Raw genomic sequence first — 127,925 nt, 5'->3', positions numbered from 1 at the left:
CACCCTTTATTAATCAGTTACTAACATTTATAACTGGCAAAACGGAGCCTTATTGTAAAGTGTGAAACACATCATCATCTAGTTATCAGTTTTAGCCCCCCTCCTGGGGTTTAATCTCTAGTAACAGATACAAGAATGGAAGGGACAGTGCAATTAGGCTAGAAGAGCAAGTTAAGGGATAGACAGTGGGTTGCCAAGATGGGGATCTTCCCAAGTAGTGAGCCCGCATCGACGTATAAAAACTGTGTTTATAACTAATTTATAAGGGCTTATTTTTAACTTATTTTTTACAGAGGGTTTACAACCTAATGAATAACCTATTTATAAACCATTTATAATGGAGTCTTATTGTAAAGTGGTACCCATTTTTCTTTTCTTTGACAAACCTTAAAACTTTCTTGGCTTTGTTTTGTAAACAAAACATAAATATAAGGCCTATTTTCTTATTATCAAACTTTATGATTCTATATTTTATCTTATTTAATTAATTATATTTTTAGCTGTGTATTCGTATCTATTTAATGACATTTTATATTTTCCCATAAACTAATACAATGTTTTTTTTTTTATCATATCATATTATTTTATTGTGTGTGATATTTTGAATATACTAATTCACGCCTTCAATAAAGATAAAAAAAAGTGTTTGCTCCAGTGCAGTAGCATAAAAAAGCTTTACTAAAATGGTCTAAATGTTTTCTTTCAATTAAGTGATTATTGTTCATTTGACTGGAGAAATTATTTAAAAATTTGGCAACAGCACATAAGGGCTGACAATCTTGGGGTTGACATATTTGATTGTTGTACTTTTTTATTGTAGTCAAGACCAAAAGCGTAATGTCCAATATAAGAAGTATACATCTTCACTTTGTTTTCAATTCCAAGAGGTAAAAGCTACATAAATGTACTGCCATTACTTGACCCAATAGTGATCCCAATATTCCATAAAAAGCCACAGGGTAAATCCTCTAACCAGTCTATCCTCTTCCTCTTCTATGCACTGACCAGTCTATACTCTTCCTCTTCTACGCACTGGTGTCTCTGTCATCCTCTGCTGGTTCTGTAGGGGAAGTGTACATGCTTTTAGTTTAAACATAACATTACATTAATAAAACAAGTCAAATACCTATAACTAATGTGTCAAATATTGGTCAGCATTTATTAAAAAAAATGAACTAAAGGGGAGTGTATGTTTGTGTGTGTGAGTGTGAGAGAGTGTGTGTGAGTGTTTCCAAGCGTCTTCTCCATGTGTGTGGATCGGTTAAGGCCATTTCAAAGTATATACATGTGATCCAAGTAGGATGATCATGGATGGATGATGAAACCATGGGCCCCTGGGCCTGGACATGTCAAACCCCCCCACCCCCTTTGCGAAAAATAATTGTGCGCTCGCAAAACACGCACGCACATGCACACAAACACCATTAGGCGTACATATATATATGTTTACCAACAATGTGTTGAATTTTACAATCAAATTAGAAACTTCGGGCTATTGTATTTGGAAAGTAGACATGTCAAAGTATACTCCATAACATTCACCTTCATTGAGGTGTGCACTGCCCTGCTATTGCTTCTGACATTACACTTAACAGGGCAACAGCCGTGTAATCCTTTTCTAAATTGAAACTTACACACCGTTCACACGTACGCGTTAGAATATGTTGAGCCGTTAAGGGCGACGGATCCCCATTCACTTTGAATGGGGTGTCGTCATTCTTTGCCTAACTGAATTGTGGCTCCGTTCAGTTCGGCAAAGGATGACGTCACCCCATTCAAAGTGAATGGGGATCCGTTAACCCTGACGCACAGTGGCGGTTTTAGGCACGGGCCACCCGGGCGGTGGCCCGGGGCGGCACTTTTTCAAGTCACGTGGAGGGCGGCACGACCAAGTAAATAAATAAATAATAATCTGGGCCGCGAAGTGGTTTTCTACTATCTATCTTATCACTGTGTGGGGAATTGGCGAATTGGCGCCCCCTGCGGCTGCAGGCGCTCCTGATAACAGATATTTAGCATGTAGGCAGTAAGGGCATGTTTATTCCCATTGATTATTTAAACTTCTCTGTAAAGGATTTGTGCAATTGTGCAAATTTTATCTTTCATTTATTTAGTTATAAATATAGCCTATATATATATAAAATAAAAATCTACATATAAAATCTATATATAAAAAAAAGACCTACCTAAGGGGCAGCTTGGGGCAGGAGAGGCTGAATGGGCTGGCTACCCTGTCCATTGAAAAGCAAATCATGCATCACCACTTAGTGTTTGAAAGGCGTAGTTCGCTTGCAGGTGTGCTGTGCCTCTGGCTATGCTTGGTCAGCTTGTCGGTCTTGACATTCAGATTTTGCGCCTCAACTATATTTATATCGTATCGTCACATAGTCAAATGGAGACTTGACAATGGACAACAAGATACATTTTACCCAGCAATCATCATCGCATACCTGTATATGACAAAATTAACAAAGAAAATATTGATAAATAAAGAAATGTTTTTTTATAGTTTCTATAGTTTATGTAGGATACGCATATAATTGTGTAGTTGTATAGATTGCTACTGAAGATTTACCCCCCAAATTGATGAAAACCATGACAGAGACAGGTATACCATTTCGAGGGCATATAAAGCATAAAGTGTCATGAAGAATTCAAAACAAATTCATTGCTGATCCCAGTCGCTTTATACTAGCATCATTCTAACACCCTGACAGTCATATGTCTGAGAAAAGTAATAGGTCAGGGCCTCCTTAACCTACAAGCCCTACGCGCTGGCTGCATTGTCTATGGTTATGCCCCTGGCACACATGCACAATTTCTAACACAGCTAAAAAAAATACCCCCCTTTAACATGAAATAAGAGATACATAACAGCAACTTCACGCATAGGCTCTGGGTAAGGGGCCCCCTGAGCTCATGGGCCCTTGAGCCTGGGCCCGGTTGGCCCATTTGGTAATCCATCCCTAAGGATGATTAGTTTGCATCTGAGTGAAGCATGCCTAACATCAACTCATGCGTGGTGTGGCGAAGCCAACTAATAACATAATTATGAAAAGAGATCACAACCACAAATCTCAGAGAATAACCAAATGAATACATGTACAGTGACAAAAGGTAAGAACACAGTTATGCTATACTAGCTAGTACGCCCAGTAACCAGTTCATGCGGGAAAGGTGTACGCTGGTGTGCTGCTTTGTTTGCTGGCGATACCATTGGCTGTTGATGAGCCAGGCTCAGAAGAATTGTGGTTCTGGTGTCGAAGAAGGCCTTTGCTGTGCAGTGTTCCAATGGTGCAGGATGGAGGAAACCAATCGTTCCTTTACCGTGTTAGCAACTCGGCACTGACTTGCTTCATTGCTGTCGTTGCGTGTGAGCTAGCAGGGTTTCGTTTCTTGTGCTTAGCTTGTAAACTGATTTACTCTGTTAGCTGTGCTCTGTTTTTAGTTAACGAAAAATCACATTACCGCTATAAGAAAAGAGTTTGGTACAGAAGTAAGGACTCCGCACATGGAGAGAGCTAGCATGTAGAGTGGTAAGGACAATAGAGGAGTAAGAGTGGTAGACGAATACGAAGAAAAGAGACTTGGGGTTTTTCTTTGGGGCGTAGTCCAGGTGATATCAGGGTACAGGTAATAATATTAATAATAATAATAATAATAATAATAATTAATTTTATTTGTTGAGCACTCTTCATTCAAGCAGAATCTCAGAGTGCTATAGGACAAAAGGACAGTTTAGGAAAATGTATACATTTTTAAAAAAGTAGGAAATGCCTTTATGAACAAAAAGGTCTTTAGGCCAGTCTTAAAACAGTCTAGTGTCTGTGTTGCCCTTAAGTGGTCCGGGAGGCTGTTCCACAGTCGCGGGGCTGCAGCGGAGAAGGCCCGGTCGCCCATGGTGCGTAGCCTGGTGTTTGGGATCTGCAGGGACAAACTGTTATTGGATCTGAGGGGGCTGTTTGATATTTGGAGAGTGATGAGTTCTTGCAGGTAAAGGGGGGGCATGACCGTTTATGCATTGGTGGGTGAGTAGGAGGACTTTGTAGTCAATGCGGGATGAGACAGGGAGCCAGTCCAGTGAGTGTAAAATGGGGGTTATGTGGTTGTATTTCCTGGCAGCGCTGTTCTGGATGTACTGCAGCTTTTGGATGTTTCTGCCAGTGATCCCAGTGAACAGTGAATTGCAGTAGTCCAGTCTTGAGGAGATGAAGGCGTGGACGAGCTTCTCAGCATCTGGCAGGGTTAAAGTGGGGCGGAGCTTGGCGATGTTTTTGAGATGGTAGAAGGAGATTTTGCACAGATGCTTTATATGATCGTTGAAGGTGAGGTGAGGGTCAAACCTAACTCCTAGATTTGTGACTGTGGTGGAGAGGGGTATGACCTGACTGTCGAAGGTGAGATGAGTTATGGAGGATGACTGAACCTGGTGTGGAGTGCCAAGGGCCTCGTTTTTGCTGCTGTTTAGCTGGAGAAAGTTGTTTCTCATCCATGCCTTTATCTCCCCAAGACAGGCAGTGAGACATGACATTGCAGCAGAGGCTTGGGGCAGTTTTGATGTACAGCTGTGTGTCATCGGCATAGCAGTGGAAGGACATCCCATGTCTGCTGACAACACAGCCGAGGGGGAGCATGTAGATAATAAAGAGGATGGGGCCGAGGACAGACCCTTGTGGAACACCACAGGAGACAGGGAGCTGTCTGGAATTGCATCTTCCCAGTGAGACATACTCAGTTCTGCCAGAACGGAATCCTGACTGGAATTTTTCAAACAGGTTGTTGTGTTTGAGGTGGTCCTGAAGTTGAGAAGCAACTACCTTCTCTAGCACTTTGGACAGGAAGGCAAGGTTGGAGATAGGCCGGTAGTTGGCTAGGACCTCCGGGTCCAGGGTGGGCTTCTTGAGAAGGGGACGGATGACAGCGACCTTGAGAGCTGGTGAGACACAGCCTGACTGAAGGGAAAGGTTGATAATTTTGGTGATGAGAGGACTGAGAGTGGGGATGTGTGACTTGAGCAGAGCAGTGGGAATGGGGTCCAGGGTACAGGTACAGGGTTTCATTTTTCTGATGATTTCCTCAACATGGCTCTCCTGAACCTCAGCAAGATGCAGGGGAGACAGCACACTTGTAGATAGGGTGTTGGCGTCAGAGGGAAGCAGAGATGGAGAGCTGGACATCTCAGAGCAAATGCTGTCGACCTTTGATCTGAAAAAGTCGATGAAGCTGTTACATTGCTCTTCTGTAGCCTCAGTTGAGGAGGGTGGTTGTGGTTTCAGGAGATGCTTTATGGTGGAAAAGAGCTGTTTAGAGTTTCCAGGGTTTTCATTTATTAGGCTGGATTAGAACTGTGAGTGAGCATCTTTAAGGGAATTTGAGTAGGCCTTTTGATGCTCACGGAAGGCCAGCTTATGGACTGTGAGCCCAGAGTGCCTGCATCGCCGTTCCAAGACACGCCCAGCTGTTTTCATTTTCCTCAGTTCATGAGTGAACCATGGAGCAGACCGTGAGAAATTAACAATACGTAATTTGACCGGGGCATGGAGATCAAAAACACTGCTCAGTGAGGTATTATAGATCTCCACTAATTCATCCGCTGATGCAGATGCTGGGCAGGTGATGAGCTGGAGATCCATGCTCATAGTGGCTGCGTCAATTCTTTTCAAGTTGCGAAAAGACATTTGACGCCTAAGTGTAGTGGTAGGCAGCATAAAAGTGAAGGCCATTGAGACCACCTTGTGGTCAGATACACCAAGATCGTAGACCTGTATGTTATCGATTAGGGCAGTGTCAGTGATACAGGAAGTGATTGGAGGAGAGGTATGACTGTGAAATGTAAAGGTAAGCCATGATGTAAACAAAGAGAAATTAATGAATTGCACCTACAGATCTTCACCTTTAAGGAAGTCATTGTGCTGTGTACATTCTATGATACCAGTAAGCTGATAGATGATAGATGGATACTTTATTGATCCCAAGGGAAATTAAGGAAAGGACCAGTAGTAGAGTTAGTTCTTAGAACGTAAGTTCTTTTTGTCATTATCTCCAATCACTATCTAGGTAAATTGCTTAGGCGTATTTGGAACTATACAATTATTTTGGCTAAAGGTTGTGCCATTTTCAACTAGCCTTTTGTCAGCTCCTTGGAAAGAGGATTTTTAAATACATTTTTTAATTTCGATTTACTTTTTTGTAGAGCTGTGAAAAATAACGCGTTATGATTAATTTACAGGATTAATGCGTTACTTTTTTTTAACTCATTAAACGCATGTGCCGAATGAGTTTCCAATAAACCCACAATTGACCGCTTGCGTAACTCCTCCCTAAAACGGCCCTTGTGCAATCCTACCTGAGCAACCTCTACTAAGAGAAGAGGGTCAGACAACCTTGAGGTCTGATGAGCATGGTGAAACGGTGTTCATAAGGGACTTGTAGATCTGACACAAGGTTCTCTGAGATTTTAGAGCAACACGTCGTTTTTTCCCGCTTTTCTAAAGCCCAAAACAAAGGAGGAAAGGAGCCGGCTGTGGATTTAACAGTGTGGGAGACCCCGCTCCCAACTCAATGTATCAAAGATCAACAAACACACATGTCTGCTCCAAAGTAAATTAAGCTTCTTGAGTTTGCCAGCTAGCGAAGTATGCTATCTAGCTAACTATCTAGTTGAGAGAACGACCCCAAACAGTTATGGTTCATGTCAACTAGTGTTATAACGACTACAAGTACATAACTAGTCTCTCCAACAAATGTGTTAATGTTAAAATAAAATGTCAAAATGTTAATGTTACCATCTGTAAGGTTGCACACTTAGCTAGCGATAGCAAACGCCATCAAGTTACAAGGAGCTTAATATACTGTATCAATCTTGAACAAAACGTCCCAAAAGGCCATTATGAACTTTTAAAAATGTTAATCTTTGTAGCATTTTGTAAACGGGCAACCTGCTCCTGGGTATCCCAAGGTATGTGTGGTGTAGGGAAGCTTCAGAATAACGACAAGCAGGATGATATTAACACTCTTTACTGAGAACTGTCAGCAGCATGAAAGTGCATGACTAGTAGCATTGAGGTTCACTCTTCTTCTGCTCTATGTACGTAAATTAGCTAGGAACAGTGCCTCCTAGTGGTAGCACAATATAGAACAGTATTACAGAACACAGAAACAGTATGCATAAGGCACAACCTGAGAGCAATAACCGGTGATTTGATGCAAAGCCATACCATTACATAAAGATCATCATTTTAGATGTATTAATGTCCAATATGGAATAGCAAAGATTATTGCTTTTCAGCATTTGCAGCACCATTATTTTAGTTTTTTTATGAATAAAAAAAGAAAACATTTTAAATGTATATATCCGTCTTTTTCTCACAAAAACAACCGAGAAAAATATGTGATTAATCATGATTAATCCACAGAAACCTGTGATTAATTTGATTACAAAATTGTAATCGTTTCACAGCCCTACTTTTTTGATCATCCTGTAGTAAGACTCAGGCCGGGTAATGTTTTCTTTCAATAATACTGGACATACTTCATAAATAATAAACATATAATATAACCGATAAACATAAAGGGCCCTATCTTGCACCCAGCGCAATTGACATTGTCACCGACGCATGTATCATTCCTATTTTGCACCCGGCGCACAGCGGGATTTTCCCTCCAGAGGCGCGCGTCGAAATGAACTTGCGCCGAAATGGGCGGGGCGGAACAGAGAAGGCGTTTTTCAGGTGCAAGTCTTCCCTGGTGGTATCTTGCAGTTTCAAAACAACAGTGCGCCGTAGACCAGAAAAAACCTAGTCTAATGTCAGAGGCGCATTGTGTAGAGTCTGTGGCGCGTATTCAGACGCTATTTTAAGGGCGCGTGCTTGGACCTATAGGCTACACTTTACTTCTCTTGTCTCCACAAGATTTACACCAATTTTTTGGCAAGTCATATATAATTACAAGGAAAATAAAGTATCTACCACATGAGGAAATCATTGTGATATCCATATCCAAGATATTTTAAAAATAGGCATACATCTAGCGTACACATTGACCCAAATGATTCAGGTTAATTGTAATGGCGGTTCAAACCAGACTGGTTGGCCAATAGCGGCATGCAGGAGGAATGCAGACGAAAGCTACGCCTGACCCGTCAGGCTGTGACTGATGGCTGCCATCTCCTGGCAGATGAGCTGGGGACAGACGCACACTGTCCCTATGCCCTCCCCGTTGCGGTCAAAGTAACAGCGGCACTGCATTTTTATGTGTCTGGGTCGTTACAGCACCCCCTCAGCTCTATTGGAGGCATAGCACAGTCTGCAATAAGTTCGGCTATACATGCAGTTACGTCAGGTCTAGTCCGACATGCTGGGGAATTCATAAAATTTCCCGTAACACCCGACAGCCAGGAGAGGGCTAAGCAGGCGTTCTGGGAGAAGTATGGGTTCCCTGGCGTCCTTGGCGCCATAGACTGCACCCATATTCACATACGTGCCCCCCCAGTAAACGCACTGATTTATGTTAACCGCAAGGGAACACATTCGATAAACATCCAGGCCATTCAAGCGATGCCACTTCACATGTCTGTCACGTTTTTGCCAACTATCCTGGCTCAAGCCACGACTCATTTATTTGAGCAAACTCGTCAATTCCTGCTCTTATCGAGGGGAATCCTCCATTGGATGGGTGGCTGTTGGGGGACAACAGCTATCTATTAAAAACCTGGCTAATGATGCCTTTTATCAACCCTGCAACAGTGTGCGAAACTCATTTTAACAGAAAACACACACACACACGCAGTATAATAGTATGGAGGACCGAAAGTGCCACAATTCAATAAATAAATACATCATCAATAATTATTTAAATGTATCATTAATTAATTTAAATTGGAATTAAATACATAAATGTTGTATTAAATGTGTCATTAATTTATTTAATACAATTCATTTTATGTATTTAATTATTTCACTATTTAATTAATTATGTCATGGTCCTGTGTTGCAGCGCATCAATCATTTATTTTATCTGTCAAACTCACCCATCAAAGTCAGTGGGCGGATTCCTAATACCTGATTGGTTACCCTGCACATCAAGTCAAGGCTTATCGATTCCAGAAATGTGGATTGACGCAGGCCTCATTCCTAAACACTGGGTGTCAAACTAAACTTTTTCTTAGACGCTAAAAATCCAGAGCGTGCAAGGTTCGATTTCTACTGCAAGTTCAACCTCAACTTAACACGTACGACCTCCTGTAAAGGTAAGTGCTATCTTCTGCTATTTTATGTTTTGCAGTTAACTTAGAACTGTTGTTACATAGGCAAAGTGTAGGGGCCATCCTACTGTTATTAGCGACGGTTGCGCCTAAAACGTAATGCCATTTGCTACGGTTGATTGACGGGGACGGGAATGTATTTGTTTTCTCCTCTTTTACCCGGACGCATTTAGGGCTCGAAAAGAGGAAATATCCGTGTAAAAGAGGACGCCTGCCTTAGTGCCTTGTCTTGTGTTTCAGTTTCTTGATGTTTGTCTGTGTTAGGAATGTTGTTGACTTGCTAGTTTGTCATAAACAGCTGCTAGCAAGTAGCAGCTAGCAAAACATCCATGTTATTGTGATGGCCATGTTGGCTAGGTTGCAAACAACTTCCCTAACACAATCAAACATCACCAAGTTCATTGTCAACATTAAAATCGCTATACATGCTAAATAATCTACAATTTCACTTATGTGGGCCTATATGATCATGAGGTCAGAATGCACACAAAAGTGTACCAAATAATACACACTTGATGCAATAGGCTACATGCTGTTGGAGCCTGAGTGTGGATCTTGAGCTAATTATTTTACTTTTAGTGAAGGAAAAATTATTATTCCATGAATTAAGACAAAACATGAATGTGAATGAATTTTACATCTGTCAAATTATGTAATTCGTTCTTATGGAAATAGCTATGTAGTCATATAGTCAGATACGGACAATAGGTCTACATAGCCCTGTATAATCAATGCAATGATGTCACCATGTAGTTTTCAATAATATCTTGATGTAGGCTAATACTGATTCGAATGCCATTTGTTAAGTGTTCAAAAAGCTGGAACAAGCTGGTAAAAAAAGGGAACCTTACAGATGTTTTTTAAATTACTATCATAGATAAATATACCAGTAGCCTATCGCATCGTATTTGTGGTATTGTATTGTGATATCGTATTGTAAGTATAGGGTTTGGTGATATTTTGGCAGGTATAGTATCAAAGTCATAATTTTGGTATCGTGACAACCCTAGTGTCAACCATATACTTAATCAGTTTCAGTGACATTGCGTTTTTGGTATGGTGCAGATTGGCATTTTGTAAATGTCTGCTAAATTAATTAATGTATGTGTGCTTCTTTTTTCCTTCAGGTTTACCTACAGAGAGGCAAAACTGGGAACCATAGCAACATCCATCATCCGACGTGCATTTGTAGTTCCACGTTGGTGGGATGAACTGCCTAGCACTACCAGAGCAGGGGTTCAGATGTCATGCCTTTATTTGAAAAAAAGGATGTTCTGTAAGGCACTGCCGTTGTAACACAGCTCTGCACCATGAACTTCATGGCATCTCTTACTTAAATACATTTTACATAAGGAATAGAAAAAAAGTGCAGAAATGTAACTACTGTAAGTGCAAGTTAAAGGCACCGTATGCAACAATTATGCTTCAGGATTAGGGTTAGGATAAGCAGTTTAACCTTAAAATAACAGCTTAAAAAAAATTGGGGCGCTACAATGACATTTAATATGGAGAATCGCGTCGTTGCCATTGGCATAGCAGGGTCGATAGGCATATAACTGCGTTATGTAGTTTTACCTGCCGATGCCCGCCGACCTGACTTGTTTACCTTCTGCCGATCTAGTAAGTAGCTTATTTGCCGTCTTGCTTAGTCTTGTGTTGCACTTGCTTGATGTTGTTGACTGTGTAAGGACAGTCGTTGAGTAACTAGTTTGTCATAATGACAAAGTCAGCACATTTCAAGAGATTTCGTTAGTTTTAGCTGCTAGCATACCTTTAGCGAATAGCTATTGTTGCATACGGTACCTTTAAGTAGTACACTATTAAATGTGATCCATGGACCCACACCTGGCAAACTAAGCACCGGAGCAGCCAACACAAAGCAGATCAGGACATGCCATGCCCCCCACTTTACGCCGCTCTTCCCCCTCACTATGGCTCCCTTGAAGTATCCCTTAGAACAGGCATGCAATTGTTAACATATTTACTACACATTTGTTTACATATCCACTACAAACATGTTCCTACCTAAACTGACATGTTAAAGAAGGGATCCTTGGAACTGGGGTACTCTTTTTCATTAATTTTTTTGAGCTGGACAACTGGTCAGGAACTACCATGCTTAATGTTTCAGCCATAGTGACGTTACGGCTGCGATATAAATGGTACACTGCTTTACGGTGTCCTCGACATCGCCCACACTGAGGAGTGTGAGTGGCAGAGACTAGGCTGCTGAGGTAAATGTCCCTGTGATCCTGATTTTCATTAGAATATTATGTTTGGTCCACTGTTTTAATATTGTTGTCTCCCAAAACTGTGACACACCATGCATGCTCTACCTCCAAATGATGATACTGATCTCACCTCTATTGAATACTAAGATATTAATTTATATTCATTGATGTTTGCATGCTCATTCATGAAGAATAACCTGTTGTATTTCATTTGATAGCTATATGAATGTTCAGAAAGGGTATGGGGTGGTAGTAGAGTAGTTCAGTAAGAGGATGACGGTAGTGCCAAGGATTATTGTTGTTTCATATTGACTGACCTCAGCATACAGAGACCCTCCACCTGAAGACTGGCACCTATCTTCCTGCAATCACCCCAATGTCTTACATTGAAATAAAAGATAAAACAACCCTGTACACTGTCATTGTTCTGCAATGTTTCTATGTGTATTTGGTAATTTCAGCCAAGTTGCATTGAAACCGAGGTGGTGACATACAGTAGGCAAAAGTTTTAGGCAGGTGTGAAAAAATGCGGTAAATCATAGACTGCCTGGAATTACATGATGAAACAAAGATTTGAGGAAGCCTGCATCGACAGAACATCTGTGGTTAGTTCTCCAAGATGCTTGGGACAACCTGCCAGCGGAGTTCCTTTTAAAAACTGCAAGTGTACCTAGAATAATTTATGCTGTTTTGAAGGCAAAGGGTGGTCACTCCAAATATTGATTTGATTTAGATTTATCTTCTGTCCATTCACTGTATGCTAATTGATGGAAATGAACTGTTAACACCTCCATTTTAAAAGTATTCTTAGGTTACAGCATTTTTTTCCCACCTGCCTACAACTTTTGCACAGTAGCTTACTGTATAACAGAGACAGTTTAATTATCAAAAATGTATTTGAATAAAATGATATTGGAAAAAGTATTGAAAGCAAACGTGCTGTTCACTCACGTAAAAACACGTTAGTAACATTTTCTTAATCTACCTGTAGGGCTCTCTAGAAATGTGCTTATTGCAACACTCCTACTGTTTTTCATTATTAAGCTATAACCAGTTGCCAGGACTCCGTTTCCCAGAGTCCTTTAGTTTAGCTTCTAGTTATGATGCATAACTTTAACCTTCTATGTTAAAACCAATTAGTATTCCTTTTTATTCATAGTGGTTGGTTATAAGCCAATCAGAACTTAGAATATACTTTTCTTGCAAAATAATAGTTTCTTACTTCCGAGTTAAGTTCCCAGAATTCCTGAAGACAAGGAGACTATGCAGCTACATCCCTGCTCAGTTTAAAAAGTGTTTGGAGACTTAAACTTTTAGTTGGCCCAAATATTATAAAGTATTTAGGAATTGTATGTGCAGTATTTTAGTTTTTTTCTATATTAGTCTAGGTAATAATTGTTTTCATCCACGGTGAAACTGTAATCTCCGACCGACGACAACAGCGTGGTTTTTCGCCATAGTTAAGATTAGCTCAAAGTCATTGCTAGTTGTGTGAGTCTGGATGTGACGTTTAAAGAAGACCTTGCAGCTCGTGAGTGTGCCTTGACTGGACGTCCTTCTACTGCCTGGCTTGCGTTGGCGAGAGTTTCGCCATATTCAGTGCAAGGTTGCGTGAGTACTGAAAAGGATAGCGACACGGGACTGTGTAACAGCAGCCTGCGCAAACCATTTGGATAACCTACTGACACAGTTCACTGTTTTCTTTGGGATGTTTCAATGTGCACCAACGTGACAACTGGGCCCCAACGTAGTTAGTTTTCCAAGCGCTTGGTTAGGATAAAAAGGTGTCTGATTTTCATTTGAACTGTTTATATGGGTTACTGATATATATATATATATATATTTGCATACTGTTTTCATGTAAGAGTTTCACATATTCCAATTCTGATTTGATATGTGCATTTTATTTTAATGAGCTGGACTATATATATATATACATATTTAGTTTATGTGTTACTGAATTCATATTCAACCAGAACCTTTTCCTACAAGTCAACAATCAAGGGAAACAATAAATGTTGTTATGTTCAAAGTCCCTTACATGGTGGTAAAGTACTTTAGTTAGTATAATCTACATCTGTCACTAATTTAGGAACATAAAAAGTAACTAGAAAATGCATTTCCTGAAGGAAATACCAGTGCATGAAATGCAAAGGTTAAGAAAGGAAGAAGAAAAGAAAGAAGAGTGAAAGAAGGAAAGAAGAAAGGAAAGAAGAGTGTAAGAAGGAAAGAAGAGTGAAGAAAGGAAAGAAAAGTGGAAGAAGGAAAGAAGAGTGGATGAAGGAAAAAAGAAAGGCAAGAAGAGTGGAAGAAGGAAAGACAAAAGGAAAGAAGAGTGAAGAAAGGAGAGAAGAGTGGAAGAGGGAAAGAAGAAAGGAAAGAAGAGTGAAAGAAGGAAAGAAGAAAAGAAAGAAGAGTGAAGAAAGGAAAGAAGAGTGGAAGAAGGAAAGAAGAGTGAAATAATGAAAGAAGAAAGGAAAGAAGAGTGAAGGAAGGAAAGAAGAGTGGAAGAAGGAAATAAGGAAAGAAAGAAGAGTGAAAGAAGGAAAGAAGAAAGGAAAGAAGAGTGTAAGAAGGAAAGAAGAGTGAAGAAAGGAAAGAAAAGTGGAAGAAGGAAAGAAGAGTGGATGAAGGAAAAAAGAAAGGCAAGAAGAGTGGAAGAAGGAAAGAAAAATGGAAGAAGAAAATAAGAAAGGAAAGAAGAGTGGAAGAAGGAAAGAAGAGTGAACAAGAGTGGCTCTGGATGAAGAGATAAAGAGAGAGTGAAAATATTGAAAAAAGGAGATAAAAATGGAGTAAAGAAGAGAGATTGAGTGTGAGAGAAAGTTGACAGAGAGAAAGATGGAGAGATGGAGAGAAAAAAAAATAGAGAATGGATGGTGTCTTAATGTTCCTAGTTACAGTTAAATTGAGAGGGACAGAGAGAGAAGAGGTTCTTTGGATTTGGCACAGGTGTCAGTGAAGCATACTAAGGCAGAAGGCAGTAACTTCTATGTTAAAGCTCAGTGGTATGATAACAATGGAATAATGACCCTATTAATTAATCAGTAGTAATACTATTTCATTTATCACAATTACCAATACAATGATTATCACACACACACACACACACACACCATTGAATTATCACATTAAGCACATAAAACAATGAACTTGAATTGTCACATGAAACACATAAAACATCTATGTCAGTCCATTGGGTGTGTGTGTGTGTGTGTGTGTGTGTGTGTGTGTGTGTGTGTGTGTGTGTGTGTGTGTGTGTGTGTGTGTGTGAGAGAGAGAGAGAGAGAGAGAGAGAGAACGATAGAGAATGAGGCCCATTTTCCCCCTCCACATGCCCCCGCTCGCCAAGCGAAGTTACCCGATTTAGATGCACCTTTTTCGGACTAGCCACAGGCACTGGGTGGGGGAATAGCCCGATAGCTTAGCATATCTGCCATGCAATTCTAATGGTAATGCTACCTAGCTTGGTATGCTAACTGTCGGTAGCCTATACATCGTGAAATCAACCAAAATACTGATGTCACTGGCTTTAATTTGATAATGGCATGTTAGTAGTACATTTAATATCAGTACATTTGTTTAATTACTGCTGATATTTTACAAATACGTCAAAAACTCATTTTTGACCAAACTTGAAGTTATGGTCTTTTGCCTTAGCACGGCAGAGTAAAGCACAGGTGCAAGCCAGTTTAAAGACCCTATTATGATGTCATAATGGCCCAATGTAAGTCAATGGGAGAAATTTATATTCGTTTTTCTTTAATATCTTAAAAAGTATAAAGTTTAGAAAAGTGAAAAATACATAGCATAAGTGTCGTTTACAAGACCTACGCGACAAAGTTTGAATGAAGTTTCTACATTAAGCGGTTCGGGCTGAATTAATCGCAGAAAAAGGTAACAAGAATAAGAAGAAGAAGAAGCCTAGGAATAACAATACAGGGCATTTCATGCACTGTAATAATAGTTCTGGGGAGTTACATATTTTCTACCAGGAACACTGGTTAAGTAATTCTTCAGTGGAGGCACCGCGCTAGTTAACAACAATTACATTTATCAAACTCTGAGCTTTCTAGCTCTAACTGGTAGACAGGAAGTTCAATCACATCATCATTCAGCTAGAAACCCAGGATCCTGTTTATGCTATACGAGTGTGGCCTCAGTGTGTTAGAACACCGGGAAAAAAGGGTTACATACCAACCGATGTATTTATCAAGCGAGTTATTAGCTACAGCTTTATTCAAAATCAGGCTTGGTTAAAGGTATAAGTCTTGTAGCTACAAACTTCAGTCGCTAAGTATCAGGGGCCGGTATATCAAAACGTGTAATCCAGATCAGAATGATCCGGATAACCAAATCCCCCTGTTCTCATCCACGGATCAACCTGATCTATCCCGGTATTTCAAAACTTTGCCAGATTGGATCAGAGTGATCCTAATACCAGGGGCCGGTATTTCAAAATGATCCAACAGGATTAATCCTCCTGGATTGGATTAAATCCTGATCAGATCCTAAAAACGGGTATTTCAAAGCAAATCTGATCCTGAAGATTCAGATTCAGATTTGGCAATCCAATCCTGCCTTTGATCCGGATTAAAAGCTGCTGTTGAGTATTTCAAAACTTAAGTGGGAAATCTGGATCAGTTTGATCCTAAAAATCAGGATCACCCTGATCCCACCTCAGAGGTGGATTTGAGGGAGATTACATGTTAAGATTTGAACAGTTGAAGTGTAACTGCTCCCAAAGTTCTTTGTTTAATACAACTAAGCTTCACTGCTGTTTGATCAATGTTTATTTCCTTTTCACGTTCCTTTTTTTTTCTGCAAACATGCACGCTGTTCACTGCAATGCTTTAACAAATCGGCGTCAGAAGTGCAACACAGAATAAACATTACACTACTGCATGTAAGTGACATTACAAACTCCAATTAACAAGGAATTATGAAGGAAAAACAATGTGATTTATTAAACAAACAGTGTTAAACTATGCTGTATACATTTCATTCTTTTAACTGCTTTTCCAGCAACTGAATTCTTAATTTCACTTCTTCTTGTTTTAGAAGTGTTAGTTTGATTTGTTCATTTGTTAAAATAATTTGTTGCTGAGCCCGTTCCGTTTCCACCTTCAGTAGTTCGTTGTAGCCATCCCCCTTCTCAGCTTGCCTTTTTCGCTTACATGGTGGTGGTGGTGGTGCCGGTGGATTCCACATCTCCTCCAGGACAGGGCTCTGGCTTGTGCTGGGCTCTTCAAAATCAAATGCCAGCTCCACAGGGGTGAGGGTGACCAATTCAGCAGACAGGTCCAGAGGCTCCGTGGGGTCGATTGACTCCCCTGTACCAGCTGGCAGTATTCCAAACAAGGCTTGGGAGCTCTCACCTCCTAAGATGTCCAAAACCGTATCAGTGAACTCCCCACGCTTGATGGATTTGTTCCCTGTTTGGGGGTTTTTCGCCTCAGAATGGTCCTTCGTAGCCTTTTGCTTTAAGTTTTTCCATCGTAGCCGAACCTGCTCAATACTCCGCCGTTGGCCACTACCAGTGGCATTAATTAGCCTTGTTATGTCGGCCCATATTTTATTTTTTACTTTTGAGGACAGAGAACTTTGTCCAGGACCACTAAACCCTCCAAAAAGGGCCTGGTAATTGTCGCGAACACCCTCCAAAAGGGCCGTTGTTTCTGCTGTTGTGAAATTGCTTCCTTTCTTCTCCATGTTGTCTGAGAAAGCCCTATCATTAAGGAAGGCCTTAAATACCATAAAGCTAAATTGAAAGCAGGTGAGAAAGAACAGGTCACAGACTTTAAAACTGGGCTCGTTAGGTCAATGACCTTTGCTTCTGCAACATGACATCCATAGTACATGTCCTGCGGCACCGTCAGAGACGATACAAGCCTCGTCAGTATGTCCAACGAGGTAATTTCATTGAGCAGTACTCAAATGATGAGCTTTATGCACGATTTAGATTTCGAAGAGAAGATATTTTGTATATATGTGAAATTCTTCGCCCACATCTTCAACGTCCTACAAGAAGGAGTCATGCCTTAAGTGTGGAGGAGCAGGTGCTTATTGCCCTACGTTTCTTTGCCTGTGGATCCTTCTATGAAGTCATTGCAGATGGCCTGGCTGTGACAAAGTCTACAGTGGGACACGTCATGCATTCAGTGGCAGCAGCCCTGGCTGGTCTAATTCACCAGTATGTGAAATTTCCAGATACCGAGGAAGAAATCACTCAAACCAAGAGAAAATTCTTCTCAATTGCCAGGATGCCTAACACTATTGGTGCCATTGACTGCACCCACATACACATTCAGGCACCCCATGAAAGAGAATGGGAATTTGTCAACAGGAAGGGACGGCATAGTATCAACGTGCAGCTCATAGGGAATGCTGACCTTAAAATAACCAACTGTGTTGTGAGATGGCCTGGTTCTGTACATGATGCACGGATTCTAAGAGAAAGTCATCTCTACAGAAGACTGCAACAAACTGCGCCGGATGGTATCCTCCTGGGTGACAGTGGCTACCCACTTCTACGGTGGCTTATGACCCCCTTTGCTACTGTCACATGTGACCCACAGCAGAGGTATAACAATGCACACAGCGCAACAAGGGGAACAATTGAGCGGATCAATGGTGTTTTAAAACGCAGATTTGCCTGCCTGAACTATCTTCGTGTGGAGCCGAAGCAGGCCTGCAATATAATATCTGCCTGCATTGTTCTCCATAACATTGCCCAAATGAGAAGAGTTCCTCTGAATGAAGACATCCTGGACAGACCACCACTTGAGGCAGAAGTACCACAGCTGCAGCCACGACCACCACCACCACCACCACATCAAGCAGATGAACCAGCAGGAAGAGCAGTTCGAAATGCCATGGTTAATTTGTATTTCTCTTAATCCTCATTGATAAGGTCTGGTGCTTTTGTTTAACAAAACTTCGATTTGTATGTTAAAGTTTGAATATGAATGCCTTATTTAAGTAACAGTTTTTTTTTGTTAAGTTACCCACTGATAAAGGCCTCCACTGAAACTCTGTCAAATGTTTTTATTCACATGCATTCAGCACACACACTTAATTTTCATAGCCAAAGCTCAAAAAGTAATGCCATTTGGAGCAAGTCTGTGCAAGTCTCTTCCCACAGTCATCTGTAAAGAAAATCTAATATTAAGGTTTTAGGGCTGTCCCCTTTGTTAACAACTGTTTCCTAAAAAGATTCGTACAACACATTTTTGAAATCTACACACAATGCCTTGCGAGTGAATGCATTCAAATGGACTGTGGACCGCGACATACAGACGCTAGCCTATTTACCAACTGTTTAGCTCCTTAACACAGAAGTCAATGGAGCAGCGTTAGCTCGCATTAGCGCGCACTCTGCTTAATTAGAGATCGCCGAGCTCTTCTCTCAACTTTGTGCTGATTTACATAATCGGTTCACTCAATATAATGATCGCCTTTCATCTAGTCTAAGGACGCATCAACACTGACCAAGATTATACTTTAATTGAGTGGCAAAAGTTGTGTTAGCTTCTCCTTTTTCTAGTAAAAACTTCACTCCATTTCCTGTTTCCTGTCTGTGATCCAGGGGGCGGGACGGATTTGGACATCCAAATCTGCCGGTATCAGGATCACGCTGATCCAATCCAGCAAAGTTTTGAAATACCGGGATAGATCAGGTTGATCCGTGGCTGAGGAGAGGGGGATTTGGTTATCCGGATCATTCTGATCTGAATTACAAGTTTTGAAATACCGGCCCCAGCAGATTGGGATGTCCAAATCCGTCCCGCCCCCTGGATCACAGACAGGAAACAGGAAATGGAGCGAAGATTTGAGCAGAAACAGGAGAAACTAACACAACTATTGTCTCTAAATTAAAGTATAATCTGGTCAGTATTGATGCGTCCTTAGACTAGATGAAGGGCAATCATTATATTGAGTTAACCAATTACGTAAATCATCACAAAGTTGAAAGAAGAGCTCGGCGATCTCTAATTAAGCTAACGCTGCTCCATTGACTCCTGTGTTAAGGAGCTAACAAGTAGTAAATAGGCTAGCGTCTGTATGTCGCGGTCCACAGACCAGATTTTATTTGATTTTAAATGTGTTGTACATATCTTTTTATGAAACAGTTGTCAACAAAAGGGACATCCCTAAAACCTTAATATTAGTTGTTCTTTTAAGATGTCTGTGGGAAGAGAAGACATTAACACAGACCTGCTCCAATTGGCATTTAACCTTTTGAGTTTTGGCTATGAAAATTAAGTGTGTGTGCTGAATGCATGTTAATAAATAAATTTGACTGATTTTCAGTGGATTCTTTTATCAGTAGGTATAACTTAACAAAAAACTGTTACTTAAATAAGGCATTCATATTCAAACTTTCGCTGTGTTTTCTGAAAAAGAAAGGAAAGTGCAACGAAAATAAACATTGATCAAACATCAGTGAATTACTGTATCAAACAAATAACTTTTGGAGCAGTTACACCTAAACTGTTCAAACCTTTACATGTAATCTCCCTCAAATCCACCTCTGAGGTGGGATCAGGGTGATCCTGATTTTAAGGATCAAACTGATCCAGATTTCCCACTTAAATTTTGAAATACTCAACAGCAGTGTTTAATCCAGATCAAAGGCAGGATTGGATTCCCAAATCTGAATCTGAATCTTCAGGATCAGATTTGCTTTGAAATCATACCTGCAAACTCAGGAGGGTTGAAAAAGGTGACAAACTAATCGCGAGTTGCGACGACCCCCCCGACGCCCCCCTCGCCAAAAAAGGGAAAAAAAACACTATTCTCTTTACTAAATTATTCAAATGTATTTATTTTTTTGCAATTTTGAACTTGCATCACACCAGGTTGTTCAAACTATTTACATAAAACATAAACAAGAGATTCATTTCTTAGATTTTTTGGCCTTAACAAGCCGTTCCAGGGCACATTTTCGCTGTGCTGCCATATGCCTCTTTCTCGCCATCCTCTCCTTCTCCACCACCTCTGCCCTTTTAGCAGCAGCACTAGTAGAGGGCTGGCACTCAAATTCAGCCCTCTTTTCCCTCAGTGCTGCCAAATTTGCCCGTCGCTGTGCCTTATCCCTGGTTCCAGCTCCACTGATATTGGCGCACAATCTCCTGTCTATCTCTCCAAATTTAAGGTCATCCCTCTTGAACATTTCCACCCCAGTCTGTTTCCTGTTCTGCAGCGTGTACTTCACAGTTTGGACAGCACTGAAGGTGGAGATCTTCATGGAGGTGGCCTTAGGGTCATTTCTGCCCTACTTCAAGCTGCTGCACATACAGCGCATCATCCTCACAAAGCTCTCTCATCTAGGGAAAATTATCCAGCATAAATTATTGGCTGATCGGGGTGCATGACATTACACATTACCTGCATTACATAAGGGAGACACCTTTTTAGAAACCTATGACAAGCTTTTTAAACTTCGGAAAGTAAAGGTGAAGGTAGAGCTGAGATTTGTTTTTATTTTTTTCATTTGGTGTGACAGAGAGCAAATATTAACTACATTTAGTAATCTTATCTTTAGAGAGGCTATCGTGAGTAGGAATCCAAAATAAGCGACAGTACGCCTACGGTAATCTAATGCTACAAGCGACTTATGTCTGTAACCCAAACAAATGCCACGATCACCTAGCAACAGCCGGAACTTTAACTTAATCATCTCACGCCGTGCGCGACACACCAGAGAGAATTAACTTCTAACACGAACGAAGTTACAATGGACAATAAATAAACATTGCTGTCTGAAGGACGGCATTTAAAAATGTTTGTAATAGTGATGGTGTTTCGCCGGTCGTACTTCTAGTTTGCTTGTCAAAGGGTGATGTTTGCTCACGTTTGCACACACAGCGGAGGAGGGCTTCGAGGCTTCATTTACTCATCACTTCACACACCATATGGGTCAGTTTGAGTCCGTTTCACATCTATTTTCAATTTGTTGTCAGGACGCCACATATTCACTTGGCTGCAACAGCTAGCCTAAGCAAAAAGGCGGTGGGTACATGCAAAATCTGCTACCCACCTAAAATAACTGACTGGTGAACATCAAAGCACGTTATGAACTTATGATACTTACCTCAGCTATAGTTAACTTACGAACCTCTGCAGGGCAACATTACATAAGCAGCATCCCGTAGCAGTGAATCGGAGACCGTAAACGTTACCCAGTGTGGTTTATTTCATTTTATTCACTGATAATAATACCAACCTCAATTAAACCGCTTAGTCAGTGGTTATTCTGTTTCCCGTCCTGCCGCGCGACCAGAGAACTTTAGAGCGTTGCTAGGTAATAGTAATCATTTTTACCGGCAGTCATGGTGACAGCCTATCAAACAAAGAAGGTGGAGCTAGATCAATGAGAGTAAATAGAAGAGCTAGTACTAGATCCACCTTCTTTGATAGAACCGAAGATTCTTTAAGTCTACTCGGCAGAGCGACAAAAGATCAATAGAATGTCTCAACATGTCAGTCTGTCTCTGCTTGCCTACCCCCCCCCCCCTAAAAAAAAAAATCCTCGGATCTACACGATTCACGTAAGTGACCTATTTTGGGATCAAAACGGCGAATTTCGCCGAAAGGTGACAAGTTTGCAGGTATGGAAATACCCGTTTTTAGGATCTGATCAGGATTTAATCCAAATTCAGGAGGATTAATCCTGTTGGATCATTTTGAAATACCGGCCCCAGGTGAATATGTCTCTCCAGGCACTAAGACTAAAACAATGGATCAGACTAGATCAGCGTTAGCCCCGCCCACTGACTTTGATGGGTGAGTTTGACAGATAAAATAAATTATTGATGAGCTGCAACACAGGACCATGACATAATTAATTAAATAGTGAAATAATGAAATGTGTTTTTTTACACAAAATGAATTGCTATTTAATTAATTAATGACACATTTAATAAAACATTTATGTATTTAATTCCCATTTTAATGAATTAATGATACATTTAAATAATTATTGATGGTGTATTTATTTATTGAATTGTGGCACTTTCAGTCCTCCATATAATAGAGCGAACATTTGGGATTTTAAAAATGCGCTTCAGGTGTTTGGACAGGTCAGGTGGTACTTTACAGTACAGTCCTCAAAAAGTCGCAGCATTCTTTGTGGCATGTTGTGTTTTACACAACATTGCCATGAATCATGAATGTGTCAATGACATAAATGAGGATAGATTAGAGGACTTTAGAAGACGTGAGGTTGAACTGCATGTGCCGATGCCATTAAACCCAAATGCCCCAGCAGCAGCACGAGAGAGGAGAGCTCACCTTACAGAAAAGCTACTTCCTCTATAATGAGGTAAGCAAACCATTGCCATCCTTAATAATATTGCTTGAGCAAATTGCAATATTATTACCATGCATACATAACCTAGTGATTCAGTGAGGGTGTTTTTGTGACTTTTCAAATATGTTGGCACCAAAAAACGAATGCTAGTAACTGAAAAAATACAATCGAGAAATGAAAAGTAGAAACATTTCTCCAAACAAGCATGGGAACATATTGCCATGATATATTGCTCACGGGAGATGGATCTGCCTCGACCCAGGACCTGACGGCTAGTGATGGGAAGTTCGGATCATTTTACCGACTCGAATCTTTGAATCTCGTTCAAAGTAAAAAAAAAATTCGAGTCATTCGTTCATTTCAACGGGGGGGTGGGGGGGGGGGGGGGGGGGGGGGTGGGGGGTGGGATGCTACTCAACATTTTTAAATTTTATAGCCAATTCACGGGCGTAAATACGTCCACTACAAACACGTATCATATTTTCATGGAGGTTACTACATGTAAACCAGCAGATACTAATTCCTGCATTCAAATAATATATTATGAAAGTTTGGATGAAATAGTCATTTATTATCACATAAGCATTTAATTATCACGGCAAACAATTACCCTGCACTGAACTGTAAGTAAAGTTTTAAAAAGTTAAAATAGAGATAATTTTTCACGTGACCTGCATTCAACAAATCATTTCGGTTTCCTTGGCTTAGCCAATGCAACAGTCCCAGTTGTCCCGATGCGCGGTCATGAACGAGAAAAAGAACAAATCTTTTTTAGAGAGGACTCGTTACTCTCGAGTCGTTGTAAGGATTCGTTCAAAATGAACGAATCGTTCACGAACGACACATCACTACTGACGGCAGCAGAGGACATCGCCACGGAAATAATTTTTACTCCTGGTGGAGTAGGTGGACGGAGATGGAGGGGGGGGGGGGGGGGGGGCATGGGCACAACAGGAGGGGGTGGTGGTGGTGGTGGATGTGGTGGTGGTGTATATAGAGGCCCATGCTCCATCACTGCAGCTATTCTCTCCAAGCTGGAGGCGGGGCACCAGTGCTCCGCCTCATCCCGGACAGCTCCCGCTCCAGCATGTTGAAGCCAGCTTGCTGGAGCTGCAGGAACGGGTGGTCATCCGGGCTGGCGATGCTGCCACGGCGTGTAGTGCGCCTGGCTCCTCTGCCCCTTGGAGGGGGCGCGGCTCCCTCCCCAGCTGGCCCATGCGCACTGAGCAGCTCTTGCGCACTGGAACCGAGGCCAGGGTCTTCTTCCTGTGAAGCTCTATTGGTGGCCTCTCTTACTAGTCTCCTTCTTGCACGGTCACTCAGTTTGTGAGGACCGCCTGATCTAGGCAGATTTACACATGTGTCACAATCCATCCATTTTTTGATGATGGATTTAACAGAATTCCAGGGGATGTTTAGTGCCTTGGACATTTTTTTGTATCCTTCCACTGACTTATACTTTTCAGCAACCTTTTCTCTGAGTTGCTTAGAGTGATCTTTGGTCTTAATGGTTTAACAATAGCCAGGAATACTGATAACTGAATACTGACCAGTGAATGGACCTTCCAGACACAGGTGTCGTTATACTACAATCACTTGAGACACATTCACTGCACACTGATCCCCATTTCACTAATTGTGAGATTTCTAGCACCAATTGGCTGGACCTCTGTTGAATTTGAAAGCCAACTTATATTGACCATGACTGATTTATAAAAGCCATTAAAGGGTAAAACATCCAAGGGGGTGAATACTTATGCAAGGTACTGTACCTTACTTGTGACAACACACTTATGGCTTTAACAGTTCTATGAACACTTTTAAAATCCTTATATGTCAAACTCTAACAAATTCACATAGTTTAATGTTCCACCATTTTCTTTGTCCCTTGAAATTTGAGTTAAGAAGTGGAAGTAAAAATTTGAACAGGATGAAACCTAAGATTTTCAATTCATGATCAGTCATAACATAAAGCTGGTGGTTTGAACATAAATACCTCGCCATCAGATCTCATTGTTTGAGAGAAGCAAATTCAAAGTAGCTCTGTAAAAGAAAAGCACTATTGCATACCAAGTGTCAGGTGAGCCTAAAACGTAGGCATTTTGTCACATGGAAACGGAATGAAAGCACGTTGACACACTAAAGGACCTCAATGGTGTGTGCTGGGTCAGGCTTTTACACACAAAAGGGGGCACACAGTCTTTAGGATTTGGCCAGGCATAAATGTAAGGGTTAACCATTGCCAGTCAGTGCAGAACTCACCAAACCATCACCATGGGTAAAGTAAGTGACCTAAACGTCATCATGCAACTTAATTGATTCACTACATTGGGAAGCTTACTTGTGAGCAGTGTTGTGCACGTTCACACCTCACATGAACTAGTTCAAAGTTCAGTTCATACAAGTAAATATGAATCGTTCACGTTCATAGTTCACCATTTCAATTCTGAACTTGTTCATAGTTCAGTTCAGTTCAGTTCATTTTCATTTTTTTAAATAATTGCTCATTTTCAGGGAGGACATAGTTTGCACAGAAAGGTGCGATTTTTACTGTCGGAAACTTTATCAGATACACAGCCCTGTTGTAGGCTACCATTTTAATAATGAAATGTACAGGGAACTAACGGTAAGAATGCAAACCTCTTCAGCAATGATATGCGACTGGCTTAATCTAAGATATACAAGAGCATGTACACTTAATGACTGACTGATCAAAAGTTAACAAAGGTAAACCCTGTAACATTCGTGTTTGTACATTAGCAGTTTATGCTAAGCGAGTTCATGACCAACGCAATTACCAAATATGGTCATTTACCTAAACATGCTCTGTCTTGGCAACTTAAAAAATAATTACTATGGCCTTTTTAACAGGTAGTGAGCAATGACAGGTTAAGCATTCGATTTTAACATCGTCTTTCCTCAGTAGAAGGAAAACATTCCGTAACGTTTTAGCTAGACCTCAGTTGCACCGGACCCAGATAATATGAACGTGTTCACCGTTCAAATTCATTATTTCTAATTAGGTTGCGTTCAGTTAATCGTTCACGTAAAAATGAACGGGTTCTTTTGAACGCGTTCATGCACAACACTGACTTTGACATCCTACATATGAACTGACATGGACAACTTTCTCTTACAGATCATCTTCTACGAGGACAAGAACTTCCAGGGTCGCTCTTATGAGTGCATGAGCGACTGTTCCGACATGTCCTCCCACTTCAACCGCTGCCAGTCCTGCAGGGTGGAGAGCGGCTGCTTCATGGTGTACGAGCGTCCCAACTTTATGGGTAACCAGTACTTCATGAGGAGGGGCGAGTATTCCGACTACATGCGCATGATGAACATGAACGACTCCATCAGATCCTGCCGCAACATCCCCATGGTGAGTTAATTTTCACAATTTGCTATAAATGACAACTGTCCTGCTTTTTTGGGGGGGAATAAAAGTTAGCATAAATGTTTCATGGACATTCATGTCCAACCCCTACAGCACAGAGGATCTTACAGAATGAAGATTTACGAGAGGGAGAGCTTCGGTGGTCAGAGTATGGAGATGAGTGATGACTGTGAGTCCATCATGGATCGTTACCGCATGTCTGACTGCCAGTCCTGCAACGTTATGGATGGCCACTGGCTCATGTATGAGCAGCCCCACTTCAGAGGCAGAATGATGTACATGAGGCCTGGAGAGCACAGAACCTTCAGAGACATGGGACACAGCAACACCAGATTCATGAGCGTGAGGCGCATCATGGATTCTTGGTATTAGAACAGGCAACTAACTGTCTGATATATTTGAGAATGGCTCAATTCATTAAAACTATTTGAAGACAAATTGCTTATTTTAAGTTCTGTTCTTTGGTGTAAATTAACTATTAAAAGAAAACCGGTTTGTTTAATTAAAGGGAGGAGCAGTCTATTGAACTGCCAAGCGCCCAGCCAGGCCAAGCTAAGCACCACCAATACACCTTCTCATCTTTGATCGCTATTCTTAACAAGTGAAATAATATTTTAATTATCATTTTCCTATTTTCCCCTTTCAATTATGCCTGAAAACAATCAAATCAAAATGTAAAGGCATGTGGTAATAAACAACAGTTAGGGGATTACTATTACCATTACTAAGATCAGTTATGCGGAAATACAATATTAACGTGCAGCTATATCCAGCATATACCCCATTCTGACAGGATCCCCCCTAGAGGATCAGTTCATCACAAAGATCAGAATATGCAGCTCATAATATATAATAATTCCTAATTGTTAGGATTCTAAATGGACCGACCCATATCAATGGCCACAACTCTGACGCCTGCCTGACAGCCAGGTAGGAGTGTCTACCAAGCTTAGAGTGTCATCATTGTAGTCTGGAAACTCAGTTGCAATGCATTTGGGCAATTAGGTACAGCATCCATCCAAAATTACACTTGCAAGTGTAGCAGGACAGGTTAAATCTGTCTGTTTACTTCTCCCCGTCCATCTTAATTCACCCGTAATTAAGTGACACTTTCCGAGTCTGCCCAGCCCCTATAAATTAACAACAAGGTGCAATCTGGGGATGCGTCGTATTTCATGGTACCTGTTGCATTAAGCTCAAGTCCACCAGCTGTCAGCGTATCTAAGCTTTGTTTGGTTGGGTCCTCATTCCTAGATATTTGCACTGTCTCCTGTTTCACTCCCGGAGTTGGATTGTGCGTTATTTGTGTACTACGTACAGGTATGTTTGTGTCCTTGCTCTGAAGGAAAGGCTGCTTTATTAGGCTAGCTACTCACCCACACTGTATCCTTTTGAATTTAGCTAGCGGACACATAGTAGCCGCTGCCTGTGTCGTCCTGTGTTCTGTGCTCTGATGCTTGGTAGGCTGCCTTGCTTCTTTTTATATTTATTACTAACGTTTGTATGGCGGTAACGGTCTAACCTCTCTCCCATAGGAATTGGCCTGGGCAGGGTGACAACGCTGCTGTTTTGCTTATTGTTGTGTTACTGTTTGCTGTTTGGCTTCACGTCTCGTCCTCCTTCCAAGCACTGCAGCTGCGTATGTGTGTGTGTGTGTGTGTTATTATTGCTGTTGGTTGTTTCGTATTTCTTTTTTGTTTATTTGTTAGATAAACTGTTGTAATACAATAAAACATATTTATTATTTATTGAAACACGTTTCCAGCTTCCTCAGTAGATGAACCAGTGTGCCCCTAGTGGGCTAGTTTAATTCCACCTAGACCTTAACTATTTCCCTGGGCGAAACTCCCAGGGTGGCGTAGTCGTGCATGTGCTCTGTTTAGTCTTAGCTCCACTCCCCATATTGTCATGCCACAATTTGGCGTAGTTGGCAGGATTCACTAACTACAAGCTGAGACCTGTTATCCATTTATTCTTTTCTGATCATTATTGGTTTGTGTATTGAGCATACTGGTTTATTTTGGTGCTTGTTTCTCCTTGTTTTTGTCTTGTGCTCTGTCTTTTTATCTAGAAGAAAAACAGCAGTGGATGTCTACTGGCCATCCTAACCTACCTGTCGTAAGTCCTAATTTATCTGATCTTTGCTAGCATGGAGGATGAGATGCAACAGCTCAGGGACTTGGTTGCACAATTAATGGCAGATAACGAGCGCTTAACGCAAGAACAAGCATCTGTTATTCTGCCTGCGGGAGGGTATGCCAGGGTGTGCTAGGGAGCATAGCCATTCTCTCCCGTCTTCATATGGCATTTCGTATGGTGTTCAGGGAAGTTCATGCCCTTCAGCTAGTAACCTGGCCCTGGGCTCAGAGCTTGGAGAGTTAAAGACGATCTTGAAAACACAACAAGCTCAGTTAAACCATTTTAAACAGAGCATTGCTTCAGTGCAAAGTGCATCCTAGTTTCGTTGGCCCCCTCAGAATCCTACTCTTATTTGCCGGAGATGTCAGCAGCCTGGGCATTATGCCAGGGTGTGCAACGGAAAACGGGTCCCCCCCGGTGTACCACCTTCTTCCCTTACCGCTTCAGTGCTTACAGTCGCAGAGAGCATCACTCCTTGCTCCAGATGGAAAACTAATGCCCACCGGACTGCGTCCCCGGAACGTGACGGTGTGCTTTACCGTCGGATCCTCCATCCTGATGGGGCAGAGGAGGTCCTCCAATAGGTTCTACCATCTACCTTGAGGCCGGAGGTATTGACACTGCTACATCAGGAGCATGCCCCGCAAACAGGGAACGTCCCCAGGACGTTAACAGGACATTCGCAAGGTCCCCAATCGTCCCCAATTGGTCCCCGGCACAACGTTCGCTAGAGGACGTTACCAGAACGTTTTTGACGTTCGTAGCAAGTCTACGTTTGGTCCTTCTGTGACGTTCGCATGAGTCTTAAATCGGACTTTTAGGGAACATTATAATTTGGTCTCTCAGCACACGTCCCCAGGACGTCCTTCAAAAACGTCCCTGTTACCTTATCCTGCAGGTCCTCTGCGTGACGTTCGCATGAGCCTTAAAACGGACTATTAGGGAACGTTCTTATTTGGTCTCTCAGCATACGTCCCCAGGACATCCTTTAAAAACGTCCCCGTTACCTTTACCTGCAGGTCCTCTGCGTGACGTTCGCATGAGCCTTAAAACTGACTATTAGGGAACCTTATAATTTGGTCAACACACGTCCCCAGGACGTCCTTTAAAAACGTCCCCGTTACCTTTACCTGCAGGTCCTCTGCGTGACGTTCGCATGAGCCTTAAAACGGACTATTAGGGAACGTTCTAATTTGGTCTCTCAGCATACGTCCCCAGGACATCCTTTAAAAATGTCCCCGTAACCTTTACCTGTGGTCCTCTGCGGGGCGTTCGCATTCGGTCCTTCCAAAACGTCCCCTTGACGTCCTCTGATGGTCCTCTCTGAACCAGAGGTTCCGCTAGAGAAAAATGTTTTTCATTTGCGAGACATTTTAATGATAAGCCGGCCAAATATCTATTTCTGCTTCTAAATTAGCCTATTGAAGAAAACTGACGGCCTGCATAGCTTAAATAATAACATAATCAGGTAGTTTAGAATGCAACATGTTTATTTTCCTAAGTTTACAATTGGAAACAAAAACATTAATGTCTGATGCGCGTCAATAAGTGGCCTTTAATCGCAACTTGCTGTGGCGTTAAAATGAGCGCCGCAACATGGTCATTGCTCTGTTTAATGAGAGCAGAGATTCTTAAATTATTCGACCCTCTTGTGAATCCTTTGCGTCGCCTTTTCGCATTGCTAACAGAACATTTTACTGTGACTATCAATTACCTCGCACCTGAGCCAAGAGAACTTAACGACATAAACGCCCGACATTTCAGCTTTTTCTCTGGTGATGCTGTTCGAACATCTAGGGCTTCAGGTATTCAGTGTTTGGAAGGTTCGCTTTCTACATGAAGTAGCTCAGTTCATTGTTCATCATTCAAAATTTTGAACTAAGTTCACAGCTCCAATTTTCAATATGCTGCGAGTGCGAGCTATGGCCTCTGAAAAAAAGCTTTTAAGGCTAGTCTGCTTGGCCATGTTGGACCTTCTCACTCAGTTCGCTCCTCGTTTGAAACCGAGGGTTTGCGCTTTATTTAAAATGCAGCATATGCATGTTGTTAAATAACTTTTTAACGGCAGATTAGCCTGTTCCTTTAAAACACAATAAGGGCAGTGCACGTTTGCTTTATAGGCCTAAATATTAGGATTGTTGTCAAATCCAGTTTGTGTTTGCGAGACGGGATTTTTAAAGAAATTCCAATCAGACAATTTGACCGGTGAGCTCTATACGTTCTGTTGCAGCATCTTTGAAGGCCTGTGGAAAGCTCAATGTTAAAGCTATAGACACTTGATAGACCTTCCTATGTATGCATTGTATTGGAATCATGCAGACATTACATTTATAGCACAGATCAGTAGAGAAGCATTCATATTTATTTTATTTCATCATTCTTAGTTTGGCTAGTTATTCTGCCTCCCTGCCCGCACGTCCGTGATGTGCCATGGATGTTAATTAAAAAAGGAATCATTAAGGAAAACCCTCAATGCGTAGTGACTGAGATCGCTACAATATGCTTTTCCTCAAACCCTCGGAAAAAAAGACTAAGTTTGTTGGCTGTCTCCCACTGTGATAAACGTGTTAAAGTGACACAATAGTAATCAGACAGTGTTAGTGCAGTAGGTAGCGATCTGGTTTAGTAATAGGAAGGTTTACGGTTCAATTCCCATGCCCGCAATCAAGTTTGTAATCGTGGGTGTCTGTGTGTGTGTCTATGCATATCATATGAAATGTGTAATATAAATGAACTTGAACTTGTGTGTGTGCGCGCCCTGTAAGCAAAATGACGGCTCTGCGATCTATTATTATTTTATTTTATTCGTTTAGCTCAGCAAAAACGGTCGTGCCTGCTACGTCCGCGGTGCATCCTTGAAAAAACGTACCCAGGACGTCTAAAACACGTTTCCCAGATGTCACCACAATGCCCTCAGGACGTTCTTGCAACTTCCTGCAGAACGTCCCCAGGACCTATAGAAACACGGTCCCCAGACGTAACCACAATGCCCTCGGGAGGTGCTTGCAACGTCCTGCATAACGTCCCCAGGACCTATAGAAAACGTTTCCCAGTTGTCACCGCAACGTCGTCGGTACGGTCTTGGAACGTCGTGCAAAACGTCCTAAAGTTGTCACGGGAACCATACACATTTACGTTTTTAGAACGTTCAGAGAGACCATTACAGGACGTCTAGGGGACGTCATTTTGCTTACAGGGTGGACATCATGGCATTGAGCATACTACCGAGTTGGTATGGATTAGAGATGCGCGGTTGGCGGTTGCACCCGCGGGCGGATCGGGCGGGTGACGTGACAAAAAATAATATTTTAATTAAATTCGGGCGGGTGGCGGTTTACCCAACGAAATTCTAAATATCTACACGTTGTTAAATGTCGTTACCTACATCCAAGCACATTTTTAAATAATCAAATTTTCATCAGGCAGTAAATTGGCCTAGTTCCGTGTATGCATACAAAGCAAACAAAGGAAGCAAAAAAGTTCAAATTAGACGACCCCTATCATGTCGCGTCTCTTTGCAACGCCGCAAACCTGCAAGCTATGAGTCAGCTGTCAGTATTGGAAGAAGCCTTAACGTGTCGTAGATGAAACTGCCTGGGTTATTTTGTTTCGTTAGGCTTTTAGTTATATTTTAAAAAACAGCAAGTCATTGTAGCCTATACCACTCGTGGAATAAGGAATTTCAAAGAGCTGATGGAGTGATTTGACTCAGAAGTGACATTGGGCATTGGCAGCGCGAGATGTTCAGAACAACTTCTAGCTCAGTAACTTCTAGCTCAGAACATCACCAGCTAAGAAAGAAGGTAAGAAAAATTGTCGGAAAACTTTGATTTGCAAGGCAAGCAGGCAAGTGTTGGGGTTGTTACAGTATAAAGCCTACAATGCGGTGAAATTTCGGAATTAGGCTAACAGACTCTGCGTTTCCTTCTAAACTAAAAACAAGGCTATATTAGCATATTAAAATGGTGTACCAAATTGCGTTTTATTACAATGATAAAAAAAAGTGTAGGCCTACTAGCCTATGGTAAGGTCAGGTTTGCCGATGTGCTTGGCTATTTTAAAGTTTCTCCCTGTGCATCGATCGGAGACAGACGTCACTTCACTGATAATATTCTGGGGATAGGCTACAACATAGCCAAAAGGCTTTCATACTAGGGGCTTTATCCTTTAAATATCTTTGAGGCATTGGATCAGTCTCATTTCAAGAACTTTCTAGCCTCGCGTCAGCAGCGGCCTATACCTAAAAACAACAGGCGGATGGCGGGCGGGTGCGGTTTTGAAAATTGGTCAAAAAAATTGGTGCGGATGGATAGCGGACGGATCATGCGTTTTGTGATGCGGTTGCGGATGAAATAATAGCCCATCCGCGCATCTCTAGTATGGATACGCTGCTATTGGCCATGCATGTCCTCCGATGTGGCATGTTGGAGTGTGAGCGGTGCCAGTTGGCTAAGGACACCCAGCTGCTCAGAGCTTCATGGGCCATCTCTTGGCTGCTCGTCCAAACGAGATCTTGGCCATTGATTTTACTGTGTTTGAAGCCTCCGCTTCCGGACATGAGAACGTCTTAGTAAAGACAGACATTTTTAGCAAATATACATTAGCTGTGCCGACTAGGGACCAACGTGCTGGGACAGTGGCCCAAGTCCTAGTGGCAGAGTGGTTTTACAAGCATCCACCCTGATCAGGGTCAGAGCTTTAAGTCCGGGCTCTTTCAGGAGCTCTGTAAACTTTATGGGGTCCAGAAATCCTGCACTACCCCGTATCATCAAGCTGGAAATGGCCTGTGTGAGAGTTTCAATCGCACTCTGCACAACCTCCAGCGCACTCTACCGGTGTCTAGGAAGAGGGATTGCTGGCGTGTCTCCCACAGCTACTCACCCCCCATCAGGTAACTGGTGAGTCAACAAAATTCCTGATGTTAGGCCAAAAGCCACGACTTCCAGTAGATGTTCTGCTTCGTAGGGAGCCAAAGCCAGCTGGAGGGAGTGTACATGATTTTTGATTTGTTCTGGTTTGGTTTGTTTTATGTTCAATGTTCTGTTGGCTGTGCTGGGTGCTAGGTAGGTAGTCCATCCTTCCCCACCCTAGTGAGAGTAGTATCTCCCGTGTGTGTAATTTTGAGATAATTTGATGTGTGTGGATTCAACTTTCACTAGGTATTTGTGCATTTGGTGTGAGCAGTGCATGTTTGCTGTGCCCTTCTGGAGGTAATACCCCACTTCCGAATACCCTTGCCTGACTGGTAAGCCTCAGTCCAGCTTCTGTGTTGTGTTTATTTACCTGTTGAGTATGTGTTGTTCCTTGTCTGTCCCCTACTGCTAACAATATGTGTGTTTTATACTTTATACTGTAATAAAATAAAACATATTTATTATTTATTGAAACACGTCTCCAGCCTCCTCAGTAGACTTACCTGTGTGCCCCTAGTGGACTAGTTTAATTCCACCTAGACCATAACTATTTCCCTGGGCGAAACTCCCAGAGTGGCGTGGTCGTGCATGTGCTCTGTTTAGTCCTTGCTCCACTCCTCATATTGTCATGCCACACAAGCAAACAGACACTAAGAGGAGTTTTATGTAAGCTGTAGATGATGCAAAACTTACCAAACATAGTTACCAAAAAAAAAAAAAAAAAAAAACATTGTTTTGTAAAGACACTAAACTTCTTTGACATGGTTCTCTGCTGCTTCACAACATCTAATCCGATCCATTTCACCAACTTGCAAGATGACTCTGGCAGATGATTGGAAGTTTATAAAAACCCCACCACATTCTGCACCTTACCATCCTGTAATAGATATGCATGCTATCAACATGAATATCATTGGCAAATGTCCAGCCAATCATTGCTTGAGCTCATCAGCTATTCTATCAAATTGATCCATTACATTTACGTAAATAATTGCAAATATAGCTAGAGAGCAGTGGTTAAATTAGATGTTATGTCCAGTCCTGCTTACTAGCTAAGTTGTCCTTAATTTATCGTTTATTCTTCTGTTCGGTATTGTGTTTTGTTTACTCATCTCTCCTCTCTTTTCAGACTCTGCACGTCCTGCCTTGTGTGTGCTCCGCCTTGTTGATTGTCTGCCCCTTTTTGATTGTTTGCACCTGTCCCTTATCACCTAGTGTATTAAGTCTGTATGTGTTCCTGTGTCTCGTTTGCCAGTTCCTCTTTGTGTCTCCGTTGTTCAAGCATCCAAGCAACTTCCATGTCTAGTGATCTCCTAGTGAGTGGGCGACTGCTGAGTGGGCAAGAAACTCGCTGTCTGCTCTACAGTTCAGCTGTTTACAGACACATTATGCAAGATATTCAACCACACTGCCCCAAGTCGAGAAGCAGCTAGAGCACTGATGGGTTTACGCCAGGGCAACCTGCTGTGTCAGTAATTATGCCAATGGATTTTGCACGCTGGCATCTGATGGTGGTTGGAATGCGTAAGCCTCGATTGACGCTTTTCTGTATGGGTTAGTGGAGCCCATAAAGGAACCTTTAACTCCCAAACTGCCATAAGATATTGACTCTCTTCTCTCTGGCCAAAAGAATTGATAATCGTCTCCAGGAACGAGAGAGAGAGAGAGAGAGACCCAGGCCTGTCTTTACAGCTCCTTTCCAGAGGGGACGGTCAACTACCACTCAACATCCCTGGCGATCTTCAGCTCAGTTCATTCCTGCGGCCGTCTCACCAGCGCCCCCTGTGGTCTCGGAGAAGCCAATGCAGTTGGGTCAAACCAGGCTCCCTTCAGAGGACCGACATCATCGAAGGCGTGAGGGAAGATGCATTAATTCTGTTCAGCTGGGCCACTATGTTTCAGGATGTCACAGGGGAAGTTACAGGTTGTGACAGAAACTGTCACCTGCATCCCGCTGTTTCTACCTCAGAGTTTTCACTCCCACTCCCCTGACAGTTCATCTCCCGGTGGTCTTGAACTCCCTGTTCCTCGTTTTTCTGTCACCTCTCCTCGCCAAGCTCCTTTGTCCTCCTCCCTTGCCGTTTTTTATTTTTTGTTGCTAAGCCTCTGCATTGATTATCGAGGATTGAATGATATAACCATCAATAATCGGTTCCCTCTACCTCTCATCTCCTCTGCGTTTGAGCTGCTTAAAAAATGCTACGGTCTTCACCAAGCTTGACCTGAGGAAGCTTATCACTTGGTGAGGATAAGAGAAGGTGATGAGTGGACTGCCTTTTACCACCAGTGGTCACTACGAGTACATTGTGATGCCTTTTGGATTATCCAATGTGCCAGCAGTATTTGAGGCGTTGGTTAATTACCTACTCCACGACATGCAAAAACCAATTTGTCTCTTGTTTATTTGTACGATAGCCTCATCTTATCCCCAGCATCTCCTCACCCACCAGCTCTTCATGATGGCATAGAAGTGTGAATTTCATGTTTTCTTGATCACTTTCCTGGGGTTCACCATTTCTAATGACAACATCCAGATGGACCCGGAAAAGGTAAGCGCTGTGACTGAATTGTCCACTCCCACTTCCCGCAAACATATTCAACGCTTCCTGGGTTTGGCCAATTTTGTCAGACGTTTCATTAGAAACTTTAGCACTATTGCCTCCCGGTTGCATAACCTGACCTCCTCCAACATAGTGTTCCAGTGGTCCCTACCGGCAGAGCGAGCCTTCCAAAGGTTCCGAGACCTTTACTACTGCCCTTGACATATCTCTGGACTTTGTTAGTGGATTGCCTCCCTCTAAATGTAACACCACTATTTTAAAGTAACAGTATGCAACAATTATACTTCAGGATTAGGGTTAGGATAAGCAGTTTTACCTTAAATAACAGCTTAAAAAAATGTGGGCGCTACAATGACTTTGAATATGGAGAATCGCCTCCGTGCCATTGCCATACCAGGGTCCATAGCATTATAACTGCTAAATGTAGGATTGCCTGCCGCCCGGCTTTCTACTGTCTGCCGAACTAGTAAGGCCCAATCTCAATTCTTCCCCTTGCCCCTTATCTTCCCCCTTACCCTTGAAGTTGCGCGTTCATGTGAGAGCTAGTGGTGTCTCAATACCCAATTTGATCAAGATTAAGGGATAAGATTGAGGGCTATATGGCCCTAGGAGTTAAGATAATCCGAGACCTTACTTGCTCCTCCAAGGGCTATCCCAGAGCACACAGTGAAACCAGCTCGGGAATTTTCAAAAAAACATGGCTGCTTGAAGTGAGGAATATTTTACATGAATAAAGCTATCTACTAGTGCTGTCAAACGATTAAAATATTTAATCGCGATTAATCGCATTTTTTTCATAGTTTTTATTTTATTTTAATGCTGTTATCAACATGGAAAAGTGGATTGGCTTGCTTTAAGCAATGTTTTATTTTATTGAAAAACAACATTGCCAAACAGGGCGTTACAAAATAAAATTATAAAGTGCACATTTAAGATAAACATGGACTCAGCCTATAGTGCAGTTAAACCATGGCTTAATATTTTTTGCTTCCAGCTGCCTGTTGACATTTTCAGACAACAGTGAAGCTCGGTTCTTTTGCACAACACAACTTTTAAAGGCAAAATAACGTTCATCTAATTGAGTATTGTAGGTCTTAACTGAAGCTTTCAAACAGTAGTTTTAGGTTACAGCTAGCGCGTATGCCACCACTTCATTGGATTATATGGTAGCTTGCTAGCTAGATGCTACATCTTCAAGGATGGCGGCAGCAGCTCAGAGGGAGTCCCACAAATGTCTTTTCTTATAATTAATTTAAAAATGACCACAGTCTTGTTTCGTGCTCTATACAGTCGTATACATATATATTTGCAACCATGAGTGTTTCGGCGCTCTGGTGACGTAGCAGCCAGCTGGCGACGATGTATGATGATGTACCCGAAACCAAGTGACATACCCGAAACCGAGTGGCGTCTCATTTCATAGGGGAAAGTTTTCAGCCCTTGGCCCTTACACTTGCAAGTGCTAGGGTTAAGACAAAGACAAAGACAAAGAAAAAGGGGCAAGGGGAAGAATCGAGATTGGGCCTAAGTAGCTTATTTGCCGTCTTGCTTTGTCTTGTGCTGCTCTTGCTTGATGTTTGACTGTGTTAACAGTTGTTGATAGGTTCAAAGGCTGCAACTATCGAATATTTCTAGAATCGCGTCTTCTATCGATTATTTCCTCGATTAATCGAGTAATGCGCAGTTGGAGCTATGGTATTCAGTTATCAAAACATTCAAAACTAAGTCAAAGTTACCTAAACCCATTGCATTGAAGTTATTCACGTCTTATGATCATGTAACAGTTAGTCATTGCTTTCTGAAGGATAAACACAACAGATTGAGATAGATAGAAGTAACGTGAATTTGCGTGAAAACGGCGACTATGCTTGGTTTGTTTACATTCTAAACTAGGATTAACACGACAGATTGAGATAGATAGAACACTGCATGAAATGTGGGATTTACGACATTGGTGTGAAAACCGCCCCCCTTCCCCTTGGCCAGGCCTAGCTTTTGTTATGTTAATTGAATTGACCTGGATTGAAAACAACTCCCCATTTTGATTTAAAAAACCTGAAAGTCACAGGTTCGATCCCCACTAGTGGCAACCATGGCCCAAGTTGCTTAACGACTGTTAACGACTCTTAATGACTTATCAGAGTAAGCCTGACTCTGTATAATTACATGCCAGAAACGAATCTCAAGAACATTAAGGTGAAATAATAATATATAAGTTAGGAACATTACACATAGCCTAAGTTAAAACGTTTAAACACATACCACCATAAACATATGAGAATTCGACAAGAGATATTGAAAGACAGCTAACTCACTGCTTCGTCAAATAAGACAGATCAACTATATATATATATCTGGAAACCACTTCCAGATTCCGATTAGCTAAATTTGCGTCTGGATGGAAAGGTGTTATCTTTCCCCATCCCACCCATGCTAAGCCATTTCTAGCAAAACCTGCAATCTACCGTGGAAAACAGAAGGCAGTCGATTTCGACGTCTCATCTTTGCTCCTTGAATGTCGATATGTAATAGTATGGTGTTATTGAAACTTACTACGTGTAAAAAAGACTAGAAATTTAACGTTAATTATTCGAGTCTAAAGTTTCTAATGTTGCCTCGGGCGCCTTTAAGTGAACATAGGCTAATTAAAACTTCACATAAGTCCACTAAACCATTCCGAATTCCCACGCTCCAGTAACAGAAGAGAACCAGAGGAGGGAGAAATGATAAACCAGTTACTTGGTCGCACCGACGAGCTAAATCCACACCAGCAACGTGGCTAAGCGGTTAGACACAGGTACACAGTACCATTAACCTGAAGAGCGCAGGATCGAAGCTCGCGTAAGATTTCAAAATCTACCTGAAAAGACACAGGTTAGATATTCACGAGTGGCAAACATGTCCCAAGTTGCGAAATGACTATCTCAATATCAGAGTAAGCCCGACTCTGTATAATTACATGCCAAAAGTGAATATCAAGAACATTACAGAGAGGAAGCTCCGGAATATGAGTGGAACAGCCTCGAATAAGACAGATCAACCCTCGAACTCTGAAAATGAAAGGCAAAGCAAAAATTGTGATAACCCCGAAATCAAAACCCTAAAGACAGAACTCTGAAATCGGAAGGCAAATCATGAAATGTCATAACCCCGGAGCAAAACCCTAAAGACAGAATATTAATTAAATTATTACCTTAGTACATTTTAATTTCGTTTTTATGGGGCAATAGCTGTAAATGGGAGGGGATAAGTTTTGTCAGTTGAAAGCTGACCAATAGACAGAATCTCATTCCGTTTCATTACAAGACGTTTTAATTCAATTCCTTGTTGTTTTCAAACCATGGCTGCAGCAGGGTGTGTGTGGCTAGACTGCTGCCGTTGCGGTCACCAATGCTTGGTGGACTGGGAGGGTTATGGTCCTGAGGAGAGGTCATGGGTGTCAACAAAGAACATGCCTGACCAACCTGGGATGTCCGGTGCCGTCCCAAGAGGGGAAGGGGGAGGGGTACTATGTCCAGTCCTGCATACTAGCTAAGTGCAAGAGATTACTTGGGCCACCACCAACCAGTGGTGCGTCAGCTAACCAGATAGCTACCAATACATCTTCCTTTTATGCTAGATTGCTGGCTCTTTATGTTGACCAGGTTTGGCACAATTCACCAACATTAACTATTTAGAGAAATTAATGGGAGGTGATATTATAGGTCATCATGCAAAGTGTCATTTCCTGTAAATATTAACATCTAAGAAATTGAATTATTTGATGCCTCAGGAGGCAAGATTGCAGGCTCCAGGTTAATTTAATTTGTGTTAATTTTGTGTCACCATCACTGAATGGCTTGAAGGTCTAAGCATTTGCACCACAAGTGTATGTAGCAGCATTACAACCTAAGGTAACTAGGTTTGCCCACATTAATGGTTTTGGTGTAAAGCACACTTTTGAGACCCATCTCATGCTAGCATACACACAAAAAAAAAATCAACTTACTCCAATGCACCTCATGTCTCAAGTGCTATGGTTTTGGTCAATCTTTGTAAATTGAACCCCTACCTTGGGAGACTGACAAATATTAACACTTGGAATGTGGTGATTTGGGTTAGTTTACTACAGCTAGCTAGCCCTGTAAGACCCAAGCATACAAATAATATCTAAAAAAAAAAAAAATTCAGTCAGATGATGATGTAAGAGTCTTCTGATGCAGATGCAGATAATGAAGGAAAAATGTGAAAAAAATGTTTTTGTACGTTTTTAGGGAAACGTTGTAATATTGTAACGTTGGGCCTAGTTGGTAGCAGAATTTCAGAACAAATACAATAACAATACCCATAATAATGGTTAATTTGGAGTGTGTATTGCTTACATAGCACTATAACAGTACATTTCATTAATAATAATCACCCAAGTCATATTTTTATGAATCAATTTATTTTAAAAATATGAAAACTTTATAAAATGTTATACAAAACAGATTGGAAACTTCAAAGAATCAGTGTCCGTTGTTTACTTGCACTGGTAGTCCCAAAAGCAGTTCCTTCACTTTCTGCAGAGCGTATTGGAAGATTCTAGTGTCTGCAGCGTCCTCTCGTTGTCTTCACCGGGAAATGTGCAACCATGTCCCTCGCATTGGTTGTGAGTAGGGATGCACCGAATCCAGTATTCGGATTCGGCCGAATATTGGTCTTTTTTGAGGGGTTCGGGTTCTGCCGAACCTTGGCATTTCTTTTCCACTGAACCCGAATCTATTAGAGGCTGGCGCTTGGTTTACTCATAGCAATTTATGCTCCCTGAAGGTTGCGTGTGTTGCCAAGCAATTCACCGCCAGAATAATAGGTGGAGCAAAGTTTAATTCACGTATATGAGCCTGTCATTTGCTCGGCAGATAGAAAACTGTTTCCCTAACAGAAAGTTTGAAACTTGAAGATCTTTTCAAACCTTTGCTTGGGGTAGCACTGTTAAACTGAGCAGACATATAGAATACATTTTAGTAATCTCATCACCTAACATTCGTTTCTAAAAACAATCACATAGTATTGCATGTTTTACTGTGATAGAAAATACGTTAGCTTAATGCTAACGTATATGGGAAATCCCATAGACACCGCTCTAGGTATTAGCATCAATTAATTCACGTTAACGTTTTTGTATGAGCCTGACATTTGCTCGGCAGATAGATAACAGGTTCCTTAACAGAAAGTCTGAAGCTTGAAGAGGATCCTCTTCAGTGGTGGAAGACAAACCAGCAGCGATTTCCATTACTGGCGAAAACGGCTAAAGCCACCAACCTCTGTGCCCAGTGAAAGACTTTTCAGTAGCATTCGTTCCCACACTCGCAACCGGCTGTCACCTCTTAATTCCGAGCGTCTTGTTTTCCTCAAAGGAAACGCTCATTTAATTTGAAAGGTTGGATGTAATATGCAGGAAATGTGTGCAGTTAGGCCTAAAATTGTTAAAAAAAATAAAAAAAAAGTTATATGGCTACATGTTCCCATGTTCTAAACGAGCCTATTATCCATGAAGCCTATACTGTGTAAATGTTCAATAACATTAATAATTTCAGTTAGCCTAAGTCACCAAACATACAGCCGCGGAAAAAATTAAGAGACCACTTCAAAATTATCAGTTTCTCTGGTTTTACTATTTATTGGTATGTGTTAAAGTAAAATGTACATTTTAGTTTTATTCTATAACCTACTGGCAACATTCCTACCAAATTTCAAATAAAAATATTGTCATTTAGATCATTTATTTGCAGAAAAATGACAATTGGTCAAAATAGCAAAAATGATGCAGTGTCTTCAGATCTCGAATAATGCAAAGAAAACAAGCTCATATTCATTTTTAAACTACCCAATACTAATGCTTACACTTAGGAAGAGTTCAGAAATCAATATTTGGTGGAATAACCTTGATTTAAAATCACAACTTTCATGTGTCTTGGCATGCTCTCCACCAGTCTTTCACATTGCCGTTGGGTGACTTTATGCTACTCCTGGCGCAAGAATTCAAGCAGCTCGGCTTCTTTTCATGGCTTGTGACCATCCATCTTCCTCTTGATCACATTTCAGAGGTTTTTTATGGGATTCAGGTCTCGAAATTGGGCTGGCCATGACAGGGTCCTGATCTGGTGGTACTCCATCCACACCTTTACTGGCCTGGCTGTGTGGCATGGAGCATTGCCCTGCTGGAAAAAACACTTCTCAGAGTTGGGGAACATTGTCAGAGCAAAAGGAAGCAAGTTTTTCTTCCGGGACAACGTTGTACTTTGCCTGGCTGAGGTTTGTAAAAGACCATAAGGATTGAAAAAAGCGGACTGGAGGGTCTTCTAGTTCGTCTTCTCTGATGAGTCCAATTTTCAGCTTTGCCCAACACATGGTCGTCTGATGGTTAGACGGAGACCTGGAGAGGCCTACAAGCCAGAGAGTCTTGCACCTACTGTGAAATCGGACTCGTCAGAGAAGACGAACTTAGAAGAACCTCCAGTCCGCTTTTTCAATCCTTATGGTCTTTTACAAACCTCAGCCAGGCAAAGTACAACGTTGTCCCGGAAGAAAAACTTGCTTCCTTTTGCTCTGACAATGTTCCCCAACTCTGAGAAGTGTTTTTTCCAGCAGGGCAATGCTCCATGCCACACAGCCAGGCCAGTAAAGGTGTGGATGGAGTACCACCAGATCAGGACCCTGTCATGGCCAGCCCAATTTCGAGACCTGAATCCCATAAAAAACCTCTGAAATGTGATCAAGAGGAAGATGGATGGTCACAAGCCATGAAAAGAAGCCGAGCTGCTTGAATTCTTGCGCCAGGAGTAGCATAAAGTCACCCAACGGCAATGTGAAAGACTGGTGGAGAGCATGCCAAGACACATGAAAGTTGTGATTTTAAATCAAGGTTATTCCACCAAATATTGATTTCTGAACTCTTCCTAAGTTAAAGCATTAATATTGTGTAGTTTTAAAATGAATATGAGCTTGTTTTCTTTGCATTATTCGAGATCTGAAGACACTGCATCTTTTTTGCTATTTTGACCAATTGTCATTTTTCTGCAAATAAATGATCTAAATGACAATATTTTTATTTGAAATTTGGTAGGAATGTTGCCAGTAGGTTATAGAATAAAACTAAAATGTACATTTTACTTTAACACATACCAATAAATAGTAAAACCAGAGAAACTGATAATTTTTAAGTGGTCTCTTAATTTTTTCCGCGGCTGTATATATATATATATATATATATATTTAAGGAAAACACTTTCCTTTGAATAATGTTGCCTATTGTTTGGCTATAATTTACATTTGGCTACTGTTCTCGTCATAGTTATCCCAGCCTATTATACAAGTTTATTGATTAATGTTCAATAACATTCATTTCAGTTAAGTTTACAAACATATTTATTTATTTTTATTTTTTTAAAGAAAAAACACTTTACTTTGCAGAAAGTTGCCTATTTTTTCCCAGTGAAAATTAAATAAAACGAAAAATACACTGATGTTGACGTTGTTTACTTCATTAATGTAGGATTCGGTATTCGGATTCGGATTCGGCAGAATCTTAACCATTGGATTCGGTATTCGGCAGAACCCTAAAAATCTGGATTCGGTGCATCCCTAGTTGTGAGTGTGTGTGTGTATAGATGAGACCTACATCTGCAGAACAGGTGTGTGTGTATAGATGAGACCTACGTCTGCAGAGCAGGCGTGTGTGTGTGTGTGTGTGTGTGTGTGTGTGTGTGTGTGTGTGTGTGTGTGTGGATGGGACCTACGTCTGCCGAACAGGTGTGTGTGTGTGTGTGTGTGTGTAGATGAGACCTACATCTGCAGAACATGTGTTTGTGTGTGTTTAGATGAGACTTACGTCTGCACAACAGGTGTGTGTGGGTACATATGAGACTTACTTCTGCAGAACAGGTGTGTGTGAGTTGGTATAGACCTAAGTATAGATGAGTGTATAGATGCAACCATGTCCCTGCTCTCTCCATTTTCGACAGCATCAATGACATCGTGGACACTGAAGAAAGCTCTCCTTGCTGGTGTCATTTTGAAATGGATATAATAGTTAGAGAATGTTCAAGTATAACTAATTCCAATGCAAATTAATCATATTCAGGCAATACATTCCACTGAAGGCACACAATACTGTCTGGCTAGCCTAATGTGCTCTCTACTTACATTAACAAAAGGTGAATACAACCCCCCCCCCCAGAACTCTTACATCCCCCCATTCCAAAACATTCACACCTGTCCCTTGTGTAACAAGGAGATATTTAAATGCTCTCTACTTACATTTACAAAAGGAGAGTACACCCATCCACCCCCCCAACCCCAGAACTCTTACATCCCCACATTCCAAAACATTCACAACTGTCTGTAGCGAAGGGAGAACGTGGTCACCCCACCCGGACTTGAACCCGGGTCAACGGGGTGCCAAACATGCGCTCTGACCGCCACACCAAAGAGCCCAGCTCAATCAATGGCAATCAATGGCGTGGCAGCCAGAGAGCATATTCACCTGTAGGGACGATCACATCGTCACACTACCCTCACCTTCGGGAAGCGCAACCGCACTTCACACACACAGACATTCATCATGCATACACCAATCAGGCTTCTCCTATCCAGAGCACCCCACACACAAGTGCTTCACCCAACCATGGGGTCCTTCACACGGGGTCAACATTCCTGGGGGTTCCTCACACAATGGTCCTGCGCTTGCGCGGTTGCGCTTCCGATGACCTCACAGCAGGGCATCCCACTTCTGACACCATTTGTAGCGAAGGGAGAATGTGGACTCGAACCCGGGTCAACGGGGTGCCAAACATGCGCTCTGACCGCCACACCAAAGAGCCCGGCTCAATGGCGTGGCAGCCAGAGAGCATATTCACCTGTAGGGACGATCACATCATCACACTGTCCCTTGTGTGTAACAAGGAGATATTTGGGTAAACAAACAAAGTCCAGATAAAAAAAATATATAAACTCACTGCTAACATAGAAATAACAATGGGTTAGGGTAAGCTAGCTAACCCTAACCCATTTAGAATTATTCAAATCTGGTCTAAGCTTAAAATGATATCAAATAACCCATTTGTAAAGTGTGAATCATCAAATACATTATATTTCTGTAAGTATTTATCCTGTATCTGAACATTCGAGAAGTGGAATGTCTCCATGTAGTGTACAAGGTGCACATGCTATTTTAGCTACCATTTTTAAAATTACAACAATGACATAACAAGCTGAAAATCTAATGTAATGCATTAATTCCACAATTACTTAGTATTTACAGGAACTACATATTCTAACAATCACCCCAAAAAATATTTCATGGAATTTACTTACTTCAATGTTGATATATTCAGTTGAATGAAACAAGGAGATTTGCTTCCAGGAAAGTTCGAAGGCAGAGTGTGTTCATGGCCTTATGGCCACACCTATATATATATTTACAATCCAATGGCATTGCAAGGCAAGGCAATAGGACCCATTGAATATGTAAATGTGGTCTTTCCCCAAAAAACGTTTTTGCAAGTGTGTTTTTTTGAGAGATAAAAGTAATATTACAACCAGGGGTCTTAAGCCCAATTTATACTTCGGTAGAAGACACTTTTGAAAAGGTCACCGACACAAATGACGTCATGTCAGACACTTTAAACCGTCGTTTTGAAGTGTCTGCTACATGGAGAAATTTCTACTGGCTCTCAAGTCGTCACAAAGTGTCGAGCAGGTGTGATTGGCTAGATACAACTGGCCCCGGTGCCTGCTATTATGACGAGCCCCTGTCAGTGGCATAAGGTAGATGGGCTCTATTCGCCTTATTCACCTCGAAGCTAGTTTACAAGTCAGGCATGTGGCGCGAACACACAATATATATCAACAATATTTTGGATTTCACAAGCTAGTTACTTCGGTTATTGTATTGGGAAAGTAGACAGGTCAACGAGAAAGCGATCAGAAACATGGATAGTGCTTTGACTCGCGGTAACGTAGCCTAAACAGACGGTCAAAGTGCTGAAACATTTTTTAAAACACTGATTAAAGGAATTATTTGGTGCAGCAGCACACACAGCAACACACACAGCAGCTTTACCCACATCTGAAAAACACATACACAATTAAACAGGTGCTCTGCGGCGACCTGCCTCAGAAAGTATAACAACCTGTTCAGTTAGAAGGATAGGAGTTGTGCATACAACGTTATTGCTACGTCCCTGTAGTTGTAAAAAGCTCGCAGGCAATGATGAGATATGACCAGGCAAAACTTCTGTCTGGCTCGGGGACTACCCAGTGTTCCGAAAGCTCAATATTTCGAACAAACTTCCGAAATATCTTAACCAAATTAAACCCTCTGTTCCGAAATGCCTTTGTTCCAACCAGTGTTGCCGGATTAATGTTTGTGGTGGGGTGGCAGAAGGTGCGTGTGCAAGGTGAAGAATGCAAGAGGTCAGTTCACTGGAGGAATTTTCATGTTTTAGCCTACACATAGGCCTAAACAAGGAAGCTGGAAGTGCAGGCTCTGGCTTCATTTAGAAATATTTTAAGTGGCACAAAACACACGCAGCATTTCATTTGCGCAGCGGAGACGCTTACTGGGACTTTACGCATATAACTTCAGGCAATATTTGTTAACTTAGCCTACTCTGGTTTTCAATATAGGGTAGGCTTCCCCTCGTGAGAAGGAATCACTGGCAGATTGTCGCAGGACATTACGCAGATCTTGTTGAGCACTGACAAAGCATGCATGTCCAATGCACATTGTAGGCTTGATTTATTAGCATATACGTTTATTATAGCTTGCTTCCTCCACAAATAATACCTTGCTGTTAAAACGGATATATATATATCATTAAACACTCTTCATAATTATGTCAGTGTGATTAGCTATATAGACGGCACGCGCCGTTGATTTTCAAAAAGTAGAATGTATTGGCAGAAAAACGTCGTTAGCGCCTCTTCCATTATGACGAACTCGGCGACTGTTCGTCTGAAGTATAAACACACCTGGCCTGGAAGACACTTTTTTTGTGTGTCGGCGACCTTTTCAAAAGTGTCGTCTACCGAAGTATAAATTGGGCTTTACAGGGCTAGACAAGGAGCATAACTTCTCTTTTCATTTGCCAGCCACCGCTACATTGCAGAAATTATACAGGTTCTGAGCAACGAAACGGTGCAGGCATTCGATTTAAACAGTGTCTCTCCTCAGGAGAAGGAAATCATTCCGTTACGTTTTAGCTACACCTCAGTGGCGCCAGACCTCAGATAATATGAACGGGTTCACGTTTTAAATTTAAATTTGTCATTATGCTGCGTTCAGTTCATCGTTCACATAAAAATGAACGTGTTCACTGAACGCGTTCTTTTGAATTTGTTCATGCACAACTCTGCTGAAAAGGATAAAGCTCATCATGCCCATGCAGCAATTCCTCCCGTGCCTTCTCAAAGAACTAGTAGGTAACCACGGTTCTATGAGTTTCGGATGACCGCCAGAGGCGGTGTTTTCAGCACTGAATTATCCATTGCATGTACGTGCAGGTCGAGTGTTAATATCAACAAAGTCACATGTGACCTGGGTGACGTCGTCAATGTGCGCCAGCATAAAAGGCCGTTCCACCCAGATAGCTTCCTCTTGGCAATCTTCTTGTGCAAACTCCGAGTGACTGCCAAGGTCTGGCGGTCATCCTAAACTCATAGAACCATGGTTACTTACGTAACCTTCGTTCTATTTCGTTTCTCCTGATGCCAGAGGCGGTGCTTTCAGCACTGGATGACTAATACCAACAAAGTCATGAGGAGTGCCTACCCGCTTCTAGAGATGCCGTGACTGAGTAGGGAGTATTGCTGTGGCGACCGGGTTATTGGACACCATGTTCAGCCTATAAAACCTAGTAAAGGTCCACCTCTGCCCTGCCGTATCGATCCCATACAGCCTGTACTACCGCTGGATGGAGTCTCCATTTCCCTGGGTCAGGGTTCCGCCGGGACAGGAGATCAGCGGCTCTGTTGGAAGTGCCGGGCAAATACACAGCCCTCAGGCTCAATAGGTGCTGATGGGCCCCTTGCAAGAGCTGCTGGGCAATCCCCAAGCACTGCAGAGATCTGGTGCCCCCCTGGTGGTTGATGTAGTACACCGCCAACATATTGTCCGACCTTACCAGTACATGCCTCCCTGCTAGCACCGGGAGGAAGTGTCTTAGAGCAAACAGCACTGTCGAGGCTCTAGCACATTTATGTGCTACCGCCTCTGCTGAGGGCTCCACCGACCTCTGACCGCCCGACACTGCCACACGGCACCCCACCCCACCTGAGAAGCGTCCGTGGCCACTACCTCCCTCCGGGAAGGAATAGTGCCCAATGGAACTCCCTGGGTCATGTACCTCCTCCAAGGACGCAGGAACCTCATGCAGTCTGTGTCTGTGCCGTACGGGATGGAGGCCCAGGCTGTTTAGCCAGATTTGAAAAGGGTGCAGCGCCAGGAGGCCTAGTGGGATCAGGGTTGCGGCTGCTGTAAGCATACCAAGTAGGCATTGGAAAGACCTCAGGGTAAGTGCCATGTGTCCTCTGAAGCGCGCCAAGAGCTGCTGGATTCTCTCGACCCGCTGTTGAGAGGGGACAGCCCTCATCCTCTGTGAATCGAGGGTCATGCCCAAGAACCCAGTTTGCTGACGGGGAACTAGGGAACTCTTCTTGAGGTTCAGTCTGAGCCCTAGATCCGTGACATGCGCCATCAACGCGACAACATCGTTGCGGGCCTGTACCTCTGACTGGGAGCAGATAAGCCAATTGTCCAGGTAGGGGTAAAATGCGCATTCCCCTGGCCTGCAGTGGAGCCAGCGAGCTATACCAAATGGTAGGACCCGAAATTGGTACGCCCGACCCTTGAAGAAAACCTGAGGAATTGCCTGTGTTGTGGAGCGATTGGGACGTGGAAGTAAGCATCCTTCAAGTCCATGGTCATGAATCAATTGCCCTCCTGGATGCTGTGCAGGACCTCCCTGGTGCGCAGCATAAGCGTCTTGAGGTGAGTATTCAAGTGCCTGAGATCTAGGATGGGCCGGAACCAGCCATCCTTCTTTGGAATTATGAAGTATGTTGAGTAGAACCCACCTTCGTGTTGATGGAACTGGAATTATTGTTATTATTATAGGTAAACATGTACTGCTCTGTATCTACAACTCACTCTAAATGTGTACTACGTCTGTCTCTCACTGAGATCCAATGCAAATGACATGTGACCCTCCCCCCTCTCTTCCTGCTAAAGGCCTTGTGTCCTGGCATCCCCATCCCCCCATAGGTGACCCTCTCACTGTACCCCCCCCCCCCCCCTTCTCTCACCTAAAAGGGTGTGGCCCTTCCCCTCTCCCTTTGTACTGTAACCTGAATTGTATAAAATGCGATAGCATACTGCTATCAGGTTAGACTTTCCTTGAACCAACAACCAAGAGGGGTCTCCATGCTGAAATACAACCTCCAGAAACTGACTCTGCCTCCGGTCCATTCTTCAACTTTAGCGTGCTTATTAATATTCCATTAGTGTGTTCTCTCGTCGAGCTGTTCGATGGCCCCTTTTTGTAGGAGAGCGCCGATCTCCTGACGCAGGGCTAGAGCCTTCCCTGGGTTGGTGACGATGGGGGTCTTGACCCCACGGAATCTTGGCGGTCGGCTCTGAAACTGGATCCTGTAACCCTGAGACAGGGTTGACAGCACCCAGGGGTCCGATGTCACCGCTTCCCAGCGCCTAAGCTGTTGGCCCACGTCTAGTCTGGCGCTCCCAACGAAGGCTCGCAAATTGCTGTCTGGCCTGTATGGCCTGCACGCTGCGCTCCAGGGCCTGCTGTGCAGCCTGACCAAACAACTCACCGGGGACGACAGGGAGAGAACGTAGTGCCCTCCTGCCTGGCTCGGCTAGCGGGGACTGGGCCACCCATATCTGGCGACATGCTAGGGTCAGGAAAGACATAAGCCTACCGAGCTCTCTCAACATAAAGGCAGAGGCCTGTAGCGAGGAGACACACAGACCCTGGGATGCAGATGCGTCCTCTGTCACCTGTTATGTCTGGGTGAGAGCCAATTCCCGATGCGGGCCATACACCTTACAATGAGGTCGTCCTTCATCCGACATTGCGGGCAGGGGCAACAAGCATGGGGTCTAAGCGCCTCATCGGGGGACAGAATTAAGGCTGCCACCAACGGCTCTATATTAGGCATACTTTCTAGCCCATAGGTGGACGCGCCCTGCATTGCCGACAGGAGCCTGCAGTCGAGGGTATGGTGAGAATACTGTTTGGGGTCTGCTCAGCACCTCTGCAGCTCCTCGATTTACAGAGCTGAGGGTGGCACAGCAAAGGGTGTCTGCTGCACCGCCGTCCTAAAAAACGCATTCTATGGGGGCACTGCCACTCGGGCAGGGTCCAGCCCTAAACGCACTAATGCTGCCTTCAGGGTGGACCTGATGGAAGGCTTGCCAGTCTCTGAATCCACCACGTACCCCGGGCTGTACCCTGGGAGTTAGCCTGAGAGTCATGGGGGGGCTCGTATGACGCGTCCTCGTCCCCTTGCCCCATATCCCAACTCTCTGATGCCCTTTTGGAGAGTGTATCCTGCTCCTGGGCTCTTTCTACAGATAGCGCCGGTGGTGACCGTTCCGCCTGCCTGGCTGGTGGGGTTCGAGCGTGAGCACTACTACCCTGCACTGCCTGTGTTGGAGGCTGCAAATTAGCCAACAGCGCCTTAATACTCTCCAACTCAGTGGTCACCGAGAGAACTTTCTGAACCAGTCTACCCCTCTTCCTCTTTGCTTTAGAGGCGGTATGTGTAGTAGACTAGTATAAGACTAGTATAAGCCCCATGGCTAGTGGGCTAGCAGGCTTGTGAGGGCATGTACACCCGGCTCTGCTCGAGCAATGACACCGAAGCAAATGCACTCCGGTTCTGTGTGAACAGACGGTGGGTCTCAACCGCCGCTGACTTAAGCCAAAATACCCGTATAAGAGTCTTGTTTTATTCCCAGAGCGAGACACACTCCGAAATGATCAAGCCGTCTTAAATCACGCAACCAGAGCGAGTACACTCAGGCTACGTGTGATCCGATGGTGGTTTCCAACCAGATAACTTAAACCAAAATATCTGTAACAGAGTCTTAACTTAATCACAGAGCGAGACCCACACAGAAATGAAAACTGTGTTACACCAAACAGCAGTGGAGCGAGCACACTCCACAGCGGCTGTCATAAACAAATGCAATAACAGTTTACTTACCTTACGAATTCCAGTGCCTTACTAACCTAGCTGTCAAGCTCAGTTTAGCTCTGTTTAACAACATTCGTTTAATTTGGCCGTAGCCTGTCGGGTAGCTTTTTTAAACTAAAAAGACTAGGGACACTACATCCAGAGAAAACCAGCGAAAACGCTGTTCAGTTGGTCAGTTCAACTTCCACCTGTGCCGAGTGACCAAGGCCGCTCCGGCCAAGGCTACACTTCAAGTAAGATAAGAAACCAGTTAGCTTACCCACTTTGATGTAAACAAAAAACAACTTTGAATAACGCAACTTTGAAATAGCCACTTTGAAATAGCCACTGCTCCGACCACAATGAGTCACGAAAGTACTCGCGTCTGCCTCGATTCACAAATGTCGACCTGTTTCCTCGAGAAGATGCAAGAGGTAGCTTCCTGGGTGGAACGGCATTTTGTGCTGGCGCACATTGACGACGTCACCCAGGTCACATGTGACTTTGTTGGTATTAACACTCGACCTGCACGTACGTGCAATGGATAATTCATTGCTGAAAGCACCGCCTCTGGCGGTCAGGAGAAACAAAATGGAACTGCATCAGGCACAAGGTAAGGGCTCAGTCCTGTTTGAACCCAGAAAACTTCTCCTAAGCAATAACTGCGGTAACTCATAATTCAGTCTCAGTTTAATTTCATAGTAGCAATTTGAGACACTTTCATTTGTGTCTGGAGCCTAAATCAGTAATGTTCTAAGGGAAACACAAATACCTAAATGCAAGATGTTTTGTGTTAGCTCTTTCTTAGGCTAAGTATTGCATCTAGATTGCAATATGGGCTGAGGTATCTCAGTGTTCGGGTGAAAAGCAGTTTTCCGGTTGCCTATGTGTATGAGTCCTTTCTTCTGTTCAATCCACATTTTACCTTTGAATCTCTCTTCTTCTGCACCCCATACACCAATATGTGGGTCTAAAGTTTCAAAACGGATACTTAACACAAACGAGGGTAATGGTGAAGTCCGAAAATCTAACAACATGTTTGAGTGTAGTTGTAACAGTGATTTGAGGTGGTAGAGAAGTCGTTCAGCAATCGGAAGATTGCTAGTTGGATCTCGACTTCTGTCTTCTGTCACTTTTGCACATGCTCCATGAGGTCTTTGCAGCTTTTCAACCATAGACATAAATAGTTTGCCAGTGTCTCACTATTTGATTTGTAGGCTATTTGCAGATTTTGCTCCATTTTTCTCAATGATGGTCAGTTATTAGTAGTTAAAGAAGCACTATTTCGATAGTTTAGATTTCGTTTCACTATTTCAAAGTAAATGAGCTGTCGGAGCACAAGAAAAGGGAGCTGTCGAGAGACAATTTAGGCCGTCAGCAGAGGGCACCACTGTATTGGGAACCCCCCAGCAGAACACAATATCAACTTCACCTGCTTTAAATGTCTATTAAGTATCCCTCGGCCATCTACTCAGTGTTTCAGCGGAACAACTCCAGTTTCGGTGTTGCGTGCCTGTAGTTGTGTATCAGTAAAGAGTCATTCGGTCAATAAATAAGACAGAAGAATCATTTGTTCAATCTTTATGTGGTCTCTCCATCTATCGTTCAGTCATTACACACCATTCTACCTAATGACATGCAGTGACCTCCCTGAGAGATGCAGTGGGGGTGCCAGACATTTTTTTCTGCAAGTGCTACAGGGGAGCTCTGCGTTTACGCGAGGGTGCTATAAAATGAGGATGATAGCCTTTGTGTCACATGTTTCTCTACTACAGGGGTTTTCAACTGGTTTTGTCCCAGGGACCACCATTCTGACTTGAAAGTAATCCGCGGCCGACTGATGTGCCAGTGATTTCCAAAACATTTTACAGTCCCCTACCCTTCTTTTTCATGTTTGTAGCCGCCGCCACGCCCCTCCCCCGCACACATATTCTGCCTATAACACTTGAATATGTGACATTATCAGGGTAGATCACTAGCCGCCACCCCCCCTCCCCCTGCGCACGTATTCTGCCTATAATATAACACTTACATATATGAAATTATCACAATAGATCACTAATTGCCGCCTTTTAAACAAATAATGCTATGGCTAATCAAGGGGAATTAGAGCACCCCCTGGCGCCGCCCCTGGAGAGATGTTTTTGTTGTTATCTGGACCATCGAAGTCCATCAGTCCAACAGGGGCGTTCTTATCAAATACAACGACAAATAAACCTGGTCATTATCCCTTATTATATAATACTATACAATTTATATGATCATATAGGCCTAATAATATAATGTCCTGGGACGTTTTATGCAAAGCCTGCTATTGTATATGTTTCACTAAATTCAGCATCAAGTCTGAAAGTAAGGAAAAACCAAATTTTGCATATTTTGCTATATTGCATGTATTTGTATTACAGGCAAAGTACATTGACCTGGGCAAAAAAAAAAAAAAAAAAAATCCCCATCCCACATGCTTTTTGAATTGTGCCATTTTTCTCCATTTGGTCGATGACAGTGCCACTGCTAGCTTCTCGTCTTATTCATGGCCACACTGATGTAGCGCTTAAATGTCCCTGTAACCCACAAATCTCACAATCCAGCTGTGATAAAACAGTTTCATGCAAGTTGGTTTGGCCCGGCAAAGACGTTCAATGATCCCTGATGTTTGAGCTAATAAGGGTCAGCTGCAATATTAGCGACCATTTTTTGACAAATGCCCAGATAATAAAATTACCAAATTTAATTTGCACAATAGGCAAGTCTGAATTCCATACTGCCTTTCTGTCCTGCTGACAGACATTCTGTGAAGATGGATTATTGAACAGGTTTGAAAATAAACCTTTTTTGATCAGTTGTGGAGATGGCTTCTCATACCACTTCCTCTCTCTAAGTTTTATTACAGAGTTAGCAGAGGTGGACAACCCTGAAACATAGGCCAATGTATTTATAATGCCTTCAAGGACATTACTATGTAAGTCGATTTTAGATATTTTAGATAGTCCTTTAACTCATATGTTGGCTCTACAAGGGGGATCCTTGAAGGCAAATCCCACTTCAAAAGGCAATATAAGAAATGTTACAGTAGGCCACAGTTTGTCCATTGTCCAGAAGAATAATGCTCAGTTTATTGCTCTCAACATCTATCTATAAATCCAGGAATCTCTGTGTGTCAGGGTGTCAGTCTGTCTAGGGCGTATCTCCCTGACGGTAGTTACATTAGTTATGAGATTTTGCATGTAGCTTACGCATGTCATGAACCTGTGCATCCTTGATTTTGAAGATTTTCGAATTTATAGTTCGCGAGATATTTGTATTTTACCGTTTCCCGTAGGAAACAATGGGTTATCGTTTCCCGTCCCGTCGGCACTATGGGTAGTGACGTCACAATCAAACAATACACGCGTAGTAACTATCCTGCCTTCTCTCAAAGTTCAGAATAGCTTTGGATACGTTAAGGAGGTCCACATTCAAATTCTTCTTGGTGAACAGATACAGACTTTTGCTCAGGTAATCTTAAAACAGTGATTGATTTGATCTATTAGTTTATTTTTAAGCTTCTATATATTAAGTTTCAAAGTAATGTAGCTTACGCATGTCATGAACCTGTGCATCCTTGATTTTGAAGATTTTTGAATTCATAGTTCGCGAGATATTTGTATTTTACCGTTTGCCGTACGGTGAAAACCCATGTCACCGTTGTAGCGGTGTAGTAGCCTACTCCACTCTTGCGTTGTGATTTTGATTGGCACCCAGCCTTTTATTCATACACTCTGACAGGTTTAATGAACACAGAGCAAAGGCGATCACACACAGTAGCCTATCTTCCGAATGACAGCCTCTCCCAGCCAGGGTAATTTTAGACTGAGGTTTATAATATTGCAATAATGAGAAAACAAAGTACAAACGAATTACAACAGATACATCCGGACACTTTTTTGTGAATGATGTCATAGTCATAGAACAGTCGTCGTCATAGATGTTACCCCCTACGGGCACTGCACTAGTCTATCTATAAATCCAGGAATCTCTGTGTGTCAGTCTGTCTAGGGTGTATCTCCCTGACGGTAGTTACATTAGTTATGAGATTTCGCATGTAGCTTACGCATGTCATGAAACTGTGCATCCTTGATTTTGAAAATTTTTGAATTTATAGTTTGCGAGATATTTGTATTTTACCGTTCCCCATAGGAAACAATGGGTTATCGTTTCCCGTCCCGTCGGCACTATGGGTAGTGACGTCACAATCAAACGCGTAGCGTTATTAAACTATCCTGCCTTCACTCAAAGTTCAGAATAGCGTTGGATATGATAAGGAGGTTCGCATTCAAATTCTTCTTGGTGAACAGATACAGACTTTTGCTCAGGTAATCTTAAGACAGTGATTGATTGTATCTATTCGTTTATTTTTAAGCTTCTTTATATTAAGTTTCAAAGTAATGTCTGTTGTACAGTCATCTAACAGACAGGGAATAGTAATCCATCAAAAATATTCATATTGTTTATTAGTATACCGTTAGCCGTGCATTGAAATGCATTGGGTTTAGCGACGCGATTTCTAAACCCAATGCATTTCAACGGGAGCCAATACATTGTGACATAGACCAGCGATTTTGGCGTAAAATGTCCTATAGTGTGTAGGCTATTCATGAGGAACACACACTTCGATGAACACACACTTTGACGTCTGGAGTAGGCCTGCTCATCTGTAAGTAAATTTAACCTGTTCACGTTAATTGCTGTGAAATTAGCTAGCCTATTGACGTGCATCGAACGTGCACTGTGCACTGAATTCGGGTGGGGGATAGTAACGCCATCTCCAGTCAGCGCAAATCTCGCTGTAAATTATGTTGGCCCACGTTGTCATGTTATCCTCCCAGTCCTGCACTGAATTCGGGTGGGGGATAGTAACGCCATCTCCAGTCAGAGTATTTAAACTGTGTTCCCATTGTAAGGACATTTATTAGCTTACGATCAGTCTGAGAGTGGGCTGTCAAAGCTAGCATCATCGAAGTCATACAGTACAGTAGGCTACATACATTCAATAAAATTAACCTACATTTGAGTCCAACTGCATGACCATTCTTACCCTACACTTACCCTTACAATAAAGAAGTGATCCTATTTCATGACACTTTATGACATTCAGTTTATAGTTTAGACAGCAACGTTGACATCTATATTCAACTGCATCCACTACATAATCTCAAACTTTATTTGTTGGTATATCTCCAAAAAGGCTAACATTAAAACATTTCTTAATGAAAAGGAAACATGCATCACAATAACACTTCAGTGTAACCTGTAGCCTACCTATGTGGAGTGCAAATATGTCTTGCTATTACACTACCCAACAGCTACACCTACGTCTGCTAACACTACAAAATGCATAATTCCTACGGGCACTGCACTAGTGTTTGTTAATTTCTCAATTTCTCAATGAGTAGACTTAAGTAAGCTCATGTCCCATTCAAGCTATGTGTGTTTCAGACAATGACGCCAAATGTTCCCTTTAAAAAATGTAAGTTCTGGCAATTTCCCATCATTGTCTGCTAAGAGGAGTTGTCAGTCCACATTTTTTTAAATAAAATAATAATACAAATCAATTCAAAGAAAATTATATTTGTCTCAGGTAAAATATCTATTAGTTTTTATTGAAGAAAAAATAATGGTTTTCAGTGCTCTCCATAACAAGTTATTGGAACCAGAATTGACAAGTACTGTTACTATACAGTACTGGTAAAACAAATAACTCATTCCTGAATCTCTTGGTTGAAGATGAACATTACAATGGTTTCATCTTCATAGGTCACTGTACGTATGTCCAAACAGATACAGTAGAGTAAAACACATACAGTATGTCTGAAAATGTTCCAGTAACAGACCATGTGTTGAGACAGAACTTGTATTTAACTTCTGATTAACCAGGCGACCCAGGTGAGTTATGAAACAGGTGAACCAGGTGTGCGATGCCTGCTTCCGACAATTATGAAGTTACACATAAAAGCCCTAAAATGAAGGCTTGTAGTAACGTGGAAACGTAGAACAAAAGCACTTTGACACCTCAATGGTGTGTTGCTGGGTCAGGCTTTTACAAACAATGGGAGGGTGGCAGACCACAGGTTGTGGGCATGTATAAAAGTCGGGGTGAATGCAGGCAGTTGGTGCAGGAATCGCTTGCAGGTCCATCAACATGGGGAAAGTGAGTGATTTTAAAAGATATAACCCAACTTAATATGACTTCATGCTTGTGCAATTCAGTGTATTCATCCCCGTATTGACCAAAATGATCTTTTTCAGATTGTCTTTTACGAGGACAAAAACTTCCAGGGGCGCTCCTATGAGTGCATGGGAGACTGTTCTGACATGTCCTCCCACCTCAGCCGCTGCCACTCCTGCAAGGTGGAGAGCGGCTGCTTCATGGTCTACGACCGTCCCAACTACATGGGCAACCAGTTCTTCATGAGGAGGGGCGAGTATTCCGACCAGATGCGTATGATGGGCATGGGCGATTCCATCAGATCCTGCCGCAACATCCCCATGGTAAATAATTTTGAAGTCAGATGCTACTGATGATTGAGGCTTTTGTGGTGCGGAGTGATATACTTCATGAACTTTCATATCTCTACAGCACAAAGGAAATTTCAAAATGAGGATCTACGAGAAGGAGAACTTTGGTGGTCAGATGAACGAGGTGACTGATGACTGTGACTCCATCATGGATCGCTACCGTATGTCTGACTGCATGTCCTGCAATGTCATGGATGGCCACTGGCTCATGTATGAGCAGCCCCACTACAGAGGCAAAATGATGTACATGAAGCCTGGAGAGTACAAAAGCTTCAGGGACCAGGGAATGAAATGCATGAGCATGAGGCGCATCATGAATTCTCTCTATAATTAAATGGATACTTTAGATGTTAGAAAGCACTCATTAAAAATATTATTCAAAGACTGAAAATATTTGTTCTCAAGTCTTTCATTTCCTTCTTTGAACTATTGAAGAGGTGAAAAAAAAGTGAAATAAGCTTAGTTGTCCATAATAGTTTTGACCTGTGACCACTTGTCTCACTATAGGAATGCATGGAATAGTTATGCTTTTTAGGTAACTTTTGCACAAGCACAAAAGCACAAAATTAAAAAGAGGTTGCTTTTTTGAAGGAAGACATACTGGGTGACACTGATTCTAGGATTAATTCATTCACAATGACTAAATATTGAGGTTCTGGGGGCGTGACTGAGTGTTTGATAACAACTACAATCCATATCCTGGTGGTTGAGGCCGAGGCACAATCACTACTAACAATTAAACCAAAAGCCCAAATTTTGTTCACATTTTTATGCTCTGTAAGATCTTTTAACTGGCTTAAAAAAAAACTGATATTACCCATTGGTCACATCAAGCCACAAGCACTCATCTCTCCTACTTATATTATTTAAAAGCTGGATCAGACAACCACTGTAGACATCTCACAGTAGACAGACACCATATCTTACCAGACTGAAGAGACACGTAGATGGTATACAATCCCTGACCAGTCTTCTACCCCATCAGTCTGATACGGTCATCTAATAACCTTGAGACAGAGAAATTATATTTGTATTAACTTCCGATTTATCTGCCGAAAAAACGGATCATGTTGAGCCCACACCATGTAGGAGGTAAATACACGTTTATGTGAATAAACTTTTGTGTAATCAAAAAACAAAGTACAGGCAGTAAAAACAAACACGTTCTGACACGAGTATTAAATAATTTCTGTGTTTTATGTATTCCTACCCCTTTCATTATGAGTTGACACTAGATGAGATTCAGTTCCATGTTTAGCAATTTCATTGACCAACCACGTTATGCCGCTGAGCTGACGTACTTCCGCATAAAATCTCAGCCACCACGATCACTTCCGCTGCTATAGCATCCATCGTCCATATTGATTGTCCAAAGCTAATCAAGAGAAGAGAATCGATGAAAAAGTTCAAATATCAGAGAACATCTTTACAACTGCAGAAGACTGTTGTGTGCCTGCCTTTATGACAGAATTCAAGTAAGTGCAACGGTGTTCTTAGTTTTTTTACCTTTTCTGTGGATGAGGAGCTCATTCGCAAATGGGTAGTCACCATCCCAACCTTGAAGGTTGTGCAGGTTGTGCTGAATTTCCGCTTTTTGGGTGTTAACAACTGTGAAAAACTGTAATAAATAACATTGACATCAATATCACAACGCTTAAATCATGCACATATAATTCATATGAACAAGCATCATACCTTGCTGCCCTCTCCAAGGAATGCAAGACAAAAAATACGTTAGTCATTCCCAGCTGTACAAATGTGCGATCTCATACAAGGAAGCTTGAGAATAGTGCAATTTGAAGCAAACTGTGACAATAGCCAGGCCCAAAAGCAAAGTCACGTTCTCCCGCCAGGAGCCTTGAAGGCTGTGCAAGGCAGTGCAAGCTTTAACAAAAGGTAATACACACAGGTTTAAATTAGCGACATACCAAACAAAAAAGTTACAATGACAACAAACAAATTACTGACATTTACACATCGAAATGGATCACACCATAATGAATGGCAATGACTCTGGAATTTCTCCTTTTGTAAAATGTCTCAGTGTAGGCCTACTTTTTCAATATTCAAACATAAAACAGCACACAAATATGCAGCAAAAAAAGTTTTATTTTGGTACACACAGAGAACAGTACAGTACTGTAAACCGTGTGAAAGCGTTGTTCTCATGAACCATATTTACAATTTCAGTCTCCTGTTCGGCAGTGAAAGTGTGTGTTCTTCCTCCACAGTGTGGTTCTCTTTTCATTCCTGCAAAATACAAATACTGTGAGCACACTGTATTCTATTGATATGCAGTATTACAGTACACAAGGCAAATAGATTTCGTGCCTGTTCTCCATCCTTGAAAGTTCTAATGATTGCAGCAACTGTGAAGCGGCTGAGATTTGGTTGGACCCTCTGGCCAGCTTCCCTCATGCTCAAACCATGGTTGAGCACATGGTCTACCACAGCGGCCCAAATCTCATTAGAGATGACCATTCTCCTTCTTCTATCTCCTCCTCCTTGTCCTCCTCCTTGTCCTCCTCCTCCCGCTACTTCTCCTCTTCCTTCTCTCTGTCCTCCTACTCCTCAACCTCCTCCTTCTTGTCCTTTACCTCCTCCTCTAACTCTTACCCCTGTCCTTCTGTGGTTGTCGATCTCTTCAAAGTTCTCCATAGTTTACAGTTTTTTACGATCGGAAACACACAATTTTGACTGCTTTGTTTTGCTTTTCAATCGCCTCACACAATAAGCACAACCACACACCCAACGAGCAAAAACATCAGATCCATTGCAAAATGAAACACTCTTGTAAAATCTATACACTCATTTAACAAAACCATATTTTGTTACCATATGAAACACACACATTGCATATACTGAATTATGTTTGTACCACTTACACACTTCTGTTATAAACCTAAAACACTTTTAGCAATACTACTTCTCAGTGATTACAGTAGTGTAAGTGAAGTACACAGAGAAAGTGAAAATACACAATACAGTGTGGCGGGGTGCTGAGAGTTCCGACTACGCCACTCTCACAGATGGGGTGAGAGACCCTCAGTTAAGCACACTTTAATTAGGTCTAGGTTCCTACACAAGTCCTGTCCAATTAAATGAACTTAGGCAGAGGCAGTGGTATCAAAAATATAAATACAAAGTTTATTGAATACACAGTATGCACATCCTATTAAAATAACACACTAAAACAAGGGCGTGATTGTGAGCCTAATACACTTGGGCCTATGGCCTAAATTGAGTATGGTTGGGTGAACTCCCCACCTGAAGAACGTTACCACTCGTGAATGAAGACTGCAAGGATATAGCCACACAAATTATTATCTTAGAAGCACAGCAACCATAAGGCAATGTATAACGCACACTCACTGCAAAATATATAACACGTGTTACCAGGTGAGCAAGCCCAGCACGACCAAGACTCCAAAATAGACGTCTAACGCCAAAGTAATAAACAGACAAAACAGGCCCTTTATCAAAACAAAACTGAGGACAGAAATAAACAAAACTATAGAAACACTAACATGGGAAAAACAGTGGCAGTCGCTGGACTCTACCTGTTGTGGAAATACCAAAATGAGTAACACAAAGCAATAGCATCATTATATAAATGTTCTCAATAACTCATTTAACAAACATACCGATTGCTGTTGAATGGTGACCTCGCTGCTTAACGCTTTTCCACCGTCACGCCAGAAGCTGAGGAGGCTGTTGCTATGTAGTAAAAACAATAGGCTACATCACACCAGGTTGAACACCATGCAAACGTGCTAGCTACTGTGGATGTAATGAGAGAATTGCCAGCCTACCTGAGTTACATGCATCCAATGCCTAAAGCATTAGGTGAACGCAGCAAACAATTGCCTCCAATACAAAACACCAACTTGAACTAACGCGGGCCTCATATAGGAAATAGCTCGTCAGCCAAGGGCTGCCTAAAACTCCTGGGTCCTAACGCTAAAGGGAATCACGTCAGCCATGGGCTACGTAAAAAGGTCCTGGGTCCTAAAGCTACCTGGTTACAACAGTAAAAACACTACCCAAGACCAATGCTGATGAAAATATTATTTACGTAATTCTCTCCATATACCCAAATCAGTCAACATGACAACATGGAGAATCACAACAAAACATGTCCTAGTTTTCATGCTACTTCAGTAGTGTGCATAACACTGTAAGCTCAGCAAATATCAGACAAAGGTGAAAAGATGTTTCCAATGCAGGTTACAATTCCATTTACAGTAAAATGAACAGATTTGTCAGTGTCGCCAGTGTTGACTGAGAGACCTGATGGATATTACTGTATTGAAAATGGCATGGTCACCGTTAATGTTTGCTTGAATTTCTCTGAGCCTGATAGCATTACGTATTTGCCAAAAGCATGTTTATGATCTCTATATCTTGTTCTTGCGTGAATATGGGCCTGTCCTCCTTTCAAGTTTACTGTATTTGATACATTTGGTCTTCTTCTTCTTTGAGCACATTTTCCTCCTGCTACAGGTCTTCCTCTTCCTCTACTTCCACCTTGACCTCAGCCTCATGGCATGGCCTCGGCCTCTTCCTCCTTCTCCTCCTCTGTGGATTCCCCCTCTCACCCTCACTCTTCTTCTTTTGACTCCTTCCATTTTGGTTGAAGACAGATTACAGTTACTCATCTGCTGCATTTCTACAGTATAGTGCTTAAACCTGTTTGTTGTGTCTGCAATAACAGTTTTTCTCAATCGCTTTGGCGAATTTTTCCATTCACTGTTTACTTTTTCAAAACAGCTCACACACAGCCCTTAACAGAAGCTGAAATGACCAAAACACTATATAATGTTTGCAGAATGACACTACCTTCTCAAAAATGTATCACACACCCATCAAAACCAAAAATTTCCTTCAAAACCTACAATTTGTGCTCAATTGAAAATGTATGTTTTCTCATTTATTTAACAATGGATAGCAAAACTCAAAATACAGCTTTCAATATCAACCTATGAAAACATCACTTCAACTTTTGTGCAACACCCTCACAGTATTGACTATTTTACCACTGACAACGTACTACAATTTGGGTTTTGTACTGAGCACTCTTACTTAGGGAATATACTGTCAGAAAGTATTCAAAATCTGAAAATTTGTATACAGTAAAATATTGTTGTTCTGTTTTTGTATTGCTAAACACTATATCATATATTCTAAACAAGGACCTGTCAACACCATTGATTACGTTACATTTGTTCTATGTGCACAAAATGGCAAAGATTCTGACACAAAAATATTTACAGTATTGCAGTACTTTTTCCACATTACATGTATATTCTGTACGTCAAAATGATAGGTTTCAATATACAGTGAAAAGGTCAACTCTATTCTGCAGTGAACAATCTCCCCCTGCCACCAGTGTGGGCCAGTGTGTTGATTCTGTAAAAATAGTACAATAGGCTGTAAATACTGTTACAATACACGTAATCAGAATTTGACTGTATATGTTGTAAATACTGTAACTTTACATGTAGTGAAACTACAGTATACATTGTATTGTGACAACATCCTTTACAAAAGTATAGAAATTGTTGCTGCCAAGAGTGCAAATACAGTGAAACACACTACATTATATTGACTGTGAAGGCCAGCAAAGTGTCATTGTCATGCTGAACGTACAAACAATTGATGCCACAGTATGACAGCTCAGGTTTGAAAGAACCTTTTGGCCAGCTTCTCTCATGGAGAGGTCATGATTCTTTATGGATCAATGACTCTTGCCCTAATTTCATTTGAGCATCTTACACGAATGCCACGTCCCCTGACAGGGGCCCCTCTACCTCTACCACAACCTTTTCCTTGTCCTCATCCTGAGTTTGTTGGTGGTGGCCTCCTCGATACATGCTTGGTATCAACTTCAATCTATTGACCCTTTTTTAGAGGTTGAGAACTGCTTGATTAGTTTTGCACAGAGAGTTCACACAGGTGCTGACGATATTTAGAATATAGAGAGCAGTGCCAGTAGGCTGCTACTAAGTGTCTGCAATGTGTTGACAAGGTTATTCAATTAGGTTTTGTGTCTTTCTCTGAGAAGTGTGTAAACTGTTTTGAAAAGTGTGTTAAAACTCAAAGAAATTTGTGTGAAAGCAATGAGAAATGGTTAACCCATTCGCCAGAGAAGACTCTTGCTGTGCAAAGATGTTGTGAGCATTAGATGAAGTTGACCCATGATTCGCTAAATGCCTGAAAACGATTGGGAAAAACTGTAAGCAATCATGTGTTTGGGCACTTGATGGCTGTGTTTATTTGACCGGCTCATAGGTGTGGTAACTTGACAGAGTGTTTTAGAATGGCAAGGAAGTGACCTCTTGATATACGTCTGTGTCTAAAGCATAAAAGTGTGTTTAGTGCTTTGCAAATCACTTGTGTGTATGGTTTCGCAAAAAGTGTGATGTTTAAATGTGCTTATAGTTGTGCAGATCTGAGCCGTTGTTTTGCTCCTTGAGTGAAGGTTTTGATAAATGTGTTACACTTTTGATTTGAGTGTGTATCCGATTGTAAAAAACTGTAACAAACAAAACAGAGGCTCAAGGCTCTTTTATGCTGCAGTCATTGCAAATTGCTCAAAAGACCTGGATGTTTAGAGAGTTGACTATTTGTGTGTTGTTGATTGATGATTTGAGATTTTACTTGAGAAGTGTGTGCAACAACTGAACATTGTGTGTAGTGTTTTGACAACAAGGTGATGTGTAATTGACATCAGAGTGTAAACAAGGAAAATCAGAGTCTAATGCAGATAAGGTAGTGGGAAGTAGTGCCAAATAGGGTCGAGCAATTGATACAGGAAGTGAAGGTTGTGCAAATTGTGCTGAATTTTTGCTTTTAGTGTGTGAAAAACTGTAAAAGCATGTGTCTCACTGACTAACGTCCCTTTTGTTGAAATGTACATGCACGAGTTACATGCATACATATGTTGCTCCAATGCAGATAGAGTTAGTTTCAGCCTTATAGGTAGTCAACAATTGTCATCATTGTCACCCCCCCCCCCCCCCCCATTCCAAAGCCTGTACATTTTTGTGAATGTGCCTGCAGTTAATTTCAATATTTAGGTTAAGAATCTGAAATGTTAAGAATGTTGTATTTGTGGTTGTAATCTGACAAGTAAAAAAAATACAGCTAATGAAAACAGATTAACAATGTATTTCCTTTTTTGTGGATGTAGTATTGTGATGTTTTTATAAGTAGACAGAGCGAAGAGCGAAGAGCGAAGAGGTGGATCCAGCAGAGAAACAGGCGCTTAGAAAAGGGATGCCCCAAACATGTCTGTCAAAACAATTTTAAATCGTAAAGGGTTTTGACAGTCTTGGCAACATGCCCTACTATGACCTCTGCTGGACAACAAAAAAACCTACATCAACAGCTGCCATCCTTACTTCGTCTGTGACAACCGCAGTGATTATTCACGAGTTCCCACAGGGTCTTTGATTGTTAAATTACTCTGGTCTGGGATACTGGTGATTACAGATGCCTATAGAGGCTTACTTGGTGGACCACAAAATGATTCTGGGATGTTTGATTGCTCATGTGATCCAAACACAGGTTCATCTAGAAGACACATTCCATCTGTTTTATTGAACTTTTCCTTATACACAGTTGTACAGCCATCCCTTTAGCTTCAGCATCTCAACGTGTTGTCTGAGATTCCCTTCTTTGTTAATTTCCAAGCTGATTCCCATCATCCGAGTCATACCAGTCAGAGTGTTTTCATTTAATAGCTGAGTGGTAGAGTAATTTAAACATGCTGGCATGCCATTATGACCTTATTTTAGCCAAATGTTGTAATAAAGTTTGATGTATTTCAGGCTCACAAAGATCATTGAATATTTAGTATTATAAAACAATTGGGTGGTATCGCGTAATTTAGCTGTTTCTGATTGGACGAGAGACGTTCCTTGCTATAGGTTATTCGTCAACATACCAACAGTTACGAGACTTTTCACAGCTAATAATAAATCACTCCACAATGAAAAATTTGCGTTGATGATAACCGTTAATTCAAAATTCTTAAAATTCCAAACCAAGACGTTGACAATGGAACTATTTTTTGTTGGCAGTGGGGTAGGTAAGGGATAATCCCACGGGTGTTGTTGCCTACGCCACTCGGCCTGCAGCCTCAGTGGCTACGGCCGAACACCACCCGTGGGATTATCCCTTACCTACCCCACTCCTACTCGTGCTATATTGCTTAAGTATTATTTTTTCTCAGTTGCTTTGGTACATTTTCCATTAATTGCTCTCAATGATCAACCAGTTCTCTAAAATAGCTCAGGGTTGCATCTAATGAACCTTCAATTGGCAAGTATACATATGCAGCGCATAAGACGGTGTTCCCGTTTCTGACAGTGTAAGTACAACAGGGAAATGAACAGGGTCAACTGCCAGGCAAAAGAATGAGAAGAGTAAGGGTGTGTGGTGGAAGGGAAAGGAGGCAAAACAGAGGAAGAGGTAGAAGAGGCTAGGTAAGGCCATGCAGCACTGTGTTTAAAGTTCTGCCTAAGGAGTGTTTCCTATGTTTGTGGTCATAGAACAGTCTGTTCTGTTTCTCTTCTGTTTCTTTTCTATATCGCAATGACCTGATCTGCCAACAACTTACAGTACAAACATTAAACGCATAAATGGGAATCCTGTCAAATCACTTGCAGTCAATCTCACACAGAGCAATGTGTAACTTTGTACTGTTGAAATTGATAAATGCCACAAAGAGCAGTCTTGTGTGTTTTTAATCACCGTCTTCATAACCTTTGTTTACCTTAGCTATAGTTTACATTAGAAAATACTTACAGTAGTTGAGTAGTTATATTGACTACATAACCAAGCTTTTAACTATCTTGTTAGTAAACAATGACAAAAGGACTTGTCATTCTGATGCAACTGATATGTTAATTCAAATAAATATTAACCTTTGAGACGTAAACAAAGGATTTTGAGCAAGCTACAGGTTCTTGCAGGTTATCCATTGTGTGGTGCTGTTTGTACAAATTGTTTCGAGAAATGCACTTACTCTTTTGCAAATGTTAATGATTCAAGAAATGTACCAAAGTGACTGAGAAAACTGTAGTTCCGTGGGTTGGATAGCTTCAGCCAGCAGTCCTTGTCTGGCCATGCACCAGAATCGGATTATGTTGACGAAAAGGACTTCTTTCAGTTACCAGTGATCATTTGGCCAACAAGCAGGGTGAAGGAACTGTTCCTCTTACTGTTTTTTCATACAGACAGAATCAGTGATGTGTGTTTGTAAATTGTATAGCTCTTTACACTTTGAAAAACCCAGCCTACTCAGGATTATATTTTTCTATTTGTTAGTCTACTTGTGTAATCTTTCCACTAAAGGCCCAGAAAAAAAAATGACAGCTTCACATCTGTTTTATTGAACGTAAGAAACTTGGTCACCTCAAGTAAAGAAGCCACTACATTGGCATAATTGCAGGTTTCTACCAGGTATAATTACATATTTAAAGATACCCATATATCTGCTGAAAGACACAAAATTAGACTGTATGGATTGGCAGATAGTAGGTTCAGAAGCAACAAAAGCCAACATCAAATTATTTCTGCTCGTACAGCATAGCGGTTATTAAAGTATTACCTTGCTGACTGGCTATGTGCAGTTAATACTTTAGTGTGTAAACCCAGTAATCAAACAAAAGAGTAGCTGAACAATTTCATAACGATTTAATTTATTTCCCCAGACTGCAAAGTCTTTCACTCACACAGCCTACAAAGTGACCAGATATTAAAGTTGACTAATAGGGCCACAGCATTTTGGACAATTATAACAGTGGAAAATTCTTTCATTACCTGGGGTAGACATACATTTCAATGTAATTACATTGTCGACATACATTACCAGACCCACTGAAAACCGAGGTGTCAGTATGGATGATACACTTATATTTACATATCAATGGCCAATTACACCAAGTGACCTTTGCAACAGCAATTAATAGTATTATTCATTCATTAATATAAATTATACAATCCTAAAATTCCATCTGGAGCATAAAAATACAGCTGATAGCAACGTTTACAAAACACTTTGAAAACCAAAGGCCTAGCTCTGCGGCAAGAAGAAAGAAATATCTTTAACAACAGTTAAACAACATGATAAAAAAAAAATGAAGTATAGATGTTCAGCATATTCCAATCTCAGATATCCTCCACATTGATATCTATCAAACATGTCTATTTTACACATACGCCAAACAAAATATTGTGTTTTACGTGGATGTCAAATAGTACATATTTTATATATATGTCAATAAACTTCTCTTTTACTTTTCAATGGCCTGCCTTAAAACCTTGCTGGTCATATTAAAGACAAAAGCTTTCTAACATCATCAAGAAATCCGGCTCCTTCCTGTTGACCAAGGGAAAGACCTATTTGCGCGGCCTCTTATCACGTGTCCCAGAATATGCTAGCAAGTAGGCTTCTAATAATTAATTTATAATTGTCTTGCAGTCATTGGACACTAATGTAAGGTCCCTGATGGTTCAGTTATACTTTTTGCTCATGTAAATAACAAGTCCTCAGAAAAGTCCTGCAAAAAATAAATGGACTGTTGGTGCCCATCACAGGTGTCAGAGTGCTCAGACTGTTCTTATGTGTTTCTGAAGTATTATTGATATTTAAGTGCTGTTAATTACTTACATTTAGGATGGCGTGTCCTGCACTAGGAACATCCCTAAATGGAAATACTCTGACAGGTCTACAAATTCATAATTATTCTATTACTAATAAGAGCCTACTTGAAAGGCCACACTATTTGTCATTTCCAGACCAAATGGCACCATACAAAGAATGTATATGACGTATTGTTTAGATTTCATTATTTATTGTCATCTTGCCTATTATATAATTCATTCTACTGAAACTGGCAAATAAAAAATAAGGCAACCGACGGCCATACTTTATGAATTCCCACATTATTGTCTTGCCTATTAAATAATCTAAAGTGTTCTGAAGATCAGTTCACATGGAAATGTGGTGAAAGCCTTTCACCTTTCTGTGGGCCTCTATGACATTTCGCTAGGTCAGGGCTTTACACAATAGGGGGCACATTTTCTTTGAGTTTGGTCAGGTATAAAAGTAAGGGTCAAACCAGGCAGGACATCAGTTTCAACTGTTCTCGGAGGAACTACAACCGCAACCATGATGGGCAAGGTAGGTTAAGTGGCAGAGAGCATTATGTATGTATTATATCTAACAAATAAGCATTAACAGATAATTAAGGTCTCTAATTTCCTAATTTCCTCTTTTTTCCCTCTAGATTATTTTCTACGAGGACAAGAACTTCCAGGGTCGCTCTTATGAGTGCATGAGCGACTGTTCTGACATGCAATCCTACATCAGCCGCTGCCACTCCTGCAGGGTGGAGAGCGGCTGCTTCATGGTCTACGACCGTTCCAACTTCATGGGTAACCAGTTCTTCATGAGGAGGGGCGAGTATGCCGACAATATGCGCATGATGAACATGACCGACTGCATCAAATCCTGCCGCATGATCCCAATGGTAATTATTTTAATTAATATTAATCTGTTCTGTCCACATGATATAAAGCTGATTGTAGAAAGTACTACAACTACTAAATTTGATCTATTTCCAATACAGCACAGAGGACAGTACAGAATGAAGATCTACGAGAAGGAGAACTTCAGTGGTCAGAGTATGGAGCTGATGGATGACTGTGACTCCATCATGGATCGCCATCGTATGTCTGACTGCCAGTCCTGCAATGTCATGGATGGCCACTGGCTCATGTATGAGCAGCCCAACTACAGAGGCAGAATGATGTACATGAGGCCTGGCGAGTACAGAAACTTCAGGGACATGGGATCCAGCAACAACAGATTCATGAGCATGAAGCGCATCACCGATTCCTGTTTCTAACCTGTTACATCTGTAGAAATGTTTTGAAGACTATGGATTTGAAATCATTGCTTCCGCTTGATTTAAACTTTTTAATATTGTTTCTCAAAAACTATTTACAAACTGCTACACCAATGGAAATATTTCATTTTTATCGGATGTTTCAAATATAAACAAGTGGAAGCCTACACTTCTGACTGCTTATTCACATTTCTGGGTTTCAGGGTTTCAAAGTTTAGGCAAATTTTAAAAGAATGACTAAAAAAAAAACCTCAAAACACTGACTACAGCACTAAGTATCCTGAGTGTTCTTCTAACAGAGACTCATCTATTAAATGTCTAATCCCACATTTAAACGTGGTGTGTATAGTTAGGTTGAGAGCAAATACATATAGCAGTGCACCTGACACAATAACAGTGTATTGGAGAGATAGTATACACACAGAAATTGTGTATTATTTTAAGGCATAAGGACAATATCTGACATGTGTGCACACTTTCTGCTAAAAGTTCATCTTAACTGTTCATTTCACGCCTGTCATACTGAAATGTATAACCAATTATGTCTCTAAAGGTGGATGTCTTAAGACAGCTCCGTTAACTGCACATGTATAATAATATTAGAACTACAAATGACTTCTAACGCAATATGATGTGTCCCCTTGTATTGGCGCTTGATCAGAAACACGTAGCTGAAAAGCGTGCTAGTCAAAGGCAGAATACGCGTAAATGATGTTTACATACATACATTTTGGAGTTGCTCCACCTGAAGCACTTAACTGCCTTCAAGGCGCACGAATCACAGACTTAAAAGGTGAACTTTCGTTTTTTTAATTACTGTAAAGTAACAGAAAATGTCTGTTTCTACAGTCAGCCGTTTGCCTTTCTCAGAAACTACAGGCACTGATGTCGCACCCCATTTAGTGCCAGCAGTCGATTATCATGGGGCTGTTTTATAATGTTCATCAAAAGGAGAACGATTTTGATCACAAAGTGTCCTTAGTAAGACCGAAAAAGGTCTAAAAATAGGGGCAAGATTACAAAATCCCGACGTTTTCCTTTAAGTCAAAGGGAGAAAAAGCATAAACTGAAAAGTGCAAAGCAGTGTGGTTTTGTTAAATTCATGGGAGAATATGAAAGACTTAATGTATGGTAGACAAATTGACTCGGTATGTCTGACAGACCACATGGATACCCACTTATTTTTCAGTCAGCATAGCGTATACCCACTTCTCAAAACAGAACGTTTAATCCTGTGCTGTATGGGCTGCTTAAAAAAAATGAAGAGTAGCCTATACCCACTTCTCTAGGGACCACTAGGCCTACACCACTGGAACTAATATGACATGTAAAAATCATCACATGAAAGGATTTGGCCTTTAACAGGTTGCAAAGCATTTATTTGCAAGGCAATTTAACAAATTGCACGAACATGAACAATACAAAAACATGTCATAACGTGACTGATCAAACATCATTAACATCTGAGGCCTGCGCCCAAACCAATTACCTCACTTGAACTTCTTTATTATTTACATTAACAGGTTAGAGCAGCCACGCAGGCTCTGTGCGGCATAGAGCTGCAACGATAAGTCAACAAAATCGCCGACTGTGAAAAATGGTCGACACGTCATTTAATTTAAAAAATTATATATATTTCGGCCATTTGCTAGCGGAGCTACCGATAATTTCCATACGGCGTTGCAATTAGGGCTGCAACTAACGATTATTTTGGTAATCGATTTTTTTTCGATTAATCGACTAATCTAACGATTATTTCCATAAATTTAAAAAATGATTCAAAATGTTGGAATTTGAATTTCAAATGTATTTCAGTAACATGTTGATTACATTTGTATTATCATAATAAATGAATTAAATAGTAATACAAACTAGAATGCGTTTCGTGAACGAACTGCAAGAGTGTACTTGCTCTGTTGCGGCCATGACCGAGAAAACAAGTTCCTTGGAATTGGGGCAGGTGTCAGCTCTCCAGCTCTCCCTGCTGGATGAGCATGCACAAATGAGTATGCATGAGTGAGTATGCATGAGTGAATATGCATGAGTGAGTAAACATGAGTGAGTATGCATGAGTGAGTAAACATGAGTGAGTATGCATGAGTGAGTATGCATGAGTGAGTAAACATGAGTGAGTATGCATGAGTGAGTAAACATGAGTGAGTATGCACGAGTGAGTATGCATGAGTGAGTATGCAGGAGTGAGTAAACATGAGTGAGTATGCATGAGTGAGTAAACATGAGTGAGTATGCATGAGTGAGTAAACATGAGTGAGTAAACATGAGTGAGTATGCATGAGTGAGTACGCATGAGTGAGTAAACATGAGTTAGTAAACATGAGTGAGTATGCATGAGTAAGTATGCATGAGTGAGTATGCACGAGTGAGTAAACAGGAGTGAGTATGCATGAGTGAGTATGCATGAGTGAGTAGAGCCCTGGTATGGAAGGTGTCTCTTAATATTCCTAGTTATACAGTTGAATGGAGAGGGACAGAGAGAGAAGAGGAGCCGTGCACAGGTGTCAGTGAGAGTTGTCAGTGAAGCACAGGTGCAAGCCAGTTTAATGACCATATTATGATGTCATAATGGCACAGAGTTCTGCCATGCAAGTCTATGGAGAAAAAAGGTGATGGAAAAAGAGGAATAAAAAAGGAGTGGCAAGGAGTACCACCACGAAAAGATATAGCCGGTTGCACCGGATCGGGCCGGACGTTTCGGTGTTTGAACGGTGTCTGTACCTCGAACGGGCGAGGCGTAGTTAGCTGCAAGAAAAACGGGGAGAATAAATAAAGAAAGAAAACTTGACAACAACAATACTGTCGGGCAAGCACACTAATTAAGAGTGCAAATATGCTTTTAAAAGTAAAGATATAGTGTAAATAAAGTTTTAAAAGGAACTCAAAATAGCAATCAAGTCTCTGCAAGTGCAAAATAACTGAGCTGCAGGTGACATTCAAATTCAACATATGAAAAAAAAAATCCACAATCTTTTGTTTATGATTGCTAAATGGAGGAGGTTAACTATTCAGAACAAACGAAAATACAGGCTAATCTGATAATTCACTGATTTACCACATCGCACTTAACATAACTGAAATAGCGTTAGCAAGCATCCTCCATGAGACGTTCTGTTTTCAAACATGTAAGAGGAAAACCTTACAATAAGTTATAGATATACAGTACTGTGCAAAAGTTTAAGGCAGGTGTGAAAAAATGCTATGAACTAAGAATGCTTTGAAAAATGTAAACAATAAATGTTTATTTTTTATCCATTTACATGGTAAGACTGAGCACAGCAACAAAACACAACGTAGTTATACTGCATCAGCAGGGTCTCTCCCAGACAAAGATTTCAAAGCAGACAGGGGTTTCAAAATGTGCAGTTCCAGCTCTTTTGAAGAAGACGTTGAGGATTGTAGACGCAGTGGTCAGCCAAGGAAACTTAATGCAGCTGATGAAAAACACATCAAGCTTATTTACCTTCGAAATCGGAAGATTTCAAGCAGTGGCATCAGCTCAGAACTGGCAGAAACCAGTGGTACCCAGGTACAGACATTTACTGTCTGGGGAAGTCTGGCCAGAAGTGGTCTTCATGGAAGAGTTGCAGCCAAAAAGCTCTACCCCGACAAGGAAACAAGGCCAAGTGACTGAACTAAGCACGTAAACATAGAAACTAGGGTGCAGAAACATGGCAGAAGGTGCTCTGGACTGATGAGTCAAAATTAGAAATATTTGGCTGTAGAAGAAGGCAGTTTGTTCGCTGGAGGCTGGAGAGAGGTACAATAATGAGAGTCTGCAGGCAACAGTGAAGCATGGTAGAGGTTTCTTTCCAGTTTGGGGCTGCATTTCTGCAAGTGGAGTTGGAGATTTGGTCAGGATGAATGGTGTCCTCAATGCTGAGAAATACAGGCAGATACTAATCCATCATGCAATACCATCAGGGAGGCGTATGATTGGCACCAAATGTATTCTGCAGCAGGAACATAACCCCAAACATACAGCCAATGTCATTAACAACTATCTTCAGCTTAAAGAAGAACAGAAAGTCCTGCAAGTGATGGTATGACCCCCACAGAGCCCTAATCTCTACATCATCGAGTCTGTCTGGGTTTACATGAAGAAACAGAAGAATTTTAGGAAGCCTACATCCACAGAAGATCTGTGGTTAGTTCTCTAAGATGTTTGGAACAATTTACCAGCCGTGTTCCTTCAAAAACTGCGCAAGTGTATCTGGAAGAATTGATGCTATTTTGAAGGCAAAGGGTGGTCACACCAAATATTGATTTAATTTAGAATTTTCTTCTGTTCCTTCACTGCATTTTGTTAATTTATGAAGAATTGATGAAAATAAACTGTTAACACTTCCATTTTTGAAAGCATTCTTAGTTTACAGCATTTTTTCACACCTGCCTAAAACTTTTGCACAGTACTGTATGTCTATGATAATTGCCGCTAGACGCTTACTGTTCTTATGCTCCCACAGCCCATTCTCTTTGAAATACTGAAGTAGTACTTCTTACACTACTAATAATTGACCATTATTGAGAAAAATGACAACTTTTCTGTTAGCCGTATCTGATATGCAGCAGCTGCAAAACCAAGCTTTGTTTATTGTTTCCATGGTAACATGAGCCATCTCAGAATAATCAGCTATTTCGCACATCCTATATGCAATTCCGAATGAAAAGTAGGCTACCGGCAGCTCTGTTAGCGTCTGCAAAAATAAAAAAAATAAAACGTTTTTTTTTTTTTTTTTTAAATATTATATGACTCGTCGACAATACAAATCCGCGTCGACCATTTTTCACAATCGAAGTCGTCGACTTCGTCGCCTAATCGTTGCAGCTCTAGTTGCAATGCACTATAGGAATTGCAAAATATTGCTTCTTTACCTAATAATAATTGACCATCATTGAGGCAAATGAAACAGAATCTGCAATTAGCCTAGCATACGAATCAAACTACTGACAGAGAAGACAAATATAACACCTGCTTTCAATATTTTTATAGCAGTGAAAAATAAACATTCAAAAATATATATATTGTTTCACATGTGCACAATTTGAAAATACGCATGACAAAGATCATTCTTTACCCTCCGTTCTTCTACCTTCATGTGCTGCATATCAGAAATTGCCGACAGAACAGCGAATTATTCTGAGATGGCTCATGTTACAATGTAAACAATAAGTAAGGGATAACGTATTTTCCGGAGGTCATTCTCCAAAAATAATTCCCGACGGGGCGAACAACACCCCGACGCGCAGCGGAGGGTGTTGTTTCGTCTTGAAGGGAATTATTTTTGGAGAATGACCGACGGACAATACATTATCCCGCTTATTATACGGTTACTTGCCAAAAACGATAGAAGACATTCCTCCAACATACGTCTTTTTAATGATTTAGTTGCCGTTTCATGAGTCCTTATGAGAAATAGTTCTTCAAGCAAATAGAACTTTGAAGTTTCAGGTGTTGCATAGCAACCCATTACTTGCTGACTTCAAATTACTGTCTACTGTTGCGTTAAAATGACTGGACCTCTGGCGGAATGATATGAAAGATGTGAATTAGAAGTACAAAACCCGTTGCCAATGACAGCGGTGATTATCTTTCGCAGCAGTCTGTTAGCAGGAATTAATGTGACCTATGACGTAGGGATGGCCCATTCAAATCAACGGTACTTTTTGGAACATTCTGAAGAGCCGTATAATAAACAAAGCTAGCTTTGGCCCACACCTGCATTGCGAGATCATGCGCCATCTAGAGGGGAAATGGGGGCATTACAGGAGAAAGGAACAATTGAATTTAATAATAATAATATTTGGACAAATTCGGTGGGCCAGATTAAAAAGCCTGCGGGCCGTACTTTGCCCATGTCTGGTTTAACCCATGCGGAGGACCGGATTCATCAGGTTTAATAAGGATATGCTAAGCAAGCCTGCTAGGCTTCTTGCTGCGACGAGAGAGTCAACTCGAGGAAAGATGTGAAGAGTTGGAAAATTTCACAAGGACGAACAATTTGCAAATTATTTGGTCTTAGAAGATTCGGAAATGGGAGACATGGTTATATGGAATGAGTCTTTCTTGAGGGAGCTACTGGATTTACCCTCAGACTTCACCCTCCAGACAGAAAGAGCTCATAGGTCTCTCCAACAGAAACCTACGGAGGAGGAAGTCCCTCAGTGATCGCTAATAATGAGATTCGTCAACCAACTAACACAAGCAACAGGTACTAAGGCACGGAACACAAAAAATCTGCGGTATACCAGAAAAAGATGTACATGTGTAACAGTGAAGATTTGGTTTCTTCCACTTGCATCCATTTTGTGCTTTTCTTATTATACTGAGCATGTGCATATGTCATGCTGTTGGGGAAATAGTGACCACTAGGGGATATGCATGTTGTACCGAGTGGCTCTCCTCAGATTTCTGAGGATTAGAGTCACGGTGAGTTGTGCATTACAGTTTTTTACAATCGGATACACACTAAAATCAAAAGTGTAGCACAATTATCAAAACCTTCACTCAAGGAGCAAAACAGCGGCTCAGATCTGCACAACTATAAGCTCATTTAAACATCACACTTTTTGCGAAACCATACACACAAGTGGTTTGCAAAGCACTAAACACACTTTTATGCTTTAGACACAGACGTATAACAAGATGAGACTTCCTTGCAATTCCAAAACAATGACAGTCAAAATACTACACCATGTGGCAATCGGTTGAACACAGCCATCAGGTGCGCAAACACATGATTGCTTAATTGTAGACACAACAATCAGGTTTAAGCACAATAAAAATGCAGCAGATGAGTTCACCTATCTTGAATCAAAATGGAAGGAATCAGAGCGAGAAGAGTGAGGGTGAGAACCACGGAGGAGGAGGAGGAGGAGGAGGAGGAGAAGGAGAAGCAGAAGGAGGAAGAGGCAGAGGCGGTGCCAGAGGTAGAGGTAGAGGCCGAGGTGGAGGGAGAGATAGAGGAAAAGGAAGACCTGAAACAGGAGAGGCTCAAAGAAGAGGACGAAATTTGACAGATGACATGCGCGCCACACTTGTTGACCATGATATTGCCTGTGATGTGGACGAAACTCTCTGGCCTGATCCAGCTAGGAGGAGGGCTAATGTTTCAAATTTTCTGTAAAGTATTTTCTTTTCTTTTTTTTTTGGTAATGGATAGAAAGAAATGTTATGTCTTTCCAAAAGCTTGTGTTTTGCAGTTATAGTATGAAAACTGAGACTTGTTTAGTCGTTTTGTTATTGTTCACCATGTTGACCGATTTGGGTGTATGGAGAGAATACAGTTTTTTACAATTGCTAAAACACTAAAACCCACTGGCTAAACAAAGTTCTCAGTTGCCTGAATTCATGAAGCTAATTGGGCAGTCTGTTGTCAATACCTTAAACTATTTCTCATGGTAAAACACAATTTGCAGGTCTCACTTAGACTTTTCAGCAAAACTCTAAACACATTCTCAGTCTTAAAACACATTCTGCACTCTAATTCACATGTCATCCATACTGGTAAACACAAGTGGCAACAATCAAATACAAATAGAGAACAAATGTCATTGATTGAACACAACCACTCAAAATTGATTTAACTTGTATCAAATGATGTGACACAACCAATATGAGCCAGTTTAGGGAGCAAACAGGTTGTTGAAGGTGGGAAGGAGAAAGTCTGAGAATGAATAGAAGAAACAATGTGAGGGGAGGAGGACAAGTAAACACCACGTTGACTCCTTTGATTTGTGTCCCTTTTACTGTGGTAGTGTATATTGTAGTAGGCCTACAGTGCATTGTAGGCTGTATAAGGACAAAACGTAAACAAGTTGTATGGCCCTGAACATTGTGCTTTCTATTTGGTACAGTAACAGTACTGATTTCTCAATAGATTTTGACTGGTTGCAGGTTCATTTCAACGAAGAACAAGAGTGAGTTGTGAGAAGTGAGATGCAGGGTACAGTACTATAGGGGTACAAGACAACACAAATTAGAGCAAAGCAAAGGAGTAATTTCTGATACATTTGTATAGCTACTATGAGAGAACATGTTTTCATTCATCAAAAGTCAATGATAGATAAATATGAAATTTGTTTTGAGGTAAAAATAAAAATGTACTTCTCCCTGAGAACTATATGTTTTGAACAGTGTGTTTTCTATTTGTTGGTGTATTGTTTACTGACTGCTTGAAAGTGTATATCATTTTGAACACTTTGTTTATGATTTGACAGCAGTGTTTGATTTTGAGCACAGGTAAAACTGTTTTGAGGCGAAAGTTTCATTTTGCAAGAGGATTCAGAGGTTTTGTAAATAGTGCTTGAAGATGAGGTTTTGTGTTTAGAGTTTAGAGAAAATGAGTGACTGTTTCAAGAATGTGTTTTAGCAATTGTAAAAAACTGTAAAATACTATTTTCATCAGCATTGGTCTTGTGTACTTCACTTACACTACTCTAATCACTGAGAAGCAGTATTGCTAAAAGTGTTTTAGGTTTATAACAGAAGTGTGTAAGTGGTACAAACATAATTCAGTATATGCAATGTGTGTGTTTCATATGGTAACAAAATATGGTTTTGTTAAATGAGTGTATAGATTTTACAAGAGTGTTTCATTTTGCAATGGATCTGATGTTTTTGCTCATTGGGTGTGTGGTTGTGCTTATTGTGTGAGGCGATTGAAAAGCAAAACAAAGCAGTCAAAATTGTGTGTATCCGATCGTAAAAAACTGTAAGAGAGCTCCTACACTATTAACTAGGAATGCAATGACTAAAACCATACTGATCATGGATTTGTGTTCCACATTCTGTCCATATGTAAAAAGTGTTTTAGTAATTATGCACATCTGAATGTATATATTAACAAGTGTGCATTTCATCTCCCTCTTATATTAGCATTGAATGTTGTGATCCACACTGCTACACTTAGGAGTCTCAACTCATTGTCATTTGCCCAGGTACATGTTTTGTATTGAATATGAATATTTCTATTGTATTTTGTTATTCCAATTGGATATTGTACTCTATGATTTAACTTGAATTGATAGTATGAGAGTTCGGAGGATTAGAGTCACGCATTGAATGTTGTGATCCACGCTGCTACGCTTAGGAGTCCCAACTCATTGTCATTTGCCCAGGTGAATAAATTGAAGAACTGGACCCACGTCTCCTGGCTTCTTAAGTAAACGACACAACGCAGACAAAATCATAGGGGTTACACATGGACCATCATTACTCGCCGACTTTACAAAAGAGAAGACGCAAATATGCTGAGATCAAAAAGACCCCATACACAGCGAAGCTAAAGGTCCATTTAAAGGAGGGTGTCAAAGCGTACAACTCCGCTTGGCAGGCAGCAGAGGATTTGGTGTTGCTGGGAATTCTGTGGGATTTTGAACATTAAACCGGATTTTGAACATTAAACAGCAGTTCTTAAATGTGATAAGGTTGTCCAAACTTAAAAGTCTGTACTTATGGAGGACTGAACAGAGATGTTGTGATTAAGGGTTTTTGTAAGGTATTTTGAGAGACATGACTGGTTTAAGGGTAGTGGAGTTGGCAGTAGACCAAGTGGGTAAGCAGTAGTTAATGTGAGATCAAATCAGCGAGAACATGTACATTTTATCAGCCTCGGTGGACATGGTTAACATTGGCTCCCGGTATCCTGTAAATAGGCCTTAGTACATTTCAACAGGTTTCGCTAGGTTTAGCCCTAGCATCTCCTTAGCGGTTAGCAATTCCTCCATTGTGAGACAATATTTAGCAAATAAATAGTAGCTGATGGCTTTCGAATGACTCTTGAGACTCTCTGACTGATAGCCAAAAAGTGTCTGGGTTACGTAGTGTCCGTTTAGGCACAATATTATTCGACAATAAAGTAGCTGATGGATTTCGAACGACTCTAGAGACTCTCTGACTGATAGCCAAAAAGTGTTCGGGTTACGTAGTGTTCGGGTTACGCAGTGTCCGGGTTACGTAATGCTAGCATTGGTATATCAACTGTCACTCAAGAGTCATTCGAAAGCCATTATGACGTTTCCCAGACCCCTTTTGGCGCCCAAACTCCTTTTGCCATGACAGCACCATCATGCTGTGGGGACATTTCTTATCTGTAGGAATAAGGGAATCATTTTGTAATTGTATGGAGAATAAATGGAAATAAATTCTACACAATATCACAAGAAAACCTGTTGCACAAGTAAAGTTTGGGAGAGGAATTACCGACTTAAAGCTACCCAAGACACAAGGCTAAGAAATGCCCCAGTGAAGGACCCAGTCAAAGCCTTGATTTGAATCCTTATGATACTGTATAACCAGTGGAAGTATCGCCATATCACAAACCTATATGTTCTATATAAATTCAACAAAGAAGAATGGGGGGAAAGCAGCAAAATTCTTAACAAAAGTATTGATGTTTAGGGGTTGAGTAGTAATGCAAGCAGAATATTTTCTTTTTCTAATATATTTATTTTTGTATTTGGCTAGACAAGTGATTAACATAGCTATTAGAAACATATTATTATTATTATATTATAGCATAAGTTTTGCAATGAAAGAAAAATGATTGGTACAAAACCATAAGCTTAAGACCAGTAAGAGTAAAAAATATGGCTCTTCTGTAGAGAGCCATAAAGAGTCAATGCTGAAGCAGGGACATTGGTTTTCAAGACTTAGTAAGTAAACTTGAGAAAGGTCTGGAGAACCTGTTAAAACGGAAAAGTAGAGAATGCACTCAGGCTCTCTATAGGCCCTCACCTTTCCATGGGCCTCTGTGTACTGTTGCTGAGTTAGAGCTTTACAAACAATGCCGGGCACATATTGGTATAGTTTAGATGAGTATAAAAGTAAGGGTTAACACTGGCAGTGAATCAGCACAGCTACTGCAGCTTCGGTTCAAGTGGTTTGAAAAATGACTACCTCCGGGATGAACATGATGGGCAAGGTAAGCCAGTGATCATATTCATTAATTATCCATTCCTAGTCAGTAAAAGCCCCTTACAATAAGCACAAAAGAGGCACTGTACTTTTGTTTAATTAATGATTGTTATGTTTCAGGTGATCTTCTTCGAGGAAAGGAACTTCCAGGGTCGCTCCTATGAGTGCATGAGCGACTGTTCTGATTTCTCCTCCCACCTCAACCGCTGCCACTCCCTCAGGGTGGAGAGGGGCTGCTTCATGGTCTACGACCGTCCCAACTACATGGGTAACCAGTTCTTCATGAGGAGGGGCGAGTACTCTGACTACATGCGCATGATGGGCATGAGTGACTGCATCAGATCCTGCCGCATGATCCCCATGGTAAATGTATTTTAGATGTTGATTAAGCTGGGCTTTTGTCTCATGAAAAGAGTAATAGCACTTCCTGAACATTTCTGTTTATCCCATACAGCACAGAGGATCTTATAGAATGAAGTTCTACGAGAGGGAGAACTTCGGAGGCATGAATCACGAGCTGATGGAGGACTGTGAATCTATCCAGGAGCGTTTCCGCATGTCTGACTGCCAGTCCTGCAATGTCATGGATGGCCACTGGCTGGTGTATGACCAGGCCCACTTCAGGGGCAAGATGATGTACATGTCTCCCGGAGAGTACAAAAGCTTCAGGAACATGGGAGTCAGATGTATGAGCATGAGGCGTATCATGCACTCCTGGTTTTAATAAATTAAACCCCTTGACACAACCGATCATTAAAAGGATACATTAACTAAAACTCTCTGTTTCTAATTGCTTCCTCCAACAGACTTTGGTAGAACCCTTAATGAGTAATTCTTCAGAATCTTTATTGGAATCATCAATGTTATTACCATAGTTACCATAACCAGGTAAGTGGATTTCAAAAAGCTAGTTATGAGAATACTACTTATTGTAAACGTATGGCCATACACATCTGTTTGATAGCCCTTACATTGCCAGCAATTAGAGATTGTGGGATTACTCTCTGTAAAATCCTGAAATCTGTCCTTCACGCTGTGCCTACTGCAAATTGTGTCGGTGGTTAGATAAAAAAGGTATACATGTTTGATGGCTTGCTCCTGACACTTCAGCAAATAAATATATGCCTATTTCCCCAAGAACAGATTGTTCATCATATTATGCGTATAATGTAAATGCTTCAAATAGGTAGGCCTACATACTGTAAGTTAAAAAAGAAAATGTGAACTCAAAACCTATATGCACTAGTCATGCAGTTCAAACACGTTATGCAAAACAATATCACAACAGTCAATAGATGTCATATCATTAAAAAAACTGCTTCTTATCTTTTAATCAACATAAACTTTTAGATTCTTAATTTAAGTATTTCAATATACCTTTGGTTTTCTCAAAATTCCCAGGAACCAGCAGCTGTGTCTAGAATGTTCCTTGTCTCAGTTGAACCTGAAACTGTATTGTATTTAAATCAGTTAAAATGTTGTTACATTTAATTAGTTATTGTTGTTAAAAACATTCTCAGCATTCTTAAAACTAGCCCCATTTTTATTTAATATAGGCTATTAAGTTTATATAACTTTTTATTTACATATTTTGCATCTTTATTTATTTTTAAACAGGGAAGGAAACCCTGTCATTGCATTTTTATTTTGATCACAGTCTGTTTTGATAAAAATGCCTCTGACATTTCACATGTGGTTTTGACTTACAACTTAGCATTTAGCCCACTTTGAAGAAAATACTGTAGATACTGTATATTGACATTCACCTCAAAATACCGGGATAATCAGAAAAGTCCTATCCCTCCACGATGCAGAAAAATGCTTTTTATTACATCACGACTAGATTGCTCTCCTGTCCAGATGTAGCAACCACTCAATCAAGAAAGCTGCAGCTCGTCCACTCACTAGAACTAAAACATTTGAACATATCTCACCTGTACTTGGCTTGCCCATCACCATTGGTCTGTCTCTGCCGACTTATTGCTTCCTCCACAGTTTCATCTGGAATTAAAGTCTGCTTTTTCGCAAATCCATGTGATGGGTCATTCTGAGGGGGCAACCAATCAGCAATGAGTGGGGAGTGACTATGTTTGAAAATTAGTTCAGACATTTCATATCCAACCAGTCGCAGCGGAGAATGCAAGTCACTGAAATCTAGGGGTGTGTACGGTAATCGAAAATTCGGATAACCGTTTGCAGTGTAATTATTCGAGTACTACAAGTGACTTGTATACTATGCACACAATCATGGTAAATTATGAGAAAATATGGGATCATTTAGCAAATACTTACTTTAAATAATGATATGATTAATTTGAGGAGATGGTAGTCCACACTCACAACAATTTATTCAAAAATAAACATCTGAAAGTCAACAGCAAGTCATTGTACCATTGATTGATCCTCAACAAAGGAAATTAGTGGATTCATCTGCAGCTAACCAAATTTAGTAATTCATTTTTTGCAGCAATATGGTTAAAGTCTTAATTGCTCAAGATTGAAACTTTTAGCTAGAATATATACCCTGGAAATAACATTCTGGCTTAATTGTTAGTTTTAGAAAAAAAGGGCTTTCAAACAGCTTACTACAACAGATGCTAGCCTAAATGTTTTAGCTATAAAGCTAAAGCTGAACCACGCTTTTCTTTCATTACGTGCTTGGTTTTGAAATTAAGTAAATCACACTTACTTAAGTAGGACCCAAATGCACGACTGGACATAGGAATACATCAAAACAAAGATTCTTTACTAATGGTAGATGCGAAACAAGAACAGGCTACGTGCAGCAACAGCTGGAACTTAACACAAATACAAAACCACGAACATTGACAGACAAATAACTAAGGAAACACAATGATTTAAATACACAGGACTAAATGAGAAAACAAGACACAGGTGGGCAAGGAACAACAAGACCAACAGGCAGTAACAAAAGGGGCGTGAACAAAGGCACAAGGAACCACAAAAGCACCTGAAACACATGAAGTAAAGAAAGAAGCACATGCCCAACATAAGAAGCTAATTTAAGAACCAGAAACACAGGACAGGGCAAATCAAAGGAAACACATGAACCAGGATGAGTTCCTGGGCAGGATTGTGTCATCTGCCGTTCTTGGACACTGTCAGATATTCAAATTTTCTGTATGGATATTTGTATTTGTCTTGGTTGTGTTGCACAAAGGGAGTTAAATGTACAAATTGGGACAAGATGAAGACATTTTCTTCCACAAAAGAAATGTAAGCCTAAATGACTACATAGGACCTACAGAGAGAGGCTGTACGACAAATAATAATGCCAAACGACAAAACAAGGCAACAAATCTGTCTGTAGATTAACAGACTACCTTTATTCTCTGAATTGATTGATGATCGAATGATTGATGCAATGTTAAATGATGCTAAATGGATTTCCAATGTTTCAAATGACTTTTTGCACTTGTCGGGGGGAATGTAGCCAACTTCAGGATACACTGAATTAACAGCCATTTTATACTTATATTTTATACCTAAACATATCCCGTAATCTTAATTTTGCTACAGTAAGATATTTGCTGGCTTGCTGTAATTCAACTTTGTTAGCTTGGTTGCAACTGTATGGCACAACAATACAATAAATGCTAAAGTAGTATGAACAAGACACACATTAACTTAAAAACATAATATTAATGCTGGTTACATATTTCCAATAATTTGCGTTTCCATTAAAAAAAACACGTCTCAGTAGGAAATATGTTTACTAATGGCTTTAATGAGGTAGCATAACATTGTCATTGCAGCTCCTTGGAGGGGGTGGGGAAAAGCGTGGGGTAAAGACCAAGGTGAAGGATATAGTGCAGTATCTACCACACAGACTTTATCTATCACACAACAACCTAGTTTAAAAAATGGCTGCAAAGAAATAACTGCACATCATAAGCATCCTATGTGAAACATATAATTTGCATGAGAAGGTGACAGACATTCATTATGAATGAACTGAAACACCACTGCATCTTTTTCATATACAGACAACTTTTAACCACTGATTGATGAGACACTGATTGATAATGGAACCTCCCCTTACCATACTATACTAGAATATCATCATATCCTATTCTGAAACATTAAAAAAAAACAGATGGTAGCATGTACATATTGTATGGTACTGTGTTTTTATTGGGGTTAATTTTATGCAAAAGGTGAATTATCATGGCTACTTTTAGCTTGTATCGAAATATTTAATATATAAGATAAGTCATATATATATGTTGCATGTAATTTCTTTGTGCATGTTATTCTTTGCTGTTAAGCACTTTCAGCTTTTGTATGAAAGGTGCTATAAAAATAAAGTTTATTATTATTATTATGATTATATAAAATAAGATTCACCTTTGTGTGGTTCATTACTTAACTTGCAGGAGTAGTGACACACAGCTTGCAATTTTAAGCAGTTGTTATTTGTACATTTGTACATTTGTCAGAGACTGAACTTTGACAGAATGACATGAGCAAAAATTTGCCTGCATTTAGTCTTTCAGGAGTTCATGATGATTTTTCATACAAACCACCTAGGTTTGATGTCACTGCTTCACATGATTCTTAGAAACAACAGGTATATTTTTAGCTTTACATAAGTTATAATCTTTTTTTTATTTCAAAATGAATGCTGAAGCTCTGCTACCGTATACATAATGAGTTCACAACGTGACTTAAGGTCACTGGTTACGTCTTTTTGGTCATTGAATGCTATGACTAAATGAGTGTCAAAAGAGTGTGTTTGTGTTTTACAAAATGGACTGCAGCAGTTTAAGAATTTCAACTTCAGGATGCGTGTTAAAATTGAGACAATTTGTCAAAATGTACAAAGCAACTTTAAAGACATACTGTAATATTATGGTGTGTTACCCGACCAAATGAGTTCAAACGATAAAAATCCTAAGGTCAAAAGGTGAGACACATTCCTCTGTTAGCAGGCCAACTCCCTTGTATCTGATGTTATGATCTCTTTCCGATACAAAGAATACAAAACAAAACACTGTATTCTTGAAAGAGGTCATATCAGATATAAAAAAAAATGAAACTGTTAAAGAGCCGCCATCTCTGTAATTAACACCCTGCATGCAAGACTAAATAATTATATTTTCCCTTTGTACAGCTTTTGTGTATTATAGGGAACAACACTGTGTCTTTACTAAAATGTTGTTCAGAAAAATTCTCTCTTAGAAAATTCTCTTTAACTCCCTCACAGGGCTTGGAATAATAACCCTTTCTTGTCTATGGTGACAAACAGTGGGATTTACTGTAGCACGCTGCTGACTAAGGCCTTTGATACAATGGGACCACCAATTCTCTGGGCGTCACATATGGTATAAAGCAGACCACAGCCCCATAATCGCAACAGTCAAACTCGAAATAACCGCAATCATGCACGGAAAGGTAAGTTGAAATCTCAGGGTTTAAAACATTATAAATTAAGAAATGATTTAGATTTAAATTATGTTTTTCTGCATTCTGTTACACTTCATATAAACCTAGTTATGCTCAAACTGATGTTATTCATATAAGATTAATTAAGATTAAATAATAGGAGTTCAATGAAATAATGGCTGATGTATTTCAATTGCTGCTATTGATTAGAAATCTAATTATTAATTGTAAGCCAGGTTGTAATATTAACAGATTTGTTCATTTGTGTAAAAATATTAGTTAATACTACAGCAATTCAGTTCTGTTAAACATTTGAGTTTAATTATGTTTAACAATTAAGTTCAGTTCTGTTTAATATTTAAGAACAAATTATGCATATTCAAACAAGCTATTTTGTCTTTTTCAGATCATCTTCTACGAGGACAAGAACTTCCAGGGTCGCTCCTATGAGACCACCAGCGACTGTTCTGACATGTCCTCCCACCTCAGCCGCTGCCAGTCCTGCAGGGTGGAGAGCGGCTGCTTCATGGTCTACGATCGTCCCAACTTCATGGGTAACCAGCACTTCATGAAGAGGGGCGAGTATTCCGACTACATGCGCATGATGAACATGAGCGACTGCATCAGATCCTGCCGCAACATCCCCATGGTAATTTTGTTTAAATGACCTACGTGCAATCTATTTACTCTAAAGTATTTTCTAAATGTATTACAACTAAGTTCAACTCATCTCCAAAACAGCACAGAGGACAGTACAGAATGAAGATCTACGAGAGGGAGAACTTCGATGGTCAGAGTATGGAGCTGAATGACGACTGTGACTCCATCATGGACCGCTACCGTATGTCTGACTGCCAGTCCTGTCAAGTTATGGATGGCCACTGGCTCATGTATGAGCAGCCCAACTACAGAGGCAAAATGATGTACATGAGGCCTGGAGAGTACAGAAGCTTCAGAGACATGGGATCCAGCAACAACAGATTCATGAGCATGAGGCGCATCATGGACTCCTGTTAAGCACGGCATGTTTGCGAAAGCTGACATAACACTTGTGTGTCAATAAAATATTTCACCTCTTGTAAAAGCAAAGTATCATTGTTAATTATTCTTCTAGTTTTCATCATCCTGAACGTTCTCAAATGACGTGATGTATATTGTCCCCTATTGCCCACCAAGATCACTTAGTTCCCAGATTGCAGGTCTCCTTGTAATTCCTAGAATATCAAAAAGCACAACAGGAGGCAAAACCTTCAACTATTGAGCATCCCTCCTGTGTTCTAATCTTCCTGCTTCCTCCCGAGGTGCAGACACCCTTTCCATATTAAAATCTTCAAATCGAGCCTAGAGACATTCCTCTGCAGTGTATCCCATAGTCATGATCATGAATAATGCATTAAAAACACATCACCTGTCAAAATATCCTTCACCTGTTCTTGCTGGCCATGTTGTTGTGATTAGCACGACTGGGCGACAGACAGTGCATGTTGTACTGTGAACGAGGGTCTTTTACAGATCCGGGTACAGCATACGACGTATGCTGTGGCTGTCGCCCACCAGTTAGACTATATTGTGTATCCTTCCACCCTTGCTATCCTAACTAAACTCCACATGCACGATGTCAGCCAACCAATATTAAACTTAACTCATCAAAACTAAACACAAATAGAATTGCATACACATTGCCAGGCAGCCTCTATTTCTCCCTCTCCTTCTATATCCTATTGCTAATGCTTATACTGATATTGATAAAGTGGTCATATTACCTACTCTTAGTTTTTCAAATTGATGTCTACTAACAAAATATCCTCTCCCTCTTCACGTGACTTTTACACGCAAATGCTGATGGATGTGGATACACATTTCCTCATAAAGTACATTTACACATATTGGCAGCTGCACTCTGTTTCTTTCTCCCCGTCCTAGTCTGGACTATATTCGCTGTGGGACAAGAGTAGTTGTAGAGTAGTTGCTGTAGTCCCTCCACCCTATCTATTTGTAAAAAAATCTTCGGCCTACATGTACCCAATCCCCAAATACCTTTATAATAGTAACCCTAAGAGCACACTGTATAGCTACTAAGCTGTACTACTTCTGTTACCTACTAAGCTGTCCTGTTCCTGATTTCCCCTCCCCTTCTGCCACAAGTACGTGTTATATAAATATTGTGTGTCAGCCTATTTACCCATAATATAAGTGAATGCAATCACTGACTACGTTTTTTGGTTCGTAGTTCTGCTTATACTTCAGCCCTTCGCCTACTTTTTAATTTGTATTATTCATGATGATACAAAGCCTGGAAACAACTTTATTTTGGCATTGCAAATCTAGAAAGAAATTAACTACTGTTGCTTGGTCAGTCAAAAACTGCTGGGAATGAATCAGCTTTTGTTACATTTACTACTGTGGTGTAAAATCTGGCCCCAGGCCCATAAGGCACTGACAAAGAGGAATAGAGACAGTATGAACTTTATCACTCTCCCATCTCCAAATGTGTCACTCATCATTTCTGGTGACTAGACCTCTTATCACATTTGTGAACAGTCCATCCAAAATAAGAAAGTGTTGGGACAGTTTTTCTATAACTAGGTCCTGGTTTGCACTGACACTTTAAATGAAGGTTTCTATGAAGGCTTCTTTTTTTCTCTGTCCCTGTCAACATAGGTTTTACTTTGTAACTAAGAGATAAAAAGCATTCTCTTTCTATCTATCTATCCCTCTACAACTACTCTTACACTCCATCTCTGGAACACTCCATTTTCTCTGTTCCTTTCCATCTTTACTCTCTTCACTCTTTTCACTTGGTAGTATTTTTTGTCAAGGTTGTAAGATGCAAAATGTTGCCAAGACTGCGCCACACACAAACAAAATGATCATGGGGCATGATGAGAGACAGAGTAGAACATTTTCTAACTGGTATTTTCTCACAGCATAGTGGAAAATGAACAGGACATTTGCCTGTTGTTGTGTTATTGATTCACCCAAACAGAACGTTTGGTTACTTACGTAACCTCGGTTACTTTAGTAAGGGACCAGATATAACAAAAGGGACTTGACCTTATGTCATGGACCAATCGAAGAACTTATTCATTCACGCCGATAGGCAGGGAGACGTGCGTTGCGCTCTGGCTCCGCCTCCACCGGAGCCCATAAATACCGCAGCGCACGTATCCATCTTCCTTGGATCAAAATCTGAGCGTCGAAACACCCACCAAAGATGAAAACACTGTATCACTCAACTATTGTTATATCTGGTCCCTTACTAAAGGAACCGAGACATTCCTTATCGCAGGGACTTTGATAAAACAAACGGGGCCGTATACATTAGCGCGTGTAAATACAATTGCCATATCACCCCAACTTTATTATGCTTTGCCTTCATAGAGGTTCATACAGCAGCTAGTGGTGAACGTTCATAGGGCCTTACTTGTGCTTGTGAACACTTACTAGCACTTCACCGTGCACATATGTCAAGGGAATCACTATCCCCTTGTCCATAGTCACCCCTTGATTGGTTCATGCGTCATGATAAAAGGAGGCTGATAAACCTATGTTTAACTAAACCTTATTACGTTTAGTACCTTGTTCATGCATTCTACCACGTAGAACCGATGAACAAATATCACATTCTAATCATTCTCAGGCTCTGGCGGTACAATATTGCTGGCCCGTAGAACACCTTGTAAGAAACTAGGCTCCGTCACTTCTAACATATAAAACCTAATGAAAGTGTGGCGAGAGCTCCAGCTTGCTGCCTTGCATATATCTTCCACTGATACGCCTTTCAACAAGGTCCAGGAAGAGGAGACCCCACGCGTTGAATGTGCACGCAGCTTCGCGGGGGGGTCAAGAGACAAACATGTATAAGACAAAACTATAGCCTCCACTATCCAACGGGATATGTTGGGTTTAGATAGAGGTCTGCCTTTTGCCTACGCCCTGAAGCACACAAACGATCTGATCGTCGGAACGTTTTGGTGCGTTTACGTAACCACGAAGAGCACGCACCGGACACAATGTATTCAAGCACTCCTCCTCTGCCGAAGCAAACAGAGGAGGCGAGAACACTGCCAACTCAATCACCTGATTACGAAATGGGGTTGCTACCAACTTAGGTGTGTATGCAGCATTAGGTCTCATCACTACCTTGTCCCCTATCGAGAACTGAAGGCACGATAGACTGACAGAGAGGGCTTGCATGTCACTCACGTGTTTTGCTGACACCAGTGCCAACAACAGCGCGTTTTCAATGAATCATATTTTATGTCCGCTGTCTCTAGGGCCTCAAAACGGAGGCCCTGTCAGAGCACGTAACAGAATCAGTAAATCCCATGACGGTACCAGGTGCCTGTCCGGCACTCTGAGACGTCTCACACCTGCCATGAAGCGTGACGCTAATAGGGGATTTATTATTAATACCTGCATGGCCGGCCGGAGATGGCTGCCATGTAGACCTTGAGAGTGGAAGCAGCTTTCCCCTCATCAAATAACTGCTGAAGAAATTCCAGAATGACGCCCAGCGCGCAGTGGATAGGATCATGTTGACGCTCAACACACCACTTCTCGAACCTGTGCCACTTTAGCGTATATAGAGACCGGGTCGAAGCCGCCCGCGAACTCTGTATCGTTGCCACCAACGAGTAAGACAAACCTGAGGCTAGGAGCGTATGCTTTTCAGGTGCCAAACTCTGAGCCGCCACAGCTCTGGCTGGGGATGCCAGATCGACCTGTGCACCTGTGATAGGAGATCCCTCCTCAGAGGTAGTTCCCATGATGGCTGCACAGAAATTCTGATTAGATCCGCCAACCAAGGGTGACTGGGCCAGTGGGGGGCCACTAACAACAATTCCCTGCCCCCAGACCGCTATCCTGCCTAACAGTAGTGGGAGAAGCGGGATCGGCCGAAATGCATACAGACGCATGTTCGGCCACTGGTGGCTCAGCGAGAACCACAAAGGGCAACAGGTGTTCTCACTGTTGGCAAACAGGTGCACCTCCGCTTTGTAAAAACGTTGCCATATCTGTTCTACAGGGCTGCAGGGCCCAGTCCGTCGCCCGAGGGTTGCCCCTCGATAGCAGGTCTGCTCCATAGTTGAGCTTGCCTGGTATGTGTACCTCCCTGATTGAGGGAAAAAGCGTCGCTACCCATAAGAGCAGGCGATTCGCCCATTGATACAGTGACTGAGAACAAACTCCTCTTTGGCGGTTTATATACGCCATAGCGGAGGTGTTGTCTGTTCTTACCAGTATATGATGACCATCTAATCTGGGTAGAAAATGCTGCAGGGCTAAAAACACTGTTTGTAGCTCAGACACATTGATATGTGACGCGGCCTGCTCTGGGGACCAGAGTTTACGGTCAGATTGCTGTACCTGTCTCTGGTGGAGCTGAGCTTCATAGAGAGGTACCATATCTGAAACGGTCGCATGCGTAATAGCCCTTGGGGTAACGCTACCGCGGCTGAAGCCATCATCCCGAGTAGCCTTTGACAGCAGAGGGACATTACCGCCCGTCCCCGCCTGAACTTGCATGTGCATGATCTTCGATAGGGACAGACTGACCTTCATTGAGGTGGGGTCTAGCACCATGCTTAGAAACGGAGCACGCTGTTGGGGGCACAGAACGCTCTTTTCCCTGTTTATCACAAAGCCGAGTTGATGCAGGTGTGCAACAACAAGATGGCAGTCCTGCAGCACCGCTGACTTTGATCAGGCGCATATTAACCAGTCGTCCAGATATGTGCGCTGCGGTATTTATTGGCCCCGGTGGGGGCGGGGCCAGAGCGCGACGCACGTCTCCCTGCCTATCGGCGTGAATGAATAAGTTCTTCGATTGGTCCAACTCCAGTCAGCCTACATCCCAAAACAGGGGCCGGCCGCCTCGGCCCCTCACAGTAGTGCTATAAGCTCTAAGCTGCTGCATGATAAGCAGTTGCTGGCAAGACCATAATGACAAACCTAGGAACCATAATGACTACCTTCTCCCTACCAAGGGCAGTTTTAGGCACTTTTTCATGACACTTGGGGGGTGGCACAAGCACTTAAAAAAAGAAAATAATAATAATCATCTGGGCCACGAAACATTTTTCTATTATCTATCATATCACTGTGTGGGGAATTTGAAAATTGCCGCCCGCTAAGAAGGTGCGGTGCACAGGTAGCGGGATTCTTCTGGTGGCCCTTGCCACGGCGAGCAGTGTGCTGCCGTCCCTGGTGGGTAGCGCCCTGTGCAGAGTGCACTGGCTGTGACTCTCCCCAGAGCCTGGGAGATGCAGCACGTGAGACGCAGTGTGAGATCCGTAGCTCAACAGAGCTCCACCACAATCTCACTGCTGCTCCCCAGCGATGTCGCGAGCTCTGACAGGAGCTTAGCCTGATAGCGCTGTAACAGCGCGGCAGTGTTCTCAGAACACGCCGCCTGTCCAGCAGCTAAGTAGGCTTTCTCTGCCAGCGGCGCCTGATGCCTGGCCACCCGCATGGGCAATTGGGGTCCCTGGCCGAGGCGCATCGTGGGGGAGGGAGGTGCTAGGTAGCCACCAACCGCATCCTCAACCGTTGGAAAGGAGAGGTAACCGAACTCCTTAGCCTGGTCTACATTCATGTAGCACCCGAAGCCAGGGACTGGGACCCGAAGCCAGGGACCGCTTGTGTCGAGTTTAAAGTTTTTTTAGAAATAGAAACAAGTAATACGACCAGCAAAGTAGAGGGTCGAGTAGTTCTTGGATATCCAAATCATACGCAAAGATTTTGAAAAGGAAGATGGATACGTGCGCTGCGGTATTTATGGGCTCCGGTGGGGGCGGGGCCAGAGCGCGACGCACGTCTCCCTGCCTATCGACGGTAATGAATAAGTTCTTCGATTGGTCCATGACACTAGGTCAAGTCCCGTTTGTTATATCGCAGTCCCTGCGATAAGGAACAACAGTTTTTCCCCTGTTGAATTTGCCATACTCACTGCCAAAGTCGGAAGAGATAGGCATAGAGTTGCATAGAGAGAAGGTGAATTCCTCCCTCTCACCGCTCTGCACTGGAGTGGAGTTGGAGTCCAAAGGATTCCAAAGAGAGCTAATTGGACCAATTTAGCCCAAGTGGCAGGCCTATTAAAAAGGTTCCATATTCCTTTTTTGGGGAGGCATGAGAAAGGCGTGAGAGTTCACCACCAACTCCAGTCAGCCTACATCCCAAAACATGGGCAGGCCGCCTCGGCCCCTCACAGTAGTGCTATAAGCTCTAAGCTGCTGCATGATAAGCAGTTGCTGGCAAGACCATAATGACAAACCTAGGAACCATAAGGACTACCCTCTCCCTACCAGGGGCGGTTTTAGGCACTTTTTCATGACACTTGGGGGGTGGCACGAGCACTTAAAAAAAGAAAATAATAATAATCATCTGGGCCACGAAAAACATTTTTGTATTATCTATCATATCACTGTGTGGGGAATTGGAAAATTGGCGCCCCCTAAGAAGGTGCGGTGCACAGATCCTGTGTGAGAAGGGGGAAGGGGTGGGGGTGCAGGGGACAGTTCACCTCTGCGTCTCCCAAATGGAACTTGTTTGGTTGGAATTTTCCTCTGCTAATGTAATCAACTAATATAGGCCTAAGACTACATGATCTTCGGCATACTCATAATTCACAGTATTGTCATTGACAGTACCGGCTTACTTTCACCACTGATGTTATGCTAGGCTTAGGCAAGTTCCCTATCGCAGCTTGACTGCGATGTAACATATGGGACATGACACCTTCATGGACCTATCGAAGCACTTTCTATTCACGCCGGAAGGCCGAATTGCGACAAATCACCGTACTGAGCCCGCCCCCTCAGGTACCCATAAATAGGGGGTGATTACGTCGCTCATCCTCTTTTGACTCTTCGCTCTAGAAGCTAAAGACCGCCAATACTTACACGCTCAGTGTATCCTTTGTTCTTGTGTGCTTTTTACTCTTTCGAGTTGGTGAGTTGTCACTCTGTAATTCCCTTACTAGCTCTGAGTGCTAAAAGGATATTCAACGCTTTAAGCAAGTTGCTGTCTAGCTGGTGACCACGCTCGTCCTCGACTTGCCGTTCACTACTGCTTACAACGTACTACATTGATATAGCTCTTGCTAATTTGTGTTTCATTTCAGATAAAGATGTCCAAGCCCTACCAGGACTGTGGTCATCCCCGCGACAAGGGGGACCGCTGTGTGCTTTGCCTGGGAAGGGCACACACGGAGGCGGCGTTGTCTGGGGAGATCCCTGCCACTTGTGCGCTCTGTGCTGCCATTACGACGGCAGGAGTCACGAGGCGCCTTTCTTTCTGGGAGAGAAAGGACCTCAACGCGAAGGCACAGCCCGCGCTGTCCAGGGAGGTGTCCCCGGTCGCACGGTGCTCCCCTCTCCTCGTGAGCAGTGGTGGATCAGGCGGCCTCCCTCAGGGGGTCCTCTTGCTCTTCTCAGGTGCGCTCACTATTCCGAGTGGCGGTGACTGCAGTGGCAGCTGAGCCGCTGACCGAGCTCGACGTCCAGTTCAAGGAACTGGATGTAGACTTGGAGAGAGAGAGTCTGTTGGACAACTCGTTCGAGCATGGCTCGGACGAGGAGGACACAGACATGGTTCTGGGTGACGCGCTGCGGGCTATGCAGCCTGCGGTGCTCTCCCGGACCCTGGGCCACCAGCTACACGAGGTAGCGAGGAGGGCGGCGAGCTGGCTTGGTCTCCCCCTCCCTCCCCCACCCAGCGTGCATACTGCATTGCTGGACGGGGAGTATTATGGTGGCCCACCCCCGCCAGCTCCCTCGGCGATCCCCTTCTTCGAGGAGGTTCACGAGGAGCTGGAAACCTCATCGCGCTCCGGTTCCGGGGTTCGCGGCGTATCTCCAGCTGGACCGTGCTAAGGAGAGGGGCTACCTCTCCTTCCCACCAGTGGAGGACACGGTAGCAGGTTACCTCTGACCTGCTTCCCCAAACGATGTGCCTCAGCCAGAAACCCGTGCTACCCACCAAGTCCGTGAGACATATGGCGGTTCTGGCCGAGAAGGCTTATTTAGCTGCGGGGCATTCGGTGTGTTCCTCACGGAGCTCGCCGCTTGTTTGGGAGATGACGAAACCATGGAGGAGCTGCGCAGGGCGACTGACCTTTCCCTCCGGCTCACCAGGTGTTCGTCACAAGGGGCGAGTCTTGAGGGCCTCTGTGGCAACGCAGAGGTACCTGTGGCTCTCCCTGGCCAAGCTTTCTGACAGGGAGAAAGCGCCACTCCTTGACGCTCCGGTCAGCGTCAAGGTTGTGTTCGGAGAAGCGGTGGGGGCGATGAACGAGAAGCTGAGCAGAAAAGCCGTGAGGCTTTCCAGGCGTGGATGTCTCGATCCATCAGCTCCGAGCCGCAGTCTTCCTCAGGGCAAACCACACCGGCCCAGGGAGTGAAACGGAGTGGGTTCCGCTCCCCAGCTCCGCCAGCTAAGGTGCCTGCGCGCCGCGGCTGGAATAAGAACCCATTCCGGCCGCCGGCCCAGCCCGCCGCTAAGCAGCAGCAGCAGCAGCAGCCAGCTGCACAGACAAGCACCGGTTCCACGCACAAGCATACCCGCCGTGGTACGAGAGGGCGAGGCAAGCAGCCGGCGCCCTGATGCCCGTCGTCACCTGAAAAGAAAGGGGGGGAGGTGGCCGCTACCACCTGGGAAGGTCGCCAGATGCGCTCATGTAAGGTTCATGTCCAGCACTGAAAAAAACGTTCCCACATTACATCCCCATGTCTCTGACATTGTCCCGTTAGACGCAGACCCAAGACAAGCTTGTATTTCCCTTCCCGCGATGCACCCATTGCATTCGCAAAACCAATTTTTTATTCAAACCATGAGGGGGAAACCCCAGATCTCACCCTCCTCCCTAGGAGTGGGGGCAGATCAAGGTTTAGACAGATTGGTTATGAGCGGGCTAGGTCCCGACAAATTCAACTTATCTCCCAGCCTGGCAGACTGTGTTTTAAGCTGGCGCGCATGCGCAGTCTCGCCCTGGGTGCTGAGGACCTACGGGCTACAAACTGCAGTTCACCAGACTACAGCAGGAGATAGTTGCGTTACTCATAAAGAGGGCTATAAGCTTAGTGTCGCCAGAGGACATGTACTCTGGCCACTACAGGCGATATTTTCTCGTCCCCAAGAAGGCCGGAAATTATCGCCCTATATTAGATCTACGTGTACTGAACCAAGCACTAATGCCGTTGACTCCACGCCGTATGATTCAGTTCATAAAGCCAAGCGATTGGCTGGTCACGATAGATCTCAAAGATGCGTATTTCCATACACCGATTCATCCCAGACATCACAGATATCTGAGATTTGCATTCGGCGGAATAGCATACCAGTTCCACGCGCTCCCTTTCGGTCTATCCCTAGCTCCGAGAGTTTTTACAAAATGCGTGAAAGCTGCCATTGCCCCGTTAAGAAAAATAGGCATTCGCCTATTCAATTACCTGGAAGATTGGCTGCTGGCTTCTCGCTCAGAGGCAGAGGCGGTGCAAGAGTGCCATCTTGTGGTGGCACACCTGCACCGCCTCGGATTCGTGGTCAACAAGGAAAAGAGCATTTTACGTCCACAGCAGACTGCTCACTTCCTAGGCATGACAGTGGAATCCGTCTCAATGACGGTAGGTCTGTCGCAGGCACGAATAAATATCATCAGGGCAAGTGTGCAACAGTTCAGACTGGGGCAAAAAGTCACATCTCTTCGCTGTCAAAAACTGTTGGGCTTGATGGCTTCACTGTCAAAAACGCTGTCAAAAACGGTTGCGCTCCCGCTAGGGATGCTGCATGGCGGCCATTCCAGGGGTGGTATCTGTCTTTAAAGCTCAGCTCCACCAGAGACAAGTTTCACCTGATCACGGTGGATCGCAAAGGCTGGCAGGCCTTGGCCATATGGCGAACTCCACATTTCCTCTCGGCAGCGGCGCCACTAGGCATAGTGAAGCGCCGCATTGTCGTAACCACAGACGCCTCCACTACAGGCTGGGTGCGATATGCGAGGGAAATTCTGTGTACAGGCGTTGGTCATCAACGCAAGCCGTGTCACATATAAATGTGTTAGAACTGCGAACGATTTTTCTAGCGCTTCGGCATTTCATACACATACTAAGCGGGCATCATGTACTCATCAGGACGGACAACACATCCGCCATGGCATACATAAATCGCCAAGGGGGGGTGCGCTCCCCTGCGCTTTACCATTGGGCAAACCGACTAGTCTTGTGGGCTGCGGACCGTGTTCGCTCTCTCAGAGCGGTGCACATTCCAGGTCATCTCAATTGCGGAGCAGACCTGTTGTCAAGGGGCAACCCTCAAGCAGCAGACTGGTGCCTCCACCGTCAGGTGGTCGACCAGATTTGGCTACGATTTTACAGGGCACAGGTAGACCTGTTCACGAACAGAGTCTTGCATTCAGTTTTCGATTGCCAGAGACAGGGTGGTATTGCGGCCTAACGCAGCATACACGCCCAAAGTAGTGACAACTCTGTTCCGTAACCAGGTCATTGAGTTGGCCGTATTCTCGCCCCCACCTTTCGCATTCAGCGGAGGAGGAGCGTTTGCATAAGCTCTGTCCGGTGAGCGCTCTGCTCACTAACGTAGAGCGCACCGGTACGTTCAGGCAATCTGATCAGTTATTCGCAGTGGTGGACAGTAACGAAGTACATGTAATTCGTTACTGTTCTTAAGTAACATTTCCATGTATCTGTACTTTACTCAAGTACATTTATTTGGTAAGACTTTATACTTTTACTTCACTACATTTAAAGCGAAAATTATTACTTTTCACTTCTTTACATTTACAGAAACACTCGTTCCTTACTCGTTCCTTTTTTATTTTTAATAAAATACCAAAAGGTCAAAGTGTATCGCCACTATAACCAATCAGCGGCAGCGCCCAGCGCGCGATTATCTGCTGAAGTTAACAACAGGTGTCGTCCTGATTGAAGAATTGCAAAGTCACGCTGGAGCTGGAAGCACAAGGTGGTGTACGTGCTTGTGGTCATTGAGAGTTCTTACTAAAGATTATTAATATTATTTGTCAGGTAAATGGCTGAGGAGCTGACTGCAGCATCATCGGATAAAACAGAAGTTGGTGCCCAACACCCCTGGCCTTATCTAGCCGAATTGTTTAAATTCATCGAAAAGAAAAAAGAGTCCTATTACTTCAAGTGTCGCCTCTGCATTAAGAACACTACCCTGTCGGCATTCTGGAACTCGCCATCAAATTTAAAAAAGCACATCGAGGTAAATTCGCCATTACATGACTACTACTAACAGAGTGGTTATAAATATGCCCCGGTTGATTATATTACATTGAAATACATTACATTAACAGGTGCTTTTATCTAATATGCTAGCACCCAAATTATCTGTGGAGATGCTAAGTGCCAGATTAATACAGCCTCCCTCACCAAACGTTAACCGGGGACACAGTCGAATTCATGGCATCGCAATTCATTCCTATGAGGAAGAAGGCAAGCACATATGAGCGAAGCGACATTATTCGGCCAAGTTTAATATTAGTTTAAAACAAGTTTAATATTATGAGTTCAGTTTGTTGGTTGGGCTGCTAGTTCTCGAGTTCTCGAGCTAACTTGGCTCTAGAGTTTAAACAGTGGTGAATGTGATTGGTATTTGTTATTTGTAAAAACTTCCATTTTACTTTTGAATCTCTGATTTTAAGGTCATGAATGAATGCTATTGACTACTCTGTTTATGACAAGTGAAATTAATGGAAAATAAAATAATGAAACTTGAAGGAATGCTTTTTGTGTTGTTGCTTCAAAACCACTTGGTCTTACTTAAAGATAATATAGTTTTGAATATTTTGGGTTTGATTAGGCAAATGTAAAGCATTGTTTACCTGTTCAAGTAGGGTTTTTGATGTGACAGTTAAAAAAAATAAAATACTTTTACTTTTAATACTTAAGTATTTTTGAAGGCAGATACTTTTGTACTTCTACTCAAGTAAAAAAATGAGGTGAATACTTTTACTTTTACTTGAGTAATATTCAATGCAATGTAACTGTACTTTTACTCAAGTACACAATTGGTTAACTTCGTCCACCACTGGTTATTCATATGCTTTGGTGCAAACGCCAAAGGTAAACCTCTGGCAAAGTCGAGCCTCTCACGTTGGCTGGTGGAGGCTATCACTTTGTCTTATAAAAGTTTGTCGTTGGACCCCCCCCGGAGAAGCTCCATGCGCATTCTACTCGTGGGGTTTCATCATCCTGGGCCCTGTTCAAGGCCATTTCAGTGGAAGACATCTGCAAAGCTGTGAGCTGGAGCTCTCGCCACACCTTTATGAATTACTATATGTTGGATGTGGTGGAGCCTGGTTTCCTGCAGAGTGTATTACAGGCGAGTGATCTGTGATCCTCTGCGGCCTGTGAATATGCCTGATATCATGTGTTCATCTCCCTTTATGTATTAAAGGCGGATGGCGCAGTTGGGTGTAAGTTTCATAAGCAAGGGATCAGTGATCCCGTTTCACTTAAGTTGAATTCATACCCTGTATAAGGCGCACCGCCACACTCCGCACGCCGCATGAACCTCTCTGAGGGTAAGGCGAATAGGTTGGTGTGTGCGTATGTATGATGGCCGACACTGTTGCACGGTGAATGGACTCGGTCCCATATGTTACATCGCAGTCAAGCTGCGATAGGGAACATCTCGGTTACGTATGTAACATCGGTTCCCTTAGCAGGGACCAGATGTAACATGCGTTGCGTGCACGGTGCGTGTTTTTTTCTGGTAGGCTCATTGCTCAGAGTCTTCAGAGGATGAGCAACGTAATCACCCCCTATTTATGGGTACCTGAGGGGGCGGGCTCAGTACGGTGATTCGTCGCAATTTGGCCTTCCGGCGTGAATAGAAAGTGCTTCAATAGGTCCTTGAAAGTGTCATGTCCCATATATTACATCTGGTCCCTGCTCAGGTTAAAACTAGTGATGGGCAGATGAAGCTTTGGCGAAGCATTGAACCATTAGGCACATTGCTTCAAAAATCGGTTCATTACTTGAAGCTTCAGTAACAGCGACCTCTCCTGGTGAAGTGCCAAGGTTGCAACTAAATTAACCCAGCTAGACAGTGGCAGGAGGTATTAAGACAACAATCTAGTGTACAGTGCACGCACCAAATCCCCCCCCCCCCCCCACTCTATGTTTGTGTGTGTGTTTGTACACACATGCACCCGTAAACAAAGATTGTGATATATAAATATATTTTTGCAAATAAAGATTCATTATTTTTTGTATATTGTGTTATTGGGGAGAGAGTGCTTGGGGAAAGGATGTGCTTGGGGATTCGGATGTGCTGGGAAAATATGGCACAGGTTGGGTGTGCTTGTGTAACAACAAGTTATGGTTGATAGGGAACAGTCAGGGAATTTTTAATGCTTTGAAGGCGCCTCTATTCAGACTCTTGCTAGTTGGTAGCGGCACCTGACTGGTCCGTGTGATGCGCTATGAACCACTCAGCTGGTTCATTCAGTGAATGAAGCAGTTGCTGGTTCGCACGTCATATGTCACGTGATTTTTCCGTACCAAAGCAACCTTCGAAGCAGTGGTTTGATGGTTCGTGTAGTTTATGGTTTGAATCACGTTCCGGCGCTTCAGTGTCAGACTGCCATCACTAGTTAAAACTAGTTTACGTTAGCTATTCACTAGCTGCGCTAGCTAGCCAGTTATCCAAACAATGTTTATTTTCAGACTGCGTGTGTTATCAGCAAACGTTCACGTGTCATGTTAATCCATTATTAAACTGAGCATATCAATTGTTAGTCCTTGGAGAGAAAATATCTGACAGTACAACTTTAAGACCAAATTAAATATTCGTTGCGCTGCTAAGAGTTCCACACTTTAACGTACACGCAAAAGTACAACACTTTTTCACAAGTTTAAATCAGGTCTAAAGAGTAAAAACATTTCACAAGTAAAGCTTTAATGCAATATTTTTGTGGGAGCTTGTGTTTCCTTCCATAGTTACTCACAAGAGTGAATGTTAACACGCCAACGCTGAATGTGTCCGATAGTTGATGCGTGCCGGTGTTTGATTCTAAGATATTTAACTGAGCATTTTGATTGTTTTACTGAATGACCAATGTTTGACACTATCCGATAACTGACATAGCTACGCTAGGACACTGTCCTGTCAGTGACAGGGTAATGCTATGCTTAATGAACTAATAAACGTAGGTCGACATCTCAGGGGTGGAAGGGGCGCTCGGAGGGGGGTCCCCCGGGGCGTAATTCCATGTAGAACCGCCACTGATCCCTACCCTACCCTAAATGAAAAAGACATAGTTGAAGTGTCTTTTACAGGACCTACGCAAAGTTACTGCAGATTAATTGCAGAAAAAGGTACAAAGAAGAAGAAGCCACTGGATAGCAGTGCAGTGATTTGCTCTGCATGTACTGTAATAATCATCTCTCTCATCTGAATGCATATATGTAAATGACAACTACCACCATTATCCTGTTGAGCTCGAGAAGAAACCCTGCAGATTCCTAATTTTTTATTATGCTTTTGGCAGGGAAAACAATGTTGTAAAGTGCAACAGATCGCTTCTTAACAGGAATTTAACTTGAGAATTGGTGAGGTCCTTTAATGGTAGAATTAACTCTAGGCCAATCCTAGGTTTATTCCCAAGTGAACCCTGTTTGACAGTTCTTGAAGGGGCTGACCCTTTGGCTAAACTTGTAGCGTAGCTATGTCAGTTATCGGACAGTGTCAAACATCGGCCATTCTGTTAAACAATCAAAATTATACATTTATAATGGATTCACATGACAACGCGAACGTATGCCGATAACGCACGCCGTCCGATAATTAACACGTTATGATACATGTATTACCTTCTTTCCAAATTAGATGATTATAAAACAAGTTTGTTTTGGTGAGTAAATATTTGCAGAACTGCTCACTTTTCAACTATCCATATGTACACCTGAATATTTTCTGTGTCTACCCGTGTTAAATAACTTGTTAGGGCATTTCAGGTAAAATACATTAAAGCTGTAATCCATATGGCAGAAGGTATTATCTGCAAGATAAAATACTAATCTGAATACACCCCATATTCTCTTTAATGAAGGTGGTACTTTTCATGCCTGTTTTGCAGAGCAGTTTGTGAGAAAAAGGTACAGAGAGAATTTTCTCCTCTACTATTGAAGAGAAACAATGTAGTCATGGGCCTCACCCCACAAATGCACACAATGGCAAATAATAACCCTTTAGAGGCCACTTTGAATTGTGAAGCGCAGGCCAGGCCTGTTATGCCATGTTGCTCTGTCAGGACTTTAAACAATAGATGCACATTTTCTTTGGCAACGAGGTCATGTATAAAAGCACTAGATGGTCAGTGTCAAAGCTGTGCATTCCTGAGACAGAAACACCACAACCACAACTGCAACCATGGGCAAGGTAAGTCCAACAATTATCTTATCAGTAAAAGCTGAAATATAGAGATATTGATACTGAATATTACTATAAATGAACATTACATTTATACAGAATTAATATCTGACTCATACATCATTGATGAGTCATTATAATTCAACCAACTCAATTATATACTTTTACCTACAACATGTATTAATGCAACAAAGAAACATCTAAATGTAGAGAAATTAATGTTATTTCAGATCATCTTCTACGAGGAAAAGAACTTCCAGGGGCGCTCTTATGAGTGCATGAGCGACTGTTCCGACATGTCCTCCCACTTCAACCGCTGCCAGTCCTGCAGGGTGGAGAGCGGCTGCTTCATGGTGTACGAGCGTTCCAACTTCATGGGTCAACAGTTCTTCATGAAGAGGGGCGAGTATCCCGACTACATGCGCATGCAGAGCATGGGCATGATGTTCGACAACATCAAGTCCTGCCGTATGATCCCAATGGTACGTTTTTTTTAATCAATATTAAGTATATTCTGTCAAAATAATATATAGCTGACTGTAGTAGGTACTACACATACTGAGTTTGACCTATCTCCAATACAGCACAGAGGACAGTTCAGAATGAAGATCTACGAGAGGGAGAACTTCGGTGGTCAGAGTATGGAGCTGATGGATGACTGTGACTCCATCATGGAACGCCATCGTATGTCTGACTGCCAGTCCTGCAATGTTATGGATGGCCACTGGCTCATGTATGAGCAGCCCCACTTCAGAGGCAGAATGATGTACATGAGGCCTGGCGAGTACAGAAACTTCAGGGACATGGGATCCAGCAACACCAGATTCATGAGCATGAGGCGCATCATGGATTCCTGTAATTAGGCACGGCATGTTTGCTAAACCTTCAGAAACATTTGATCGTCAATAAAATGTTTAATATCTTGTAAAAGCAGTGTTACTTTTAATTATTCATGTTTATACAGGAATGGTATTCTGGCATTAAGGACACAGTACCTGATGCATACATAGCTTCTATGGAGATACTGACATTTAAAAAGGTACAAGTCTTAAACCACTGTTTAGAGGTCAACTGCAGAAAATGTATAGAACATACAACACCTAACAGTGTGAATAGCTACAAGGAAGCATAGCTCACACCTCAGATTAATATATATCCATCATGCCAAATACTCCCAACAACATCTAAACTAAACCAAAGCCAAATACATGGTCATGCCCATGTAAATAGGCAAAAGGCTAATCTACTTTCCTGAATCATGCTAAATTTGTGACCATTTTTCCCTGTGTTTATAAATATAATACATCCGCATTAGTTATAGCCTAAAGATAGCGATAACTTCTTTACAATGAGAAACTGAAACAGTTACTTTGCATTATTTAGACAATTATATATTGCCTTGAAATGATCTGTCACAACATCAGATCTCAAATCTGGTTCTGCCATCTGGTGGGTACATGGTTTCTTACTTCACCAATATGACAACACAGATTGAAAACACACTTTATAAGGCTTTTTTAGGGGAAGATGCTAAAGTATGTATTGCTCATGCTTGAGGAGAGGAAATGAGCTTGATAGCAGTTTTGTGGATAAATAAGTTACTTGACTGTTCTATGACAGGAGCATAGAAGAAAGGCAAGCCATGGCACTAATCAATGAAAGACTCAGGTAAAATTCTCTGGCCCTAATTTGAAGGGCTACGACCTCCACGTTAGGTGGTGTGGTGTTACATTACTGTTTAAATAGGGCAACATCATAGGGAGTAGCCAAGCAGAATAGCTCTTTGCATTTTCCCATAGGAAGGCTAGGATAGAGCCAAGCTTTTATGGGACAGGTTAAATGGCATATTCATTTCTGATTGTGTTGTTACCTTTTGTGTAACAAGGGGAATTCTGATACGTGCTATGATGAAAAGCACACTTGCTACTTGTTAGGTTCAAGTCCATATTATGAAAATATTTACTATAACCTAACTTACATTGTCATTGTAAAATTATTAAATATGTTGTACATATATACAAACAGCCCACAGTTTGTGGCACTGCCACAGATACATAATAGCTAGATCACATTGGTGACATTGTAGCTTTATTTGTTCTTCTCTATATAATTTGCTGTCAGGACTTTTCCTGGAGTTGTGCAAGGAAAGGGGACTATTTACCTCTCTTACTTGCCTATTTGAAGATAGTGGATTTTTATGATAATTAGATTTTTGGGCCTTAATGCAAGAGAAGGGGAATTTTGGGTGATAAAAATCCTTTGTTTGTTTGGCTTGGCTGGATATATATGAAAAGGTGTACTTTTTTTCTTTTTGGGCCCTCCTTTGTTTCTCCTTATTTGTTTATGGATCTGAGAATTACAGAATGTAAGACTCAACTTTAAGGGACTTGATCTATGACTTGATATCATTTTTTGTTATTTGGATTTTTCAGATGCTTGCTGAAGTCCTTGAACTAAATCTGAGAGACTTCAGTTGAAACTGTCTTGAGTTATTTATTGTTGAAGTTGGACCTCTACAGTGTCTTGAACAGATCATTTACTATTTGAGTTAATATAAAGAGACCAATTTGTAATAAGTTTAAACCTCAAAAGTGTAATCATTGCCGTGGCCTTGACTGTCACGTCAGTGCTGAACCCAGCACCTGCCACGCCTCCTGACTCACATGCCTCAATCACCTTCCCAATCCCCTGATTGCCTGCACCTGCCTCAGTCACATTCACCCATATAGTAATCACACTCACCTGTCACCATTCAAATCTCCTGATTACCTAATGACCTGCACCTCTCACCCACACTACATATACTTCTCACTTTGCTCACTTCCCTGTCGGACCTCGTATCACTAAGTCTACAAACCTGAAGACTACAGCTTCGGACCTGTTGATTTTCATATCAACCAACCTCCATTCAGCGACTCCATACTTCCGTGCAGCGCTCCAGCCTCACATCGTTTGTTTTCTCTGTAGTTTAAATATTATCTTCTGTGCTTTTCCCGTTTTGGACATTTTGCCCCTGTTATTTCCCTGTTCCCTTGGCTTGGCTCTCCGAATAAACTGTCATCACCACTTCATCCTTTGTGTCTCCTGACTCCGTTACAGAAACATTATTTAACATAGATGGGCCTAATACACATACCTGAAATCAAGCTACATTCTTTTGGGAATTTATTTATGTATAATATAGCGGACAGGTAAGAGGTTAGTAGTGATGTGTAGCCTTATTTCCTTAATTTCCTTAGAAGTTTTAGTTTATGTAGAAAGCAACTATAAAAAGTGATTTCCTCCATTTTAGTTTCTTAACAGTTATTGAGGTAAACAATTAAATTAATTTATACAGTGCCATACTATACAATTGTCTCAAGGCGCTTCAGATCTATCTCTGTAGGGATCCTTCCCACAAAGTCAGACACTTATAATTGCATTATGAGCCTGTCAGTGGCGTAAAAAGCGGTTTACTTAAGGTTCACTGCATGCTTCATGGGATTAAATTGTACAGCCATTTTGTAGTTACCGGTTTTAGCTTTCTTACTTAATATTCAACCGATTTCGATTCTTAATTGTCCTCTGTAAAACTTTGGACCCAAAAAGATCTAAAAGGCCAGGCTGAAAAAGTTTCCCTTTAAGTATAAGAATTCTAAATGGTTGTTATATTTATGAGAGTTCTAATTACTTATGTAATAACTAGAAAAAAAGGTTTAGTCCACATAAAACCATGTTTAGGCCAGTCACAAAAAACATACATTTATTTTGTCTTGGCCTTCCAACATGACCTTTCTGTGTCTAACAATTGTCTTACTAGAGTTTATGAGTAGCTTCTGGTCCACTCCTACCTATTGATGGATTTGCCCAGGACCACTTAGTTTGTTTTTCAGCACACACAGCTAGAAGACCGTAAGGAGACATTTACTAAATTTGACCAAAAATGTATTGGATTAGATCTGCTTACTGCTCCTTTAAAATTGTTTAAATTATTGTTTACTATCTGGGTGGTAATGTATGTGAAGAAGCAATCTGTTATAAACACAGATACCAATTTATCTGTAATTAGCTCTGGCGGATTTCAACAAGCCGATGAATTGGTCGGCTCTAGTTTAAATTAGACTGCCTTTTGAGTTTGAAGTAACAATAAATGATAGACTGTAGAGGTTAGGACCTAAAAGTTACAAAAGGATGCAAGTGAGATATGGAGCTGATCTTCTTTCTGTTGGACTGGTCAAAAATAACCTATTAGCTTGATGTTTGGCTGTGTAAGGAAAGTTGACGACTCGCTGGTTTTGGCAAAAACATAATTGCCAATGTTATTAATTAAACAAGGCAATAAGTCCCCCCATTTACGGTCTTCATTGCCCACGGGGACACAGGTTCAAGTCAGGACGTAGGCCTTGGCCTTATCGGTGTCATCCCTGTCTCACAGAGATTTGTAGTTTTTCCAGATGCCCAAAGTCATCAACCCGTGCTGTCTAAGGCTACCATCCAACATTCATCTCACATTTAAAAATTTTGATCAGTTTTCATCAATCTCATGCCAATAAACTTTGGAAGTTTGTAAACTTAACCTTACTTAGCTAACTTGTATTAAATTACACTGTCCAATGTATATTAAGCATTTTGCCAACAACATTTTATTAACATGCACATACATATACATTGTTTTCAAATGCTTAGAAAAACAATGTATATGGGCTGATAACGCTCAATATTTCAGTTGAAATTTGTCATTAATTTTTTGTCATTCTTTGGTTATGTTAGAGTTAACCTCCAATGTACTAATAAAACAAAACAAAATCAGAGTCATATTTGTGTAAAATGCCAACAATGGCAAATAATAACCCTTTAGAGGCCACTTTGAATTGTGAAGAGCAGGCCAGGCCTGTTATGCCATGTTGCTCTGTCAGGACTTTAAACAATAGATGCACATTTTTCACGGCAACAAGGTCAAGTATAAAAGCCCTAGAAGGTCAGTGTCAAAGCTGTGCAATCCTGAGACAGAAACACCACAACCGCAACCATGATGGGCAAGGTAAGTCCAGCTCTGGAATATTATCTTATCAGTAAAAACTGAAATATAGATATATTGATACTGAATATTCATATGAATGAACATTACATTTACACGTGACACATTTTCAGGGAATTAATATAGAATAGAAAAGCCTTCATTGTTTTACTTTATTTTATTGCATTCAACGACATTTGGAGTGCTTCTCCTGTTGGTGCGATGAGGGACAACATACAACACAAAAACAACATATAACACAGCAATATTACAACTATTTAAAAACAGTAAGAATAGCTTAAAAATATTTATAAATATTAAGAGTTCAACAAAGTGCGGTGGTGTAGATTAAAGTACTTCCCAGAGAAACAATATATACAACAGTACTTCCCTGAGGTGCTTTACAATGAATACATAAAGTTTTGTTTAAGCACATATGTAAGGTGACAGATATGGTAAGTGTGACTTGTAGTCAATAAAGTGTTTAGTGTTTAGTGCAAGTCTGTATTAAATATAAAATGATCTGATGGCTGTCGGAAAAAAATGATTACTAAACTAATATGTGACTTATACATCGTTGATGAGTCATTATGATTCAACCGACTCAATTTTGACCTACAACATGGATTAATGCAATAAAGAAAAATCTAAATGTAGATAAATGTATGTTATTTCAGATCACCTTCTACGAGGAGAAGAACTTCCAGGGTCGCTCTTATGAGTGCATGAGCGACTGTTCCGACATGTCCTCCCACATCAGCCGATGCCAGTCCTGCAGGGTGGAGAGCGGGTGCTTCATGGTGTACGAGCGTTCCAACTTCATGGGCAACCAGTTCTTCATAAAGAGGGGCGAGTACAATGACATGCAGCGCATGCAGAGCATGGGCATGATGTTCGACAACATCAGGTCCTGCCGTATGATCCCAATGGTAATTTTTTTTAATCAATATTTTGTTTATTCTGTCCACATGATGTTAAGCTGATTGTAGTAGGTACTACAACTATTAAGTTTGACCCATCTCCAATACAGCACAGAGGACAGTTCAGAATGAAGATCTACGAGAGGGAGAACTTCGGTGGTCAGAGTATGGAGCTGATGGATGACTGTGACTCCATCATGGAACGCCATCGTATGTCTGACTGCCAGTCCTGCAACGTGATGGATGGCCACTGGCTCATGTACGAGCAGCCCCACTTCAGAGGCAGAATGATGTACATGAGGCCTGGAGAGCACAGAAACTTCAGGGACATGGGATCCAGCAACACCAGATTCATGAGCATGAGGCGCATCATGGATTCCTGTAATTAGGCACGGCATGTTTGCTAACCCTTTAGAAACAGTTCATCGTCAATAAAATGTTTAATCTCTTGGAAAAGCAGTGTTAGTTTTTATTATTCATTTTTATACAGGAATGATAATCTGGCATTACGGACAGAGTAAGTTCTCATAACTTCTATGGAGATACTGACATTTAAAAAGGTAAAAGTCTTAAACCACTGTTTAGATGGCAACTGAAGAAGACTTATAGACCATACAAGACCTAACAATGTGAATAGCTACACAGAAGCATAGCTCACTCCTCAGACGAATATATATCCATCATGCCAAATACTCTCAACAGCATTGAAACTAAACCAGAGCCAAACAGATGGTCATGCCCATAACTGCTGTAAAAAGGCAAAAGGCTAGTTTACTTCCTGAACCATGCTGAATTGAAATGTCTTGCCGAAACCGTTCTTCCCTGTGTTTATAAACATGAATACATCGGCCTTAGTCATAGCCTAAAGATAGCAATAACTTATTTTCAAGGACAAACTGAGACAATCAATCAATCAATTTGTTTATTTGATCAAGAAGCACAGTGCACATTTACATCAAAATGTAAATGCACTCAATTATAACCAAAAGGCTAGTTTCCATTGGCAGTCCCCCTGCCAGAGTGAAAAAGTCTATACAATCTAAAAAAGGCATTAACGTATATATCAAACATAACATTGACAATAAATAAATCAAAAATAACAGAAAACAACATAGATAAGATAAAATATAAGAAAATAAGAAAAAATACAATCCCCATATATACAAGTTCTACTTCTTACCCACTAATGAACACATTTGTGGTTATTTATCAACCATGTTTTCAGTTTTCTTTTAAAGCAGTTGAAAGAGGTTGATTCTCTAATGTTCTGTGGGAGATGGTTCCATTCCCAGGCTGACCTAACTGAGAAAACTGACTTTCCAAAAACACTTTTTTTTAAAGAAATATCACAGTCTCCTCTTGCTGCCCCTCGAGTAGCACTCGTTGCTGCTGTTCTAAACTTCACTAGACTGCATAGTGGTTGGGGGGCCAGGTTAAACTAGATTTTAAACATTAAACAGCAGTTTTTTTTTGTCAAGTATTTTGAGAGACTGCTTGTAAAGACATGACTAGTTTAAGGGTAGTGGAGTTGGCAGTAGACCAGGGGCCGTATTCACAAAGAATCTTAGGGCTAAAAGTAGCTCATAAGTGGCGAATTTAGGAGAAACTCCTAAAAATAATGGGCGTGTCAGTCTTAAATTTAGGACTCCTATTTTTTTTTACTAAGAGCAATTCACAAAATATTTTATCCCTAAAAGTAGCACCTAAGTCTAGGACAGCTTAAAACTCCTCATGAGGACTCCTAAGTCACTAAGACCTATTCACAAAAAGTCTTAAAATGGCTGAAGCCAGACGTAACGTGTTGGAGACAATGAACGACTCTGAATTGTTGAGAAGATATCGTTTAAACCGTGAAGGCATCAACATTTTTCTAGGATTAGTGCGGGATGCAATCACGTCTCCAACTATCCGAAACAACCCAATCAGTCCGGAAGTTAAATGTTTGATAACATTAAGATTTTTGGCTACGGGGAAAATGCAACTTTGCAACGCAGACGACTTCAGAATATCGCAATCAAGCCGATTCATTCATCAAACAATCACCGCACTCTGTAGACCACACATTGTACAACAGTTTATCCGGTTCCCTTTGGACAATCGCCTACTTCAAAGGATCAAGGTCAATTTCATGGCGTTTGCAGGAATGCCCGGTGTCGTGGGTGCCATCGATGGAACACACATTAAAATAATTGCTCCATCCAGAGATGAGGACGTCTTTGTAAACCGCAAAAAGGTACATTCAATTAATACACAGATAGTGTTTGATCCAAATTTCACAATCATGGATATTGTTGCGAAGTGGCCTGGATCTACTCACGATTCGCGCATTTTAATGGAGAGCGCGGTCTGCGCCAGCTTTTTGAGCGGCACCATGTACCTGCTGGATGCCACTTGTTGGCTGACAGTGGCCATCCATGCAAGACATGGCTTTTGACACCCTTCCTCAATCCACAACCGGGAGCACAGTTGAACTACAACATGCAAGTATACGCATGAGGCCTATTTTGGTGACACAATACCTGTAGCCGCGACGGCTCTTTTAAAGTCCACTCCGCAATCTCCATCCTACATTGTGACTGGAGCGCATACCACCGCTTCTCGCAGTCATCGACAGAGCGACACACGGCAGGGAATGAAGCATTTATGTTAACACATAAGTCCTCCCATGCCTCACGCATAGTTTGCAGGGTGCTTTAATTATTACTTCTTTGATTTCATGCAATTTCCGTGTTTTTTTCGGCAATTCTCGTTGGATGCACAAACTTGTCATCATGCGTGTGCATTCTGCTAAGTGCACTGTCCATAACTATTTAATATGACTTCATTTGAAGCCTAGGTTATTCTCTTATTTTCTGTTTATTTAGTGGGATCGTTAGGGGGATGTTAGGACTGAGTTTTTAATGAGAGAGCCTGTCAACAACCAATCACCGTCCTCACCCCTTCTAAACTCGTGCATGAGAAGCGACGTCATCCATAGCAACAGAGTTTTTATTTTAAGCTTAGGAGTTGGTATTATCCTTAGTATGAGTAGGTCTCAGAGCCGTTGTGAATCACTTTTAAGAAATTACTCCTACGTAAAAGGTTTTAGCGCAAGTTAGGAGTACTCCTAGTGGTAAGATAAAAGGCTTTGTGAATACGGCCCCAGGTGGGTAAGCAGTTGTTAATGTGAGATGAAATCAGCAAGAACATGTACATTTTTTAGCAGCCTCGGTGGACATGTGATTTCTAAGATACCTAAAGTTGGCCATGGTGAATTTAAATTTTTTTGCATATTTTTTTACATGTTTTTTAAAAGTAAATTGATTATCAATCAAGATACCAAGATATTTGTATTCCTTCACAATCTTGATTCATTGATCAGAAATAAACACATCGGGTTCAGTGTGAGACTTGCTGGTTTTAGAAAAAAATATAGCAACGGTTTTGGAATTGTTAAGCTGAAGACAACATTTGTTTAAACAGTCAGACACCATGACCTTTGTAAGCCTAGCAGCGACCTCTATGTTATTCTTATCTCACCCAAAGGTGGAGTGGTTTGTTCTAAAACCATGCTGCATGGGGTGTAAAAGCTGATTAGAGTTAAGATGATAAATTAGGTGCTCTACTGCTAATTTTTCCAAAACTTTAGACACTATGAGAAGCAGGGACGTGCACAGGAATTTTGAAGGGCAGTTGCTCTGCCCTGGAAAAAAGGGGCAACACATACATTTTAGTCACGGCCGCTGCCACGCCCCCGTCATCTGATCGCAAATTTTACAATATCATTTTAAACTCCCACTAACCGTTGCTGCCACGCCCCCGTCCCCTGATCGCAAATATATATACTGTATTTCCTTCGGAGGGGCAACTTCAGTTGAGGAGGGCAAACAGGCAGTTGCCCGAGCAACCTTAGCCCACTCCTGTGCACGTCTCTGATGAGAAGTATACTAATATGTCTGTAATTGGCTGCTGAGTGAGGATCACCATTTTTAAAGAAAGGAACTACAACTGCAGGTTTCCAGTATTCTGAAGAGAATGACAGGTTAGCAATATGGGTAGTAGGCTTTTTTAACAACAGGCAAAGGTTTTTAACCATGGCAGAGTCCATTTCAAAGATGTCCATTGACTCTTTGGGTTTGAATGATTCAATGATGTTCTTTAATTGTTCTTCAGATACCCTTTCAAGGTTAAATATGGGCACAGTTGGATTATGAGAAATGCCACCATACTGCTAGTGTGAAAGGAAACTGTTGGCAACAGCAGCCACAGAATCCACAAAATACTCATCTGGCAGTTCAGCCACCATGGGCGGATCATGTGAAAGACTGTCATTGATCCTGAGCTCTATCTGTTTTCAAACATTGTTTTTCCAATTATTTTCTTTATTTGTTGCCATATTTGAGTCTCCTTTAGAATTTCTGATTATCTCAAGGAAATAATGTGCCTCGGCTTTTCTAAGTTCTCTTGTCACCTTGTTTCTTAATGCTGTAAAAGCCACTTTGCATTATTTACTCAGATTATATATTGCCTTGTAATGATCTGTCACAACATAAGATCTCAAATCTGGTTCTGCCATCTGGTGGGTACATGGTTTCTTACTTTACCAATATGAAAGATTGAACACACACTTTATAAGGCTTTTTTAGGGGAAGATGCTAAAGTATGTATTGCTCACGCTTGAGGAGAGAAAATGCGCTTGATAGCTGTTTTGTGGATTAATAAGTTACTTGACTGTTCTATGACAGGAACATAGAAGAAAGGCAAGTCATGGTGTGGTGAGATGAGTTTCCCCTGTGAGTCAATTTGATTGACAGCCGGTTGTTGATTATGGGGCGGGCCATGGATTTGAATTGAAGGAAGTGGCCCTAGACTGACCGGTACGTCTTTCACCGGTGAGAGGACTTCCTGGTTAGTGACGTGGGACTCCGGTAACGGTGTGGAGGTGAAATCGCTGGTACAACAGTGCGGTTGGTTTCGCTTCTGCCATTCTTGCCCGGTTTATCGCTACATGAGAAACTCGTTTGCTTCAGTGTGCTGTCAGCAGTAGCGAGCGGTGAGTGCGCTGTCTCCCCTCATCATACCTGCAAAGTGGAGCATAGGTTCGCCAGCTTGAGCTCCGTTGTATTTTACAGATTGGCCTGTATGCTGGTGTTTCTCATTGGCTGTTTCCACGTCCTAAGAGACTGCTGCTTTGTCCCGATTAGTGTTTGTTTTTATCGTTACCTTTTGTGGTATCTTTCATTCTTCCTTAAGTGTTGGGCTATTTTGTTTGTCTGTGGTCTGGCTAGCTAGCCACTAGGCTCTGTCAGTGTCTCGTGTTGGGACGTTTTTGTCTCTGTGTTTGTTGTTTTTCATGCATGTCGCCGTTCTCTCTGGCCTAACTTGCAGGCGCCCTATCTGTATGCTCTGTGGTGGGCCTGTCAGGGTTGCTGCTGGCTGTGCATGTGCTCATGCTTTTGCTTGTGTTTATGCGTGTATGTGTGTGTGTGTCGGCGTGCGTTTGCATGTGGGTTTAATCCTGATACTGTGACCAGGGAGGCTGTTCTTCCCTGGCCTGACCTTTAGTCCTTACGGCGCTGGAGCAGCTAAAGCTTGGCCCCTAAGATAAGTAGCCATTAGCTTATTGCTAGTATATACTGCTGTATACTTAGGTGCTGGTGTAGCATCACTCGGTTACTCAGTGCCTGTGCCTCTCCTCCCCTTTGCCAGACAGGAGCAGTGTGGCCCACGTGAGCGGAGGACTGGTTTCGTGGTGGAGGCCTTCACTCCCCCTTGCTGTGTGCACATTGGGTGCCTTTTCTTTGAACTGCAGTGTTTCTCACGTGTGGTGTCTATTTTCTCGACCCCCTCCCCCTCTGTCTGGCAGTAGTCCAGACCACGGTGGTAAGCATCTGCCCTGCTCTGGCTCCCTTCCCCTTGAGGCCAGGTAACTCGCCCAATAGCCGTGTGCTCATTCCCCAACGTTGCTACCGTGCCCCCATAGTAGTCCCCTGGTCAATGTGTGTCGGTGTAAGTCTAACCTGATTGTCAACAGTGTCCGATTTATCGTGTCAATTGTGATTTGTTGTGGTATTGATGTGTTTTGTTGAATAAATATTATTGTTGTAACTCATGTCTCTGGCTCCTTGAGTGTAACGAACCTGTGTGCTCCTTTTACCCTCAGGGGGTTAGTTTAGTCTAGTTCTTGTCCTAGGGCAGGCCTCCCTTCCCCTAGGTGGCGTAGTCGGTATTACAAATTCACCCAATTACCTTCCTTCATTGCCACATTGGCACTAATCAATGAGAGACTCAAATCCTCTTGCCATAATTTGAAAGGCTTTGAGCTCCACTAGGGTGCTATGGCATTACATAACTGCTTAAATAGGGCAACATCAAAGGGAGTAGCCAAGCAGAATAGCTCTTTGCATGTACCTATAGGAAAGCTAGGAAAGAGTTAAGCTTTGATGGGACAGGTTCAATTTTTCATGGATCTGAGAATTACAGGATGAACTTTAGGGACTTGATCTATGACTTGATGTATATATAATTTTTTGTTATTTGGATTTTTCAGATACTTGCTGAACCTTGATCTAAATCTGAGAGACTGCAGTTGAAACTGTTTTGAGTTATTTATTGTTGAAGTTGGACCTCTACAGTGTCTTGAACAGATTATTTACTATTTGAGTTACTATAAAGTATCCAATTTGTTATAAGTTGAAACCTCGAAAATGTAATCATTGCCGTGGCCTTGACCGTCACGTCAGCGCTGAACCCAGCTCCTGCCAGGCCCCCTTCTGACTCACATGCCTCATTCACCTTCCCAATCCCCTGATTTCCTGCACCTGCCTCAGTCACATTCACATTCACCCGAATACTAATGCCAAGCTCACACTACGTGTCGAACGCACCACAAATACTGCAAGTCCCACAATGCACTGTCCCGCGTTGGTAGCATACGTCAATTTAGGGAGCGCTTGCCCCACTGTCCGGCTCTCGACCTACACCCATTTTTTTTTTATTTCGGCCCTCTGTGTATTTGAGTTTGACACCCCTGGTCTACCGCATTGAGTTGTATTGATAACGGAGACGTTATAGTGAGATTGACAGGTCAACAAACCAATCATGCCACTAGCAAGCGGTTTTCCTTGTGAGTAGTAGCATTCTTACATTAAAAAGGTGGCTCAGACACCTTGTACAGTGTCTACTTCTTGGTAACATTTAAAAAATCTAAGCAAAAAAAAGTCAAACAAACTATTTTTAGGTACAAATAGGGCCATCTACGGAGTTTATTTTAGCTTTGCGCTCTTTAGACATGAGGATAATCGCAATCTGATTGGCCAGTGCCTGTGCTGACAGTTATGCCTGAAAGGCAATTTGATTGGCTTACACATGTGTTGCCTCTCGAAAAGTTGAACAATTTCAACTCTTGCCGCAAGTAACGCATGCAACGCATCGCAATGGAACCCAACGGAGCTGCAATTCAGTACGGCAACGGATGACTTCACCCCATTCAAAGTGGATGGTGCTCCATCAACCTTGTGGGAATAACGCATTCCAATGCATATAGTGTGAATCAGACGTAATCACACTCACCTGTCACCGTTCCAATCTCCTGATTACACAATCCCCTGCACCTGTCACCCACACTACATACTCCTCATTTCCCTCACTTTCCTGTCTGACATCGTATCACTAAGTCTACAAACCTGAAGACAACAGCTTCGGACCAGTTGACTCTATACCTCAGTGCAGCGCTCCAGCCTCACCTGATCGTTTGCTTTCTCCGTAGTTTAAATATTATCTTCTGTGTTTTTCCCGTTTTGGACATTCAATCTCTAACCCTGTTACCTTGGCTTGGCTCTCTGAATAAACTGTATTTGTATTTATATTTATACGTTTATTTGAAAAGGGACAGTGCACATTGATAAAACATTTCCCAGAAAATGTAAATGGACCAGAATGATCTAGGTTAGTTAGTTTTCATCTGTTGTCCCTTGGCATGGCATGACAGAGAGATATGGAAATAAAAAAAGACATAATAATAAAAAATTATATAATTTAAAAAAAATGTAATAATAATAATAAAAAAAGATAAGCAACAGTTTGACAAAACAGTGCAGTTAAGAAAAAAAATTGTAAAAACCAGACATACATACCAGGTAAACAACCGTGTGACAATGCAGTGCAGTTACAAATTGTAAAAACCAGACAGACAATGTGTTTGACATAAAAAGAAGTTATGGTGTGAGTAATGCAGTGGCCTTATTATGGTTGCCGGTTTGGTCATTTTTTATCAATTTTTTGTTTGTTTGTTTTTGAACACTGAAATACTGGCGCACTCCCTCACATCAGTAGGGAGTGTATTCCAGTAATTAAAGGCGCATACTGAGAAGACTGTCTGTCCAAACGTACTGTCATCACCACATGATCGTTTGCTTTCTCTAGATATTATCTTCTGTGTTTTTCCCGTTTTGGACATTCAATCTCTAGCCCTGTTCCCTTGGCTTGGCTCTGAATAAACTGTCATCACCACTTCATCCTTTGTGTCTGCTAAAGTCTGTTGCAGAAACATTATTTACCATATATGGGCCTAATAAACATACCTGAAATCAAGCTACATTCTTTCAGGAATTTATTTATGTATAATATAGCGGACAGGTAAGAGGTTAGTAGTGATGTGTAGCCTAATTTCCTTAAGTTCCTTAAAAGTTTCAGTTTCTGTAGAAAGTAACTAAAGAAAGTAATTCCCTCCATTTTAGTTTCTTTACAGTTATTGGGGTAAACCCTTCCCATGTAGTCAGGCACTTATAATTGCATGATGAGCCTGTCAGTGTTGTAAAAAGAGGTTTACTTTAAGTTTACTGCATATTTCATGGGATTGCGTTGTACAGCCATTTTGTAGTTTCCGGTTATAGCTTTCTAATTTAATACTGGACCGATTTCAATTCTTAATTGTCCTTTGTAAAACTTTGGACCCAAAAAGATCTAAAAATTGGGCCAGGTTGAAAATGTTTCCCTTTAAGTATAAGAATTCTCAATGGTTATAATATTTATGAGAGTTCTATTATTAATGTAATTACTGGAAAAACAAGGTCTAGTCCACATAAAACCCCATGAAGTACCACTTTACACATCATCATCTGGGCTAGTAGAGCAAGTTAAGGGATAGACAGTGGGTTGCCAAGATGGGGATCTTCCCAAATAGTGAGCCGGCATCGACTTATAAAAACTGTGTTCATAACTCATTTATAAGGGCTTATTAATGACTTACAAAGTGTTTACAACCTTATTAATAACCTATTTATAAACCATTTATAATGGAGTCTTATTGTAAAGTGGTACCAACCAGGTATAGGTCAGTCACAAAAAACATCAATCAATTTTGTCGTTTAGCCTTCCAACATGACCTTTCTGTGTCTTTCACAATTTCCACTCCTACCTATTGATGGATTTGCCCAGGACCACTTAGTAATTTATTTCAGTAATTTATTTCAGCGCACACAGCTAGTAGAACGTGAGGCGACATTCATTCAATTTGAATTTTGTTATTTATTGGATTAGATTTGCGTTCCTCACCTTTAACATAGTTTTAATGATTGTTTAATATCTGGGTGGTAATATAAGTATGGGAGCAATCTTCACCTCTCTGTTTATTTTTTACCTATTGTTTCTCGCTGTTATAAACACAGATACCAATTTCACTGTAATTAGCTCTGGCGGATATCTACAAGCCGATCAATTGGTCGAGCTCTAGTCTAAATTAGACTGCCTTTTGAGTTTGAAGCAACAATGAAGTATAAACTGTAAAGGAAGAGCTAAAGGTTACAAAAGGATGGAAGTGAGATGTCGAGCTGATCTTCTTTCTGTTGAACTGGTCAGAAATAATCTATTACCTTAATGTTTGGCTGTGTTAGGAAAGTTGTCGACTTGCTTGTTTTATCATAAACATCCTTGCCAATGTTATTTATTTAAAAATTAGACGTATGCTGTGACCATATTGGTGTCATCCCTGTCTCACAGAGATTTGTAGTTTTTCCAGATGCCCAAAGGCATTGACGTGTGCTGTCTCAGGCTACCATCCAAATACATTCATCTCACATCAAAAAGTTTGATCAGTTTGGTCAATCTTACACCAATAAACCTTAAAATAATGAATTACAATGTCCAATGTATAATAAGCATGTCGCCAACAACATTGTATAAGATAACACAAACTCCACATTTAAATGCTTAGAAAAGAATGTATATGGGCTTAAAACGCAATAAACTATGCAGTAACATTTGTGTAAAATGCACACAATGGCAAATAATAACCCTTTAGAGGCCACTTTGAATTGTGAAGCGCAGGCCAGGCCTGTTATGCCATGTTGCTCTGTCAGGACTTTAAACAATAGATGCACATTTTTTACGGCACAGGGTCAAGTATAAAAGCCCTAGAAGGTCAGTGTCAAAGCTGTGCAATCCTGAGACAGAAACACCACAACCGCAACCATGATGGGCAAGGTAAGTCAAGCTCTGGAATATTATCTTCTCAGTAAAAACTGAAATATAGAGATATTGATACTGAATATTCATATGAATGAACATTACATTTACACGAAACACATTTTCAGGGAATTAATATGTGACTCATACATCGTCAATGAGTCATTATAATTAAACAAACTCAATTATATACTTTTACCTACAACATGTATAAATGCAATAAAGACACATCTAAAGGTAGATAAATTAATGTTATTTCAGATCATCTTCTACGAGGACAAGAACTTCCAGGGGCGCTCTTATGAGTGCATGAGCGACTGTTCCGACATGTCCTCCCACTTCAACCGCTGCCAGTCCTGCAGGGTGGAGAGCGGCTGCTTCATGGTGTACGAGCGTCCCAACTTCATGGGTCAACAGTACTTCATGAAGAGGGGCGAGTATCCCGACTACATGCGCATGCAGAGCATGGGCATGATGTTCGACAACATCAAGTCCTGCCGTATGATCCCAATGGTAATTGTTTTTATCAATATTTTGTCTATTCTGACCACATGATATATAGCTTACTGTAGTAGGTACTACAACTACTACGTTTTACCTATCTCCAATACAGCACAGAGGTCAGTTCAGAATGAAGATCTACGAGAGAGAGAACTTCGGTGGCCAGAGTATGGAGCTGATGGATGACTGTGACTCCATCATGGATCGCCATCGTATGTCTGACTGCCAGTCCTGCAACGTTATGGATGGCCACTGGCTCATGTATGAGCAGCCCAACTTCAGAGGCAGGATGATGTACATGAGGCCTGGCGAGTACAGAAACTTCAGGGACATGGGATCCAGCAACTCCAGATTTATGAGCATGAGGCGCATCATGGATTCCTGTAATTAGGCACGCCATGTGTAGTAACCCTTTAGAAACAGTGGATTGTCAATAAAATGTTTAAACTCTTGGAAAAGCAGTGTTAGTTCAATTTATTCATTTTTATACAGGAATAAAATTGTAGCATTAAGCACACAGTAAGCTCTCATACCTTCTTGTGAGGGACCGCTCGGTCACCCCACGTTATTTGGGATGTGGCGACCAGAGATAGTGGTGTAGAGAACAAACCACGATGCACAAGAGGACAGTTTGTATAAAAAAAAATATATATTTGTATTCAAGTTGAGCAGCACCAAAGATATATACAAAAACAAACAAACAGAAATCCGTACATAAACAGTACTCGAAACTAGCTTACTAGTTGTAACAGCCCAGCAACAGTTATTCAAAAAGTATGCAAAAAGTATTCCACAAGTATTTCACAATTCATGTACTTCACCTAACACCAAGTCAGTACTTCTCCTCTCTCCCTGTGCAAAGGAATGAGGCAGGTTTAAATAAGGCTGCCCATTACATTAAATTGGACCAATAAGCTCCAATCGGAGGTAACCATGTTAAAGGGGTAACTTTCCCCGCATTAGTCATACAATGATCCTCATATATTATATTCATAAATACATTAATCCACCACAAAGTTCACAACTGTTGCCATAACCATACATTCACCCTATTGACACGATTTACACATAACATCCATGATATTAACAAACATTCATAACAAACATCACATCAAACACCCAGTGGCGGACCTACCATAGAGGCGAACTAGGCAACTGCCTTAGGCCCCCACCCAGCAGAAGGCCCACGATAAATTGCCCACCCAGGCACCGATGGGCCGATGGGATAGCCCAAGTCTATAACCAACCGGCCCTCCCGCAAATATCGTCGGTTGCGACAGTTTTCCTTGCTTCACCGAATACATTATATACCTCTATTGATAACCAATAGGAATCACTGTCTGCTATTTATACTACTCCTAGTGACCTGTATTCACACTCATGGTTACTATTTTCTAATCTCCTCCGTCAGTCTTACTATGTTTATTTGTTATTAAATGTCAATCACGCTAGCCTAATACTTGCGTGTCTCGCTCGTAGACACCTTTAACACCCCTACACACACACACATAATCACACACCCAGCATGCAACACTACCATTACCACTGATGTTTACACCCCATCGTATGTTCTGTTCTGTTTATTTCTACAATAAAGTTCAAACCAGTGGCGGCGGACCTTAAGGGCGATTGTGGCGACGAACTGCTTTCAGGAAAAGGAGATTTTTTTTCTCTGTCGGCGTACTAATTAAGATAAATTGACAACAAAACAATTAGGACTTCCTACACCAAATGTATCAATTCAACAGGTTTCTACAAAGGGTGGAATCCTACATCCAAGAATTGGAACGAAAGAAAATCATGGCTAGCACGCTGTGAAGTGGCTAACGCGGTCTGTATTTCTTTATTTGTAGGCTACCACTGTCACTTTTCATAGGTTGTACAGTGTGAATGTTCGCTTTTTGCCCTAACACTGAGTTATTTTCTTTGTGAAGACTTATTTAGCTTTTGTAAGCCAATACTTTCGAGATCAGTCAATAAATATAGTTGGTTTTATACTTGTATGTTGCCCCCTTCTTTACGTTGTTACTGGACATATTTTATGTGTCCTGTAAAGCTATGTTGCATCATACAACATTTGAGACATGTGGATAGTGAAAAAGTGGGATAATTTAATGTTGAGCCAAATCATGTTTGCTTATGAAGGCTCCTGAATGCAACTTTCTTCCGTATAACTAGCTACTGTAGCTATGTAGGTAGAGGGGAAATATTTGTATTGTGTGCTGCCATCTACTATACAAAAAGGTATTGCTGTATGAGTTAATCAGCCTACAAAAAAATTGATATTGCTTAATGTAGGTCGCCCTAATCATTATCAAAAAAATTGTGTACTCTTTCTCTGCTGACATTTATTCCTAAAGGCTCTGTAGTTATACATATAGGCCTAACCATCTGATACTAGCCCAGAGTTAAGCATATTCATCTAACTATACCTACCTTGGAGTGTTACAATAGCCAGTATCATTTTATTCCATGCGTCCATCCAGGCAAATTTGTGAATCCAAATGTTATTAAAAAACATATATAATGTTATTTCTTTGTAATCATCCAAAATTATGTTAAGTGTATGGGTATTTTGCATACATTGAGCGGGCAACGCGCCGTATATTAAGTGGGCCGCTCTGACAGACAACTCCCGGGCCACTTTTTCCCCCCAGTCCGCCCCTGCTTTGAGGTGGCCCTTTTTTTTTTGCATTAAAAGGACGGATGAAGAGGGCCCCTGGCTATGTTCACCTTAGGCCCCCAAATGACTAGGTCCGCCACTGCAAACACCCCTCCGGGCAATTCCCGTCTCCCTCCCCAATAGGCCGTAAGGTGACCCTCGAAAAGTGCTTTAGAAACCTAACTTCGCTCCTCAGGCTCCGAACTAAGCGAACTTCAGTTCATAAAAAAGAACGAGTCGTGCTGAGCTACCAAAAAAAAGTTCGCCGCTGACTTTCCAGGCGATTGTCGATAAGTCTATGTTTTATGCAGAACTAGAGCCTTCACAGCGTAATAAGAATTTGATCATGAGTGGTGGCACGGTTCGACATGTGATCGTTCTACGCCAATGAGGTAGCTGCTTTTTGACAACAGACTGGCAAGATGGCGACCACCATGGTTTGAATTTACGTTACAGATAAAGTATTAGCCGAAGAAGAAGAAATCTCGACAGAAAATGTAAAACAAAAGATATCTTCGAAACGCAAGATGTGTTACATGCATATATCTTCTGTTAAGCATGAGGAAAAACAGAATTTCACCAACGCAAGGTGGAATACCTATCGAAACCTAGGAAACTTCGATCCAAATCAAGCTCTGGCCCTGTCCTACCTGCCATCTGTATAATTTGCAAGAAAGACAGCAAATTCACCGTCGCGAGTGGCAGACGTCAAAAAGAAGCTTTGTCAAAAACACAGACTTTAACAGCAGGTAAGACTGTTTCACCCTCACCCCCAACACACACTAACAGTAGGTAGTCTATGTGAATGCATCCCATCCCCCAAAACACACACACACACACACACACACACACACACACACACACACACACACACACACACACAGATGTTTGGAGAAGTTGAATGACTATCTAGCCTACACTGCTGCACAATCATTGTATTTGTCCAATTCTAATATGAATGCATGTGTGAATTGCCATAATGTGTTGTGCATGTGTCTGGGTGTGAAATTACATTACACCCCTCCCCCCCAGTGTTTTAGGTTTTTGATATTGACTGAATCACAATTTGACTTTAATAGGGTAGTGTGTATGTTTATATGGATGTCAAAGCATGCCTGATGTTAATATGACACTGAATACCTGTTCAGAAATGTGGCTCCTCAGCCTGATGGCCTGTTTGGTTAGCACACCGCTTCTGAGTAAGCCCATTCCCCCATAACCCCCCCCCCCCCCCCCCCCCTCTCTCTCACTTGTACACTTGGGGGATTTTCCGCTTCTGTCCCTGTGTGTTGCTGGGCGGTCCCAGTAACCTTACTCCATCTCTAGAGGTGTATCCTGCCTGTGCTGCACATATGTGTGCTTAAGGACTCTTTTTTTGGGTGCACCACCTAGCACTCTTTTTACTATCTAGCCTACACTGCTGTACAATCCCTATATTTGTCTAATTCTAATATGAATGTATGTGTGAATTGCCGTAATGTCCTGTGTGTGTGTGTGTGTGTGTGAGTGAGAGAGAGTGAAATTACAATCCAATACATAACATTCCCATGCCTATAATACCCCTATAAATTATTTTTTCTTTTCTTTTGTACAAGGCAAGTTGCAGGAAGCAGCTGAAGTAAAGGATACTGTGGCTCTGGAGGTGCAGTACCACAAAAGTTGCTACAGAGAATATTCAAGGTTTTTGAGTGAGCCTGCCGGAGCAGAGAAAGAACAGCAAGTCATATCTTAATTTTATGAAAACACATGCAGTACAATGTGTGTCCTATGATTGAGACAGTTTGTTCTCACAACACGGATCTCACAACGAAAGCTCTCACAACACATATCTTCTTCTATATTTTTTGTAAGGATCGGGTCAAGATTTGATCTGAGCTATAAATTATTCTGCGAAAGGGGAATCCGTCAAAGGCTGCTGATCAACCAAGAGGTGCTGAGGATGAGCCAACTGAGGAAGGCATTTATTGACCTTGTGCAGTCAAGTGAAGGTGTTGATGCTTCAACCTACAGGTAATTGCAAGGCAGTTTATTATTTGTCAAATCCAAGGGAATCTGCTCTGCTTGTCATATGCACATACTGTACATGTATTGTTTTGCAATAAGGAGGATGGCAGTGTTCTTGATAGTGTGATGTTTGTTACAGTATGTGCTTCTCTTGGGAATACTTGGTATTATATATCTGTTGCATAGCAAGTAAACTCCACCAATATTATTGTATTCACTCTGAGTTAATTTGTGCAGGTGGCTATTGTATATCAGCCCCCCCTTTGCTGGTACTCATATGACTCTTTTTTTGTTGTTGATTTGTTGTGTTGCAGACAGGATGTATTGAAGAAGAGACTCAGCCGTGATTTTCCACAGCTAGTGTTCCACATCCCCGCCAATCGCAACACTTCTGAACTGGTCTTTGCTTTTCTGCAGGACTGTGTTGCACAGATTTATGTCATTATAGTTATTGTGCCAATTCGAAAGAAAGTGAGGAACTTGATAGCTGTCCTGACACTGACAGTGAGGACTGAGTGTCCTTAATCTGTTATTCTTTAATTCTGTTTTGTACTGTTTTCATATTTTTCATAAAGATTGTTTATATGGTTGATCAGTGTTGTATTCATTTGTGGAAGAATGAATGAATGAATGACTGAATGAACAAATGGTCATTGGTTTAAGTACAATGCTGCCTTTTATTGATACAAGGAAGGAGGTTTATTTGTCACATACATAGAAATACTAACGTAAAGCATGTAGTGACATTTTGCTTGGTGCTAAGCTTTTTGCCTGACCTCAGTGTTTTGAAAAGTCAATGGCCAGTGATGATGCCGTCAGGACACTATCCACAGCTGTGGGCAGTACTACGAAACTTGATTAGAGAGTATGCAGTACCACGAACGTTGTTCTCTTTTGCATCGCTACATCACCATGGTATCTTATGCTAGCAAGTAAACCTGGTCGGGAGGAGATTTTGTGCTAAGTAAAACTAAAATCGTGTGAAAACACCGCCTACTGAACAAGCGATCTCACGTGTAAGATTCTGAAATGTTACATGGGAAGCTCCACCTATCCAAACCCAGGTTGACAAATATATCACATAGCTGCAGTCGTACTACCACTTAACTTATAGCCCCAGTTAAGGTTTTAGCAAGCCTCACTATGTCTAGATAGCCCGGCTATCTGTAACGAGATTCGTAGTACACCCCACTGTTTGCTGGGTGTTCACAGTCCATGTTAGATCCTCTGTCAGGCGTATTCTCATGTATTTCAAACTTGATTTAAATGACTTAACATAAACAAAACATTATCGCATATTTGCCTCATTGTTCTTCTTGGACGTGGCTAGGTATACACCACTGTTTAGAATCCCTTTGGCCCGATTTTGAGGATGTTCGGCTGTTTTCCTCTTTTTCTGTAATGTAAATTCAAACCACGGTGGTCGCCATCTTGCCAGTCTGTTGTCAAAAAGCAGCTACCTCATTGGTGTAGAACGATCACATGTCGAACCGTGCCACCACTCGTGATCAAAATCTTATTACGCTGTGAAGGCTCTAGTTCTGCATAAAACATAGACGTATCGACAATCGCCTGGAAAGTCAGCGGCGAACTTTTTTTTGGTAGCTCAGCACGACTCGTTCTTTTTTATGAGCTAAAGATTGTGTAGTTCGCCGTCTGCGGAGCGGGATGAAACGATAACAGGGTTCACCATCCGGCCTACAATGGAACATGGAGAAATACCACCCATTAGTGATGGGAAGTTCGGATCATTTTACCGACTCGAATCTTTGAATCTCGTTCAGTAAAATGAACGAATCTTTTTTCGAGTCACTCGTTCATTTTAACGGGGGGGGGGGTGCTACTCAACATTTTTAAATTTTATAGCCAATTCACTGGCGTAAATACGTCCACTACAAATACGTATCATATTTTCATGGAGGTTACTACATGTAAACCAGCAGATACTAATTCCTGCATTCAAATAATATTATATGAAAGTTTGGATGAAATGGTCATTTATTATCACATAAGCATTTAATGATCACGGCAAACAATTACGCTGCACTGAACTGTAAGTAAAGTTTTAAAAAGTTAAAATAACTAAACCTGTAATTATTTCTTGTGAACGAATATCATTCACGTCTTAGACACTCGGAAGTGAACTAGGTTAATAAGTCCTTTCTGTTTCCTCTTCTGAGCCTATGCAGGTTACGTGAAAAAATATCCAGAGCCCAGTCAAAATGAACGAAACATTTCGGTTTTCTCTAGCTTCCCATGCTGAGCCTATGCAGATCACGTGAAAAATGATCCAAATACTTGTATCCGGCAGATGACCTAATCGTTCACCTCCCGACCGTCTTTGGATCAACGTTTCGTTCATCTGCCGGATATCGTTCAATGATTCGTTCTTTTGCCGGATATCAGTCTTTCGTTCAATGATTCGTTCTTTCGCCAACCGTGTCTTTGGATCTATGATTCGTTCATCTGCCGGATATGGGTATTTCGTTCAATGATCCGTTCTTTTGCCGGATCGTTCAATGATTCGTTCTTTTGCCGGATCGTTCAATGTTTCGTTCTTTTGCCAAACGTGTCTGTTTCGTTCAATGATTCGTTCTTTTGACAACCGTGTCTTTGGATCTATGATTCGTTCATCTGCCGGATATGGATCGTTGGATCCTTTTCCACGTGACCTGCATAGGCTCAGTACAGTCAGCTAGAGGAAACAGAAATGATTCGTTCTTTTTCCGACTGGGTCTCTTGGATACGGGTCTTTGGATCATTTTTACGTGACCTGCATTCAACAAATCATTTCTGTTTCCTTGGCTTAGCCAATGCAACAGTCCCAGTTGTCCCGATGCGCGGTCATGAACGAGAAAAAGAACGAATCTTTTTTTGAGAGGACTCGTTACTCTCGAGTCGTTGTAAGGATTCGTTCAAAATGAACGAATCGTTCACGAACGACACATCACTACCACCCATTAGCGGCGCGCGCTTCCGCAAACAAGCAGCAGTACGTGAGTGAATGTGAGTGTCTGAATGGATGTCTTAACTGGGATTGTATGCTGAAACAGATAGTAAAGGTGATATGACATGATAATGTATGTAATGACAATAAACAGGTGAACAGTGACAATGGTGAGTTATGCTTTCAGTTCATATTGCGGTTACGCCGTGTTGCAAACAAACAATGGCGTTGCCATCAAACAATTGCGTTCAGAGCCGAACTCGCGGCAAACTCTCGCAGCCCATCATGCACACAGCTGCAAAGTATGGGTAGCTAGCGATAGTCATTGCTATGCGTGTGAGTGTGTGTGTGTGTGCGTGAGCAATGTCTCTCACTCTCTCCCGCCCCTGCGGGGCAACGAGAGTACAGTGTCTTTATCCCGTGTCTACTACGGGGCAACGTGAGTCAATGTTAATGCTGACGGTGGAAAGGGGAATTCACTTTTCCACACTTCTATAGAGATATTGACTTTAAAAAAAATGTACAAGTCTTAAACCACTATTTAGAGGGCAACTGAAGAAGATTTAAAGACCATACAGCACCTTACAATATGAAAAGCTACACAGAAGCATAGCTCACACCTCAGACAAATAAATATCCATCATGCCAAATACTCCCAACAACATCTTAACTAAACCGAAGCCAAATACATGGTCATGCTAATAACTGCTGTAAATAGGCAAAGGAAAGTCTACTTTCCTGAAAAATGCTGAATTGAAATGTCTTGTCGTGACCGTTCTTCCGTGTGTTTATAAATATGAATACTTTGGCATTAGTCATAGCCTACAGATAGCAAAAACTACTTTACAAGGACAAACTGAGACAGTCACTTTGCATTATTTGTTTAATTATATATTGTCTTGTAATGATCTGTCACAACAACATATTTCAAATCTAATTCTGCCTTTGGTGGGTACATGGTTTCTTACTTTACCAATATGACACAGTTTGAAAATACACTTTAAAAGGATTTTTTAAGGGAAGATGCTAGAGTATGTATTGCTCAGACTTGAGGAGAGAAAATGCGCTTGATAGCAGTTTTGAGGATAAATACGTTTCTTGACTAGTCTGGGAAGTCCCGCCCCACTTCTTCCGGCCAAATTGATTTTGCCTCAGAACTGGGTCTGGCCAAGTTTGCATACC

The 127,925-nt window shown here is 41.6% G+C and overlaps 8 protein-coding genes across 9 annotated transcripts; all 8 read left to right on the top strand.

Moving 5' to 3' along the window:
* Positions 1 to 17,336: 17,336 nt before the first annotated feature.
* On the top strand, positions 17,337 to 18,392 carry LOC308366069 (putative nuclease HARBI1; the record flags this gene model as incomplete). The annotated part of the gene is made up of 1 exon (XM_080839704.1): positions 17,337 to 18,392. The coding sequence occupies one exon, from the start codon at positions 17,337 to 17,339 to the stop codon at positions 18,390 to 18,392; it is 1,056 nt and encodes a 351-aa protein (XP_080695830.1).
* A 7,548-nt stretch (positions 18,393 to 25,940) lies between these two features.
* Positions 25,941 to 26,576, top strand: LOC308365204 (gamma-crystallin M3-like; the record flags this gene model as incomplete). The annotated part of the gene is made up of 2 exons (XM_080838559.1): positions 25,941 to 26,189; positions 26,298 to 26,576. The coding sequence occupies exons 1-2, from the start codon at positions 25,995 to 25,997 to the stop codon at positions 26,574 to 26,576; spliced, it is 474 nt and encodes a 157-aa protein (XP_080694685.1). The 5' UTR covers positions 25,941 to 25,994.
* A 30,748-nt stretch (positions 26,577 to 57,324) lies between these two features.
* On the top strand, positions 57,325 to 57,928 carry LOC308366068 (gamma-crystallin M3-like; the record flags this gene model as incomplete). Its single annotated transcript, XM_080839703.1, has 2 exons — positions 57,325 to 57,567; positions 57,656 to 57,928. Exons 1-2 carry the CDS (start codon positions 57,373 to 57,375, stop codon positions 57,926 to 57,928), a joined length of 468 nt encoding a protein of 155 aa, XP_080695829.1. The 5' UTR covers positions 57,325 to 57,372.
* Positions 57,929 to 68,773: 10,845 nt separating this feature from the next.
* On the top strand, positions 68,774 to 69,512 carry LOC308365196 (gamma-crystallin M3-like; the record flags this gene model as incomplete). Its single annotated transcript, XM_080838551.1, has 3 exons — positions 68,774 to 68,785; positions 68,892 to 69,134; positions 69,234 to 69,512. 3 exons carry the CDS (start codon positions 68,774 to 68,776, stop codon positions 69,510 to 69,512), a joined length of 534 nt encoding a protein of 177 aa, XP_080694677.1.
* A 10,907-nt stretch (positions 69,513 to 80,419) lies between these two features.
* LOC308365186 (gamma-crystallin M3-like) lies at positions 80,420 to 119,521 on the top strand (the record flags this gene model as incomplete). 2 transcript variants are annotated; one of them, XM_080838539.1, is made up of 3 exons in its annotated part: positions 80,420 to 80,452; positions 118,891 to 119,142; positions 119,243 to 119,521. In XM_080838539.1, 3 exons carry the CDS (start codon positions 80,420 to 80,422, stop codon positions 119,519 to 119,521), a joined length of 564 nt encoding a protein of 187 aa, XP_080694665.1. The 2 variants fall into 2 exon arrangements, with proteins under 2 accessions (XP_080694665.1, XP_080694666.1); XM_080838540.1 differs by lacking the exons at positions 118,891 to 119,142; positions 119,243 to 119,521 and adding exons at positions 102,501 to 102,752; positions 102,855 to 103,133.
* LOC308365527 (gamma-crystallin M2-like) lies at positions 80,557 to 81,169 on the top strand (the record flags this gene model as incomplete). The annotated part of the gene is made up of 2 exons (XM_080838994.1): positions 80,557 to 80,808; positions 80,900 to 81,169. 2 exons carry the CDS (start codon positions 80,557 to 80,559, stop codon positions 81,167 to 81,169), a joined length of 522 nt encoding a protein of 173 aa, XP_080695120.1.
* Positions 85,849 to 86,868, top strand: LOC308365199 (gamma-crystallin M3-like; the record flags this gene model as incomplete). The annotated part of the gene is made up of 3 exons (XM_080838554.1): positions 85,849 to 85,860; positions 86,258 to 86,500; positions 86,593 to 86,868. The coding sequence occupies 3 exons, from the start codon at positions 85,849 to 85,851 to the stop codon at positions 86,866 to 86,868; spliced, it is 531 nt and encodes a 176-aa protein (XP_080694680.1).
* Positions 107,932 to 108,575, top strand: LOC308365193 (gamma-crystallin M1-like; the record flags this gene model as incomplete). Its single annotated transcript, XM_080838548.1, has 2 exons — positions 107,932 to 108,195; positions 108,297 to 108,575. The coding sequence occupies 2 exons, from the start codon at positions 107,932 to 107,934 to the stop codon at positions 108,573 to 108,575; spliced, it is 543 nt and encodes a 180-aa protein (XP_080694674.1).
* Positions 119,522 to 127,925: the final 8,404 nt, after the last annotated feature.

Source organism: Sprattus sprattus (assembly GCF_963457725.1).
Source record: "Sprattus sprattus genome assembly, chromosome: 5".
NCBI lineage: Eukaryota > Metazoa > Chordata > Actinopteri > Clupeiformes > Clupeidae > Sprattus > Sprattus sprattus.
This window is presented reverse-complemented; position numbering and strand designations above follow the sequence as displayed.